This window comes from Clupea harengus, chromosome 5 (genome assembly GCF_900700415.2).
Source record: "Clupea harengus chromosome 5, Ch_v2.0.2, whole genome shotgun sequence".
Classification (NCBI taxonomy): domain Eukaryota; kingdom Metazoa; phylum Chordata; class Actinopteri; order Clupeiformes; family Clupeidae; genus Clupea; species Clupea harengus.
In genome coordinates this window covers 30,199,563-30,329,644 of record NC_045156.1, presented here as the reverse complement: position 1 = coordinate 30,329,644, position 130,082 = coordinate 30,199,563, and the positions used below count along the sequence as shown (strand labels likewise).

The 130,082-nt window shown below is 41.5% G+C and overlaps 8 protein-coding genes and 2 long non-coding RNA genes across 11 annotated transcripts in view; 5 read left to right on the top strand and 5 right to left on the bottom strand.

Moving 5' to 3' along the window:
* Positions 1 to 8,496: 8,496 nt before the first annotated feature.
* il17rd (interleukin 17 receptor D) lies at positions 8,497 to 34,966 on the bottom strand. Of its 2 annotated transcripts, none has more exons than XM_031568515.2 (13): positions 34,256 to 34,966; positions 21,189 to 21,249; positions 20,477 to 20,602; positions 16,748 to 16,866; positions 16,151 to 16,271; positions 16,000 to 16,044; positions 15,572 to 15,723; positions 13,868 to 13,933; positions 13,711 to 13,765; positions 12,141 to 12,251; positions 11,203 to 11,387; positions 8,998 to 10,003; positions 8,497 to 8,671 (listed from the first exon to the last, which is right to left on the bottom strand). In XM_031568515.2, the coding sequence occupies exons 1-13, from the start codon at positions 34,370 to 34,372 to the stop codon at positions 8,553 to 8,555; spliced, it is 2,283 nt and encodes a 760-aa protein (XP_031424375.1). In that variant the 5' UTR covers positions 34,373 to 34,966; the 3' UTR covers positions 8,497 to 8,552. The 2 variants fall into 2 exon arrangements, with proteins under 2 accessions (XP_031424375.1, XP_031424373.1); XM_031568513.2 differs by having other exon boundaries at positions 21,189 to 21,252; positions 34,256 to 34,964.
* A 2,755-nt stretch (positions 34,967 to 37,721) lies between these two features.
* hesx1 (HESX homeobox 1) lies at positions 37,722 to 38,744 on the bottom strand. The gene is made up of 4 exons (XM_031568590.1): positions 38,612 to 38,744; positions 38,345 to 38,520; positions 38,057 to 38,158; positions 37,722 to 37,882 (listed from the first exon to the last, which is right to left on the bottom strand). The coding sequence occupies exons 1-4, from the start codon at positions 38,742 to 38,744 to the stop codon at positions 37,790 to 37,792; spliced, it is 504 nt and encodes a 167-aa protein (XP_031424450.1). The 3' UTR covers positions 37,722 to 37,789.
* An 869-nt stretch (positions 38,745 to 39,613) lies between these two features.
* appl1 (adaptor protein, phosphotyrosine interaction, PH domain and leucine zipper containing 1) lies at positions 39,614 to 61,885 on the bottom strand. The gene is made up of 22 exons (XM_031568512.2): positions 61,683 to 61,885; positions 59,754 to 59,852; positions 58,364 to 58,423; positions 58,090 to 58,161; positions 57,916 to 58,003; positions 57,780 to 57,821; positions 57,630 to 57,688; positions 56,597 to 56,743; positions 54,755 to 54,837; positions 50,716 to 50,874; positions 49,824 to 50,012; positions 49,540 to 49,582; positions 49,298 to 49,354; positions 49,046 to 49,137; positions 48,500 to 48,679; positions 48,329 to 48,381; positions 47,492 to 47,666; positions 47,233 to 47,269; positions 45,138 to 45,281; positions 43,351 to 43,401; positions 43,009 to 43,098; positions 39,614 to 42,361 (listed from the first exon to the last, which is right to left on the bottom strand). Exons 1-22 carry the CDS (start codon positions 61,734 to 61,736, stop codon positions 42,212 to 42,214), a joined length of 2,124 nt encoding a protein of 707 aa, XP_031424372.1. The 5' UTR covers positions 61,737 to 61,885; the 3' UTR covers positions 39,614 to 42,211.
* Positions 61,886 to 65,436: 3,551 nt separating this feature from the next.
* Positions 65,437 to 68,317, top strand: LOC105890544 (sperm axonemal maintenance protein CFAP97D1-like). Its single transcript, XM_031567130.1, has 6 exons — positions 65,437 to 66,208; positions 66,291 to 66,361; positions 66,510 to 66,637; positions 67,170 to 67,296; positions 67,895 to 67,951; positions 68,129 to 68,317. Exons 1-6 carry the CDS (start codon positions 66,094 to 66,096, stop codon positions 68,153 to 68,155), a joined length of 525 nt encoding a protein of 174 aa, XP_031422990.1. The 5' UTR covers positions 65,437 to 66,093; the 3' UTR covers positions 68,156 to 68,317.
* Position 68,318: 1 nt separating this feature from the next.
* On the bottom strand, positions 68,319 to 76,276 carry LOC116220460. Its single transcript, XR_004163669.1, has 3 exons — positions 76,174 to 76,276; positions 68,998 to 69,135; positions 68,319 to 68,427 (listed from the first exon to the last, which is right to left on the bottom strand). It is a non-coding gene; the product is annotated as an uncharacterized LOC116220460 (long non-coding RNA).
* Positions 76,277 to 77,582: 1,306 nt separating this feature from the next.
* On the bottom strand, positions 77,583 to 82,563 carry LOC105908555 (dynein axonemal heavy chain 12; the record flags this gene model as incomplete). The annotated part of the gene is made up of 8 exons (XM_031567129.1): positions 77,583 to 78,838; positions 79,088 to 79,241; positions 79,358 to 79,901; positions 80,781 to 80,952; positions 81,124 to 81,369; positions 81,960 to 82,118; positions 82,257 to 82,385; positions 82,488 to 82,563. Coding segments are annotated over 8 exons (1,671 nt in total), but the record flags the coding sequence as incomplete, so codon positions are not given.
* A 9,419-nt stretch (positions 82,564 to 91,982) lies between these two features.
* On the top strand, positions 91,983 to 96,322 carry LOC105907277 (major histocompatibility complex class I-related gene protein-like). The gene is made up of 7 exons (XM_031568589.1): positions 91,983 to 92,127; positions 93,179 to 93,439; positions 94,735 to 95,018; positions 95,159 to 95,408; positions 95,630 to 95,722; positions 95,847 to 95,864; positions 96,226 to 96,322. Exons 1-7 carry the CDS (start codon positions 92,082 to 92,084, stop codon positions 96,285 to 96,287), a joined length of 1,014 nt encoding a protein of 337 aa, XP_031424449.1. The 5' UTR covers positions 91,983 to 92,081; the 3' UTR covers positions 96,288 to 96,322.
* Positions 96,323 to 108,996: 12,674 nt separating this feature from the next.
* Positions 108,997 to 113,872, top strand: LOC105896587 (major histocompatibility complex class I-related gene protein-like). Its single transcript, XM_031568588.1, has 4 exons — positions 108,997 to 109,062; positions 111,400 to 111,643; positions 112,919 to 113,197; positions 113,547 to 113,872. The coding sequence occupies exons 1-4, from the start codon at positions 108,997 to 108,999 to the stop codon at positions 113,870 to 113,872; spliced, it is 915 nt and encodes a 304-aa protein (XP_031424448.1).
* A 557-nt stretch (positions 113,873 to 114,429) lies between these two features.
* Positions 114,430 to 116,339, top strand: LOC105908554. The gene is made up of 3 exons (XR_004163773.1): positions 114,430 to 114,443; positions 114,563 to 114,601; positions 114,948 to 116,339. It is a non-coding gene; the product is annotated as an uncharacterized LOC105908554 (long non-coding RNA).
* A 7,667-nt stretch (positions 116,340 to 124,006) lies between these two features.
* LOC105908552 (patr class I histocompatibility antigen, A-5 alpha chain-like) overlaps positions 124,007 to 130,082 on the top strand; it is an 11,035-nt gene continuing 4,959 nt past the window's right edge. The window contains exons 1-2 of the mRNA XM_031568511.2: positions 124,007 to 124,372; positions 127,075 to 127,335. Of these exons, the coding sequence (XP_031424371.1) occupies positions 124,321 to 124,372; positions 127,075 to 127,335 (313 nt within the window). The 5' untranslated portion in view covers positions 124,007 to 124,320. The remainder of the gene's footprint in view (positions 124,373 to 127,074; positions 127,336 to 130,082) is intronic.

Sequence of the window (130,082 nt, the reverse complement as noted above, 5' to 3'; positions counted from 1 at the left end):
TTCTTTAAGACAAAATGTCAGAGAAACAAAAGAGCAGCATGAAAAGAAACACAATCTTCACAAATAAGAAATCAAACACAGAACAGAAAAGAGGAGGGCAGTGCTAGTGAGAGTCCATTGGCCGTCACTGTAGGTGTGTGAGGCCTGAGGGTTCACCTTCGGTACCTGGCTATAGTAAGTCTGAGGATTTGTTATGATATATCTTTAAATAATAAGTGCACATTTTGTAGCACTTTCATTGTAAGAATATTAAAACAATAACATACATATCTCCTGAAACATCCTGTCTCTGTTTCATGGACGAGTTTTGTGTTGACGGAAGGAAAAAGCTAGGAATGAGGAGCCTCAGGTTTATAGCTTCCTGTTCTGCCACCTCTGTTACCTGTATCAGTTGGATGCCCACACACAGCTGCTTCCTGCTCTCTCCTTTGACCTCTGCAGCACCCTGTAAAACACTGGGTTTCCATGGCAACACCTACATGTAAGCCCCCACTCACCATTTGAAACTCTGCTAATGCAAGAAAATGCACCGCTGTTTTTCATGAAACAAATGAATTGCCTCATATACCTCAACCAGGAATTTGAAACACAATCACTGCAAATGGACTTCCACCTTTAGAGGTATGATGTGCTCTAGGTCTAGGATACACCAACGATCCGATACACCAATCGCCACTCATAGAATAAAGGAAATTACTTTGATGCACTTGATGTAACAACAATGCTTGTGTATTAAATGACAAACCAACTATAGTCTATCGTTGGCATGCTTGATGCCGGAGAAATGAGCATGTGTAAATCATCATGGACAGATAATCACTGGATCGAGGCATTTTCAAACCGTACAGTTTACGGGGTCCTCCTAGTCAGCAGTGGTGAGTATCTATCAACAGTGGTCTGAGGAGACGCAAACCTGAATCATCTGAAAACACAGTGTTGGCCACTTAAGACTCATCCATGCACAAGGGAAACCAATGACAGAAGGGCTACTGTGACACAAGTTGCAGAAATGTGTTACGATGATTATGGGAGGAATGTGTCACAGCACAAAATGCACTATGCCATACTGTGTATGGGGGCTGCACAGACACAGACCAGTACGAGTGCCCATGCCAAAACCTGTCCACCATTTAAACTGCCAGCAATGGGTACACAATCTGAATGAAACCTCTGAGCAATGGAAAAAGGTTATCTTCCTGGTTATCTGGTCTGGTGAGTTCTACTGTCTTTACATCGCACATGTCATGGCATCTTTAAAGAACGCTGAACTATCAGGAACTCTCACATTTAAATGTAAAAACACACATTTGATCATGTGACTTGACCTCTGCTGCCCCCTGGTGGCAGGCTGCTGTTACACAAGGTTTGGGATTCAATGGCAAAATGGGCAGCGGGTCATCTCAACATGAATCTGAAGTCTGACTCTGAGTTGGTATATGAATGAGTGTATTGTGCTTTGATGGATGTACACTATTGACACAGGCCTTGTGTGACAAAATCACATCACATTTTCAATGTAAATATCAGTGAACTTGCAGGCTGCAATAGATATAGAGACTGCAGGAAAGTCAAAGGAAGAAAAGACAAATAAATGAGCCTAAAGGACTTCACCCAACCATCAAAAGACATGATACCAATTCACAGAACGGTGAAGCAATGCAGTACATAACCGAACACATGTCCATCCCTGACCAAAGATGGACAGTTCACTTCACTTGGTCCCCGGGCACTACAAGCTGCCCACTGCTCCTGGGGGGTCCTTGAGGAAGGACGGTCCACGATGGGAAAAATGCAGAAAATAAATTCACCGCGACCTCAGGCCTACCTGCGTGTGTGTGTGTGTGTGTGTGTGTGTGTGTCCTGTGTCGCCTCTATATATGCACGTGTGTGTTCCAGGGTGTCGTGTGTGCCATTAAAAACCTGACAAAGGTCTTAATTATTATTATTATTATTATTATAATAAACTATACAGTCATTACTGTGAGATCTCTATTCATTCTCAGTGCAATAAACAATGTTTTCTTGTACTACTTCTCACATATAATAAATAGCAGCCACAGGGGATGGACAAAATAATACTGGCCCCTTAAAGTCTTTGTGTTGCCCTTCTACTCTATTGTCTCGCTGCTGCGTGTGCACACTACCCCTTCTGAAGACATTTTGAAGGGTTTGATAATGTCTATTAGCAAAGTGACAGGATGTCTCACCAATCAATGTTTTGCAGTGCAGGGATATGGAGGGACGTAGGCTACGTCATGGCATACACCAGTGGTTCCCAAACTTTTTACAGTCCCGTACCCCTTCAGACATTCAATCTCCAGCTGCGTACCCCAAAAAAATTCACAAAATGATGTTTCCGTCTTAAAGTTGCAATTCTGTTTCAAAGGGTAATTCTGTCCGTTTTCCGTTATCGCGGAAATTTTCTCCCCGCGTACCCCCTGAACCACTTCGCGTACCCCAGTTTGGGAACCGAGGGCGTACACCTTCATAAACAAGTAGGCTACTAACACGAGTTTCTGTCATAACAAAAATGAGAGGTATCAGCCAGTGTACTAGTTAACAGATCTATTAGCCAATTTCTGTTATTCTTCAATAACACTTAACCTTCATCACTCTATGGTGCTAAACGTATTCTATGGCAATACATTTCACAGTAACGGTGTGTCTAATCACACCACACCACAATAATTAGGTGTTTGATACAATATTGTCAGTTTCAGTGTCCAAATTAAGTCGCAACTTACTATAAGTCAATAAGAAAAAGTGTTTCAAAGATCAAACTAAGAACGATATATAATTCAGGTAACAAATGTCTTGGAATGCATGCTGGGTAGGATTGAGGGTATCAAAATTATAAATGATAGGACTGATACCCCACACTGTACGCAGGCCTATGTACAACACAAACTGAACACCGGGAACTAGGCTATCTCTTTATAACACAGTAGTCGAAGTAACAAGATCTTTAACGTCAGCCTTTCTCTTTAATATATAGCGTTTGCTCAAAACGGCAACCTAACAAAAAAGTTGACATCCATTGCTTACTACGTCAGTGATCTCTGCCCAACTACTCACTCTCTGGTTGAAAATCAGTTTATTAGCTGCTCATGATAGACGGCCACTATTTGCATTTCTGATCTGATTGGTGAGCGACAGAGGCAGGTTGACAGGATGTTTTCAAGGACGGCAAACATTTTGACCCTCCTCTACATGCTCATTTTTTTCGCATTCACAGTCCAGTCAGTGTGGTATAACCCTCAACGGTGATTGGCTACTTTTTCTAAAAGAATTGTGGGACACGGCAAGTGTGGCGTGAACCAGGTCTGGCATCCCTTGGTGGCCTGAAATAGGCCACTGTTAAGCGAGAAACCTACATCCATATGACACTTAAAAATCATTCCTGTCTATACCATAATCACCATCAAATATAACTTCATTAATTCTGGTTGCATGTGTCTTATGATTGCAGATAGCAGCTCTGGAGAGCAGAAGTGTTCCTTCGTTTAGCCAGAGTGTATCCTGATCCTAGTGGTGTGAGCCACCTGCTCCTCCAGATCCTGATGTGGAGAGCCCAGTGATGCAGGAGAATGTGTGTGTGTGTGTGTGTGTGTGTGTGTGTGTAAGGGTGCTGAGGACGACAGATGTGTGTCCTCCGCACTGTGTGTGCGTACCTTGCGCAGACCTTGCGTGTCCACAGAACCATACTTTCTGCTTAACAGTCTGGCTCCAACACTTCCATTTTAAGCACTTCTGGAATTTGGCATTTCTCTTTGCAGGTAGGGGAAATAGAGCAACCTCTCGCTTTCAGTAACATTCAGTGCATGAAGAAAGGGTTTAAATAAGTGTTGACATTGAGACACTACCCGCTGGCTCAAAGAACACTTTCCCATGAATTATCATATGATAATGAACTATGGTAACACATATATAGGGAAATATTTTTGCAACACATTTCACAAGCAATACTACTGCTACCCAGAGGGTGGGATTATAAGATTTTGAAATGTGTTAATCTTAAATGTTTAAAACTATTATGTCTCATGAATGTACACAGCGCTCTCTTGTGCATGTGGACAGCGCTCTCAATGTGACAATAATGTACAACCAACAACGGACAACAGTGCTCTGAATGTGACTTCAGATGGCAGTATGTGAACTATATATATATATACCAGAACTATAATGTACAACCAACAACGGATTTGGACCGTCATGTCATAGATGCTCATCTTTCAAAGGAGGGTGTCTTCCTATTCGCTGTAACGTTCCGTGGTTTCTCTTCTGAAAATAGAGCAGATATTTGCAGATTTGGCACAAATCCAATCCACTGTTTGACCTCCTTCTCTGCTTGAACTTACTATAGACCTATTTCTGATGAGACAAATGATCATGGACAAGCACATTTTAAAAACAAAATGCTGTGAAGGTTATTCACTTCTGATTGTTGAAAGCCTTTGCAATCTAATAATAATAATAATAATTTATTTTATTTGTAATGCACTCTTCATTCAAAAGAATCTCAGAGTGCCAATCTCGGGTTGGGATGGTTTCCCCCATCATGCACACAGCACATCTATCTGGATCAACTTAGACAGAAACAAAAGCAACAAGACTCTCTGGGCAGGGGGAGTTGTGGGAGGGAGGGAGGCAGAGAAAGGCCACTAAGTCCAGCAAGGAAGAGATGACACAGAGATTGGACCGTACTCAGCAGAAGAGCACTGCTGTGGCCAGGCCGTGTCAAAAGCCTCTCTCTTGTGCATTCACAGGGGATAAAGAGTGGGATTACGCCTGTCTCTGGATCTGGAGTTGACCTCGTGCAAGTGGCAGAAGCACACCACCCCCCCCCCCCCCGCCCCCCTCCCGAAAAAAGTTTGCACATACCAGCCAAAATCCCAGAACATGCAGTGTGCAGAGCTGAGACTCCCACGAAGCATACACATACACTTATATTAAACTAAATATTCAGCTTTACTGAACACCACCACTAAGACTACGTTTACACGGAGCCTGGATTGCCTGAATCCGGAAACATTTTTGGATCCGGTACCTTTTTTAATCGCGTTCACACAAGAAAAATCTGCGTCCACACGGAAAAGCTGGAGCGGAGTGGTTGAATCCGCTGTAAAGACGTCATGGAGCATGCGCATAAAGTGACAGAAGACAGAAGTCGAGATCCAACTAGCAATCTTCCGATTGCTGAACGACTTCTCTACCACCTGAAATCACTGTTACCACAGCACTCAAACAGGACTAGTTAGAATCGCGCACTCCGCCATAACCCTCGTTTGTGTTAAGTTACTGTTTTGAAACTTCGGTCTATAATAAAAATATTTTCACGTCAGATTTGCTCATATAGGCTATTGCTGTCAAAACCGGTTTTGAACAATGGTCTGCTGCAAATAGATTAAACAGTGATAGATTAAAGTGTGGCTTGTTAATGTAATCCCTTTCCTAACCAGCTTCTTAACAACATCGATTTAGTTTATGTTGTTGCTGTTATGAAGTGACGCAGTGGGGTTAATAAGGGTTCAGGCTGAGGTTGCGAGGCGTTCACATGGGGCAATGATGTCATCGGGTTAAAAGGTGTGCGGATTGGGCGTCTACAAGAACACGGATCCGCTGGCGGGTTCGAATCTACCCACTCTGGAGACCGGATTGAAAAGGTTGCGGATTCAGCGTCCCAATCCGCCAGGTTCTTGTAAATGAGAGGCCGATCCGACAACATTTCTTTCCGGATTCAGGCAATCCAGGCCTGAGCCACACACTCAACCACAGCAGGTCAGCGGACCAGTCATCAGAGGCTGGGTTGGGACCACATTCTGATGTTTTGCAGAGCAATTGACCTTAAATGTATGGCTGGCCCCTCGACAACACTTTACCAGTCAATTCACTGTCAATCCAAGCCATCAGACTAAGATGACGTTCAGACAGCCGACAGCAACTGTGCATCTAAGTATCTCTGTGTGTGAGACAGACAGAAAGTGGTGGAGGCTCTGTATTAGATTCCACTGGTTTCACTCAAGTTTCCTGCGGTCATGAATCCAGCTGACAGTAAGATAGCAGTTGACCCTTTTACAGTTGACCGTCAGCTGTTCTGGGACCAGTGTAAAGGGTAAACACCTTATATACATTACAGCACAATGGTGCAGTCAAAATTCAGTACTGTTTCAGTGCACTTCAGCTTCACCTGCACTACAAGCTTTTTGTAAAAACTGAACCATAAAACCGTTTTGGGAAACAGTTCAGAAGTTTGTACATTACCAATTCTAAAGATTTTATAAAGCTATACAGTTTACTCCAGTGAGACATCCCACAGATAGTTTTGCTGTTGTTGTATACACGATCATACTGCACATGACAACCACCTACTGCACAGGGCACACTCATGATGGCAATTCCTTACGCTGTGGCATGATTGGCAGACTACAAGCAAACAGAAAGTGCACTTACCCTGAAACTTATTGCCACCAAACCCTTGTTTGCATGAAACTAGATTTTTAATGGAGAGTAAATCCTTTATGAGTAACTATGAGCAGCTTGACAGCAGTCTGAATTCACGCGTCCCGAGGTGGAGAAACGAGTTGCCAGCAACAATTCTGGATGAACTGATTCCCAGGTCCTATTACACGCTCTGCTAAGTGCATTCAAAAGTTTCTCTCCCAGTGATTATTAAGTCGCCTTAGGAAGATGCGATGAAAGTGAAGAATAAAGGAAAAACACTGGCCCACACAACAATTAAATATTGTAGCTATTTCTCTTAAAGAGAGTTGGATATTAATGTTCTTATTCGTGTTCCATGTTCTTCCCTGTTGTTCCAGGCGTTTACGCCTCGGAGCTCAGAGTCAACACTGAACGCTGTGTCATCGCTTCCAACGCCGCCAATCAACACTGAGTGGAACTTCGAGGATTTCAAAGCGCCATAAACTACGGTCCCGTTACTGTGGGGCGCATTGAGAGCGCCAAGTCAGCGGTGAAATTCAAGCATAATGGTGGAAGTGGCTTCGGCAGTGCGGAACGGTGCTCATACACCAGCCATTACAAGGGCACAACTGCCTCACGTTAGTCCTGACAGTTTCCTGCAGTCAACATTAGGTACGCACATATACTTATAGAAACTATATATAGAAACTTTTATGTAATTTTCTGTTTGGATGTGATTATTAAGATACTCAAACAAAGTAGGCTATAAGAAGAGAAAGAATGTATCCAGTAAAAACAAAACTACTAGTGTTTTTAGTTTAGGCCTGTAGTGTTGGTCTGTTGTAGTGGCAGGACGAGATGCTAGCTTTATGTTTTTTGTATCAGCATGTTGCACTGGCGGAGTCTATTGCATTTATTAACTATGGGTCAGGCGTCGGGCCTAGAAAAGACAAAAAGGTTCCAGGAAGCTCTCTTTGTAACTGCGCTTATATTTCACATCTTTTCCATTCAACAAAGACAGACATTTGCAAAATATATTGCTTTGTATATTGTTGTGTATATTGCTGTGTACAACACTGTATTCAAAATGTATTCGAGACTTCCTACACGACAGTACTATAAAACAGTACAGCATTTCTATGTCATTTAGAAATCACCTCTAATCTAAGCTTAATGAAACTTGAACTTCACAAGATGAAAGGGTTCTACTAATGGACTAGTGGTTGTTTCTTACAGGGCATTTTAAATGATTAAAATGGCATATATGTAAACATATTATGTACCCTTGAAGATAATATTTTACACAGTAAAACACGACACATAAAATAAGATCCATTTCAAATAACATGTTGCTGTTATTACAAACACTGATCAATCAATCACGGGTGCATTGGACATCCTGATCAACTCAGTGTTATCTGTTTGATGTGGCCTTTACGTCCAAGGACAGCCCAGGTTAATCACACCAGTCAGTAAAAAACCATCACCATCCTCATTATCATCATCATCATCACCATCATCATCATCCTCATCATCCTCATCATCATCATCATCATCTAAATGGAACTCTCTTAAAGTAGCCTACTACACCGTTTTTTTAAGATAACCTTTAGTCTTTCCATGGAATTCAGTTCACTTCAATGGAGAGTAACCATGACAACCATGACAACACAATAAATAAAAAATAAAATGAAAATCACCCATTCATTCTAACAGTCAAAAACCAATTGACAATATGCAAACCACTGTCTCTCGCCATTCTGTGTTTCCTGGGCCTTTCATTGATGCTAGTCCTGTGCTGAATGACAAGCGGTGAATGTGTCTCACCTCAGACGGGATACTGATATATGACAGGGATGATGTGGCTGCTGCAGGTACATTGCTGCTTTGGTTTCTACAGCACTTTGCCTGTCCTTCTCCCAGAAAAAAATGTTGTCCATCAACAGTCACTATCCACAGAAATCACCAATCCCCTCCCACGTTTAGATCCATTCCCCAGAGAACCCCCGTGCCCTGCTGAGGTGGGAGGCCCTCTGAGAGAGAGAGAGAGGAGCCGCTCCACTCAGCCCCCGGTCTGACGGGGTGTGGATAGGCTGGAGCATAAAAGTGTCTATGCACATCCATGTACAGCGCTACGATGTTGCTGCCGCGGTCAGTCCTTTACTGGGCTCCAGGTTGTGGTGGAGCTCCACTTTGCAGATGGTGGGTAAGGTACAGTTCATCGGGCCCACGGCAGGAAGCTCCTCATCTCCTGCAAGACAAAACGGCAGCTTTCTGCTCAGTCTACGATGCCACGTCATAGTTAGTGAAACATTTAGCATGATATAGTTGTTACTGAAATATGCGTTATTCTATTAAAATCCTTTTTTGCTGACATTACAGTTTGCATCTTCCTAGTTTTTCAGCTGAAATACATAATACATAACTACATGGAACACACCAAGATAACATTTCAAGTGAGTAAGCTGGTTTAAACATTGTCTGAAAGCCATTATGTTGTCATGAAAGTGATAGATAATTTGGCAGTGTTTACGATCTGATTTTCGCTCGGCTATGTTGGACTCAGCCCAGCCTCACCTAGCCCAGAGGAGGAGGACACACTGTCAGCCAGTGATGAAGTGTCAGCCTGGTCAGGAGAGAGCCCCTCCATCAGGGGGATGGACAGCTCTGACGACGGAACGGACGAGTCATAGATCCCAGAGTCCCTTGGCATCTCGGGCGGGCTGGAGGAGCCTTCTTGTGAGGACGAGAGGCCTTCGCAGTCTGCCTGGGAGCTCACCGTGTTACAGGCCAGCCCGGGGAGAGAGCACACCGTGAGGCCCAGAGATGCAGGCAGCAGGAGGACACTAGTCTTCACCGGACAGTCGCTCTCCGAGGGCCGCTTCAGCACCACCTCGTTCAGCACCACGCCGGAGTCGAACCTCTCCACGGACGCCTCCACAGAGGCTGAGGCACAGCCGGCGGCTCCACGCTTGGGACCTGGAACGGGTGGAGGAGGAGGAGCAGGAGCCAGCTGCCGCTCAAACCAATCAGGCTCCTGGGCAATGTGTTGGTGCATATTACAGATGGCTACATAGAGCGAGCGCCCTGATTTGGAGCGGAAGTAGTTCCGCTTGCTGACATTAGGCGGCTGCGGCTCACGGTCGGGTAGGTTGAGCTGGCGTGAGTGAAGCCTGGCGAACAGCAGTGGCAGCTGGTCCATCAGCTTGAAGTGAGGCACCGCGGACAGGCACGTGGGCACATCGCTCTCATGGGAGTAGTCGAAGTAGACCGCCATGAAGCGGGAGAGGTCCAGTGAGGTCTGGTGAGCCTCGCGGAGCTTCTCTGCGATCATGGCCACGGCCACCACGAAGGTGTCACGGCCACTCGGCTCTGTGGCGGCAGGTGTGGGGGGCTCTTTGACTCGGTCTCGGGTTCGATCCTTTGCAGACCCTTTGCCTCGTCTATGGCGCCTCTCCACAAAGTATTTGAGCCCTTTGGAGCCCACGATGATGATGAATTGGGCCTCGTCCACCTGGCGGCTCAGCCAGGACATCTGGCCCTCTTTACAGATCTGCAAGTGTTCCCAGAGGTCCAGTGCCACCTGCAGGACAACATGGGGAATCACATTAAAGCTTTGTCATCCCAACTCATGAGGAAAGAAGTTGTAAGAAATAGTAATTTGATAGTTTTTCATTAACAATTGATTGATTATTTATTGTTTTACTGAAAATACTTCATCTAAATTCCTTGCAATGGACCTTACGTCTAGTTTGTTGACAAACGACTCACAAATTATTGTTAGTGGACCAAATACCTAGAATAGATGTTTTACACAATAATTCATAATGTGAATCATATATTTCACTTTAAAATACCACCAACAGTTCTTTTAAAAGCTATACACTGTATTCTTTCTTGATCTCAAGGTCATCACTACATGAAAATGCAAGCCCTTATTTGTCTTAAGAGAATCTAACAACATCTTTGTGCCATCACATCTGAGTCGTCTTGTCTGTGTGTGTGTGCCTTTACCACACTGGCAGAAGATTAATAGCTAATAGCTTATTTAATAGAGGTTAAACAGGAGTGTGTCATAGTGCACACCTTTATACGCATTCTCTTTCCAACTGTAAAAGTGCCTGGGGATTGTAAACAGCACTGGTGTCTGAGATCTGGCTCTGGCTCCATTGAAGTAATCAGTCTCTCGCTGTATGTGTGCTGGCACAGCAGCCTTGATCTTTTGCCTTCTAGCCTGGCCCTTTACCAAGGTATGACCGCTACCAGATCTTCTTTGCCTTTATCAGACCTACCAGTCTACTCCTTTAAGTAAGTTATAGTTATTCAAAAAGCCCAGGCCTACTTAAACAGAGATTCACATTTGAACACAAATGTAGTTGTTATTGTTGCTGTATCGTTTAGTTGCTGTTTTTGTTAATATTGTAGGTACTGATGATGATTAGTTAATCACAACTCAAGCAGCTTCCAGATATTTGGTATGTTCTCTGACCACATGTGAGTCTCATTGTAGGCATTTAAAGCATACACTAGAAGGAACTGATAAATACTGGAAATATGAAATGCTCGTAGGTTCATCTTATTAGCATATTCAGTCAAGCATATCTTTGTAGAATAAGGGCCATTGTTTTATTTCTACCAACTGTACAGATCATGCATTGTTGTCAACAACCAGCAGGGGGCAGGCTTACCCTGTTCCAAATGCCAATCATACCTCTGACACTACTCCCACAACGGCTACATTGCGGGACATACATCTAAAATACAATCTCAACACTGCTTTACCTGACAGCCACAGAAGTCCTGTAGGAAGAAGGCGAAGCACTGGATGACGGCGGTATGTTTGGGGCAGTCTTTGCCGGAGTAGCAGACGAAGACCTTGGGCCTCGGCCAGGGCCGGTCCGTGCTGAGGACGGTGGTGTGCAAGGACGACTCAGAGCTCTCCTCATCCAGGTGAGAGTAAATGTTCTCTGGAAGGAAAGAAAACGAAAAGCATGCTGATTGGAAATCTGGGTTTCACAATAAAAGGCTGAGTGATTGAACTGATGTTTTTTGGTAACATTGAAAAATGTTCTTTCTTTCTTTTGTATTAAGGCCAGTAATGCTAAAGATGTTACGTAATGCCACTTCAACATGTTCTGATCATCTAATGATGTCACAAAATGCCACTTCAACATGTTCTGATCATCTAATGATGTCACAAAATGCCACTTCAACATGTTCTGATCATCTAATGATGTCACAAAATGCCACTTCAACATGTTCTGATCATCTAATGATGTCACAAAATGCCACTTCAACATGTTCTGATCATCTAATGATGTCACAAAATGCCACTTCAACATGTTCTGATCATCTAATGATGTAACGTAATGCCACTTCAACATGTTCTGATCATCTAATGATGTAACGTAATGCCACTTCAACATGTTCTGATCATCTAAGCAAGAGAAGCTTTAACATTCGTATGGACTTCCTTCTGAGACAGCTTTGCCACTGTTCTGGCGCTATTAGAAGTGGTGTAAACTTTAGGGGTTACACCTTTACTCTTGAGACATGAGCCGTGTTAATGAGCACACTGTAGTTTAGTCTTTAGGGGTTACACCTGTACTCTTGAGACAAGAGCCGTGTTAATGAGCAAACTGTAGTTTAGTCTTTAGGGGTTACACTAGTTCTCTTGAGACATGACCCGTGTTAATGAGCACACTGTAGTTTGGACCCACCTTGTTGCTTCTTTCGGCACATGACAGTGAAGAGCGTGGCAAAAGCAGACATGATGACCAGTGGGACAGTGATGGCCATGGCTCGAATGGGGCCGGCCCAGGGAGAGTGAACTGGGGATGAAGGGAAAAGAGAGAGAAACATGAGTGTGACCAGAAGAAGAGAGAGAGAGAGAGAGAGAGAGAATTGAGTGTGACCAGAAGAAGAGAGAGAGAGAGAGAGAGAGAGACATGAGTGTGACCAGAAGAAGAGAGAGAGAGAGAGAGAGAGACATGAGTGTGACCAGAAGAAGAGAGAGAGAGACATGAGTGTGACCAGAAGAAGAGAGAGAGAGAGAGAGAGAGACATGAGTGTGAACAGAAGAAGAGAGAGAGAGAGAGAGACATGAGTGTGACCAGAAGAAGAGAGAGAGAGAGAGAGAGAGAGACATGAGTGTGACCAGAAGAGAGAGAGAGAGAGAGAGAGAGAGAGAATTGAGTGTGACCAGAAGAAGAGAGAGAGAGAGAGAGAGAGAGAGAGACATGAGTGTGACCAGAAGAGAGAGAGAGAGAGAGAGAGAGACATGAGTGTGACCAGAAGAAGAGAGAGAGAGAGAGAGAGAGAGAATTGAGTGTGACCAGAAGAAGAGAGAGAGAGAGAGAGAGAGAGACATGAGTGTGACCAGAAGAAGAGAGAGAGAGAGAGAGAGAGAGACATGAGTGTGAACAGAAGAAGAGAGAGAGAGAGAGAGACATGAGTGTGACCAGAAGAAGAGAGAGAGAGACGTGAGTGTGGCCAGAAGAAGAGAGAGAGAGAGAGAGAGACATGAGTGTGAACAGAAGAAGAGAGAGAGACATGAGTGTGACCAGAAGAGAGAGAGAGACATGAGTGTGACCAGAAGAAGAGAGAGAGAGAGAGAGAGAGAGAGACGTGAGTGTGAACAGAAGAAGAGAGAGAGACGTGAGTGTGACCAGAAGAAGAGAGAGAGAGACATGAGTGTGACCAGAACAAGAGAGAGAGAGACATGAGTGTGACCAGAACAAGAGAGAGAGAGAGAGAGACATGAGTGTGAACAGAAGAAGAGAGAGAGAGAGAGAGAGAGAGAGAGAGAGAGACATGAGTGTGAACAGAAGAAGAGAGAGAGAGAGAGAGAGAGAGAGAGAGAGAGAGACATGAGTGTGAACAGAAGAAGAGAGAGAGAGAGACATGAGTGTGACCACACAAGAGGAGGATATTGCACCCATGCTGCTCAAGGACTGCCATTGCATTAACGGTCAAATTTGACATGTCAAGTCAGGATGCACATGCAGTCACACCCATCAATAGTAACAATATGCTAAGGGAAATCTCATTTTCATTGGTTCCCAGGTTTCACCAATCCCAGCAGCATCAGACGTGTATTTCTGAAGTACAGTGAGCATGGTTCTTCAAGGGTGTGTATTTCTGAAGTACAGTTAGTATGGTTCTTCAAGGGCGTGTATTTCTGAAGTACAGTTAGTATGGTTCTTCAAGGGGGTTCCAACACTAGTTGATGAGAAGACCACGTTTGGGGGATCACCAAACTTCTTATGGTGTCTGGTCATCCAATCTTACCTTGGCTGACGTGATACTGGGTTTGTCTCCTGGTGGTGTTGTTGTCATCTCGCAGCTGTGGAGTCAACACATCAAGGTTAGACCCGTGTCTTTGCGCCTTCTGCATTGATGACACGATGGAACACGTCTTTCAACCATGTGAGAGAAAGATGCTAACCTCTATTGCATACGTTCCTGGAGTCACATCCTGCAGGATACAGGTTGTCTTGGGTAAGTTAGACTCCTGTAAATAAACACAGAGTGAAATTACAGGCAGATAGTCAGGCGCACCTCCAAGGTGAACAGAAGTAAATAATAATAATAATAATAATAATAATAATAACTGCGTAAGCAATGAACTCCATAATAACAGTAAGGTACAAAATGGGGCATAAGGGGAAGATGATGTCATACAGAATCAGAATTGGAATCAATCCGAATTGACACAGGAGCTATCTGATGCATAAAAAGCTCTTTAATTGTAAAATGTATGTTTTTAACTTTATCTCAGTATTTGGAAAACATGGTTCCTCAGATCATCCTTTAAAAGACTTATCAGGTTGTATATATCTTTTAAAGTAAAATACAGTTATTAACTATAAAGGTTCTAATATTATCATCTTACAGACTCTTAATGTTTGAGAGTGGAGTTTGAAATGGCAAACAGGGATCAGTTAAGCTCAGCTAAGGGTAAAGGAGACAAAGAAAGAAAGAACAAGAAAGGAAAAAGAAAGGAAGAAGAATGAAGGAAGTAAAAGGAAGACACCCAAAGCAGGTCAGTGTTGGCCCCACAGTGAAGGACAAAAGTCTCGGCTCTAAACACTATACTCCAACGGTCTGATAAATGGTGCCAAACTCCAAGTGCAGTTATGACAATAACACAGATCCTGGGAAAGTGCTCAGGTCTTTGGCGTTTCCATCATGAGCAAAAAGCGGAAAGTGGAATAGAAAATCTCCCCTGTGGCACGAGTCATCTGTGGGCCAAGGCAGCGGATGTGTCAACGTATATTACCGCTCTGTCTGGGAAGAGCATTAAGCACTGTTCAGAAGTTAACCCTGCGTGTCCCAGAACGGACTTTTACAAAAGAGAAATCTGTTACTTTTACATTAGGGAAAGATCTGCCCAGTAGTGGCTGCTTGAGTGTTCGAGAAAGATAAACGATGTCCTTTAGCAAAATGCTTAGTGCTTAGTGTTATGCAAAACAAAGAGCTGACGTCTGTGCAAGTACGGCAGTCCAGACTATTCTCATTTGTAGTTCCACGTTGGTGGAATGAACTACCCAGCACTACCAGAGCAGGGGCGTACCTCTCCACCTTTAAGAAGCTTTTGAAGACCCAACTCTTCAGAGAGCACTTCCCGTCCTAACTGGCACTTCGACTAGTGCGTAGCTTGCAATTACAGCAGTTACATTTCTGCACTTCTTTTTTTCTTTTTATTTCATTTTGTTATATTTCTTATGTAAAGTAGTATTTATTTATTGTTACACCAGGTTCTATTGCTCGTAGCTTGACTATTCTCTCCCTTGTACGTCGCTTTGGACAAAAGCGTCTGCTAAATGACTAAATGTAAATGTAAATGTAGATATGTGCATTATCTCAGAACAACAATCAGGCTGAAATTCCCCATCTTAGCAAATACACTGACAATTATGATTCCAGTACCTGGAATCTAAATGTGGAATAAAAATATTCCCCAATATTAAGATAGTTATGGACTGGATAGAATGGAAGCCTCTGTCTAGGACCTAAAGCATGGGTGTAGGAATTTCAACGTCTGAAGTCAACCTGAACCTTTCAGTGTTTTCCTCCTGTGCAACACCCCTTGTTGTCTAAACCCAAGGCCACGGTTCACCTCCAGGGCAACTGGTGTCTCATTTCTTACCGGCTTGCAGCGCTTCAGTCGGAAAGGGCCCTCCTGCCTCAGCTTGTAGTACACATAGTAGAGGCCAAAGCCGAAGGTGGAGGGAGCATGGTCGAACACCACATGCAGGTTGGAGCCGCTTTGGGACACGTTGAGCATCTTTGGCCTCCAGACTGTTGCAAAAACAACACGTGGATCAGACAAGGAATAGTACGGCCTGGATATTAAGGTATAGCATGGACATTAAGGTATAGCCTGGATATCAAGGTATAGCATGGATATTAAGGTATAGCATGGTCTGGCTTGGAAAGGGTGAAAAATGTGTGGAAAAGTCCAGATGTGACACCTCACAACAAACAATAATATGTGCCTACCCAGAACATGAAAGGATAGAGTGGGATAGAACTTGAGGTGATCAGATAAACAGGAAGAGAAAAGGGACAACTCACATGGTTTGCATACAAGGTTGTCTGGGCCAAGGAGCACCTCACAGCCTGTTGGAGAAAAGAATGGATCAAAAGCACACAGCACACTCTGTGAACACAAACTACAGTCAAACAGTGGATACAAGCACATGGAGGAGAGAGGAATGATACCCACTGTTAGTGCGGAGGAAGGAGGGCGGACAGCAGCTGTCATTCATGAAGGTGGGAAAAGGAACGATCCTCACCATGTAGTCCGCCTCAAAGGCAAGACCAACAAATGGCTGTGAGCTCATTCTCTGGAGAATCACAAAAAGAATCCAATCAGAGACATGACTACTGGCATTCATACAGTGATTTTCAATTTGAGACATAGAGACACAGTCCAGAAAAAGCATGTCACTCTACCAGTCTACCACCAAGGATCACTGTTAGAGGGAGTGGAATTTGGGCATTTGGCATTCAGCACCATACCCCCACTCTGCCTCTAGAGAACCACGTCTCTCTATCTAGAACAGAATCATGGAACACCAGGACTACCTGCTTTACCGCAGCATCTAAAAGCAAATGGATTTACTAATCCAAATGAATATTGAATGTTCTGGACCTGTTTTGGCCTGCATGGGGTTGTGTTTGTAATCAAAGGACATCGGAGGCACGCAACCCTTACACAGTGTGGCTTAGAAGTGAAAAAATTCCACAATGAGGATACATTGAGTTTGTTTGTATTATTCTGGAACATTCCGAATGGAGTTATCTCGTTCAGATCACCTACCACGCTTTTATAGGAGAAGTTGAGCTGCCGGGGCTCCTTCAGGATCATATGCTGGCACTGCTTCCCCTCGGGGCTCTTGTCCTCCAGATACACCCGGAAGCCTTTCACATGTTCAATACCTGGACACAAAGGAATGCAAATCAAGGTTGCACATTCATTTCATTGTCTGCAGAGATTCACCAATATGATGTAGGCTACACATGCAAAATGTCCAGTCGTTGTTACTTCTGACATTCTGAACATTTGTACATCGGTCCTGCTTTCATTCTCAAATTGAAAATGTGTCAGGATACTGCCTTTACACCAGCAATATCACAAAAACAGGTCTGCAGTTTAGGTATAACTGTGGGGGCTTATATGTATTCAAATGTAATGAATTTCTGTATGTGAGACTAAGGAAGGCACTGGGAATATGCTGGAGATATATGTTTAGTAAGGAAGTTCTAGTGTTAAATCCTCTTCATCTTTCAAATGCTGTGTCACTATAAACACTACAAAGTCATTTCAATTGGTAAAAAACCCCCAAAACACTGGCACTTCATAAATACAGGCCTTCTGCCTTCGACAAATGCAAAAAAGCTTAAAAAAGCTGGGTAGGGGAGTACCAATATTCAGAAATTCATAACTTAAAAAAAGACTGTACATTAGTACATACAGGTGTGGGGATTTGAGGAAAGATTCATTCAGGATGTTCTGAGAATCTCTGAATTTAAATTTGGCAAGGAATGACCCGGCAATACTGTTTTCATGGTAGTTCAAAACGCCACCAGTCAAACTGCCAATTCTACATGCAACTTATAAATCTGCCTCTTGGCGAGTCATCATTCAGACTGACAGCACACTCTCACACGGCCCACTACACAGGGGCCACTCCACAGGGCCCACTCCACAGGGCCCACTACACAGGGCCCACTCCACAGGGCCCACTCCACAGGGCCCACTCCACAGGGCCCACTACACAGGGCCCACTACACAGGGCCCACTACACAGGGCTCACTACACAGGGCCCACTACACAGGGCCCACTCCACAGGGCCCACTACACAGGGCTCACTACACAGGGCCCACTACACAGGGCCCACTCCACAGGGCCCACTACACAGGGCCCACTCCACAGGGCCCACTACACAGGGCCCACTACACAGGGCTCACTCCACAGGGCCCACTACACAGGGCCCACTACACAGGGCTCACTACACAGGGCCCACTACACAGGGCCCACTCCACAGGGCCCACTCCACAGGGCCCACTCTACTAATATTAGCATCACATCACTCCACCAGACCGAGTTCATGTTCTGAATACTGGAAAAGTGAACCCTAGCACTGAATTGTAAACCACACCTGTTGTCTTTGGCGAGAGTGATTTCAGATCTTTGCTAACATGAAACTCCACTGACCGGAGGCGCTCCGAACACTTGAAAAGCTCAGGGGTTGGAGCATGATCTCGATTTTGTTCTCGCTAACTTTATGTTCTTTCTTTTCTCCTATTTTGATAGAACACATGCAGGCACCGAGGGAGGGGGGTTGCCGTGGAGATGCCCAGTGCCCAGCGCCAGAGGACGAGGCACTGCATGCCAAGGGAACATTTTGGTGCACTTCAAAGTGTGCCAGCGTACCTCCCTTTTAATTACATTTCTGCCTTATCAGTTGCAGTAGAAACAAAGGCGGCAGCAGCACACATTCCGTGTGGCTCTTGTTACGGCTGTGGGGCGTGGGGCGGGAGCCTGACAGAGAGCCCTCTTTGTGGCAGCTGTAACTCCACACCTTCCTCAGCCCCGGCAGATACCATCATGCTGCCCTTGTCACACAGGCTTAGGGAGCCACCAGAGGGGAAAGAGAGAGGGGCAGAGAAGGAGGGAGGGAGGGAGGGAGGAGGAGAAAGATAGGAAAAGAAAAACGAAGGTGAACTTGATTCAAACACTGTGCAGCAAGGGCCCCTCCTCTGCTTTCTCTCTCCCTTTCTCTTTTTCTCTCTTTCTCTCTGCCTTTTCTCCCTCCCTCGTTTTCTTTAACATATACCTGAGCTGTGTTGAGTCCTGCCCCAGGCAACAGGATTAACCGTGAGCAAACAAGAGGGCACATTGTATTATACCGTAGTAGACACTGGCTCCAATTACCAATTTCAATAGTATCTCAGCACACGGAAGTAAGGGATGCCTCCTCCATCTTTGGACCCTTTCTCACACATATGCACTCATACTCACACACACACACACACACATTCCTTCACAGACACAGAACAGCTCGACTATATGTGGATCAATCTTCTGTCTTGGACAGATCAGTGCGACTGACAGGCAAGAAGAATACCCCTACTGAGGGAGGGGACCTGGCTCTTTGATCATGACAAGCCAAGAGCTCTCTTTGAAGACAAGGCTCTCTCATGTACTGGTGTCCTATTCCCTATCCCTATCTCTCTCTCCCTCTCTCTCTATCTCCCCCTCTCGCTCTCTTTTTTTTCTTCCATCTGCTTCTCGGGCAGGAGTGATAAATCACCACTGTGTAATCAAGCATGCAAACTTTTCACTGACAAACACACACACACACACACACACACACGGTGCTCAAAACATGTTGTTATGGTTTTCCAGAGACAGAAAGAATGTCCCGTAAGTATTGGTCTGTTCAGAAGAGTTTCCGCTGTCAAACAATGGTCACTTATATCAAGGAAAACCCTCCAAGGTTTATTAACACTATATACAAACACTATCTTAGTTTCAACACATGTAAATGGATACACAGTTCTATTAACACTAAATACAAACACTATCTTAGTTTCAATACATCTAAATGACTATTAACACTAAATACAAACACTATCTTAGTTTCAACACATCTAAATGGATACACAGTCGTATGCAAAAGTTTTGGCACTCTGGTCAAATTTTGTTATTACTGTGAATAGCTAAGCAAGTAGATGATACTTCTTTTATACTTTAAGCAAAATTACTTTTTTATTTCCATCTTTTAGTTTAAAAAAGATGCAACCGTTTTGGCCCTTTTGTGAAGTATCACAATTTTTAAACGCTTCTTGTAGCCAGCTAAGCAATTCCTGTTCTTTCAAGCAATTCTTCCATGCAAGGCCTCTATTTCTGTGAGATTCTTGAGCCATCTTGCTCTTTTGAGGTCTATCCACAGATTTTTGATGATGTTTAGGTTGGGAGACTGTGGCCATGGCAAAACCTACACCTTGTTCATCTTGAGGTAGTCCATTGTGGATTTTGAATTGTTTTGAATTTATCCTCTTTTCATCTTCAGCTTTTTTACAGACGGTGTGATGTTTGCTTCCATGATCGACCCACCCAAAAACATTTGGCCTCCTGGCCTTTCCGAACATTTAACTTCATACCTTTTGGAAATCAGGTTATCTTCTACTCACTTATTCACAGTAACTTTTTGACCAGGGGTGCCCAAACGTTTGTATGCCACTGTATTATAACAAGGATGCAGGATTATTCATATCTGCCCACTCATATTTTTGAGGGGTTTATTCAAGTAGACCACGGCATCTGATGCCACAGTAGCCACTTTGAATATTGAAATAATCATCCAAACACATCTGTGGATATAAAAATAAACACGGGAAACTCAATACAATTTAATGGTAAAATTCAACACAAATGTGTCATATATGAAGGAACAGTAAGTATAGTCAATTTGAAAAGCTATTATAATTGTTCATTTGTAACATTTACAGTCAGGTGCCATTGCAATGGTTAGCAACCTACCAAGAGGACTAGCCATCCAATGGACCACCACGGCTGCCTGGCTGTCACAGGACAAGTGACTGAAGGTGACATTGCTGACCTCATGGATAGCATGCTTGCCCACTGGATTCCAGTTCAAGGAGCAATCTGTTTAGGAGGAAAAACAAGATGGAGGTCGACAATGACGGTAAGAGAGAGAGAAAAAGTAAAATTGGAAACAGGGAGACATACATATAGACGAAGCCAGTCAGAGAGAGTCAAAGGTACTGTGCTGAAAGCACCCCTGAGATTCTCTGACCGACATAAGGAGACCAAACTATGCAGCCAGGCAAGTAAAACTTTTCTTCAGTGCTTTTCTTTTTTCCTCCTTTCTCTTCTGCCCCCATAGACTGCTTTCATAACAGTGGAACTAGCAAGGAAGAGGAGCAGTCGTTTGTGTCCTGTGCCCCCCTGGCTCTGCTCTGTACTGCCAGCCTTTGTGATGCTAAGAGCAGCAGGGCTTTCATGCAGAGCCGTTTCCCCTCACAGTCACACACAATGGCCACTGACTACTGGGAAAATCAGGATTAGCTACCGGACTTTTAGGAGATTACATGGAATGGAGTAAGGAATTTTGGAAGAAGGAAACACATCTTTTCTCACAAGGGTGGAAAACAGCTAATCAGAGTGTCTCACGCTTAACACATCATGAAGACAACGTGTTATGCTGTACTTCAAATGAGAAGAGGCTTACTGTCATTGCGGAACGTGACACCCAGTTTCCCTCCACTCTCATCTGAATTTGATAGGAACTCCTGCTGTGGGGAAGGAAAGAGTTCAGGACAAAGAAACAGAGGGTGAAAAGGAGAGAAGAATCATTAGTTTGAGCATACAACACCTAAAGCACACAAAAGATAGTGAAAATAGATCAAATGTCATCCACATGGAACAATATTGTCTCAGATGCGAAACAAAATCTATAGCTGTGCTTCATGGGTGGATATCACCTGCAATCCACCCCTATCTGAGGTCAGTTTTGCTGCCTAGGTCTCAATTCATCAACCATCAGTCAATGAGACAATGTGTACAAAACCTTCCGGCTCTAACTGCAACATAAAAACACTGACTTAAGACCTGTTTTGAGAGTGCTAGGTAACCCAAAGAATCATAACACAAAGACTTGGATAAGACAGGCTTGCGTGCGACTATCAGACATACGAGAATCTCAAAGCCTCAAGATAGCACGTGTCTGAAGAGCAGGAGAGAAAAAAACAGAGAAACAACAAAGGGATATGGAGAGAGAAGAGAGCAGCCGAAATGGAGTGAAAAGTCTGGAGATGAATGTGAATGAGAGGGGGAAGGTGAGCGGAGGGGCGGTAGAACCAAGGGCCCTTATCAAAGATCTTATCACCTTCCTCATTTTATCTCAGAAGGAGGAAGTAATTAAGCATGGCAGGATGCTACAAGAACCCCCTCCGTGGAGATGGGAACAAACAAAACCTGAACAACTGCCTAACAAAGCCACGCTTTCTTATTTATGTAGACACATTCTGTCTGCAACTACATACAGTAAATAAGGAATACATTCAGTGAGAATGCATGCATGTTATCTACCTTCTATCTTCTAATTTGTAATCATTCAAATAACGACGATGCTTAAATAGATTTGCTGTATATTTTCTGTATTTCCATGTTTGTGAAAGTATGACTTTAAATCATCTACAGAAATAATATTTCACTCTACCTTGCCATGAAAATGTGTTAACCAGCACAACAGCAGGGTGTGGTGGCTGCCAAAGCCAGCCAATCTGGTCTTTTCAGTTGGTAACTGAAAAAAATGCTCTCAGGATACACTGTAGAAGGAACTATGAATGAGAAACATGTCTCATGGTTCTCCTGGCTGCTATCTTCCCAAACTCTGGCTTTCCCCCTCCTGGCGACTCCCCACCCACCACCTCCACAGCCACCCGTCTCCTGAGACAGATCCATGATCTACAGCGGTCCCCAGAACCTCAGGTCAGAAGCTAGCCAAAACACAGAATGAGATCAACCACCATCTCTGAGCGTTGCCTTTTCTTGCTAACTCTAGCGAATGACATGAGTGGAACGAGTGGCTTTTCAAAAATGTTCACAAATATTTGGATGAATTCCCCCAGAAGGTGTGAGCTCAGTTTGGGATTTTTGCACAAACAATGCAAATCTTTTTGCATGTTGTGACACGTGGCATATATGAACAACAGCCAAGATATCATGGCAAGTAAAGACAGATGTACAGAGAGACGGAAATGACCGTAGTTTCTGTTGAAATAAATGACACTTTAAGTAGAATGAATAATCCCTAAGTTATTATCAAGCCTGTGTGTATTTTCAGTTGTGTATTCTGTGTGGCAATCAGTCTTTTAGAATACTGTTATGTTTGAATTAAGAACATTCTATGTCAGTTATTTTGTAACGTCTCTTAGGTTGGATGCGCTGTATGTAGCCTGCTTTATTGCTGAGAGCATCTGAAGTAAAAGGGCTATGCTATCGCCTATTTATTCTCAACACAGTGTCGACTCTCATTATTGAAACCAATAGTTTCTACCTCTGGGAGATGTGTTCCTTACTGAGGCCTAGCCTGACGAGCAGCTGCTCCTGCCTCATCCATAAAGCAACAAACAAATGAGGCTCCCTCCCTCCCTTCCCCCACAATCAAGGCCTGCCCAAAAACCTTTACCTCATCTATTCTTCCAAAATAGCACCAGATAGGAAGAAGCTCAGAAAGCCCACTATGAAACTTCTTTCCAGAGCCGATTCATTGCGAGAGATGTTCATGTATGTAATCAATGAGTCAGTTTGAGTCTCCCGTGACTAATGTTTGCAAAGGTAACTTTCACCACACAAGCACACCTACTCCCTCTCAGGAACCTCATTTGCCTACATATTTAGCAAATAACAAGTTGCTCAAGCCCTCACCTTCCTTTCCTCCCAGGGAAGCTTATTTAAAAGCAGAATGTTTACTGCCGCAGCAGAGGAAAGGGGCCAATGGAGGCTGCAGTCTTAACGTCCTCATTTAGCAGCAGAATGAAGTGTTGGAGTGGGCCTTGCGGCTTTCCTAATGAGCCTGGCCCCTGCCATCGTACAGTTTTTAACACCACAGACACAGCAGGTTCCAGGTCATGGACTACTATAGGCAGCTGTGTAAGGCTAGCCACACCTGAAACTCATCATACAAACACACACACACACACACACACACACAATGTCCATCTAACCAAAGCCTAACACTTTCATGAGGGCCACAGGGACTGGGGTGGTGTGCCTGACGCCTACTAACAAGACTGTCACATTCTCTGTGACACCCTTTCAAATACGCCCTTTTATAGCCTCATGGAGCCACCCCCCACCCCCCACCTCTACCCCTACCCCCCACCCCCACCCCAACAGGTCCCCTCTTTGTTCCTGTTGCCTCTCTTGGCCTGCAGAGAGGAAAGAGGCTGGCTGGAAGACCCCCATGCCCTTTCTGATGTCCTGGCCTTGGGCTTGTGCATTTAATGGCCCCTATGGTCATTTGGCATCTTAAAACTTCAAATGGAAGCCTCTGTGGACGGGGGTAATAGACTGTGTGGAAGGGGGTAATAAGACTGTGTGGACGGGGGTAATAAGGGGCTCCATAAACCTGCTGCATCCCATGTGGCAAACAAACCAAATTGGGTGCCCATGAGGAGGGGCAGAAGAGGTCAGACCACGGTCACAGCTAACACTACACATTATTACACACTATTACTATCAATAAGGGCTGTGAAATAGGAATTGAAGCAAGAGTGCCTGCAATAAAGTAAGTGGGACTGTTGTGAAATAACAGACATAGGACACACTGCATATGAGAAAAACCTGACCTTTTACAGTACATCGCTGCAAGAACTAGTAAACCTGTACAGGAAGATGAAGGGAACTACTGAATCAACACTCTTCAGCTGTCAGGTTAGTATTCTTGCCTAAAGATCATGGATGGCCTGGGGCCACAACCAGAGGATCACACATTCACTGCAGAGGAACAGGGGGGAAAAGCTTGTGATCAGTTGTGTTTGAGGGAAATAATCTCACCCAACATCAAGCATGGAACAGCTGGGACTTAAATGGTGGTCCGAGGCAGAAGAATGTTCAGTTTGTGTCCCAGAAGCAGTGGTGCTGCTGCTCAACCGGTATGTTTTGGGAAACGTTCCAAATGACTTGAACATTTGTTAACCTATTCTTTTAAAACTTCTTTTTCATTCATTCTGCATGGTACGCTAGGAACAATGCCCTCTAAAACACAAAAAATAACATTTCATCTTAAAATGGCGTCAAACAGAAAAGGTGACATTCATAGACATATATATGACATGTATATATGTCTATGGTAACGTTGACAAGGATTTGTAGCAACAGGTCCTGAACAGCTGTTGTGGCACTAGTCTTTGGGTTGGCTTCCTGCAATAAAACAAAAAAAAAACACAGGATGCAGAAGAAAGCAGCGAGCCACAGACGCCCCTGCACCATGGAGTCATAAGGAGTTAACATGTCGGAACAGAGTTGCAGCAGGTGGGATGGAGAGTGGGCGGTCCGTGGGAGACCAGGTGTTTGATCTCCCCTTAGAATAATCACAGTCATTATATCATCCGTCAGGGCTGAGCTTCAGAGACAAGAAATGAGAAACAGAGTGTCCGTATGACAGCGAGAGACCCGCTAACTACAGTCTACCATCAAACCCGAAGTAAGGTTACAGGTTTATGTGTTTAGAAATGTTTAGGCACATTAGTACACAGACTCAGAGAATAAGGCTGGTCAGATGTTGGTGCAGCTGTTGGTAACAGTCCCCTTTGCCAGTATTCAAAAAGTGCCTGAATTGAAGTGTTATTTTCCATATAGTCTTCCCTAACACATGAGATGAATTAGCAAGTAATGTTACAAGAGGAGATAGTCCTTTTTTAAACATCCCATTAGGAGTAAGCCACATGTAGAGGATTCCAAACAAACCAACACAGTGTTCTTAAAACAACTTTTTGTTTGATCCTCCGAAAAAACAAAATCTCTCCTCTCACCTAACAACCAATTAAGCAGAGACTAGAGAGAAAGAAGGAGATTTTCCCCTCAGACACACCGAACATAAACATGTACATGTGCAGACCTTATTAGGATACTTGACCAACACTGATTACGGCCCAGCTTCCAGCCACTCTGAGAATGAAAGGGCTGTGATTGCAGTTACAGGGGAGCCAGACGAATGGGCTGAACAGGCAACTATTAATTTGGCCGCCTGGAGGGCAAAAAAAGTCCTTCCTTAATTAACCAGCTACATGTGTAGAGTTCAACCTTCAGTCTCTCAGCTCCAACCCTTCCCCCCCACACTCCCATCTTCTCTCGTCTACAGGCTGGGTGCCTGTTTATGACTGAGGGTCCAGATGGGTTCCAGATGACTACCACAAGTAAACAAGCAGAAAAAGAATAGACGGGTAAAATAAAGATAGACATAAAATAATGATCACAATACTGGACAAGGTTTCACCTCAAATGACAGAGCTTTGTTGCTGTTGTTCTTCTATCTCTTAAGCACGCTTCAGTAAACTCCCCGGCTGCAGCAGCATTCTGAGATGGATTTTAGCTGAAGGAGGAAGTCACTTACATGGCTGGTTTAAAAAGTGCATTTTTAGGAAGCCCATAAAGAAGAAGAGACGCGTCAGCTCAGGCCTGGGGAAAGGGCAATAAAGGCACCTGAAGCAATAACATTAAACGGCATCATTATTTTGTACTTCAGTTCCTCTCGTTTGTCACACTATGTCCTCTTAACTTGGCCACAATCAATAGCCTTTTAAACATTAGAGTTGTCCCTACTAGTTTCAAACATACAATTGTACAATATTTAATGCCACATAGTGCACTCTGTTGACTCTGGATACAATTGATCAATTCATTGATTGACACAAATGATGATGGTTTGCAGGGACAAATATTTTTTTTAATTCCTACCTGAAAGAAAGAACATTTTCACTCAGAAAAAGCAATGGTTTCCCATCTCCTGGTCACATGACTTGTGGTAACCCAAAGGGTTCCACTCTAGGGCCCTTTTCTGCTCTATCTATACATGCTTCCATTCTGTATCTTTGGGCTGATGACACTCAGTTTGACCTGACAGTCACACGTGATTAGGATTGTTCTCCAAGGAATCTTTATAGTCGTCTAGCTGTCACTAGCTAAGGCAATGTGCTCAGCCCCCTTTCCACACATTTTTTTTGCATTCTTTGACACTACTTTGAATGTTACCAAATAAAGCAGTGCTTTTGTGAAGGACAGCTCTTCAGAAACATAGCCACATTAAAACCATTTTATCTCACAAAGACCGTTACACAGTTACCCATGCACTCCTGTACTGACTTCCACTGGATAAAAGGCAAATACAGAACAGATTTATACTTTTTAATTTGACTTGTTTTAGGGCCCTCAATGGAATAGGTCCATAACACATCAAAGGTCTCCTCAACCCATGCCCCTAGGTCACTCAGTACATCCACCTTCATCCAGTTCCCTGCTCAAGTCTCAAATCCAAAAAGGTAGTTGAGCCTTTTCTATTGTTGGCTGGGCTCTGTAGCAGGCTCTGCCTCCTGCCTCACAAAGTCCTCGTCCACCATTGACAATGTAAAACCTATTTTATATTCCTTTTTTTAAGTTCAATCTGAGGGTTCATGCACCATGGTTTTTTGGTGTTGCTCATTCACTGTGTTTTATTTATATGTTTGATTTGACTCTATATGAATAAAGGTAACTTGATTTATACCGTTTGTCATAAAAAAAAAATGACAATAATGATGACAAATAATTCAGGTAACCCCTTTAAGCACTCCAAGTTGAGTTTGGATTGACACAAGCCCATGACAGGCGGGCCAGTCAGCAACTATGAAATGGAAGCAGGAAGGCATGACTTGTCTTCAGAAACATTAACACTTAGGGCACTCTCCCGGAAACCTAAAACAGCATAACCCACTTCAACATCTGTCCCCATTTGAAGACAGTTCCATCCAAGCCTGCCTCTTCCTACTTCCATTCCATTCCGGAGCCTTCCATCAAAGCAGTCCCAGATGGGCACAGGGGAAAGATCAAATCACTCAACAGAAGACGAAAGGAGTGAGCTGGGGAGAATCCTCCTAAACGAATCACATTCCTGTATGATCCCAATGTGTCCCGTATCATATACTTGCCTATTCATTCATCATCACAATTTCTCCCTGGTGTGGGGTAGAGTTCCTTGGACCATATTTTTTTTTTTTTCAGGGAAAAAATGACTCCTCACTGACCTGTCAATTAACACTTGTGGCGTTGTATCATATTGTCATAATGAGCCATAATAAGCATCTGTAGTGTTTTACTACAGAGTAACTCAAAGATAGTACGCTACACTGACATAAAAAGCATACTACATCCACTGTCTTGCATCAACGTACGTGAGTAAAAGAGCCAAGAAAAAAGAAAATCAACTCTGTAATAACTTTCTATTTTTTTATCGGAGAGGATCATTACCTCTTAGTACCTAATAATATGTAGTCAGCGAAATTGGTGCAGTTTCTCCATCCAGATAGCTTCAGGTGAACACATGGCATCAATAGCATATCAGTTTACCAAATCATTGCAATTACTTAACTCAGGCCAAGCATTTAACTTGATGGCAGTTACAAACATCCTGATACTTGGAACAAAATTTCAATCATGAAAGTACTTGCAGGATGCTCTGATGACTTCAAGAAGCCTCAGAAGATACGCTGATGAAAGGCAATACCCCCGGCACCAGTTACAGCTTAAAGTTTGTCTTTCCATACAGAGGCTGTATTTAAAAGGCACCCAGATGATCAGAGTTATAATCCATTTGTGGATTAACACATTCGTTTTTATAAACTTGCAGCTTCCCATAGCCAAGGAAACAACAAAAGAAAACACAGAACTGACATGTGAAAGAGACGGTTGACAAACACAAACCTTACATCCAGCATTTACTATACTTCTAAGAAAGTAACCTCTCCAAATGTGACTCTAAAAGATTTGGAAAAGCAGATGTACACCAGAATAGTGACCATAATCAGGAATCCCCTTTTGAGTCATATTCTTTAACCATCTACTTCTTTTCCTTTTGGCAAGCTTGTCTTTGTTGATTCTTAACCTTTAAATCACACATCTGCTGAAAGCAAATTGATTCTCAGAAGATCACATTGAAAAACAAGGACTGAATTACTGAGTTTCAAACCCCAAGAGAGGCTGGGAGAAGAGACGTGTGCCAGTAGAAGGGTCCGATGACAGACCTCCACCGTTGGTGACCAGGTGCTGGGGGCCATTTTGGCTGACTTCTCCTTTGCTTTGTTTTCCTTAAAGTCTTTCCTGTTTTACTCCCAATGCCATTTGTCCCAGACTGGACCTTTGAAACACTACCATCTGCTCTGACATTTGAGTGTGAAAATGTACTTGGTCATTTTTATAAACAGGGTCTGTTGACATACAATTGAGACATCTATTGAGATATTTTCTATGCCTCCGACACATGTGCATGTTCTCACACGCACGCACGCACACACACACACACACCACACACACACACACAATTCTTTTTCAAATCATAGGCCCTTCAGAGGCGAATCAGCTTTAGAGTTGGTTGGAGGAACCTTCATAGCCATGAAAGGTGCTCTAGACTGTCCTCTTTTGCGAGGGAACATGCATTGAACTCTATATCTAATACACAACACAGAGGTGCTGTGGGGCTTCTTGTTGTGCCCCAGCCATTGGGATTTCCAACCCTCAGCTGCACTGCTCTCTTCAGCAACAGACCGACGCCAAAGCACACCTTTCCCTTTGCCTCCACAAGTGTGTCCAGTGTCCAGTGTCAGAGACTTGTGACAATCACTCACGTGACGGATCTGTCTGCTCTCCCACAGAATCCCCATCAGCCATGAGTGTCCCTCAGAGCTTGTCTGGACCACCACTGACGGAGGCCCTACTTTCCTTTTAAGCATAGTCACTTCATATGACTGTTACTTTCTGACAGAGAAGCAGAGAGCAAAAGGCACAAAGATGCAACTCCTTCAAGCCTGGGCTTGCCCTCGAACTAGAATGCCATGGCAGGAACTGTAGCCATAATGATTATGCATAGCTAATCTCACTCTTTATCTCACACTCAAATCTTCCAATTCTCTCCCTCTAGAAATGAGAAAGAACTCAACTGAACACGCCTCTCGAGATGACACATTCACTGCATGACACATGCAAAACCCTAGTACAGTATTGGGAAATGACAAAAGATCTTCTCTCTTCCTCCTCTGCCAGGAACGGTATAACTCTGGTCGGATCTGCCAGAGGACACAAAAGACCAAAACATTCTCAATGGGAAGGAGGCTGGTGGGATTTACAGTGTTGCGTTTCATGCCCTAAAAATGCACCATGTGTCCAGGGACTCCAGAACTGCATAGTGATGAGGTAGATAACTACAGGCCAGGTACTCTAGTGAAAAGTCCAGCAGAAATCCTTTTTTTTCTCTCTCTCTCTCTCTCTCTCTCTCTCTCTCTCTCTCTCCTCCCCCACACAGCTACTTTCAAGAGATAAAAATCACACACATGTATGGAGCATATCCAACTACTCAGACAACGTTTTTCTAATTATTATTTGGTTTTCGTGATTAAACACGACGACTCGAACAAGAAAGCACACCTAGATGCTAAAACGTAGATATTGGAATCATGGCCATTTCTTCCCTTAGAAGGATAATGTGTGCATTTGACTAGAAATCTGCATGACAAATATGTAGAGGCCCTCACATTAACATTAAGACCAATTCCCTGAATGCCAAATTGATCAAACAGAATAGGTTTAGAACAGAAAACGCCATTTCGGCTGTGTGGAAAAACAAAAGTAATCAACTGAGGGGAAAAAAAACGACCATAAATATGCAGTGATCACTCGGCTGGTTCCTTACTTTACAGAGACATGACATGGTTAAAACAAAACAGCCACTCACACGAACAGACGAAGACAACATTCCAAACATCCCTTTGCTTTGATTGGGGCTGTTGTGAATGCTCTTAAAATAAGGGGGTTTGTATGGTTAAAGACAGCTCAACTCTGCAGGCTTGACTCATACTCCCTCCTTTGAAGGCGACACTCATTTTAATCAGTGCAAGTAACCTCCAGGCAGGAACGGCTCTGCCATCAGATTGTTGATTAGGCAAGAGGAAAGAGTGGCTAATTGATTGTAATGACTTCAATCTGTCAAGCAAAGGAAATGCTCCATAGGGCTGGCCTGCCCAGTGTCTGGGCTTTCAGAAAGACTCAGGTTACAGCCCTGAGGCTTGCCCCTCGCTGCTAATGGTTCCATATCCATGGTATGACAAATACGTAGCACAAAACTAGACCGTTCCCAAAAAAAAAAAAAAAAAAAAGTCAGTGTGCTGGTAGGTACACTGATAATGACAGCAGAGAACATTGTTACAGATTTTTGGGGGACATTAGCAACACAGAGAGCAATGGTACAACTCCAACCATTTCAATATCAATGAGTGTTATTATTAATGCACTTAACACTTGCAAAGACTGTGTTCTGGCTTTGTGAGCACAAGCTCCACAAAGGGATCACAGAGAACCTCTGAACCGTCCACTGGAACCCCACTGAGCTGAACAGACAGCCAGGACTTTTACTTCACTTTTAACTTACCTTCGTTTACCAGTGACACGCAGCCTTTATTCTGAAGCAGCAGGGCACTGCGCCACTCAAAGCAGAACCACATCTGAAAAGTCAGTGGACCCCGCATTCAATAAAGCTGGGATGCCATCAGGGCTTGATTCAGAGGTAGCCAACCAGGGATTTTCCCACCGAAGCACACAAAACAGCCTCCAAGGTTACGTGCTGGTTGGGTGGTTTTCAATGCTCCCTTAAGATGCTGCAGAAATAACTTACCCCCTCTACCCCACCCCGGAGTCCCACACCACCACCTCCACACAGCCTTTCTCTCTCTTTCCTTTCCGCATTGTGAAGACCATAAAACACACCTCCCCAGTATCATTCATCTGCAGCCAGATGTCTCCAACATACTAAAAGAAAATGACTGAAGAGAATAGACCTTGGAATCTTATTAAGCAATAGCAGCAAGTGTACCCACATGTGCACTCAGGGCCAGTGCTTGCAGGAGATCCCAAGACCACTGGAACAATTGACTTGTTTCGCGTCTATGTTTGTGTATGTCTTGGGGACATTGTGAAACATGTTCCTATTGTATTGTCCCCTCTTGGACTTTAAGGCAGAAGTATTGAGACGTGGCGGTGTAAAAGCCCATTTGTGGGCCAGGGAAAGAATCTGCCATCTCTTTATTCCTGTTTTGGGTTTACAAAATGAGAAATGCAGAAACCAATCATTTAGTCATGATTAGCATAGGAGAACATACCATTTCATTCATACTATTCCACTTCTTCATCATACGTTATATTAATTGTCTCTACTTGGGTTGTGACAGACAAGACCAAACCAGAAACTGAGAGAACAACATTGAAAGACAGTGAACTGTAGAATGGGACGGTTTCTCTACGCAGGGAAAACATTGGTCCACAGAAATTAGGCCATTGCACATTAAAAAAATGTTAACTAATGTTCCATTGTAAAAACATAAGTTATATAAAAATGTGTGCACAATCTTTAAACAAAACACAGTTAATGTTTTTAATGGTTTATATATTACTCATTTCTGAAGCAAGCATGGTTTATGCAAATTGCATCAAACAAAATGGACTTTATCAAGATAAATTGATCATGGTAGTGAGCACTGAAGAAAATTGCAAGTAATTTCACTCTCTCTACAAGCTATAGATTAGAAGACCATATCTCTGATTTCTTTGTCTACACTTGAACCCAAATGCTCATTGACTTTATTGCTGTTTGGTGACCGTTACATCCAACACAGAGGTTGCTAAATAGATTACACAGCTGGTGATATCTGCCCAATAAGGAACGATGATCCCATTTGGCTTGCCTCTCCCATTTTAAGAATGAAATATAGGACAGATTGTCACCTCTTAAAGAGGACTAGAAATGTGGCCAACACCAAAAAAAGATAGGCAATTGCTTTTCCATGTTGGGTGTTAACTGACACCTTAGGGGAAGCAGACACAGAAAAGCACTGACGTGTAAGAGCAATGACTTCCTCAAGAATCAAAGGGTTTTAATTGTATGCCAGGTACCTCCCCCTAAAGCCCTCCACAGTTTCTCCTGCCTGCCCTCTCAGCAGAACAGGAAACCAACTTTAAGCTCTACCTTTTGTCATGGACAGCGTGCACTACTATATCAAAACACCAGCACTACCATATAGCAATTATTATTATTACTGTGTACAATAGGCAGTTATGTAGGCTATATGCTAACAACATATATTGGCTGGAAGATTCAAAGCACCTATAGTGTTAGGCTACTTAGCACATGCCATGGGAAGGTTTGAAATGCCATATTTACACAAAATTATTTTACATATTTGTGAAACTGCAAAAAGTGTTTGATGTTTTAACAACTTTAAGCAACTTTTTTGAGGAAAGCATATAGAAAAAAAACAGAAAACACATAGAAGTAGCAACACCATGTAAACAAAGGCTGAAGTTGACACCTGTAAAGTAGCTGGGTGTTGTTGCGTGCTCGTTTAAGCAGCTTTCTCGGATTGTGCGCTTTTGAAGTGTCTGTGTGGAGAGAGGTGCCTCTGGTTCAAGACAGAAAACCCCATGGAATTTTAATAGAGCGAACAGTCCTTTCATTTATGTGAAAAGCACTTCAAAGGCCGGACTACCCCACCACACACAATGCCAGTTAATTAATAGTAGTATAACCTATGCAATGGGTTAGGCTACATCTTCAAACCCTTCAAATAGCCTACACAACAAACACATTTGATAGGCAAAACGACTGCGTTAAGACCCTGTAGTAAACTGCTCTACAACATAGACTGTATTAGAAATATGGAAAGGTATCCTCTGAACTGAAAAGGCTAGGCTACAATCATAATAAAAACACAATAACAAAAAACGGACTATTAATTACGTAGTCTAGGCCCTAGCTCGTACAAGTCCAGTAGATATATATGCCGAAACACATCCATAACTTATTTTTAAATCTTGTTAACAAACTTTAAAAGATTATTCCATTAATTCCTTTGACGGATGTTTTTTTCTTATCTAGTAGCCTACCCTCTGACGTCCAGTTCACCATTATTCAATTAGAAAATCACAAAAAAAGGTCAGGTCAAGCAAATAGTTGGCAACAATGGATCCTGCTGATTGACTTCTTCACACAAGAAGCAGGGTATAACCTCTTGAGATACCCCGCATAGGCCTACAGAGCATCTACTTGGCCTTTCCCGAATTACTGTAACCCAGATGTCGTCTACCAGAAGTGCAGGGTGACGTCCCCTTCCATACCAACTATTTTGCATCTGGTAGCCTAGTTGTTGATCTCGAGGCAATGTTTACAAACGGTTTTTAAAAAACGTTTCTTTATAGCGCGTCGAAACTTTTATAACACCAAATACTTCCACCAAACTACCTTCTAACGCTACAGTACATTACATCTGAAACAGATCATTGGTGTCCTCACACACTAAGGCTTAATCTTCCGTTTAACTTGTTGCAAGACTAAACCTAAATCTACTGAAAATGCATTGGGCGTGAAATATCAGTGCCAGTCCAAAAAATACACTTAAATCATTCACAAACACACAATTCGCGGAACCGCGTAGGCTATACGGTTTTGAACTCCTGTTCATTTTGTCGGCTGATTTAAGAGCATGTTTTTGGATTTACCTTCACAGAGCATTTGTCTACGTATCCTCGCTTTCCTCCGGTCGCAGATCCATTACTTGTTTTCAGAAGGAGATATAACATTGAGAGAAAACATACAAGTCTTGCTCGTGTTGCCATCCCTTCTAGTCCATGAAAACCGACTGGTTTTTAGAGTGATTGCAGTGTTGCAGTTACGCTTCTTGTTGTAGGCTTGTAGGCTACGGACTGCAGGAGTGTGAGTGTGTCACCGCAGGGTGGGGCTGTGACCCATCTACACAAACACTTGCGTCTTCACCAACTTGAAACTCTCGTCTAGCCTACCCTGAAGAGCTATTAGCAAATTTGACTCAGAATTTTTAAACAGTGATTTTAATGTGCTCACTTCAAAATGTCACTGACAGACTAGGCCTACTACCATACAGCGTGGCAACAACAAGTTAGGCTACATTCCTGTACAGCGCAGGTAAAGGTTGTACCGCCCTCTACGTCTCTGATGTGACGCACGGCTTGTCTAGAAGTTGCGAGTTCTAGAGGACAGTTTAACTTGAACAAAGATTTTACCAAACAGCTACATCCTATGCTGTGATAGGGTGACTAGGTGTCCCGCTTCGCACAGCATCTTGACTGTTTGTTCCGCACATTGAGATCATGTCCCGCATTTTCATTGGTCAGAAACAAGAACACACGGATGCGTCCTTTTACCCGCCGGCACATGAAAATAACTCAAGATGTCACATGGTAAAAATGTTCATATCAATTCGCTACAGACGAGACATGATGATATGGCAACATTTTATCTCTGCTGTGAGCAGATCTTACAAGGAACTTTTCCATCATCAACCAGTTGATGCTCCAGTTCGGCCCCTAAAACAAAAATATGTGATTTTGAACGTCAGCGTGTTGACACGCCAGTAGGTGGTGGTCATTCTTTATGTCGGTGCACAGTTAGTCACTGATCAAACGTTGTAAGATTTTACCTAAAAATAATAAATGACCACAGATGCCACAGCCTTTCTAATATTGTTATGTCAATGCTAGAGAAGCTACCTATATTCATTCGTCAGCTTCCCTGCTTGCAAATAACAATCCAGAGCTCATTTGTGCTCTAGAATTGTTATGTACAAGCACTTGCCACAGTATGGAGACTTCAATGAAAGCCTAGAAAAGTTATTACAAATATAATTTAATTTACTGACAACTGTACATATTCTTTAGCAACCATGTACCAGTGCACTCTGTTGGTTAATACTGTAGACTACTCACAATAAAGTATATAAAGCAACACTTTGCATTTACTATTTTGAAGTTATTATTATTATTATTATAATTATAATTATTATTATTAATAATAATAAGCCAACTAGTTTAGCTATCATCTCCATATGGTATAAACACACCTGTCATTCCCACTAGCCACCCAGGCTTTGCACTATGTAGTTCTGTGCAAATGTAAGAAAAGCTTTCACAGCATTAAATTGCCAACTATTTTGTGAAAAAGCAAGCTTTTTATCAGTTCCAACTGTGCTGTTGATGGTATGGAAGGGTTTTTCATTCCTTTTAGGTAGTTAGCTCGCTCGTTTTACACCAGCTGCATATATGCTCATACTGTATTCAGTTGATTTTATGACCATTTCATTTATGATACAAAATTGCAGCACTGTGGCAAACATGGATGGCAGATTTGCTTTTGCCTAGATAACTTCATCTACTGCAACAGAAATGTTGATAAGAGTCACAGCACTAAAATACTGAAAATCATTTATTTTATACATCTGTAATATCCAACACTTAAAGAGACAGTATGCAACAATGTGCCACTTTTTAAGCATGTTTTTCTTGGCAACTGGTATCACATATAAATAAATGTTCATGGTAGGGTTGGGTAGTAACAGATGACAAACAAAGATAAGTAACTAAAATGAGCTCAGATTATATTTGAAAACATTTGTAATTAGAGTACGGTTACATTGTCAAGGATTACTTCATTACATTTTGATAACATTTTTAAAATACAGCAATTCTAAAATTATGAAACTTATTTGCATGATAACCATATTGAGTCATAAAAAGTGTGTCTGACATACGGGGTAGACAAGAGTGACAAGTGCTCCACTTTGTGGTGGGGAAACAAATTATGGTTTGAGTCAAGATGGAAGGTTCAAGCAGCAGCAGTCCCTCCAAAAAAGCCTTCCATTCCCAAACTTCAAATCTGAAGAAACACTGAGAGGTAAGATTCCTTCTCAGTTACGAGCGACGCGATATTCTATATCCCATGCATTTCAACGGGAGCCAATCCATTGTGACGTAGACCACCGTTTTGGGCGACGCGACCGATACAAGTTGGAAAAAGTTGAATCCTATGCAAATGAAATGCGATTTTTCCCGGCAGCCGCCAATCAGATTGTTTGGTGTCGTCTCTGACGGTTTGAAAATGATATTTCCACACGCTACAACACGCCCACTCAAAGCGATGGAAGCGTATCGCGTCGCTGTCATGGGTTTGCACCGTTAGCTAGCTAATGTTGCAGACTCCAATCACTGCAGTGCTCATCAGCTCATTGTGTCCGCCACAGTAGTATGGTTGATATTGGTAGCTATGGCTTAGCTCATTAGCTAACGTACAATACCAAGCAAATTACGGCAAAGTCCGATTACGGATACTGGATCTAGAAAATATGGATCTTGTCATACATAATGTTACCAAAACCTCTTGCACAAAGTTCTTGTGAACTTTGATTAAACAGCTGCCGCAAAAACTTGCACAAATGAAACAGCATCCCACATGTTGAAGGATACACGCAGTAAACCTGTGTGTACAGCCTAAGTAATGTTGTTGTAAGGGTCATTTGATTTGAACTGCATATGCGGAATATGCTAAATGCATCGTAAATGTTTTGAGATGTTTAAAAAGAAAAATATCGGTGGGACTCAATTTTCAATATTTCAATGTAATCAAATGGATTGATACTAATTACAAAAATTGGCATGTAATTTGTATTCAGTCACTGACTACATTTCAAAGTAATCTGACCCAACTTTGTTTCATGGTATATAGTCATCATGTGAAGGACAGATAAACACACCTGCCGTTCCAACTAGCCTCCTAGGCTACACACTATAGTTTCAGTTGTTTCAGATTGCTGGATTGGGTTTATAAAAATAAAAATAAATAAACACTCCTAACTGTTGCTTTAATTCTCAGCAGATTCTCTGGACAAAAAGGTACAAAAATATTTGCGCCGTTAGTACCAGTTATGAATTCACAAAGCCAGTCAAGAACATGACCAATTCCAAATAGAACACACATACCAATACCAGAGGGCATTAGGCCTACATTATATAAAGTCACACATTGTTTATTTCTAAAATATATATGCAATTATTGAATATAACAGACAGTTATCTGTTCAAAAGAATATATTAAATTGTGGGGTTTATGTTAATAGGTGTGTGTGTGTGTGTGTGTGTGTGTGTGTGTGTGTGTGTGTGTGTGTGTGTGTGTGTGGACATTCAAAAGAGGGAGAAGACAGCGGTGAGAAAAAGAGAATTGGTGAATTAATCATCCTCTACAAATGCTTTTTTCACCATCAGAAACTGGGATTCACGGTGAGATCTCTTTAGCTTTGCTCTTCTGTTTTGAAACCAAATCTGAGAGGAAATAAATATAACACCTTAGAGTTCTGATAGGCCTACAATTTCATGATCTTTTGTATCAAAGATCAAATTGATTTACACATGGCAGATGTAATATAATCTTTTATTACTACAACATATATTCACAGTTACATATAAGACTATAAATTATTTACAATTTCTGCTTACCTGAATCCTGTCTTCATCTAAGTGAAGCTGTTTAGCGAGTTCTTCCCTCACATCTATCCCAGGATAATAATTCACTTGGAAAATGCTCTCAAGGATCTCAATCTAAATCCAAAAGTTTTAGAGGACAGATCATATAGGCTACATCACAGGAACTCCAAAGATGTATTAGTTACTCACTGTAAGTACTAAATCTAGTCATATATTGCCAACAACAAGTAGCTTATTTCAGTAATGGCCCATGGATATCACACTAAGTGCTGAAAAGATGCCAAAGAGGACAGTGCTTACTTGGAGGCTGGTGAAGGCGGTTCTAGGTCTACGTCCTACGTACCACTTAAGTGCGTTTTGGTACGAGTCTGTAGAGAGTTGGGTGGTGAGCGTCCTCTCCTTCTCTTTGGAGCTTTTGTCTGATGCTTCTTTGGTTTTAGGCACGACGCGTCCTTGTGGCGCTCCCGAATCTGAAATTGACCAAAAAACACGTCACGTGCAACGTGATGCAAACTGAGAAAACAGTTGATTATAGTGTAGGGTTCTGGACATTTTACATCACACTACCTGCCCAAGGTCGATAGGGTTTAATCTTTCTATATCGTTCTCCCTCGTCCAGACCTAGAATCCTGTCAATTGTAAATATTGGTTTGCCATCAACTGGTCGCACGTCCTTGACTCCATAGATCAGAGAGGCCATATTGAACTGGCTTATTGAAGGTCGTCAAACCTTTATGGCTCCGGAGAGGTGTTTGACACCCATTTAAACAAATTGTTAGAATCCATACCAAACGTCACTGTGCTTTACATCTGAATAGACACAGCCCACCATGGGACGCTTCAATCTCAAAGTGGTTTGTCAGTCTAAATTCAGAGTTTGTCACATACTTTATGCATAAGCGGGTTATCTTTTTCCGGCTCAAAATCCTTCGAACCTTGTACAGACAAAAAGTCACTGACATCCTATTATTTTGAACTAGCAAAGTAGAAAATGAGTCTTGGGCCAGGGTGTATAACTTACCCGTTTATACAAACGCCATTCATCTGAGTCTTTTATTTTGGAGGAGTTATTAGGAACCAGTCAACTGCTGCTTAATCCCATTGGAATGATTTTCATGGAAACTTAAAACAATACATTTACTAATACTATTATGATAATCCTGTTGAATATTCATTCACACCTGCTATTGTAATGCGTAATTGATGTGGAGTGGCAATGGCCTACCTAAACAAAAGGAAGCACACTGGAAACCTGACAAGTTCTCTGGATATCATATTGTCTAGTCATTGTTTCTATTACTCACACGGAATTCCCTACTGAGTGGTGGATTTGTTGTGACCACCACTTCCCAATACAACAAGCCTACTGCACGCTTCAAATAAACCTCCCTTGTTGACATAAGGCTGTGTCTTATGCATTAAACGCCTCATTGGAGTTTTCTAATAACTTAGACCAATTGTTTTGCTCTTTATATGCTTGTGATGTGGATGTGCTGGGAGACGGGTGAAAAACCCTTGCTGTTGCAAAATGAAAAGAAAAACAAAGTATGAATACAAGTTGGAACATTGTTAGAAGAGAAAAAAAACATTAGAACATTTATTATATAAGATAAAATGAAGCTTTCAGTAAGAACATTACACTCCTTTACAAAATGAGTTTTAAATTAACATCACACTTGCCTATGACCTCCAAAGTGCACCTTCAAAGACCAGCTAATCCTGGTTGCAGTGAAGTTTCTTTCAAATGTATAGCCCGTTTTTGTTTGATCTCAAAATTATACAGGTTATAGTAAATATGTATTTTTTATAATAACATTTATTATAGCTTGATTTTTTACTTTCCTTGGTCTACAGAAAGCACGATTTCCTTCTGAGGTGCAAACAATTGAATACACTTCAGATGTCAGTTTAAAAATAGTTTTCACACTGCATATAATAGCACACAGAAAGGATCACATTTCAACCATGTATTATCCCTTATCCAAACTGTGATGAATCTGAAGCCCCTTATCTTAAAATGCAAATCCAATATATACAATGGTCAAAGTTATTTAGTGCTTTAAGAGACTGGGTAACATAGGCCGGTTCATATTAAAAGGTATAGATTACATATGCATTCATTTCCATCCCACTGAAACTAATCAGATTATGGCAACACACTGGGAAACTATAATAGAGGTGCATATCTACAGGTCTGGGGGCTGGACAGGTGAAAAAAGAATGGTCAGACTGATGTGCCATGCACATTTGAAGTAAAAGGGACACATCTTAAGTTGCTACTTGAAAATGGTACTGATATGTCAGTTTAAATCGCATGCTTCATGAAGGGCTGCCGCACTGTTGGTGACATTCATAACTGGGCAGCTCGATTATGGCAAAAATCATAATCGTGATTATTTTGGACAATATTGAGATAGTGATCATTTAACATGATTACTCATTCAGTGTTTCCCCTAGGATTTCTTTCAGCAGCGGTGTGGTTGTACATGCGAACATGAGTTCTCAACGCTAGACCCTACTTTATTATTAGTAGTATTATCATCAATGCATATTATGTTTACATTATTATATTTTGATGACATTAACCGATATTTTGTCGTCTTCACTTAGAAATAGTAAATCGACTAATACGTACAGACAAGTGTTATTTAAAAATCACCTTTCGTTAATTTTGGTAGAGTTTTTATTTTTCCATATTCAGTTGAAAAGATAAGTACTGTAGGCCTACAATGACGTAGGCCTACACTGATGAATGGTGCACTGCCACTTGCTGGTTTAGGTTATAGGTTATGTTTTCATGTAGGGATGTGACCTGAACGTGATACTGGAAAGTCCCATCGGTTTTGCATCAACCCAAAGCGATTATTTAGGGCCTGTAGCATTAACTATGATGTCTTACGCTTACAGTGGTGCTACTTATTCAGTGGCTGAGAGTGCGTTTGGGCTGTTAGGGAGGGGCAGAAGTGCACTGTTGTTAAGGAAATGAGTGCGCTGGATTTATAATACAAGACAAAACGAGAGCATCATTGCGAAATGGAATGCGGCACATTAATCGTTTGTTTTCAGAATCGTTGGAAGCCATAATCATACTTGAAATCGATGAATTGCCTAGCCCTAATTCATAATATACAATACAATCATCTTGGGTGTTTTACCAGAAAAAATGATTACACACACACAAGAGCTAAACTTGAAATCAGTCTAATGTGCTTCAAGGGAACAGCAAATCTCCATTTTGTGCAATGCCACACACAAACAACTCTTGACTTGAGATGAAAGCTTGGAACTTGAAACTGGAAACCCGACCAGCAACACACATGTGTTATATTGGCCATATGCCTAAGGCAGAGAGTCAAATGCACCAACGCAACTGAAGTGGGCCATCATTCAGTTACTTCATTAAATCATTAAATCGTAGTTTGCCATTTTGAGTGTTCAGTTGAACCAAGCAGAAATTGCACTCTATTAAGAATGTATGTGAAGCATACAAATATTCTTTCCTAATCTCTATATTTCACAGCACAAGCACAATCCTCGTGAATCATTCTTTTCATCCTAAATGATAGCTGATCCAAGGCCATAACACAGCATTTCTGCTACCTGTTAAGGGCAGTCTCTTCGGCAAACATCTAAAAAAAAAAAAAATTCAAGTAGAAAAACAAACCAAAAACCCATGACAACGTGAACACAAGGCCCTTATGATAAAACCAAAAGGGCACGAAAGGCTGTTAGAGCAACAGTAAACTTAGGCTGGAGAGTGCAACTCCAAAATAAAGATATTATCACAAGTCCCTTACAAAAATTAGTCTGTTACCGACACGTGCAATTTCTTCTAAAATCAAATAAAAATATTGTCTCTTCTGTTTAGTATGCAGTTGTATGACATAGTGCAGTGATATATACAAAATGTTGAAGCATTGTATCTTTTTGAATACCAGAGACAGCATCAAATACAGGATTTATGTACACAACAGAAACAATAAACTGGGAAGTTCTGCCTGATCTACGGTTTGCCCTTCCCTCCACTGTCTGCTACATGGTTGTGTTTGGTAGTCATCTTGTCTCCCAAAAACCTTCTTCCTTTCAGAGGCCCTTGGCTGAAAGGCTTGGGTTTGGCAGTTGCCAAGTGGACAGTTTTTTGTAAGGGAAGCTGTGCACACTTCATGGTCAGGCCTCCGATTCGCCTTTTTTCTTGCCTTCTTCGCCAGCATCGCTGTCCTCTGATTGGCTGTTGCTTAGCACCAGGAATTGTCCATCTGCTGTAGGTGGGTTGGGCCGGCTAGAGGCGGCTATTAAGCGACTCTGTTCTTCGAGGTCCTGCTGGGCAGAGTCATTTAGTTAATCCAACATGAGAGAGTTTCATGGGAGAAAGACCCTAAACAAGCATCCAACATGACCAGGCTTTTTAAGGCATTTCTAAAAATCGAATCATATTAAATCACTCCAATGAATATTTATGAATGCATTTAGCATGTATTGATCCATTCGTTCATTCAATATTCACAAAATATTCCATCATCACACACCTTTATCATGCAGTGCTTGAAACAGTATGAAAATAAGTGAGAATTCAAGAGGTAATATCGAGGTTACTTGTAACAACTACTGGCACTTGCAATAAACATGCAGCACCACAACCAATGGAACAGCATGGAAAAGGACCAAGCAACTCCCATGCTTACAACTCCTGGCCCTGTGGAGCCCTACCCTTGACACGAGAGAACAAGCCTAAAACCTGGAGATTTCAATAAATCCACTCATTTGTCATCAGGTGTGACGTACAGCCAAAGTCATGGAAACATTGAGAAATACAAGATTCACATCACTCACTTTACATGAATGTTTGTGATACCTTTATGGTCATGCTGTGCTTAATGTCAACTACCTTTTGATATTTATTTTCTTAGGCTCAGTGTATTTTGCTGTTCCGAGGGTCGCTCCATAACGGCAAGTTCCATACATACCTTTTCAATCTGTTTCTGTTTGCTCAGCTCCTCCAGCTGCTTCTCTTTGGCCTTCTCCAGCTCCTTCTGCTTCTCTGTAGCTCTTCGATCCTTTCCCCCGCGCGAGAGAGAGAGAGAGAGAGAGAGAGAGAGAGAGAGAGAGAGAGAGAGAGGGAGAGAGAGAGAGGGAAAGAGAGAGAGAGAGAGAGAGAGAGAGAAATCCATTACTTGCAAAAAAGCCTAAGCATCAACAATAATTCTCGGCTTGGTGGTCTGTAGAATACAACTATTAGTTCTTAGTACTGGAGTTGATTAGTACTAGTGTTGGCCATCACATTTGGAACCAGACCTCATACAACTTACCATTTCTGAATGGAAAGCAATTTGTTTTGCCAAGCCCACACTATCACAGATCTGAGGAACAGAAAATATAGAACAAATAAATACCAGGCAACCACATATACATTGTATACATTCAACCACATATACATTGTATACATTCAACCACATATACATTGTATACATTCAACCACATATACATTGTATACATTCAACCACAAATACATTGTATACATTCCAAATAAAGCAAGCAGTGACACGACTAAACATGGGACCCTAGTTTGGCGGTAGAAACTCAGAGAAAATGGCTTTGTTTGGAGGTTGGCCTAAACTCGTCTTAAATAGGCTTGGTGACACACCCTCCATTTGCATGAGCCAATCACAAACCATCTCTGATTTATCTATCTGGCAAAAATATCACATTTCCTTTATTGAAAAAGAAGCACATTATGCCTATATTTCTGTATTAGCAAGGATGCAGAAGCACACCTGTGTTATCGGTTAATGCTGCTAGTGCATCTCTGTTATCATTGAAGTTCTTGAAGTTGAAGTTTTATTCTGTTTTGAAAGCCTGCCAGGGTATGTATTGTTTGAAGAGGTTAAGGCCCTTTAAAGACTCGAGTGCCTGAGAAAAGGTAGTCTAATTTGGCAGCGAGTCCGAACATGTCTGCTGAAACATTGAAACAAGTTCTGAAGATGCAAATGTACTATATTAGACAAACCGAGATGAGTAAATTGAAAGTGTATCATGTTACACACATTTTGATATTTGACACGCTCAGCTTAAAAAAACTTCTCCAGAATGGCTGTGTTGATGGGATAAGCTATACTGAGATCATCAGTAACTTGTCATGGAATCTAAGTGAGCAAAACGATGGCAGGCTCTTGTCTAAAACCTTTTTAGCTTTATTTATTTTTATTTATTTATTATTTTATTAAACTATGGTTTATTCCTTGGAATAGCACTCCTGGGGCACACAGTCAAGAACCCTCAGGGATATTGCCTTCTTCTTACATTGTAATCTCATTTGACACATTCAGCGTAAAGGGATTGCTCAGCTTTCACTAATTCACTTTGGCTTGGCGCTGCCCACTTTAGTGCCTTTGACCACACCACACCTTTACCTCTTTCTCTGAAGCGCTCATTTTGGGCATAAATGTGTCCATGCGTCTTCAGTTTGTGCCAGCCGCTTTCGCTCTCAAACTGGGGCCCAGACCGTTTGCTTCCATAATACTTCACTGATTCGGCTCCATAAAAATGACCCTGGGGCGAATTTGCTACCGAAATCTAACTAACCAACCTTCAAATGTCTGAATTTCGGGGAACACATAATACTTTCTATAGGTGTTTTGACTCGGTCAACCCCGCATGCTCCACCCTTCTAAAGGACCTGAGTAGTCATGCCAACACGAGATCTTTAGATAGAATTAATCATATATGGCTTTTTAACATGGTTGAGTTAAGTAAGAACCTGAAGGGCTGTTGTGCAGGATTGATCAACAACTTCTGGAAATGTTTGGTTAAAGTCCTTTTTGTTACTGATAGGAAGGGTTCACATACTGTTTCACATAAAGGTCTAATTTAATGTTGTATCATTTGGTCAATAAATGCATAAATAACTATATCATTTTTGTTAATAAATTATTTGTGTCTTCTATTTATACATTTTTAGAATTTTCAAAATATAACTTTTCACAAACTTTTCATGGTTTTACAAACTTTCCAGCAGCACTGTATACGTCTTGCCATGTCCATCATGAGCCAAGCGTGTATAAACGTGTTCTAAATGTGAAAGGGGTGAACCCCTCACCTTCTCCCCATCATTGTTCGACTCAAAGATGTAACACACAGTGACTGGTCGTCCATCATTCCCTCCAGCTGTCTGAAGCACAAAGCCAAAGAGTCTCTTGTTCTCCTGATGGGAGGCACACAGCACCACACTGGATAAGGGGAACTTGGAGAAAGAGGGGAACAAATTAGAGAAATGTCACAAAATGATAGTAGCAGGAGGGCTAACAGACACCTAGCCAATTATGCTTTGAAAACATTCACCTGAAAAAAAATGTACTAAATTGCGTGAATGGGAAAAAACTTTTTCAGAAAAGAAATCACAAAACAGTTTTTTAAGTCAGATATTATGCAGTGCATAATGTGTACAGTGCATGTCTGCTGGGCAGAAAAGCAAACCAAACCCCTCATAGGGCTGAAAAGACACGCAGGAAGGTAAAGCCTACACAGGTGGGTCTACCTGGAGGGGTCATTAAAGGGCATCTTGTGTGGTTCTACCTGGAGGGGTCATTAAAGGGCATCTTGTGTGGGTCTACCTGGAGGGGTCATTAAAGGGCATCTTGTGTGGTTCTACCTGGAGGGGTCATTAAAGGGCATCTTGTGTGGGTCTACCTGGAGGGGTCATTAAAGGGCATCTTGTGTGGTTCTACCTGGAGGGGTCATTAAAGGTCATCTTGTGTGGTTCTACCTGGAGGGGTCATTAAAGGGCATCTTGTGTGGGTCTACCTGGAGGGGTCATTAAAGGGCATCTTGTGTGGTTCTACCTGGAGGGGTCATTAAAGGGCATCTTGTGTGGTTCTACCTGGAGGGGTCATTAAAGGGCATCTTGTGTGGTTCTACCTGGAGGGGTCATTAAAGGGCATCTTGTGTGGTTCTACCTGGAGGGGTCATTAAAGGGCATCTTTACCAGCGCCCTAATCCCAAAAGTCAATGAGCCAAGTACGCCAAGCAACATCTCGATTATTTTTGGAAATAAGTGCCATGATCACCAAAAGTATGTTTACATCAAATGTTGGGCCTTTTTTCTCTAAAGAACCCCAGTGGCACAGGAAACAGAAGACGGGTCGAAGCAAGGAAGAAGGGATTCCACTACACATCAACAGATTGCTGAGAAGAAGTAGTCTAATTTGGTGACGAGTCCTAAAATGTCAGGCAGTGAAGTCAAGCCATTGAAGCCTAAAAGAGTCTGACTTCTACAGCAGGACAATGACCCAACGTATGCCTCAAAAACACCATGATCTACTCAAACAAACGCAAGCAGTAGCTTGTGGAATGCCTTTCAGTCCCCTTCACTGGCAGTCTGAGGATAAATATTTAATATGATATGCATGCAACTTGAGTCTATAAGGAAGATTGGGTGAAAAAAAAAAAAAGACAAGATATTTGTAGCTGTCTACAAAAACATCTGCATTTGCAGTAAGTGTTACTAGGTTCTGACTTGGTAGCGTGCCCAAACCTTTGGACATTCAACAGCTACTGTTGCATATTTACCGAAATGAAATTAAAAAGCAACATTGACATTTGAAGAAACACTAATTGTTTAAAGAGAAAGTATGCAACGATTTGCCACTTTTTGAAGCATGTTTTTATAGGCAACTAGTACCGATATCATCTTCAAAGTCATTTCCGTGGTATATAGTCATGTGAACGATAGACTGGGCATCTAGGCTATGCACTGTGCAGTTCTGTGGTCCAGGTCGTACCACCCCATGTAAATGTAAAAAAAAATCATCCACTATATGGCCAAAAGACAGGAGTTAGCATACTAGCCTTTTATCTGTGCCAACGGTGCTGCTGTTGGTGTTTGTAAGGAAGGATCTTGCATGCCTTTTAGGTGCTTGCATTGCTAGTTTTCCACCAAGACTCCTTACTGCTGCTTTAATGTCTGTTTTCTGCAGGGGTTCTATTCACTTCTTTTCACTTTTAACTTCCATACCCCATATGCTTTCATTCTTTTATTCTCAGTTTGGGTGCAATATCAGCCCTATCTCCGATTACATTTTATGGATATAATATAGCAGCGTCATAAAAATATAGTTCTTGATACAAAATAGTCAAGGATACTTGCTTGTTTACCCAGTCTATGGTATACACATATACATATAGTGAGGACCTACCCGTAGTCTCGTTACTTGTGTCTGCGGATCAATTAACCTGAAAGAAAAAGAGCCAAATAGTACAATATATAAGTATAAGTATTGTCAATTCATGTAAACATCCTGAAGATCTACACCACTGAATGTGTTAATTTAGTATTGTTTTTTGTATTATTATTTTTTTATTTACAGCTGTGAAAAGTAAACCTAATGATTAGCTACACTGCTCTTTTTCGGCACTCAAAAGACCGCTATTCATCAGCCATCAGGGGTTTCCTACTTGAGACAGTCGCAGGTGACTAGGAGGTGTGACTCAGTCATCCTGAAGATGTTGTGGATGGCCCTGGCTGCCAGGATCTGCCTCATGGTCTCGTAGATGACGTCGGTGTTCTCCGTGGCCTTCACCTCCATCGAGCCCAGGAAGCGCACGATGAAGAGCTGGTGCAGGATGGAATCTAAGCCAAGACAAACATTTCAAATGCTTAGAGACTTTTATGTCAATTTGAATGGCTGAATGATGAATTGAATCAAGTCTAAGATGTGATGGGTCTTCCATTTAAACGGCACACAAGAGGGAGTATAATACTACCGTACTCCAGTATAATCACACCTGTTATTTAGTTACAGGCCAGAATACAATACCAATATACTCTACATAACAGTACAATCTCCAGTCAAATGAGATCTATAGATATGCTTTCATTTCTCAAAAAAGGTCATTTGTAATTACAGACTACAGATTTTAATTTGTAATTACAGACTACAGATTTTGATTGGTAATTGATTTGGTTCTAGCAACAAACAAGTACCATCTGGGCTCTAGAAAAAACAAAAACACTCCAATTCCAACAAAAACCAAGTTTGTCTTGCTGAACTGATGCCATGCAACAAAACAGACCGCAGATAAGCTCTGTAAAGCAGAGTGATGCAGTTAGTAAAAGGTCTTCATGCCAACGCTCAAATAACACACAAATGTGTACGCATAAGAAAAACCTTCACTATCTGTGTAGAACTGTTCAAATGTCAAATACATATTCTTAATAGGTGAATAGTTTTTTTAAAAAGTATTGTGTTTCAATGAAATATAATCTGAGTTCCATGATCAAAGGCACCTTACCTTCTCCATCCACTGATTGGGAATTCCCTGACTCTCCAAACGGGTTGGTCCTTCTTTCAGAGATGGGAGAACACATCAAGACAAGCCTTGAATGCAAGCCAGATCTGAAGGTGAAACTGAACGCATTCATATTCACAGTTCCCACTGAGCATGTGATAAAGTGTGACAAACCTGCCCGGTGCGGCACTCTTGGCCTGGCTCGAGTACTCCTCACTAACTGGTGAAATGATGTCAAACTGGATGGGCGTGTCCGGAGCCACCAGTGAGTCGAGTGACAGCGAGGAGAGAGCGGGGGACTCAGGGCCCACTGAACTCTGGCTGATGGCACGGCTTGCTTTAGGCCTTCCTTGCCTACAAGTTGAGTTCAGTAAAACCATCAGTTAGTTTCCCAACAGATCAAAAAAAAAAAAAACTCCCATTTGTCCTTGACTCAGACTTGAAAGACAGAAGCGCAAGTCTAATATGCTCTCCAACCTCAACAACACAAGCAGGAGTGAAGATTAGTCTAACCCTAGTGATTCAGTGGCATTCCTCCTACTGTTGCAGAATATGGTCCTTTTCAAAGTCCTATTTCATTATTTAAATATCACATTCCATTTCCATCTACTGGAGTGAAAGGTCAATGTCTAGCATTCTTTTATGACTGATCTAGAAAGTCACACTGAAGTGAAACCCCTTGTTTGTGTATCTGCCTATCTGTGCGTATCACCCACGTACATGCTTGTCCGCAGACTCTCATGCCTCTGTTGGAAAGAGGGAGATGGTGTCACAGCCTCCAGAGCTGATTGGTTGACTCGAGCAGCAATTTCCTGCAAAAGAAGAGAGGGGCATCACAGCGTGATGACAAGGCACTTGGCTACGTCCTCTGGCTCAGTTCTAATGACTGGAACTTCAATGCCCTGATCCACTGACCAAGCAGTTACACAATCATTATATTACAATAAGAATGCAGCCAAGAATTGAACTCACCTCAGGATTTTCACTCAAATATATCCTCTTAGAAATGTTGTTTATGGTCGCAATCCACTACAAGGACATAGGAACGATTATTTGTATTTACTTAATATAGTTATTTAATAATGTATGTGTATTATATATATATATATATATACTTAAAGAATTAAACCTATAAAATGACTGTACAACTTTAAACTAGAGTACGTGCTGTGCTTAAAGGATTGTGTATGACAAGTGATTGTTTGTGTTGCTACCTCTTCACAGTCCTTCCTGCTCTCTGCTTGTAAAATGGCCACTCTAAAACATGAAGGGGATCAATTCATTATTATGCTTCAACACAGCTGTTGTCATGAGTAAATGAATTCAACAAGTCAAAAGGCTTTGTGTCTTCTGTGATTACTGATAACAAGTTCTAGTACTAGTGGACATTTTATGTTTGAAAGCAAAAAATAATTATTTTGCAGTAAAGCAAGTAGATATTGCCTCCTTGTATGCTTTAATATGCTTTCCAGGAATACAAAAGGAGTCCGAGCCTCACTTCTTGCCATCAAAAGCGGTGATCTGGAAGCAGAAACGTCTGTCCTCACAGTCCACAGCCATCACTGAGCAGTTATCCAAGTCCATGACCAGACCCCCAGCAACCTCACCACGAGACTGGCTCATCAGGTTCCCTCCCTGGGAGAAAAAGTACTGTCGATCCCAGGTTGAGGACACAAGGCCTGTTTTACTGAAACATAAACATCAGAGCAAAGAACAATAGGGGTCATCACATCACAAATGCAATGTGCATCAAGCAAATGAAAGCTGCTTTAAAGCAGCTAAACTGTGTTCATATCATTCAAGCCATCACTGACAACTGGGGATTCTGTGGGCCTCTGTAATCATGAACTACATATATTATCTTAGTGCATTTGTATTGCCCAATCCAGAACTAAAAAAGGAATCCTTTTCTGCCAATGAATGTGCGCTTGTGCCCAGTGTATTGAAATGAAGGAGTGGGTGAAAGTTTGCAAGGACTATTAACATTGCCTATAAGGGCACCTTAAAAGTTGTTCTTAGAGCTTTATGGGATCTTAAGAATCAGAATCAGAATCAGAATCAGGTTTTATTGGCCAAGTGAGTTTGCACAAACAAGGAATTTGACTTGGTAGAGTGGCTCTCAATGTGCTTACACAAAATATACATTACAACACAATACAAAACAAACAGTGCACACAGTCTAAAAAGTTAAAAAAAATATGTACAAGGCGGAATGGCTATATACAGTAGCTGTGAAATATTACACAACAATAGTGCAATTGTTGATCAATAAGATGATCAAAGTACTGCAGTATGTATTGAATTACTGCTTTGGACATATATGATAAAAGAAACAGATGATAAATATTGTGAAATGCTTGATTCTGACTTCCATGCAGTAGGGTTCATACTTGCGCATGTTGAGGTAGCCAGCTTTCCGTGTAAGTGTGCGGTCAATAGGGATCTGGTGGGGGTCTGGGTCAGGCATGTAGAGCAGGTCACTGGCCTCCTCTAGGTCCTGAATGGTCTGCTGCATAACATCCACTTCTCCATCCATCTCTCTGCGCACACTAGAAACAGATGAACATACTCTATGGGAAACTGTCCTAAAATCTTAACACAAACTCTCTTTGTTCCAGCAAGGGACACTCTCTTGTTCCGGGAAATAGCATTATTGCACTGTGCCAAAAGTGGTGTATCTCGGAGTATCTGGACAAAGTAAATGTTTGCCAAAGCTGCAGTTTGGCGGGGGGTGTTCGGATGCTCACAGAACTTTGTTACGTTATAAAATATTATAAAAAATATACACAGTAAAACAAATGTAAAGATAGGGAAAGTTCAGTGCTTAAATCTCAACCGCTGTGCACAATAGAAGTACCACAGACACTCTCTTAGTATGACGTAGCAGCATAGTTTTAGAACTGAGGACGCGAACAGTGGCTTTTCTCTTTGTTGAGCATCTGCAATCTGAAATGTTAACGCTGGGTCTTTGGATGAGGAGATGGATGAGAGGAGTCAGTCATCACACGGACATTCTAAAAAGGGAGTTCAGGAAGCGACACAACCACACTGCACTCTGGTGTATGATGTGATGTGATAGGCCAGTGTGAAGTGAACAGAACCGTGTGAGTTCATGTGCTTGGTAGTTTCAATGAGGGTTGTATCCTCTTTGCTGTTGAGAAGCATCACAGTGATCTGATTGGTCTATATGATGAAAAAAACTGGACCGGTGCATAATATGACCGCCGTATAAAGTGGGAGAATGAGCAAGAATTAAGGGAAACTAGGAAATAAAAACAGTATTGAAAAAGACTGAATAATATATATTTATATAGACATGTAATTTAACCCTGTAAAGACAGACACATCCAAAGTTAGCCAGAAAATTCAGAAAGTCCAGAAAGTTAATTGGACCTTTCGGGGGGAAAACATTTGTTTTTGATGTTTTTTTGTATCATATTTGATAGATTGCCTTTATAGCAATTTATTAATCATAAACATTTTTTTAGAAACAAAATCAAATATTGTTCATTGCATTTGGAACGTTTTGGACTATTACATGTGGGTTGGTTCTTTTTTTCCCCCAAACAGGAACGTTTTTACAACTTTTTGATTTCACTTTGTTGTAGGCGATACAATCCATTGAGGGATTTACAGATGAATGAACTTGCTGCATCATGTGTCATACCTGATATATTTACCTTAAATACTTGCTGTATCATAATTGCTACATACATTTTCAACAAGATTTTACTAGAAAATAAAGTACAAAATATTTAGTAATTATAAGTTGCTTCAATACAGTACATTTGAAATATTAGTTACAATGCAAATGTTATTCTTACAGTAACTTTTTTTTAAACCATTTAAAATACATGCGAGTTCCAACATGAGGGCAAGCCATTTTGGATATAGAATTCAAAGGCCCATTACTGCCTTCAGTGCACGGATATTCCACAAGAGGGCAGATGAAGTGTCAGATTGCATACAACAGGTTTTTTAGGACAGTGTTGAGCACGATGAAGCCGATATGAGGAGGCTGACACCAATGTGGACTGCTAAGTGTTAAAAGAAGCCAAAAGATGGCAAAACTCATGGCTTCTAGTTCCAAGCATTGAAAAAGCCTCAGGAAGTAATGGTTAAGCCATATTTCACAGTGACACAGTGAATAGTAGTTTTAATGTAATGCGCAGTTACCTACTTTTCCCACATTTTGACTCTTTTTCCCCACATTTTGACTATATTTTAGACCCTACCAATCTGTTGATGAATCGATAAACCAAGGTTACTAACTGAAACAGCACTAAATAGGAAAGATCCTTAGGTTTACAAAAATGTAAGGAACTATACTTTGCGACTGTGTTGGCTGTACACTAACCGGGTGTGAAGCAGTAACACTATATGACCGCCTGTGCACATGCAGGACAGTGGGATCATCAGAAATGTAACTAAGCTGCAAGCAGCAATCATCGGGATCTAAGCACACCTGCCCCGAGTAGCGAAAGATTGAATGATTTTGTAAATGTTCCGTGAACATTTAAAGTTATAGACCAAACCATGCCAGAGGAACAGAGGAAGTGGTGCAACTTGTAGCGATATCTTATGGATTCGTTTGAAATTGGGTACAAAGCTTCTATATGCCATTATTAATGAGCCTACAAAATCCGTTCTTGAGATTGGCCATTCCATAAATTATGGCAATTTTCTGCTTGCAAATCTGGCAGGTTGTGGCCCCGTTAAACTCAATGAAGAAGGAATCACAGGTCCACTTTTATTGTAACTGCCGATGCTCCTGATCAACCTTTCTTTTTGCTTCAAAAAGAGACATATTTGCTTACATTTGCAGTTAAGGTGCTAGCAAGGAATAACTCTATTGGTTGCCTGGTAATGGTTAGCTCTTTTCATTATTTTGGTTGGCTGACCCAGAGCAGCGTTAACTGCTCTGCAAGTTAGTCCGCATTAGTCTATGCGAATGTGGTCCCAAAGCTAACTTTAGTTGAGTATTCTTAAGAGGCCAATGTAAAAAAAACGAAACCCCAAACTGATATGTGTGCCAATAAAATCTGACAATAAAATCTGACAATAAAATCTGACAATTATCTGACAATATGCAGGCCAAATGTCATTCAAAATCTAAATCAAATCAGAGGGGCCACACGTGTTGGCTGGATTTGGCCCGTAGGCCTGTACTTTGAGACCTCTGAGCTAGGGTAAAGTATTCAACCTGCTATATAAAAAAGATTTGGCGACACAGCTTTCGAGTTATTGACATGTGTCAGTTGATAACCACACAAACGTATTAGGTGATTCGTGCATGTATACATTTACATTTAGTCATTTAGCAGACGCTTTTATCCAAAGCGACTTACAATGTATACACATTTTACATTTACACTGATGGCACACTGCACAGGAGCATTGTCCTACAACAAAATTAAGACGGACTCTTCAAATGGAGTATACAAAAGAAATAGCCTGGATCGATCAGACTAAACAAACACAAATCATGGGTCAGCTAGGCTACATATTCTGATGGATACACAACTTTCCTTTACTGAGGGTCAAATAACCATAAAAGTCCATAGACTTCATAGGTTCCTAGACATGGGCTACAGGAGTCTTGCTTGTTTGTCTGATTGTGTCTCCCCACTCCAGTATAAAGACACAGCCCCATTATCAAAAGCACCCACTCAGAATCTAAGGTTGAGGCCACTCCAATCAATCTTGTGTGTGTGGATGGTGTAGTGGGAGAGAAACCCATAGCCAATCAGCTGTAATCTCCTACCATCTTATCTGACAGTGGCTCACAAAAGAACGCTGGAGTTTTCAAATGTGGAGTGGGGATGCTACTTAATATTTAATTAGCCTATTACATCGCCGCCTTCAATTAGTCTATTACATCGCCGCCTTCAGAACCAAAACAGTTAGCCTATTACATCGCTGCCTTCAGAACCAAAACAATTAACTTATTACATCGCCGCCTTCGGAACCAAAACAATTAACTTATTACATCGCCGCCTTCAATTAGCCTATATCATTGCCGCCTTCGGAACGAAAACAAACAGCTAAATGCATTTTTAAAGAAGATGAGTATTTTTAAACACTGTATAGGATCTTTACATTCAGTACTATAACTTGCATGTTAGTAGTGATTCCAAGACTCTCACACAGATGTTATCAATCACATAGTCATTGTTCATTAAATGCATGAACACATGCACATCAGGTAATACAAAAGTTGTACATAAAAGTTTATATATATATATAAAAATACTCAAAATATTTTAAAAGAAAAACTGAGCAAAAGTGTTTGTGGGCAATTAAAAGCTTATGTTTTAAAACATGATCATGTCGATATATAAGCCAGGTTAACCATAAAGATTTCACCTGTTAAATCAGTGACACAAGAGCTTAATGAAGCATGCGATCCTTAAACATGAGCTCACTTACTTTTGCACACTAGTGCCAATATTGGTCAGGAAGTCTTCCCATTGTTGTGTGAGGTTCTCAGAGCCCAGCTTGAAGAAACTGATCTAACCAGAAAGAAATGAAGCACATAGTGAAGGACATTTCAAAAGTCCAACAACAGCTGGTTTATGTCCAAGCCAACACTGCATCCAAGCATTTGAGGTAGAAGGACATAGTTTCAGAAAACAGAGGTCTGAAATGAGTGGAGTTTACTATGGATACTTGGACCACATACTCAGTCATTATAAAAGCAACATCAAATCAAATCAAATCAAATCAAATCAAACTTTATTTGTACGGCGCATTTCATACCAGGAGGTAACACAATACAAACACTTGTAAAGACACACAGATTTTCCAGAGATAAATAAACAGATAAATATTACAGCAAGTGATAGGCGAGATTAATGAGATATGTCTAAAGTGCATGCTTAAAGGTTTCCACCGTTTCAGCCATTCTTAGGTATTCTGGCAGAGTTTTCCAAAGGCTGGGGGCATAGAAACTAAAAGCTGCTTCTCCATGTCTCTTTGTCCCTTGCTTTTGGAACTGTTAGGAGTTCAGTGCCAGAAGACCTCAGGGATCTACTGGGTGTGTACCTTGAGAGCATGTCTGATATACATTCAGGTGCATGACTATGGAGTGATTTATAGACTTGTAAGAGAAACTTGAAATCTGTTCTGAAAGTGGTTTTTAGACTGGTGTGATGTGCGCCCTCCGTCTTGTTTTAGTGAGGACTCGTGCTGCTGCATTCTGTATTGTTTGTAATTGACTAATGGCTTTTTTTTGGTAGACCAGACAAAAGCCAGTTACAGTAGTCTAGCCTGCTCGTGATGAAAGCGAAAAGCGCGCATCAGTCTGAGAGAGAAACGGTTGCACCTTAGCAATGTTTCCTAAGTGATAAAAAGATGTTTTAATTATATTTTTGATATGAGTTTCAAAATTGAGATCTGAGTCAAATATGACACCTAGGTTTCTGGCCTGGTGCTTGGTGTTAAGTGCTAGTGTTTTTAAATGTGCAGATACGTTGGTGGAATGAACTACCCAGCACTACCAGAGCAGGGGCGTCCCTCTCTACCTTTAAGAAGCTTTTGAAGACCCAACTCTTCAGAGAGCACTTCCCGTCCTAACTGGCACTTCGATTAGTGCGTAACTTGCAATTACAGCAGTTACATTTCTGCACTTCTTTTTTCCTTTTTATTTCATTTTGTTATATTTCTTATGTAAAGTAGTATTTATTTATTGTTACACCAGGTTCTATTGCTCGTAGCTTGACTATTCTCTCCCTTGTACGTCGCTTTGGACAAAAGCGTCTGCTAAATGACTAAATGTAAATGTAAATGTAAAGGATAACATACACACTAGAGGTCCAGAGTGTGGACTAAAGCACAGTAATACTATCGGTCCAGAGTGTGGATTAAACTAAAGCACAGTAATACTATCGGTCCAGAGTGTGGATTAAACTAAAGCACAGTAATACTAGAGGTCCAGAGTGTAGATTAAACTAAAGCACAGTAATACTAGAGGTCCAGAGTGTGGATTAAACTAAAGCACAGTAATACTATAATACTATAGGTCCAGAGTGTGGACTAAAGCACAGTAATACTATCGGTCCAGAGTGTGGATTAAAGCATTAAAGCACAGTAATACTAGAGGTCCAGAGTGTGGATTAAACTAAAGCACAGTAATACTAGAGGTCCAGAGTGTGGATTAAAGGATTAAAGCACAGTAATACTAGAGGTCCAGAGTGTGGATTAAAGCACAGTAATACTAGAGGTCCAGAGTGTGGATTAAAGCACAGACTTGTGTGAACAGTCACTGCTTACCTGTGCCTGCATGTACCCCAGCAGCGGCTCCAACAGGGCTATCTTCTTCTTGTACTGCAGGGTGTTGAGTGCTGTGAAGTAGTGCATCATGGTCTGGTGTTGCTTCTTCCTGGAGGTATACACATCCTCCATGACCTCGATCTTCACCTGCCCACACAACACATCACATTAACTCCTGTCCTATCTGTATACACATCCTCCATGACCTCAATCTTCACCTGCCCACACAAAACATGACATTAACTCCTATCTGCCCACACAAAACATCACATTAACTCCTATCTGCCCACACAAAACATCACATTAACTCCTATCTGCCCACACAACACATCACATTAACTCCTATCTGCCCACACAAAACATCACATTAACTCCTATCCTATCTGCCCACACAAAACATCACATTAACTCCTATCCTATCTGCCCACACAAAACATCACATTAACTCCTATCCTATCTTTTCTTTCTCTTTTGTGACAAGGAAATACCAAGTTGCATGCAAGAAATAATAAATGTATGTCTCAAAACGATTCGCCCATTTATTTATATATATATGTATATATATATAAAAACTACTTTCATATTTTCAATTAGTTACAGAGCTGAGCTGATATATAGTTATTATATTTGTTTTGCACCATAAAGTACATCAAGTAAAGACCCAGGTGATAATACAATTACCCATATTATAATTGCTTTACTAATGAGTCACAATCACAAATACAAATACTAGCGTTTATAAAGATTGACCAGGAAAGCACAGCTATCCTGACCAATGTGGAGACAAGAGTAGGATGCCCACAGCCTCTGTGATTGGCTGCCGTTACAGTACTACAATGCCCACAGCTTTTGTGATTGGCTGCCGTTACAGTACTACAATGCCCACAGCCTCTGTGATTGGCTGCCGTTACAGTACTACAATGCCCACAGCCTCTGTGATTGGCTGCCGTTACAGTACTACAATGCCCACAGCCTCTGTGATTGGCTGCCGTTACAGTACTACAATGCCCATCCAAATCTCACTCACACTGACCTTCTCATTGTCCCTTTTTTTGGACAGGCGGCTATATCTGTTGATGGCCACATCATGATCTACATGGAAAACCAAAAGACACAAAAGCACAATTTACAAAAGTCTCATTTCATTTCTCCATTAAGTGTAGATGCGGTGTCGAATTCATACCGTTGCTGGCGATCTGGAACACCTCCTTCAGTGTGAGGATCTCTGCGAGATGTCCAGAAAGGCCAAATAACTATACTTTGCTAATCAACATACACAACTTATACCTTTTCCAGACATCACCGAGACTGATATCTACCCTTGAGGTCCCGTTCTTTGAACTGTGTGATTGGGAACATCATGGCGTCGGCCAGCTGGGTAGAGAGGACTGCATGACACGAGCTGAGCTGCAAGACAAAGTGCAGAGGTCAGAGGTCACCTTGTGCTGAAAACTGAACCAGCCCTAAAAGAACCTTCGCAGTGGATGACTCACCTCATCAATGACCTTGGAAAACTGCTGCAGAGTGGAGTTCATGACCTCATCATCACCCGCCAGAGGGAATCGCTATAAAACAGTAGCACAGTATGAGTAGAACTTTTCAGGACCCATGGATGATCCATAACAAAATCACATACATACTGTATGTAGCCTCTGAGGCAAATTAATAGCAACAATAGCACTGAATGCAAGTTACCTTGCCTGTTCGTTATTGTTTTTAACTTGGCTGATAAAAAGCATAACGCATAGTCTTTATGGTGGTCAGTACCTGTTTCTCATAGTCCTTCAACAGCTTTGAGGTGAGGTGAGTGGCAGCACTGAGTTCATTCTAGTGGGAATGCAGAGAGACACAGAAAACATAGAAGAATGCATCATAACACTGCTGAGAGCTAGAGCTAACTAGCTAACTGGGCCAGACCATTTTGATAGCCTTATCAAAGAATGCGCATTCCAGCGAATTGGAGATGACACAGACGCTGTATTCCATTTCCTAGTTTTCATGCTTCCTCCATCCTTCCTCCTGCAGCTTGTTTTCTAAGACAAGACGTCATTAAGGACGTTTCATTTCATTAAAAGCTCTCAGAGGATCTGAGGAACGAACGAGGAGAGTGGAGCAAGGAGAGAGGACTTCAACACAGAGAAGCATCCTGGGCGGAAGCGTTTTCAATCAGAATGGGTGTGTGGCACAGTTGGAGTTCATGTGATAATAACACATTCAGCCTAGTTTATGGATTTAAATAGCGACCGCTGCAATTGTCATATCATTATCAGCGTGTGGCACCATAGACAGAGACAATAATGATGCGGAGTAATGAACTTAAATGTAGGCCTGTGGCAATGCACAAATCAATGCAACAACCCCAATGGTTAACAATGTTGCCTTTCCAATGAATAATGTTTTGATTGATCCTTGATTTGAATGTCCTTAATTGCTTATATTACATAACGACAGGTCTGTTAAGTCTAGTAAGAGGCGATGCTGCTGTCTCATCAGTAGTAGCTGTTTCTTAAAAGTGATGCGTGAGTGATCAAGTATATGTCATTTGTCATGTATGTGTGTCCTTGACCCCTCCATCCTCCTTACATCCCTTCCTTGTTTCCTTCATGTTTCTCCAGAGGGAGGGGCTAGGACACAAGGAAAGGAAGGAAGGAAGGATTGACTAAATAAGGAATTGATATTATGTTAACCTTGAAGGTGCAGTCCTCAACTCTGCCGACAGGTTGTTGATATATGAGCTCAACAGACTATCAAATGACACCACTCCCTTCTGTACTCCTGAAGCAATGTTTTGATTGGCTGGAATAGTGTATGGTTGGGTCCAGACCAGAGAGCGAGGACTGGGCACAAACACCTGAGTTGTTTTTGTTTTGGATTTTAAAGATGTCTTTTTGGGCTTTTATGCCTTTAATCAGATAGGACAGTAGAGAGAGACAAGCAGCGAGTTGGAAAGAGATCGAGGAGGGATTGGGAAATGGCTGCAAGCCGGACAGTACACACTGGACAGACAGACAGCTAGAGGAACATGAGGAGATTTCCACTGAATTCAACAAAAAGTGTCATGGATTATAACCTAGGACTACCTTTCACACTTTTTCATGCAAATCACATGAGCGTCTGTTGTTCCTACTGTGAACAGTAGCAGTGGTGCTAAACTGACCTGTGCATCATAGATTCTCTGCATGGCCTGAAAGAGTTGATGGGAATAGCTGGATATGGCTGCTGCATCTTCCTCAAACACACCAAGGAGGGAGCGTGTCTATGGGAGAACGAGAGACAGATTGACAGACAGACAGCTGTAAAAATGAAACTCAGGAGGTCAGATCAAGTCAAAGGTTGAGCACTGCAGCCAGAGAGTAATTTTATTTTGATTTCTTTATATTTTACCTTAAAAGGTATAGTAAGTGAAAACAAAATGTCTCTGGACTTAAAATAACTACACAACTCTGAAGACATGATACACAAACAGTTCTAAACAGTAAATGTTCCCATGAGTTTGACATACTCTCTGTTTCAACCCCATGTCCAGGCACTCGAAATTGTCAGCAAATGCACGGAAGAGACACCTCAATGTATCAACATGAACAGAAGACAAAGGAACCATTGTGAAATAGAATCCTTCAGATATATGGCATTACTGTGTTTCTAGAAGCACTTCAATATTGAAACAGAATTAGCTATAAAGGCCAGATGGGCAATGACACAACTTCCTAGGAACACTGACAACTAACTCTAACAGTACTCAATAAATAGAGTAGTATTGTCCTTGAGAGAAGGATGAGGAAATAACAAAAAAATCTGTGGGTGTATTTGCTAAATAACGGAGAGTAGGAGATCTGTAGAAGTAGAAGTCATAGAACACAGACACTAACTAACCTTTCCTCTCTTTTTCTTCTTTTTTTATCTGCTGATGGTTATTCTACAGTGTAATAGGAAAACTAAACCCATGGCCTTTATTTCTCAGAGCCCTCCTTCTAGTGTTTTCTCTGGTGCAATGAATGGTCCAGCAAATTGTGAGCAACACACTAAAATTAGGCTCACACGTAAGTGGCACTGGATCCTGCGGGTGGGGTAAATTAGGCTCACACGTAAGTGGCACTGGATCCTGCGGGTGGGGTAAATTCACATCAGCAGCTCGCACTAAAGAATGATGATCAAATCCTCTGCCCTGTTCATGCACTTGCAATGAGGTGTGGGAAATACATGACAACTGGTACCTCCCTTAACTGGACTGTCTATCTTTCTCCACACTACCACACCCACTTCTTTATGTCATAACCTATTTGTTTTATTTATGTACTCACATTTATAACCAATATTTCGCATGAAGAACTGACAATTGTTTTTAAATGACATTGAAAACCAAGTTCAGGTGAACAACAGTTTGAAGAGCTAAGTATCATTCTAGCCTATCTGGCAACGTAGTGGCAATTTCTATGTCCACACTTTCTTCAAACTGTGGAAAAGCCACCTTAGATCTTAATTGAGCAACTATGGGGTTAACATCTATGTGCATGTAAATATTGGTGACAGTAAGTTACTTCAAGTGAACAACCAAGGCTGTAGACGCACCACCTCTCACGAGTAGCCTACAATAAGGCTACTGCTCCTGCCAATCCATTTAGATTGCAGATTTTCTTTTTCGTGGGCGTTTGAGACATTACATTTTTTTCTTCATTTTTGAAGAACATTTGAAAGGATTAACTCTAAGTGAAGATACTTTGCTACCCCCACGGACCTATTGTCGTTGTTATTGCTGAATGTATAAAATACGATTACGAGAGAGGAAAGAAAAAGTAATTCAACGTTAATGTTAGCAGCTATTTTATTGAATTGCACAAACAATGACAGCATGCAAGTAAATGTCATCGACATACGTCTCAAACAACACTCAAGGGCCTCCATCATATACCCTTCAACACAACTAAGATGAAGACATTGCATTGCACCAGCTTCATAATATTTCGCTCTGTCTGAAAACATTTGTTCACTTCAATGGCACAAAGACTGTAAACAGCAGCTAGCCAGCTGACGTTTGCTAGCTAACATTAGCTGAATGCGATGCAAAAGCCTTTTACCAGACATTTACCTGCGGACTGTCTTCCAGGGTCTCCTCTATCGGTAGTTTTTCTATCCCAGGCATACCGATGGTTTAGCTGACCTATAAAGAAAGGAATATATTCTCAAGAGAATTCACTGGAAAACGCACGTACTTCAGTGACAGTGTATTCCCGAAAAAAAAATCAACACCTATCCCGTATCCTCCTACAAATGCGGATATTCCGCCTTTCGGGGGGCTGTGATTGGAGGAAATGTGTCGGTCTATGTGCAACCATAGGGTAAACGCACAATAGAAACCAGAGGCCATCGTGGCTCTTCAAGGCTGTTCACCACTGACACTGCAATTACTTTGCAATATCCGGTAGAGCCAATATGGTGCCATAGGACGACAGTTGCACTCGTAGAGTTTCTTTCAAATTTCATTACACTAGAAGTACATCTCTCCAGTACATCTCATAACGTTATTTGCATGCTTCTTCTGTCCTCGTTTCTCCTGTTTGTGCCCCGGAAATCGTTCGAAATGTGACGTCATCGAGGATGTCTCATCTCTGTCCTCATAGCTCTGCCAGAGGAGACGAGTAACCAGGAGAGAGGATAGTCCTCTAATTCCAAATGATGATACTGATCTCACTTTCATTTTGAGGCCATTTCTATCTCACCTTAGAGCTTCTGATTTTTACTGAAGAACATAATTAATATATTGCTTGATTCCTATGTAGGTACCACATATGATCCAAATCTGGAGAAGAAATACACAGAAATGACTAAGACATTCATTTAAATTAATTGATGTTTGCATACTCGTTCATCAAACATGATCTGTTGTACTTCACTTGATAGTCATATCAATGTTCAGAGAGGGTATTATGGGGTGGTGAAAATAATAGTTGAATAGTGAAAATAATACTTGTCAGAACAACCCAATACAATTAGACAGCACTACAAACTTCATCCTCCATTAACACACAGTTTAATCAACAGCTCCCTAAATTAGTTTAAACTAATAGAGAATTTCATAACCTTCATAAAGCAAATATTTATTGCAGGACTGGTGTATTAGACTGCCCTACTTTCAGCTGTAAATACTTGGTCATGTTACAGTATATTCAGCCATTTCTTCCAGCTTATTTTCATGACAGGTTATTGAGACAAAGACTCCTCAAACAAGTGCTTGTTTTCACACTAAATGTCTCACATCGAAATGAGTAACACACAGTAAAAATAAACTTGTACACTGTCATTTTTTTGTATTCATTCATGTTGTTTGTCAGGTATATACTCAGGTGAAGAGCAAGGGTTCAAGCACAGAGCCTTGGGGAACAACATAACTCACTCTGGTGTGATTGGATGGCTTATTATGGACATTAACAAAGTAATGGTGATGTGTTCTGTAAACCATTTTTGTGTAGATCTGGACATATGTCATATACCCTCCACCATACTTAAGAGTGGGTCATTTTAAACCCTTTCAGGAAGATATCCCTGTGGAGGGATATTTTGTTCTTGTTGTCAATATGCCTTTAAAGCTCTGCAAGTTTTTGTCCTTGAGACATAAAAAGAACTAAGAGGCCTTGGACCCTTAAGTGTTAAGAGTGGGGTTTTCAGTTCCAGTCCAAGTCCCAGTAGCGTTGGCATTGAGGTGGCATCTGATGTTAGCTTTGGAGACTTGGTAAAAGATGCTACTTTTTACTGTAACTCACCAAAAGGGATCCTTGGGAATTTGGTTTGCAGTTCTAGTTGATTTGAACTATGATATGGGATAGATATGGGTATTTACAGGTTTTCCCTGTCATATGAAGATCAACACACCTTTCCCTTATTTGTTTGTGTTCTCTTATCTTTCCCTTGTTGAAGGATGAATAGTCACCTCATATTTATATCCCAGTGAAACAGGAAGTCATGGATTACTACTAGAAAGTTCCTAAAGACTCTGATCAATATTAAAAGTAAAATATAAATGGAACAATGCTTTTGTTGCATTTTGTTTATACAAATTTCAAGGGGTGCCAATAATTGTGGTACATGTGATTTTGTTAAAAATAATTATTTCATGATGTGGGACTTTTTTTCTCAGAATAAATGTACTTTAATTAAGGCTTGGGTGTTACTATTTCAAAAAAAATCAGTGTGTCATTAAGTCGGGCATAAGCACCATTTCCCCAGAAATCCTTCTTCATTTACACACAAGGGATGCTGTATGGAACATCCATTTGTTGTGCCTCACCAACTTGACATAAATAGTAGATTGATCTTGTAGGTAAAGGATTAATATAATGTATTAATTTAATATAATTTATGTTTCCCATCAGAAATTGTGAAGTATGCCTGGTTGAAGAAGTGCACCAGCAGTGGCAATTTGTATCCAGAAGACTGTATGCTTTCATGTAGAGCTATTGAGAGCAAGAAGGGTCCACTGCAAGGTATGCTTCAATGTGGGCTATCAAAGCTCACAGTTGCAGCCCAAGACCTTCGGGACCAATATATGCTTTGTTAATACAATTGCCTTAACTCATGTCCCGGCATGTGCATTTAGAACATTAGACATCGTTAGATAACAGCACTGCATGCATTCTGCAACACCACAGTAAGTATCGTCTATTTAGGCCATCACAATTTTCTAGTTTATTATCTATTTCTGAGAATTAGTCTCTTTATTAAAAGGCAGTAATGTAACAGCCCAGGACCATTCAATGCAAGCCTTTGATATTGTATGCCTACAACCACTGGCCTAGCGTACAACGACTGGCCTAGCCTACAACCACTGGCCTAGCCAAACATTTGACTTTTCGACGAGACTGATTCCCTTCATTGGATGTGGGACCTAGGCTACTGAAGACAGAACCTTGTGTTAGAATAAAGTGGTTGTCTATTCAATATATAGACACAAGCTGCTTCATGTAACAGTATGGCATCACTACCTCAGATCAAGCTGCTTCATGTAACGGTATGGCATCACTTCCTCAGATCAAGCTGCTTCATGTAACGGTATGGCATCACTTCCTCAGATCAAGCTCCTTCATGTAACAGTATGGCATCACTTCCTCAGATCAAGCTGCTTCATGTAACACAGTCGTTCTCAAAATGTGGTCCGGTCCGTAAGTGTCCCGTAGTGGTCCGCGACGGCCACAAGTAAACTATTGCGACATTTTCTAACATACAACTCAGAACGAAGAGAACACAGTCAGTAGAAGCCTAATCTATTAAAGAGTAGCGTAATCTATTAAGAAGCTCATGGATCGGTGGCTTAAGACAGGTACAATGAAAAGAAAATTAAATGAGAATGCCTCTGACACAGACAAGGAGAAGGGTCACTCCCGCCGCGGAGCTGCAATCAAACAGCATTTTTTTTCTCCCGCTGCGGAGACAGCAAGATGATAACTTTATTCTGTGTTGTGTGACGTTGGATAATGACAACTCATAATTATGAAAAGTTGACTACTAGGATGGCTATATAAATGCCAGTCGGCTAGCCTACGGTTGGTAGTGAATTACTGCGGTCGCGTGGTCGGTATGGGCATCGTTTTGTTTATTGGTGTTTAGTGATAGCCTACATTGGCGTGTCTGAGTGTGTGATGGGAGTATGAGGCTGTGAGCTAACTATAGTTTGTAACTTAACCAAGTCACGCATGGAGCAGGGTTCCACATGCTTTGCCTAGCGCATTGTCATATCTATAACTAGCCTACTGATAAAGAAGGAGTGCCCACCCGCGAAAATCACGTGCCGCTAACAATTGTCTGGTGCCAGGTATGAGTAGTTGTTCCGGGGATATACTATTTAGTTACTGTAGATGGTCCGCGAGTTTTTTGTATTGGCTAAGTGGTCCTTGGCCTGAAAAAGTTTGAGAAACTCTGATCTAAAAGGACAACGCAAAGTGTGCATCTGCTCACAGCGCTGCCCAGGACTCCTGTATCAGGTCTATCTATATAGGTTCAGATTAGTTTTCTTAGTCTTGTTGGTTTATTCACGTTTTTAATGTATACCTTGCAGCATCACGGCTTACAGTCCTAGTTTGTGTAGCAGGGTGACATTAACGTGTATGGCATCTTACATTTTCGAGTTGCTCGTCATATTACGTGATATTTTGTCGCATGTCGGACTCGGATGGTTTGTCCGAATTAGACTGGTGATTGGTGGCTTTCATAGCCAGAGAATAAACTGTAGATGGCACGTTATTAACTGGAACGGCATGCTATGTTGTCCTACCAGATGCTATGCCAGTACATATTACCATTAAGTTCATGGAAGTAGGGATAGGCTGCGTTTGTAGTTTTCTACACTAGTTACAAGCGTTCTAATTTGTAAAGCACTAAAGTGACGTAACAATCAGCGAGATTCTACATTGAATGCAAGGTGCTTGACGTGGCAGCAGATTAGTCTTCTCTGTAGAAGTAAACATACTGAAGTCGACGTGGACGTTTGATTCAGAGACCTGACCAAGATGACCAATTACTTGGCTTTCCCAGCCATAGTGGACACTCCTGGCCAGTATGGTCAAATGAGAAAAATGTGGGATGGTCACCATTTTAAATATCATATGGACAGAATGGGAAAAGGTAAGAGGACACCAATTCAACTATTGAACACACAATCCCCTTTACAATGTAGTCATTATTAATTATATGCATTGTTGTGCAGTTAAACCAATGGTGGACAACAAAGCTCCCAGAACGTTTATACACTGTCACATGAAAATGAAGAAAATTCAGGTAAGGAATGTGTTTTGTTACCATTAGGTCATGAGCTAATTGTATATGAAAGGCAGCCTAAACTCCCCTGTCATTGGTCTTAGTAATATACCATGTTGAACATGTAATATGGAGACAACTTTTTAACTAATCTTGTGCTGTTGTTCAGATGGAGCAAGAGCGTCTGATGGAGGTGGAGAGAGACAACAGACTGCTGGTGTCCAGAATTGCCCGCACCATGGCCAAAGGAGGCCTGGACAACTGGAACGAGTCCTATGAGGTCTATTCAAAGAACTGGTCTGTCCCCCGCATCTTCATCAAACACATATTAAATATAATGTAAATATTACAGACAGGCACACTTTGACGTCAGCCGCTCCTCTGGAACAATGTTTCCGTGGCTGAGCTTTGCTCTTAAAGGTTCAAACAAACATGCAGATAGAAGACAATTCAGGCATCAATACGCCGCATGCACCTACTAGTGGATTATGGCGCTCTAATTTGCATTAAGAAAAAGGTTTATGGCACAAACATTTTCACAGTTTTTTTTCTCTCTCTCACTCTCCATTTCTTGATCAAGTATGTTTTCAAGTCTTAATGTTTTCAAGACAAAAAAAAAAAATCTCTACTCACGAAACCATTCATGTTCTTGGTGTCTTCCAATTAACCCCATAATTATTGAAAAGCTTTTTGTACTGTGAGTATTAATAAGAACCATACCAACCATGGCTTTCTAATATCTGGACACGTGAGTGCATTCCTGTTGGCTGGAGCTGGTTGAAACTGCTGTCCTGAAGTGCATCTGGTGAACTGTATCCATCATTTCCAGTAGTGTGAGTGAAGATGTGAGGAACCGAGAGCTGGTGAAGATTTCCCTGGAGAACCAGGCTATCCTCAACAAGATCAACATGACCATACCTGTGTACAACCACAAGCAATGGCTGAACGACTTCAAAGTAAGGGGGGGGGGGGGGGGGGGGGGGAGAGAGGGATGGAGAGAGGGAATGGTGAGGAAAGAGGAAAATGCGAATGAGAGAATGAGAACAAAACAAGAAGAATGAGAATGTGTGTGTGTGTGTGTGTGTGTGTGTGTGTAAGAGAATGAGTGAGTGAGGGAGTGACAGAGAGAGCAAGAGAGAGAGAGAAAGAGAGAGTGTGAAAGTGAGTGTCAGAAAGATCTGGGTGTGTAAAGTGGCTGAAAGCCTAATAGAGAGAGGTGGGGGTGAGAATAAGGAAGAGGATGTATTCTATATATTCTTACATACTATGTAATGTATATGTATAAAGGATGTATCAACGATGCTCTGGTGATAGCCTTATGGATGTGATTTACTCAACAGTGCAGCTTTTAAATACTATGTGCACTGGGAACAATAGCATCTCATTACTTTGGGTAAAGTCAAACGGCATTACATTCACAGAAAATCACATCTGTTTTTGTAGGATATTAAATCTTTTTGAGCAGGCCATTGTATAGATATTTATATCAGTATTGCACAAATAAAGAGACATGTCATGTTTTACTGAGACAAGAGTGTGTATTGTTTCCTACAGGTGACAAGAGAATATACGAAACGTCTGAGAAAGTATCCACAAACAGACACAACCAAGGTGATGCGTCATAATAAGATAAAAACACATCGTCAGGTGGATACTTAGTATAAATAACAAGAACCTTGCATTTATCAATGTTTCGATGTTTCAGTATTACGGTTGTCATGAATGAATCACCACGCTTCTGGTCAAAGAAACCAAGCCTTCAAAAATGTCTTTTTGTCTTCTTCACAGGTGCCCGCTTTGAACCTGATTAATTGACCAACCTCCACTCCAACACTGCAGTTTATCTATCAGCATTTTTATTGTATAGTTTTGTATGGTGTAATTCAAAAGCAAATAATGCCAAATCAATAAAATGCAACAGTGTTTACTATGACAACCTCTGTGTTTGTATGTGTGTATTCATGTGTGTGTGTGTGCGTGTGTCCCAATGAACAAATGCATGATAAATAATGCGGGGGATCCAATCCATAAATTCATGAAACCTCCGACACACACACACACTCCATCACTTCAGCACTAAGCCCACCCTGCACAGGAGAGGAGAGAGATTCATTCAGATGGAATAACATTAGCCTGCTTCTCCAGGTGTGTTAATAACTCACAGAGGAGGTGGCCAGATATGACACGACTCCTTTCTGCACATGCCTGACCAAGGAATGGACTTGTGGAGTAAACAAAACAAAATGCTTTGCAATCTTTGGAAACCACATGATTAAGAGTCAAATAAAGTTATGGGTTTGAACAGGTAGGTGGTAACACCTCCAGCAGTGCCCAACCTATAGCATGCTAATCCATGCCATTATTTACTATTGAGATAATGCTTAGTAGGGTACTGAGCTTTGTGGGTCTGAAGAAAAACACCCACAAACACATACATACACACACACACTCTCTCTCTCTTTCTTTCTCTCTCTCTCTCTCTCTCTCTCTCTCTCTTTCTCTCCCAAACAAACACACACACACACACTCTTTCTCTCTCTTTCTCTCCCAAACAAACACACACACACACACACTCTCTCTCTCTCTCTCTCTCTCGCTCTTTTTCCCTCCCAAACAAACACACACACACACACACCCCTCACTGTCCCCCCGCACACCTTGTCTGCAGCCAGGGTAGGGCACCTCCAGTTGTAGAGGTAGTAATGCTTATGTCCATCTGCAGGACTGAACTTCAGCTTCTCCAGGACACTCCTGTTCTCCATCACGTTCAGGGCAGTGAACACATCAAAGCCCCTCTGTAGAAGAGAAAAAGGTGTGTGTGTGTGTGAGCAACAGCAAGAGCAAGCGAAGACATGGTTGAGAGATACGACAGGCCAAAACCAAATAATCTGACAGAAAAATTAAGCACATGAGAAGTTGTTTGATTTGCAAGCAGTCATATCAGCTTCAATCTGCATTGCATCTGCAACAGTACCCTTGATAGTTCAAATACAAGCCATAGCTTGCCACTTGTGTGTGTGCGTGTGTGTGTGTGTGTGCATGTATGTATGTGTGTGTGTGTGTGTGTGTGTGACTATGTGTGTGCATGCATGTATGTCAGTCGTTCTCAAAGTGTGGTCCGCGGACCACTGGTGGTCCGCAAGTGTCCCGTAGTGGTCCGCGACGGCCACAAGTAAATTATTGCGACATTTTCTAACATACAACTCAGAACGAAGAGAACACAGTCAGTAGAAGCCTAATCTATTAAAGAGTAGCCTAATCTATTAAGAAGGTCATGGATCGGTGGCTTAAGACAGGTACAATGAAAAGAAAATTAAATGAGAATGCCTCTGACACAGACAAGGAGAAGGGTCACTCCCGCCGCGGAGCTGCAATCAAACAGCATTTTTTTTCCCCGCTGCGGAGACAGCAAGATGATGATCACGTGCCGCTAACAATTGTCTCGTGCCAGGTCTGAGTAGTTGTTCTGGGGATATACTATTTAGTTACTGTAGATGGTCCGCGAGTTTTGTTTTATTGGCTAAGTGGTCCTTGGCCTGAAAAAGTTTGAGAAACACTGGCCTAGCACATTGTCATATCTATAACTAGCCTACCGATAAAAAAGGAGTGCCCACCCGCGAAAATCACGTGCCGCTAACAATTGTCTGGTTCCAGGTCTGAGTAGTTGTTCCGGGGATATACTATTTAGTTACTGTAGATGGTCCGCAAGTTTTTTTTTATTGGCTAAGTGGTCCTTGGCCTGATCTCTGCTGATCTCTAACTAAGGGTGTGGGTAGACTACCACGATCCCTTGAGATGGGACAGGGGTTATTCTGCCCTGTATGTCCTTCATCTCACTAGCTCATATACCTTGGGTTTGGCTTTAAAGTCCTACCAAACCTGGTGACAACTTGACCCGAGGACTTAGGGGTACTGGGGGGTTCAGTGGGAATGCTCTGGGTGTCGCCAAAGTCCGGTTCCGCTGGCCCCTCTAGGTCTTGTTGCTGAGGTCTTCAGAGGTAAGACCGGCTCTCGACCCATCAACAGCCTGGCAGGGCTCTCTCTTGTTGGTTCTGTTGGAGTTGAATGGTAACTTAAAAGTGCCAAGTGGGGTCATCATGTTTCAAGATCCATTTTGCCGTCTTTACAGCACGTTCGGCCATGCCGTTGGATTGTGGAAAATGAAGTCACGTGTTGGAAATCATACTCTGCTGCAAAGCATCTGAACTGTTCAGCTGTGAATTTTTGTCCGTTATCGGTCATTAACTCTTCTGGTGTTCCGTAACGTACGAAGGTGCTTTTCAGCTTTTGTATGACTGTTTCTGAGTTTGTCTTTGGCAGTTCCAAGATCTCGAGCCATCTTGAAAAGTAGTCAATTACAATTAAGTACTGACGACCCTTATGCTCACACAAGTCAGCAGCCAGCTTCTGCCAAGGTAGGTCTGGCAGTGGTGTCGTGAGCAGCGGTTTTTAGTTCTGGCTTGGTCTGTGGATACAGCAGTGTTTACATGACAACACAAGCTGTTTCATGTCACTGGCTATGCCTGACCACCACACAGCACCTCTGTAATGTCCCCTGCACTGGGTAAGGCCTAGATGGCCCTGTATCTTCTGGAGCAGGGGTCCCCAACCTTTTTTGCACCACGGACCGGTTTAATGTAGGCATTATTTTCACGGACCGGCAGATAAATACAGCAAAAATAAAATAACGCGACCGGCATAAAAACGAATGTTAAGTGCATGAAAAATACAACTCACCATTGTACTGACTTGTACTTATATACTCCTATAAAGAAGTGGTTCTCAAAGTGGGGGGCGCGGACACTCTCCCGGGGGGGCGCGATGTCACAGACGGAGAAAAAAAAACGTCGAACACCTATGACTGTTGTGTTTAGTGAAAGCTCCCTCCGTGGCGAAATGCAAAGGGCTGGACTGACACAAACAAATCAAATACACAGTTTCATTTCTGATCCACCAATAAAACGGAGAGTTATCATTTGAACGCGAGTTGCACCTATGCTTCCGTGTATAAAATGAACTGCAGGGACAATTCTGGCATTCATGAAAGTTTTCTCATCTGGGATTTCGTTTTTAACTTGGACCAGAATTTAAGAACGCTAAATAGCAGTGGTGAATCAGCCAAATTGTTTATAAGGGCTTAATTTGTGAGAAACCGTTGGTGATTGCGTTCACGTCAATTCTACAGACATCCTCCGATTTAAATAATTATAAAAATAAAAAATGAGAATATTTTAATCATTAACAATTACATTTCACATTTAAATTTATGCTTCTAAGAGGCATCGTAATGTTCTAAAAAAGCACTACACGAACACTGCAAATATAAGTGAATAAATAAATAAGCATTATGGACACATTCTGCAACAGTAGCCTACCTCCACCTCTGCACTGGTGAAGTTAGGTCTGTGTTTAATCCACCGGTGCTTGCTTTCTGCTTTGACATGATTTTGATCAGTCTGAAGTTGATTTCGCGTTGCTGTGGAGTCTGTGGATTGCGCACACATCTCTTCAGTTGCATTCCTCTAAGGACGTTTGTTTCTTACTCATTTTCGCTAATTTGCAGGCTTGTTTTTTGAGTAACATATCACGTGACCGAGAAAAGGGTCTTGACGTGTCAACAGGCACAGGCGAATGTTACATCGGGGAAAATACGGTTGTTTTTCAAAATAAAACACCTTTCAGACTCTAATAATTAATACAACGGAAATTATATAAATTATTTATTCTTTCTTTGCGGCCCGGTAGGAAATGCCTCACGGACCGGTACCGGGCCGCGGCCCGGTGGTTGGGGACCACTGTTCTGGAGCACTTCGTCTCTCATACTTTCAGGGATCAAAATCTGTTTACCACGGCGCAGCAGTCCATTGGCTTCACTAAGTGAGCCACGCTCTTTGAAATAGGCACTTGCCTGTAACGCTATGCTCTTTAGATGTTCCGGCCACCCCTTGTGGATGTACCTGAGGACACACTGGAGTTCACCGTCTGTCCTGGTCTCATCTTTTATCTGTTTGATGACCGGCTTTCTCACCCTAAGGTCATCCTCAACTGAGTCGACGTATGCTCGCACCTCTGCTTCCAGGTCACCTGGTGGAGTGTCTGCCACAGGTTGCCTGGACAGGGCATCTGCTACTACTAGTTCTTTTCCAGGAACATATTCGGAAACTGGATTAAACCTCGTTAACCTGATGAGCAGGCGCTGACAACGTAAAGGTGTGGTGTCAAGGTCTTTTGAATTGATTAGGGTTACTAAAGGCTTGTGTTCTGTAAGCAACTTGTATTTCTCGAGGCCGCACAGGTACTAATAGAAACGTTCTGATGCCCACACTCCTGCGAGGCACTCCTTTTCGATCTGAGCGTACCTCTTTTCAGCGTCAGTCAGGGTGCGTGAACAGAAGGCCACTGGCTTCAGTCTTCCATCATGGCTCTGCATGAGGACTCCACCGAGCCCATAGCTGCTGGCGTCAGCACTGACGACCGTTGGCTTTGCTGGGTCAAAGAACTCTAAGACCGGAGCTGACGAGATTAACTGCTTCACTTCTGTGAATGATTGTTTTTGTTTTGCGGTCCCCAGCACCAGTCACGCTGAGACTTGAGCAGCTCGTTGAGCGGTTGGAGCACGGTGGAGAAGTTCGACAAATATCGTCCGATGTAGTTCACCATCCCCAGCAGCCGTCTCAACTCACTGATGCTTTGGGGCAGATCCATTGCCATAATGGCCTTGGCCCTCCCTGGGCTTGGGGCAATGCCGTCTTTGGTCACCACCTGCCCTAAGAAGTCCAATTCTGGCTTGTTGAACCGACATTTCTCCTTATTTAACCTTAGACCTGAGGCCTGTATGGTCTCCATGACCCGCTTGAGTCTCTGGTCGTGAATTTCTTGTGTTTCACCAAACACCAAAATGTCGTCCATGTAGACAACTGTCCCGTCGTGCCCCTGCAGTAGCTCAGACATCTTTGAAAGATTTCGGGCGCTGACGTGATGCCAAAGGGTAACCTTTTGAAGCAGTATCTGCCCAGCGGTGTGATAGAATAGAATAGAATAGAATAGAATATATTTATTTGTCATTGCACAAGTACAACGAAATTGAGGTAGCAGCTCTCAGACACAAAAACAATAAAAATATAGATTGAACATATATGTATACATATTTACACTATAAAAACACAAGACATATAACACAACAGAGAGACAAATACAGGTCAGTTTTGTGCATTGTTAAGTGCTATGATGGCTCTGGGATAGAAGCTGTTTCTCAGCCTGTCTGTTTTTGCTATGATGGTCCTAAAGCGTCTCCCTGAGGGCAACAGTTCAAATAGGTGGTAACCAGGGTGTGTTGAGTCTCTGAGGATACTGTGGGCTTTTCTGAGGCAGCGTGTTTTATAAATGTCCTCAAGAGGTGGAAGAGAGCAGCCAATTACTTTTTGCGCTGTGTTAATGACCCTCTGGAGTACCTTTCTTTCTGCTGCCGTGCAGCTGGCAAACCACAGCGAGATGCCATAGCTTAGCACTGACTCCACAGAGCAGCGGTAAAAGGACACTAACAGTTTCTTTTTTAATTTGTTCTTCCTGAGTAACCTCAGGAAATACAGCCTCTGTTGTGCCTTTTTCAGCAGTGCAATGGTGTTTCTGGTCCAGGAAAGGTCCTGCTCGATGTGAGTGCCCAGGAAGCTGAAGTCTGATACCCTCTCCACTCTCTCCCCATTGATGGCAATAGGCTGCATGTCCGATTTTTTCCTCCTATAGTCGACTATCAGCTCTTTTGTCTTGGAGGTGTTGAGGACAAGATTGTTCAAGGTGCACCATGTCGACAGCCTTTGCACCTCCTCCCTGTATGCAGTCTCATCTCCTCCTGAGATGAGCCCCACCACGGTTGTATCATCTGCAAACTTAATGATGGCATTGCTCGGGTGGGTGGGAGTGCAGTCATGGGTATAGATGGTGTAGAGTAGGGGGCTCAACACGCAGCCCTGCGGTGAGCCGATGCTGATGCTGAGAGCTGAGGAGAGATGGGATCCTACTCTAACCCTCTGGGAGCGGTCTGTCAGGAAATTTCTGATCCAGTAGCAGATTTGCTGTGAGAGCCCTAAGTCCATTAGTTTGGTGACCAGTCTGCTTGGTATGATCGTGTTGAAAGCAGAGCTGAAGTCTATGAAGAGCAGCCTGGCGTAATTCCCTCTCTGTTCCACGTGTGTAAGTGTGGTGTGGAGAGCCGTGGCAATAGCATCTTCTGTAGCCCTGTTTGCTCTGTATGCAAACTGGTGGGAGTCAAAAGTGGGTGGCAGGCTTGTTGTGATGTGACTCCGGACCAGTTTCTCAAAACACTTCATGATGATAGGTGTCAGTGCCACTGGTCGGTAGTCGTTAGGGGTGCTGGCAGTGGTCTTTTTTGGTAGAGGAATGATTGTGGAGGACTTCAGGCAGTATAAATTATTTAGTATTTATCTTCAGGCAGATAAAGGTGGTCAGACGTGCACTGTCTTCTTTTAGAGATATTTGCCAAAATCCACTCTCGGCATCCAGGCTGGAGAACACTGTACTCTTGGCTAACTTGGGAAGTATATCGTCCAACGTAGGTAAGATGAACTTTTCTCGTTTCACATTCTACTTAAGTCTTTTTAAGTCCACACAGATTCTTATTTTTCCATTCTTTTTAATCACCGGCACCGGCATTGGCGCGCATGAATGGAACTCATGAATGGAACTTGGCACGTTCATAGATAACGTTGCGCTCCGGAATAAAATGTTCATCGAACTTGGTAATTACGTTGTATTTGTCGCTATCACCTACTGCTGTGAACGTGAACGACTTGAATATGTGCTTAGAGTAATCGATTATATCAAGGCATTTACCTGTACTACTTCGTCATCCTCCGCGAGCAGCGATGCAACTCGGTATCTGGCAAACCTTTGCTTCCAGTCCGGCCACGCTTCGGGCTTGTGAAAGTCGAACTGCTCGAGCGGGGAAAAATTGGCCCAAAGCCATGGCGATGCATACTTCAGTACGAACAAAATCACGTCTTCACATACTTTTCTTCTGAAACCATGTCATGTGGTGTTCGTCGCCGAGATGAATAACAGGACTCATAAGTCACTGTGTCCAACAATGAATGACTCTTTATTCAAAACATGCGGGAGCAACTCTTTAGTGTAATCAGCAAGGTGAAAGCGCGTACATGCGCATCGGGGTTATATAGTGAACGTAACAATATCATCACATGACAATCACTACCTCAGATCAAGCTGTTCCATGTAATAGTATGGCATCACTACCTCAGATCAAGCTGCTGTTGTGGAAAATATGTGAATGAAACACTCAATAATCTGTGTGTGTGTTATTAACCAGCAGTATAATCACCAGTATGGGTAGAACATTAACAATCAGTATAATCACAAGGATATTCATGATAATAAGCTTTTAAAACTACTGTATTAGTACAACATAAGTTACACTACCGATAGGACTTGTGTGTGTGTGTTTAAACATAGAATGCAGAGGTCCTAAGCACAGTGGGTGGGGAGCCCACCCAAAGCCTGTGGGGATCCTCTATGTGCCGGCCTGTAGGCCCGAAGTTAGGTCATTAAGCATTTAAAGTGCACAAGTTATTAGTGGAAAATATCAAGCACTGTTTGGTGGTGAAAAACTGAAGATTGTGTGATTTATTTGTGCACTGCAAAATTTAAATCTTAAGATGAAATATTTGAACAAAGGCAAAATATGCTTGTTTTTGTCTGAGAGGATATTTCTTCTTACCAGGCATTTTTTGTGTTAGAACATTTCACATGCTGGTGCGGAGCGAGTGTGTGTGTCTGTGAAAATGTTGAATTTAACTCACATGTAGTCAAAGTACTCCCCGGGCGCCTAAAGGCTGCCCACTGCTCCTGGGGTCCTGGAGGAAGAACAGTCCGGGATGGGAAAAATGCAGAGGAAAAATTCACTGCGACCTTGGCCTGCGTGTGTGTGTGTGTGTCCTGTGGTGCCACCTAAAATGCACTTGTGTTGCTGTGTGTCGTTTGTGCCACAATAAACTGACTGAAGTCAGCCTTGTTTGTTTTTTTTTTGTTAGAGGGTGTTTTGTGCGCAGTGGAGGAGTAGTTTGAGCATTTGTGGCACTGTTTGATGGTAAAAAAACGATTGTGTGATTTATTTGTGCACTGCAAAAGTTGAAGTTTTAGTGGGATGAAGTATCTTGTATGATTGTTTTGTCCGAGGGAATATTTCTTCTTGGCAGGCATTTTTTGCGTTTCAGTTAATTGTCAGGATTCGGAAGGTAGAGAGCCAATGGCAGACCAGATGCAGTAGAGTTCAGGTTTTATTTACAAACTGTTAAACACAAAAATCCAAAAAGGGAAAAATCTCAGAAGATCCCAACGTTGGAATCAGAACAGGGAAAGCACAGAAAAAGGCAGACGTAACAAGGGCGCAGACGTAACAAGGGCGCAGACGTAACAAGGGCGCAGACGTAACAAGGGCGCAGACGTAACAAGGGCGCAGACGTAACAAGGGCGCAGACGTAACAAGGGCGCAGACGTAACAAGGGCGCAGACGTAACAAGGGCGCAGACGTAACAAGGGCGCAGACTTACAGGCCTTCGACTGACATTAAACTGACGAACCTACACGGAACAAAGGACAGACTGAACTTAAATAACAAAGGGGGAAGTAGACAACAAGACACAGGTGAACTAAACAAGGGGAATTAACAAGACACAGGAGGAACCAATCAGGGAAACAAACAGGGTGAAGATTGGGAACAGGTGAGGGTCAAAACCAGGAAGTGGCAGAGGGCAGGTGGGGGCGGAGTCTCAGGACAAAGACAGGAAAAACATGGCCGGACAAGACAAACACAACAAGCACATGACAACATAAACAAACAGGAAAAAGCACATGTCAAGAATCAGGAAACACAAAAGGGAAACAGAGCAGGATCCTGACAGTTAATAGGGTATTATAACTGGTTGCTGAGACTTTATGACTGGTTCTAAGCAAGCTAATGCTTGAAGGCTGTTTGATCATCACTGATAAGTACAAAACTGCTTTGTCAGAGAATTAACCCATAAATCACTAAGGTGACACTAGATACAAAACCGTTATTATACTCAACGTTCTAAACAGAAGCTGACTTTTGGTTGGATCGATCGCTGTTGTATGTTTTTATGAGAGATTGAAAAAAAAAACATAAGCAATAGCAGCTTGAAGTATACTTGAAGTTTCGTATACTTGAAGTTTCGACACTGAAGCCGGAACAAGTTTAAGCAGCCTTTGCGTTTGTGGACAGAATGCATTTTGTAACCTGCCAACTCAAGGATTGTAAAGGGTCCATAGTCCTTTCGTGCATATCAAACTTTCATTATTATGGACACAATATCTTTTGTACTAAAGCAAAACACTGACACGCATTTGAAACACTCGACTACCCCCTTAGTTTGTTCACCTTGCAATGAATTGTGGAATATGGGAGAAAGACAGGCTCTGTTGTAGCAAAGATGTTCTAAAAGGGGAGATTCCAATTTTTGGGTGAAAATGCGTAACGGTCATGGGGTCTTTGATGGGAGCCGGGAGGAATGGAATCCTGTGGGAGAAGATGCTCAGTACCTTGAACAAACTCTTACTTTGTGAAAACAGTTGGTTCCATAACAATTAGACTACCTCTGTAATGACATTTTCTGCGTCAGTTGACAATGATCTCTTACTTTTATCTGAGCATGAATTGTCTTTGTGCTCATAACGAGGCTACTTCTCTTGTACAGGTTGGAACACCATAACTGGACTGAGAAAATGTGTTTTATTTTCCACATCACCATCACAGTCATTTAAGTGACACTTTTTCAAAGACAGCTTGTCTGGTTTGAGAAAGTGCTTCACTGTTTGTTGCAGTAAAGTTGTAGCAAAAATGTAATTTAAACAATCAACTGGACAAAAAGTATCAGTGAAATTTCACTTGCTTTGTAAACAACCAAGAATATACTTCCTTAAGTAAAGCAGCCAGCCCGGCCTGGGTCATTTCTCAATCCCAGTCCCCATCACTGTCCTGCTCATTGTCTGTTTGCTCTCCACCATCCTGTCAATTCAAAAGCTAGAAAGCCCCAAAAATAAACACCATAGCAAATGTTAAGCCATTCATATTTTTGGTAGCATTTGGTTGCTCCTGTGGAGCAGTGTGGAACCCTGGACTGGTTCCTTCAACAGGCATGCAACATCCCAGTAGTCTTTCTTGTGTTACTAATGGTCCTGTTGCAAATGCAAGGGAAGCAAAACAAACTGCGTGCTGTACTGGTACACAAAACATCAGACAGCCCAGCAGTCGGGCTCAGGAGTTCATGTCACATGGCTGCGTCTTGTTTCTGTGCCCGTAGAGATCATATTCACGATACAGAATGTATTCCTTCAGACGATCTGGCAGAGGCAGGAAGCTCATGAAGACAGGGGCTCGGAGACGCAGCCGGCCAAGGCACTTCCTGATCGTCAGCCGGCACAGGTGCTGCAGGGGCCGCACATTTTCTGGAACATTCACTGAGAGATTAAACATCCCTCTGGATTCTAATGCTGCTGCTATCTGATACCAATTAGCCAGCTAGGGCATGACCACATCCTTCAGTTTTTATAATCAATGATCAGTTTATGTTGAGTTTGAATGTGCAAGCCTTAGAATTTTATATCCAGAAGGTTTAAGACCTCTTTATTCCATGGTCATTTCAACAACCAAATTAAAAAAACATACATTTGTCTGCAGTGCTCCTCGTCACGCACCTTGAATCTGACAGATTTCTGCCCATTCTTTGTGTTCCAGCAGAACAGCCTTGAGTTTGGAGCAGAAGGTGACATGGTCAACGTAATCCATCATGATCCACACTAGACGTCCAGACAGATGCTTTAGCGAGTTCAGTGTGATCACTTCACAAAACTGTGAGGCAAGAGAGAAGAATTTAGAGATGCTCCGATCAGAGCTATATAATATGACACTTAAACTGTCTGATAAGATAAACAACATCCATCTCCTCCTCCCCCTCTGACAGTTACCAGGGTGTCCTTGATGACCGTGTTGCTCCAGCCCTCATAGTCGGGAGGCGTGTGTGATCCTTGGCCATAGGGGCACTCAAAGCATCGCGCCACATCGTAGCCATAATTTAACAGCATTCTCAGGACAACCTTGTCCTCCAGGGCGTGCTGCAGTGCCGAGGGGAAATGGGAGGGATTTACTAGTGAGATGTAGTTGACATTAGCACCATAGCGGAGCAGCGTGTGGATCAAGTCGTAGTTACCCATCCGTAGGGCTATATGCAGGCACTTGACGGGGTCTTGGTTGGGCATAGCACCAGCCTCTAACAGGATCTTCACAGAGCGGAGGTCCTCATTGGCCACTGCAAAATATAGGGCAGACTTGCGGCGGTCATCATAATTGCGGCGCACCCAGGGATAGAGCATGAAGTTGGGGTCGTGGCCAGCAGACAACAGCATCTCCAAGCACTGGGTGTGAGCACCCGCAGCTGCAGAGTGCAGAGGGCTCATGCCGCTTTCATCCACGGCCTCAAACGTGGTCACAGGGAGAAGGAGAGCAAGTGCCCTGTAGGGGGAAAAGACATGTGGTTCTTGGAGCTTCTTGTCAGCATTCAGTTCTAATTGTGATTTATGTCAATCATGTAATCTGCAATATGAAATGAATAGTTCTGGTCCAGCTGACCTGACTGTGATAGTTTACAGACCTTGCGTTAACACAGGGTTTCACAGGATCATTTACACCTCACATTAACACAGGATAATTTACACCTTGCATTAACACAGGGTTTCACAGGGTCATGTACACAGGGTTTCACAGGGTCATTTACACCTTGCGTTAACACAGGGTTTCACAGGATCATTTACACCTTGCGTTAACACAGGGTTTCACAGGATCATGTACACCTTGCATTAACACGGGGTTTCACAGATCATTAACACAGGGTTTCACAGGGTCATTTACACCTTGCGTTAACACAGGGTTTCACAGGATCATTTACACCTTGCATTAACACAGGGTTTCACAGGATCTTTTACACCTTGCGTTAACACAGGGTTTCACAGGATCTTTTACACCTTGCGTTAACACAGGGTTTCACAGGATCATTAACACAGGGTTTCACAGGGTCATTTACAGACCTTGCATTAACACAGGGTTTCCTCTACTGAAGTAAGATTAGCAGTAGACTGAGTAATAGTGCACGTGGTCTGGTACTGTATGTGATATCCAACGTGGCTTACACTGCAGGAAATATGCAGTATATATTTGAACAATACTGAGTGAAAATGAAAACCTTTGAGTCGTTATCAGTGGCCCATCCACTGAACTCTCCTCTGTTTTTTTAGATCAATTCTAATTCAGGTATTTGTAGACCCTTATATCTAATCTTGACAAACACTAGTAGAGTGATTCATGGCCATGAGCACAGAAGCATATACAACTCACTCCAAATGGCCCCGATGTGCCACCCTGTGGATGGGCAGGTGCCCGGTGTTTTTGGGCACGTTAGGATCAGCCCCGTACTCCAGCAGCAGGGAGATGACCCCTGGGTTTCCAGACGCTGCTGCTTCAAATAAGATGGTGGCACTGTCTTGTGCCTGGGCCTCGGCATCAGCCCCTGGCAAACACAATCATCCACTATAAAAAAGGACCATGTCAGATTTCTGAATAGTATTAATATATAGATATATATAGACATAGACATGTATATAGATGTAATATATAGTATTTTTGTAAGTACGTTTGAACTTGAGTTCTGTGTAAGTTTATCTCAGTGCAGTGAGCTTACCCTTGCAGAGCAGTGTTTGGACAATGTGTTCGTGTCCGATCTGAGCAGCGAGGGCCAGTGGAGTAAGGCCATAGGCACTGCGGGGGTCGGGCCAGGCCCCAGCTCTCAGCAGCTGCTCCACAAAGTGTTGTTGCCCCAGGCGGGCAGCCTCATGCAGTGCAGTCCTGCGGTGCGCCCCCTCCAGGTTGACGTTGGCACCCATACAGAGTAAGAGCTTCATCATGTCATGATGGTTGTTTCGTATGGCTGAGGGAACACATTATGTGACCACTCAAAAGGTTGAAATAGATGCTTTTTTAGGTTTTTTATGTGATTATAGCTTTTAGCTTATAGTGTAAAATCCAGTGAGCTGAAACATCAACATATGAAGAATATATCACGTTATAAACTGGTTGATAATACAATATGTGCTTACAGCAGTGTTTAGCCTCAGTATTGAGTTCTTGCTTGGGCATACTTCACATGTCATTATTTCTATTCACTTTAGAATATTATTGTTATGGAAAGTGTCTTAGGAAGGCATTCCTCATGAGAGCAGATCATTTTTCATAGTTGTGTGTGAGTTATTTGAAGCATTATCACACTTGAATCATTTTATATCTGTATATGCAAAAAAAAAAAAAAAAACGTTTTATAGTATGTAACTCCAATTAATGTCTGATCAAGACCTGAGGTAAGACAATGAAAACACAGTTGTCTTTAGGGGAAAACATAGAGAAATGAAAGCTGGTTATTACGAAAACACCCATATTTGTAAAGTTACTTGTGCGTGCCCAATAATAAACATGGCAAAGGCTTGGGCACCTTACAACTCACATCGTGCTAGTTTGAATTACCTGTGACAAGTAGAGTATCCTCCTCATTATCCAGAACATCTGGACAGCTGCCCTTCTCCAGGAGGAAGGAGGCATTCTCAACCAGACCCTTCTCCACTGACAGGAAGAGGGGGGTCTTACCCTTGTATGTGCGCTTGTGTATCGCATCACTATGGGACGCTTTAAGAAACACATTTCAGCCATATTAGCTTCATAAACAGATCGCTGAGCGAGTGATATCACACTGGTGTCAACTGCCTGTAGACCTGCTACAGAGACCAATCGGCCAGTGTTGTTTATACCATGTTTGACACAAACCTGCAAATGTGATTTCTAAGAGTGTGTAGTTATTCTGACTGGCTGCCTCATGCAAGGCCACCCAACCTCTGCTGTCCTCCTCCAAGATCTTCTTGTGGGTTGTCAGCTCGCGGAGGGCCACCTCATCACCTGTTGGGGTAGGAGAGACACAGAGCTTTGAGCAGGAGCTGAGGAACATCAACTCCATCTCCACAGTCAAGTGGATTCTGTTCTGTCAAGTGTTATTCTTACTTGTTCTAATGGCAGTGAAGACTCTATCCAGTTCAGAGGACGGTTGAACAATCCTGTGAAAAGCAACGTGCTGTTGAAGAGGGTTCAAGAGGGTTCAATGACAATGTACTATATGTCAGTGTTGGCAGGCGTTATGCGTCATCACAAGGGTTGAAGGATTGTTGTTAAGACAAGCTGAAATCAAGTGACACCATCCTTCTTGAATACAAAAAGCTATTGTTTCCTAACAGCTTCCCTTTTGGAAAGAAACCAATTCAGCTATCAGAACAAGCCCAAAAGTAACTGTCAAGCATTATAAATGACTTCATGTGAAAAGAGGCAGAACATTTCTAAAGTCATTTGAACATGGCGCATCATTAGGGTCAACATATTCAACAATTGATATTACATCAACACAGAGATACACAAACTCCATCTTATAAGCCTCATTGCCTCGAGTCACCTCAAACAAACCTCTGCCATCCATTCCTGTCTCTTTTGTTCCTGTGTGGCCTGAGCTGGCTCACTATTCTAACTACATTCTCATTGACACACACACATGCACTGAAGAATTTGATTAGGGATATACTGTAACTCATCTATTGACGGAGTGCTGTTATTCCTGCAACGTACACCTTGCCATTATTCTATCCTAAATAGTTCCCAGCAGGTTGTTTGTGTATACATCTCATATGAAGTAGACACATTGACTTGCATTTGTTCTTTATTTGGACATTGGGACACTAGTACGAAAGAAAAGTCAAGTAAAAAAAATGAAATTTGAGAACCACAATATTTGATGAGTATAGCTGCCAGTACCTATCCACACCCCCAGAGATGGATCCCTGTAAGTCAGTGCTCTTGTTGCACTCCAGGAGGCTCTGCTCAATGGCCCGCTGTGTGGCTACATCCTCATCCAGGATCGCTGCTGCTGTTTCCAAGTCCATTTCTCTCTTTCTTGCTCAGTGTCTCTCTCTATCTCAAGGCAGGGGATCTCTGCTGTGGTATCGACCTGACAGAAACCACCAAAGCCTTGTAGCCCTCCAGAAACCTCACAGTGCATCAACCTATCATTCTATGACATGGACTTGATGCTCCTCTCTCTTTTGTCACAGTTTGGATGTTTTTCTATTAAAGCAGCCAAAGCGCAGTGGCCAAACTAAACACAATGCATGGGACAGAGGAGGAGCCCTGTTAGGGGGTGGCTGTAGAGGGCATAGTTGACAAACTATCTGATATTGCACATCTCAATGAAACATTTTATAACTTCACTTATTCACATATCATTTCATTGAATGGTTTAATAGAATTCCGCTGATTAGATAAATCTGAGTATCTTTTATGGAACACTTCAGACACTTTTAGACAAATGCAGAAAGCCTTCCTCTTCCTCTGTCAATCCTTCTAAGAATAGATAACCCTTAATAAGATAAAAGGTAACCCTTTTTTTATTTTCTTATTCCACATTACCTTTTATCAACAGGCAGTGTTTCTGTTGCGTCCTTCAGTGTGGTTCAGAGTGATTGCACTCGCTGGACTGTGAGATATAAATATTGCTTTAGCTATAAATAACTGAACACGAGACAGACCAGGGCCACTGCCCTTCCCCACTGGCCTACTTGATCTTCAGTGACACTGTTTTTTCATCTTCTTCAGCCTCAGTCTATCCCAGAGAGTCATTACTTGGTTTACTGAGGGAGAATTTAAGAGCCTTTTAGATAATAAGGATGTGCCTGAATGCTGTTGTTTTAAATGATTCTCTGATTTAATTTTTGTACTTTGTTATTTTATTTATTTTTTGTATACTTAATTTCTGAGTTGTTTAATGTGTTTTGTTTATTTATTTTGTCTGTTTTGTTTTGTTATGGTTTGTTTATTTATTGTTGTATGTATTATGTAGCCTCAATCAGGGCATTGCTGCAAAAGAGCCCTGTGCTCAGTCAATTCTCCCTGAATAAACAATGATGATGTTGATGAGAATGCAGGCTGTCATGCATTCTGCCCATGCGGATATAGAAGGGATCAATACCCAGTGCCACTGACCTTGCAGTTTGCATAATACTCAGTAATGATTTGGAAAAGGGTTCTATTCATTTATACCTGTGAGGAGGAATACATTCATTCCAAAAAGGGGAACCTAATCTCCTATATCTGAAATAATGTCCAGTTAGGTCAAGACGTTTCTGAAAATAAACAAATATTTGTTTATTTTTGAGAGGACTGAACTGAGATTCTATACCAGGGGTACGTTCGTCGTAGGATTGAAGCTAAGTTAATCAATTGGCCTTTTAGCCCGTTAAGATTAGCGAGCTGATTGAGAACAGCAAATATCGGTTCGTTAACGGCTGACCCGCATCCTAATCATGTGGTTAATTTCAAGCAGGCTAAAGTTATCATGGCATTTGCGCGTGCACGTCCTACTTGAAAAGGCAGGAAAGGTCGATCACCAAAACCATGATTTTCTAACGGTATAATGGTTCTAAACTCAAAGAAAAGGGCTCTTTTTTTCTCCGCTGGCGAGTAGGAGATGAACACGAACGCTTATGAAGAATACAAGACCATAATCATGGCAAAATTCAACACCACCACCGCTGTGAGAGCAAGGTGTGTTGGGATGTTTATAGGGTGATATCTATGTATGAATACCTGACGGCAAGTGTCAGCTGGTACAGAGGTTACCTCTACCGGTTTGAATCTGCATGGTTGCTAGTTCAAATCAACCTCACCTCCTTCCTCAGTGTAGTTTTACATTTCCTTGGAAGTCGTTTTGAATAAAAGCGTCTGTTAAATGACTAAATGTATTAATAACAAATACAATAAATTGAAGCAGTGAAAATAAATTGTCTGTATTTCTCTCTATTCTTATCATGAGTCCACCGTAATCATTTTCTACAATAATGATATGCTATGGTGTACTAATAACACTCATATAATTATGAGTGCTTTGTTCTCCGCATCACCGACACTACAAAAATGTACCACTCGCAAAAAAGCGCAAGACAGTCAATGTGGTGTTTGCAATAAATGACTCGAGAAGGTCTTGTAAATTAATGATTCCTTGTCGGCTGAATCGGTAGCGCTCATACAAGAATAATGGATCTTGGCGATCGCAAAGAACTCTCTCCCTCCGCTAATCTAACTCTAATATCAGTCCTTGGTCAATGGGATCCCTCCTTTTTCCGGGGGTGTGGCAAGCTTATCCAGCTACACTTAAGTTAGCCTGCCCTGGAGCAGGTTAGTGCTAATCGATATGTAACTATGGTGATTTATCAAAAGTTGCTTCCACGAACCAAAAAGAGGGGCGTTTTTTATCTTAGCCTGAAAATTAGCTCGCTAAACCGTTCAGCGAGCTACGACGAATACCCCCCAGGGGTACTCAATAGGATCCGGACCCAGACGCAATCAAATGTGGACCGAAGCCAAAATCAACATTCTAATTTAATCATGATCCAAGGGAGTTTTCATTGCTGCGTGATTTCGCGCTATATATTTGCTCCTATTCTATGTGGTTTCTATCTTCCGTGTCCAATCCAGAGGTCCAATCAGGAGCTGTAATAACAACATCACTATGACAACTCACTCACTCAATGTTGGCCGCGAGCTCTGTGGGTCACGCAGGTTGTGTGTGTCAATGCAACAACGCGGGCAGATAGATTTGTGAACGGTATCTTTTTCTCAGCAAACGAAAATCATGGCGTGCTCTAAACCCGACAAAAAACGAAAAGTTGATTCCAAAAATCGCGAATTTAAGACAGAGTGGACTGACAAGTAGGCTATGCATTTGTGCTGCCTGTGGGGAGCACAAAACCGATGTGTTTAATCTGCAACGAGACGGTTGCCCTTGTCAAAAGTGGTAACGTGAAACGTCACTATGAAACAAAGCACGCACACTTCGAACAAAATTACCCCCAGAACAATGAGGTAAGGGCCAGAAAAATAAACCAACTGCAATCATCATACCAAGCAACATGCAGTGTAATAGTTAGACCAGCCACACAACAAGAGCGTGCATACCTCAACATACTGTTGTGAGTCTGCCTTTTCAACCATGAATATGGTGAAAAACAAATACAGGAGCCCACTCACTAATGAACACTTACATCAGTGCCTCCGCCTGGCATTCACACCTTTTATACCCAAGTTTAAAGCACAAAAAAGGTGTCACCTTTCACACAAATAAGGCCAAACCACATCACCGTTTGTGCATAGTTTGAACGTTTTTGTTGGAGTTATGTTTTTGGATTTTGACCGTCACTGTTCCGGACCCAGGACTGAATGGACATTTGGCGAGTGGACCTTTTGGGTTTCTAATCGAGTACCCCGGCTCTATACAGTGGTTTATAGGCAATGGCAGTGGTGTATAAAGTACCCAAAAGCCATACTTGAGTAAAAGTAAAGATACCTTACTGGAAAATGACTCAAGTAAAAGTAAAAGTAACCTTTTAGAATACTACTTGAGTAAAAGTATTAAAGTATCTGATCTTTACTGTACTTAAGTATCAAAAGTAATTTTCTGATATTAAATGTACTTAAGTATTGAAAGTAAAAGTACAAGTAAATGCTGTTAATAAAAAAGCAAAGGTTATTCCGACTAGAATGAGCATACTTATAAACTGGGCCTTATTTTAACACAATTTTAACACAAATACAATACTAAAGCAGCACATTGTAACATTTTGTGAATGGGCAACCTACTCCTGAGTATCCCAAGGTATGCATAAGGCACAACCTGAGAGCAATAACCTGGCGATCTGATACAAAGCCATAGCATTACATCAGGATCATCAGTTTTACAAGCAAGTTATCAGTACAGTGACTGTGAAATACTTTTAGCAACATGCACACACATCCCTTGAACAATAATGTACTAGCAGCTATCTTGCTCCACACTGCTACGTTACTGTACTGTACTTTAGATTGTCACCATCCTAGCTAGCTAGCTAGATACCTCGCCAGAGATGGAATAAATAATAACAATAATCTTTGTAGGTAGCTAGCTTGAAATATTATACAGATCTTACCCAGCGGTGAAAGAACATGACTAGTCTACAAGTTTATGCTGGTGGCATTTAATGAAGAGGTCGTGGGGTTTCTCATTTTTTGATTAGGACCTGTATGCTTTTGCTTCGATTACTGTTGTGTCCCCTTCCTTGTTGATCTTAATGTTTTGGATATATCCTTCCACTGCATATTGCAGTCCATTTTGCCTTGTTCTGGAGGATATCGCGGAGATATTACCCCAAAAAGAATCACTGACACTGACAGACAGTGTTGTGCATGAGTTCAAAAGACGTAGCAACCGTAACTAAGGGGGCGGGGCTTTTACGAACGGTCAATAGCGAATTAACGTGCGCTAGGACCACTGATTCGCCAAACCTGCTTGCAGTCTGTGTTCTACCACAGTCCCCGACGTTGGTCTCATCACTCTCATGGTTAATTTTTTTTCTAAAGATGATTTGAATTTGTAACGAGTAACGAAGGTTTCAGGGGAAATGTATCGGAGTAAAAGTATCAGTTTTCTTTGCAAAATGTAGCGAAGTAAAAGTAAAAGTAAACAGAAATATAAGTAGTAAAGTAAAGTACAGATATCCAAAAAAACGACTTAAGTACAGTAACGAAGTATTTCTACTTCGTTACTATACAACACTGCATTTAACTAGCCACAAAAACTTGACACACAGTGTTCATGCATCTGAACACCATTGCACTTCACCTCACAGCAGGTAAGTGTCTTGTCATGCCTCCTCAATTGCTCATCAATCCTCCTTCTCCTGGAATAAGGCACCCTTAACATAGGCGACCACCTGAGCTTAATTGGTCCAATCAGCCAATTTAGACCCAACCATTTACGTGGGGGAGCCCAGACCCAACCATTGAGTCCAAGTCTTTCTCCTGCTCTTGTAGGGCAACAAGAGTCCAACTCCCTTTTAGGGCCACAGTGAGAAGGGGGGAATTTCACCTTCTCACAAGCATACTCAAGAACTTAGAGACTCACCTGTAGCTATCAAAACATTTATAGGGTGTTCCTTTTTTCTGGTATGGCTACTGATGGCAGAAATTGTATTTTTATAATCAATGTTTTTATTATCATTTTGTATTCAATAGGCTCAGAAGGTTGCCACCAGCGGTGTCCAGCTGTGCACCCCCCCTGAGTAGACCACGCACGATACTTGGGGACACAGAGAGGTCACCCAATCCTGTGTTCCCAGAGTTCTGTGTGCTGAGCATGGGGTGCAAGTGCACAGAAGATGACCGGACTGTTTTTAGTTCAGAGGGACAGAGCCACATTTATGGCATGTTCATAATAATCATCCTGTGTGTAATACAGTATATTCATCCTTGTTGTACTTAATTGTTCATATTTGTATGTCTTTGTTATTTATATCATTTCTATAGAAACCACGGTTCACGGTTACTTCAATATTCATGGCATTCATGGCCCCATTTATGACTCACCTTCTGAGTGTGTTTGTGTGTGTGTGTGTGTGTGTGTGTGTGTGTGAATAAACACATCTTCATTGGGACTTACATTGGCATCCTTTTGTTCTAACCGGACAGCCTGTGGCAATTGGCACTTATTAGAACAGCCCTTAGTTTCCCTCCCATCATAGAGAGCACTTTGGGATCCATTCACATATCCCCCTCATTTTCACAATATATACTGTATATATGTGCATGACTGAAATACAGTTTTTGTATTGTTTAGGACTGTTCAAGAAACCAGTGAAAGCAGATCCAACCTTCTGTGAGTGTCACAAGCTTTTATTAAAAATCCACAAAGTCAAACAATGTACAGCCAGCCATTATACAACAAGCGAAACATAGCCTACATACAAAAGTAACTGTTGTCTTTAAATGGCCTTCATAATAAATATAATTATGATATAATATCAATACTAAAAAGTGAAAAATGTGCAACACTGCAACAGGGTTGGATTATTAAAAAACAATCTTTAAAATTTAAAAATAAAAATGTATTACAGACCACGTGGATAAACTGTTGGACCTCATCTTTGACAGGGTTTTTAAGGATGTGGATGAGGTGTTGAAGTTCCCCATCCCTGAGGATCTCTGCCCAGTTTGAAAACCTGACAAACTGGGGGCCTCATTTATAAAACGTACTTACGCACAGATTTGATCTTAGAGTGTTCGTGCGATCAAATCCACGTCAAAGTACAGATTTATAAAAACCGTCTTAGACGTGGAAAAGGACGTATCTCTACGTCTGGTTCTAGTTCGCGTAAGTACATTTCCTTGTGGCAATACTGGAGTACTGCAGGAATTCGGAACTCTCCGAGCGCCGACACGCAGTTTCATCATCATCATCGTCATCACAGTCACCATTAGCGCTAATGGTAAAAGGCCAAATGAATGTTTAATAAAATCAATTAAACAACATTTGAATAATTCATACATGAATGAAATTCACGTCTAACAGGTATTCATTTTAATTCCACACGTGTAAAACATTTCGCTCAATTTATAGCCTATAAAAAGCCTGATAGTGACTTAGTTTTCAGTAGGAGATATGGCTGCATTGGCGTTGTTAGAGGATATTGCCAACCGCTTGCCAAGAATGGCTCTGTTAGAGCTTTGTGCCCAAATGGGCCCTCATCTACAGAGACGCACCTGATGCAACCAGGCCATACCCGTTCAGGTTCAGGTTTTGTCTGTTCTTGGGTTCCTGGCTACAGGAACGTTCCAACGAGAAATTGGAGACCAGTCGGGTAGGCTATATCCCAGTCATCTCAGGGCAGAATTTTGCCCGATGTTCTTCGCGGTATTATCCCTCTACGTCCGAAATGTATTACATTTCCATACAGTGCCCAAGAACAGCGAAATGTGAAAGAGGATTTTCTGCGTAAAACAGGGTTCCCAATGGCTTCTCACCCCGATTGCGCACACTCAGACAGCCTTGGAAGCCTACTTCAATACAGCACATGCCTGTGCGCGGTCGGTAGTGGAGCGCAGCATAGGCATGCTGAAGGGAAGGTGGCGATGTTTGGATGCATCGGGAGGGAGACTGCTATATGACCCCGAAAAGGTTTGCCAGATCATCCTAGCCTGTTGTGTGCTACACAACATCTGTCTAAGCCATGGCATAGAGCTAGGAGAAGACGAAATGCGCATGGACCAAGATGACCACCCTCCCATCCCAGCTGGCTGGAACACGCACATCACTGCGCTGAGAAGACTGGAGCTGATTCACCAACTATACCAACAGGTAAATAATGTTGATAAGAATAAATGCACACATGTTCACATTTTCTTCAGAATGTTTTATTTAGGCACGTTTGTTCAAAGAACCCTCAATAGCGGACAGAGTTCGGCAACAACCTCACTAACAGACTCATTCAAGTCCCTTTGCGAGTAAGAAGAGGAAGCTGGTGATGACCGACGAGGCCCCGATGCTGGTGCAGCAGGTGCTGCTGCCGCAGATGCGGCTTCTGGTGCTGCTCGTGCCGCAGGTGCGGCCGCTGGTGCTTCGGAGACGTGTCTTCTACCATGCCACATACTTTGCTTTTGCCATTACGCCACCATGTTTTTACATGTTTCTTTCTTGTTTGCCATTGTCAAAGAGAGTTTGTGCATTGAGAATGCGCTCCATTTGTGCATTGGGAATATGCTAATTAGATTAAGTAGGGGCGTTTTGAGGGCGGAGATTCAGTTGCGCACCATTCCACGATCATTTGTGATTTATAACTGAAGGATTTAGTGTTTTTATGTGCATGAGTTCGTTTTCTCTGAATCACACTTACGATCATTTCAGAAAATGTCTTAGATCAAATGGAGGATGGCTTCTGCGCAACATTTTATAAATGAGGCCCTGGAAGTGATACCTGGCTACGTGTCAAGGTTCAATCAAGGGCAGGTCTGAACCCCACGTTCAACATTCACGTCTCTCTGTATCCGTAACACCATGCAGGAAGGCAGTACCACCCTGATTCTCCGGCCCAGAAAGCCCCAAAACCAGCTTACAAAGCTTCTCTAATGCTACCTTTAATGACTGAACAAAGTTTACATTTAATTTAGAGAATAAATGGTGATACACATCTATAGGGCTGAAACAGACCAAACGCGTTTCTAAAGACGTAGACGCTTCAAAAACATCTTGGCAAAGTGCGGCGGGTAAAACAGCCGCAGGCGTACCAGGCTGTTTTGCCCGGCACCTATGAAGTGGAGCTGCGTGCGCAACCTGCCTGGGCCGAGTGTGACATTGATGAGCAGTGCACCTTGCGCTGAAAAATTGAGAATATTTCAACCTTTAAGCGCACCGGATAAGTGGCGCACACGAAAGGCGCGCCGCACCATAGGAATCAATGGTTTTGCTAGCGTCACGTTTTTAGAAACGCGTTTGGTGTGTTTCAGCCCTGTCTGTGTCGCTAGCAGCCATATTTCTTCAAAGATACACCCATATATGTCTATGCCCATCGTTTACCGACAGCCCCTACTCCTGTACTTTTGTGTGTGTGTGTGGCTGCCCTGGCCAATCAGTTAGTTATTAGTTTTACTTTTGGCTTTCGGCGTGACCGCTTCTCCTTCACACACTGAACTGCGCAATGTTTAACAGATAAAAAACACTACACTACCTAAAGGCGCAGTTAAAAGAGAGCAATGCAGGCTGTTTTGATTCTTGTCTATCTACCCTTATCATCTGCCGGTGAGTTTTTGTCTTTTTCATTTTATTTAATGCAGATGTCGGAAAAGGATGAAACGTTTTGCTTACATAAAAATACAACAACCAAAGCGCTTGCTCTGGACCGACTTACTCTCAATTTTATCTGATTTCTCAAAAATTCAAAAATCAACACACAAAAGATCCAGGTAAACTAAGAATTCCAAAAAGGGTTAAACACAAAAGATCCAAGAATCCAACAAAGGCAGAGTAAATGATAAAGCACAAAAATCCCAAACTTATCCCATACGGGCAGAGTAACCACGGGAATGAAGCAGAGAAACGATACACACATTCATTCAGGACAGGACTAGAGTTTCTAATCATACTTAAGGTTATGATCAGACAGGGAAAACAGGAGAGACTGAACTTAAATACCAGAGGGGAAACAGATAATTAGTGGGAGGCAGGAGAAGCTAATCAGGATAACAAACAGACTAATTAACAAAACAGGTGTGGTAGATGGCGACAGAAAAATCCAGGAAGTGGCGGAGTTTCAGGACAAAAACAGAAAACACATGGCAAGACAAACAAACACAAGAAGCACATGACATAATAAAACAAACACAAGAGGCACATGGCGGCCAAAGTCCTTTGGCCAGCAGAGAGGATACTAACAGGCCCCTATTGTCCTCTAATGTTTGCGTCACACAGTAGCCTATTTAAGGTGAGAAACAGACTGTCGTGATGGGAGGCAGGAAATGGGCCATTTAGTTTCTTGTGTATTAATAAAATAAACATTTAGTGTTTTTGTTCTTTCAAACGTTTAGTTTTTGATGTCGTATGATTATTGTGAGGGTCTGAATATGTTTTTAGTCTTTATCATGCATTTTGAATGATAAACCTCATAATGTGTCATTTTGTGATACTTAGTATTGTGAAACTCACTTTGGTAGGGGAAAGCCTATGACCTTAAGCTAAAATTGCATTCACCATTTGTATCAGGATAGAACTGAAAACTTCTCACTCCATAGCATTCCTTCATCTTGTTTTCCCCATAATTTAGTGTCATCTCTCTGTGATCTGTACCTTTCAGTTACCCATTCCCTGCAGTACCTCTACACGGCCACATCAGGAATCACAAGCTTCCCAGAGTTTGTAGAAGTTGGAATGGTTGATGGTCTGGTCATCAGTCAGTATGACAGCAACACACGAAATGTGGTTCCCAGGCAGGCATGGATGAAGGAGCATCTGGATCAGGAGTACTGGGACTCAGAGACCGAGTTGGCCAGGATGGCTGAGAGGGCCCTCAAGGAGGACATTGTGATTTTAAAGAAACGCTTTAATCACACTGAGGGTGAGTTTACCGATCTTGTCTGGGTAAGACTATAGATGACACTTAGCGTCTGTTTCTTTTGTTTCAGAATACCAGTTTAATAGTTAGCCTTTCCACATAGTCTACAGAACATGCAATGATGTCTCATGTTGTAATTTTTAGTCTAAAACATTGACTAAAATATTCAGGGGGCTGGATGTGTAGATCTGAAGTTTATTTCTGGATTCCCGTCCAGCAATGGAGGTGGTTCATGAAGCATCTCTGTGTGATAGAATATGTAAAAGATGGTAATGCACAGTATGACCAAGATATTGTGTGTGGCTTAGGTGTTTGCACTGCCGCCTCACAGCAAGAAGGTCATGGGTTTGATCCCCGCATGGGGCGCTGTTGGCTCTGGGGGGCAGGTCCTCCCCCGACCTTCAGTGCTCAGGTGGGCTATCTCCCAGGCCTTTCTGTGTGGAGTTTACATGTTCTCCCCGTGTTCACAAGGGGTTTCCTCCACTAATAACCCCAACAGAAAAACATGCAAAAAAGAACAGTTCACTCTCCTGTCCGTCCGTGACCGAGGCGGATGGTTCACTTGGTCCCCGGGCGCTGAGAAGCTGCCCACTGCTCCTGGGGGGTCCTGGGGGAAGGACAGTCCGGGATGGGAGAAAAGCAGAGCGTAAAATTCACAGCGACCTCAGACTTGCGTGTGCGTGTGTTTGTGTTTGTCCTGTGTCCCCTCCATAAAATCCACGTTTGTGTTGTGCAGTGTGTCGCCTGTGGCAATAAAAAACTGACTGAAGTCAGCCTTGTTTGATATCTACTATAGTTAGCGTGCTAGCCAGCTAGCTGCTACCTACCCGTTCTCATAATACCACTTTGAACCTCAACAGGTTCATCGTTCATCAAGCATCAAGCATCAAGCATCAAGCTGTAGTTGGCAGAGCTATATCAAATACGTTTCATTTTTCATAAATATATACAAACAATTATTCAAATTGTACATGTTTATAGCAGCTGGTATCATTCTCCGTGAGGTGTCAGTTAGAGCTTCACCATCCAAAGCCTTCATCACATCTTCAGTGGTGGCAGTGAATAGAAAATACATTTTTGATTGTGAAACACATCATGGTCATCAACATGTAGATCTATTTCTATGAGCAGGACGTAATCTATCAGACACATCAGTAGCCAAAGCCAGAAAAGAAAAAAGGCTCACAATGCTTGTCTATGAGCCCTACAGTTTTATGTATTATTTTATGTAACTTTGACAGACATGCATTTATGTAACTAAACATTACACTTCTAATAAATGTACTTTTGTCTATCAGGAGTGCATGTTCTCCAGAGACGGTATGGCTGTGAGTGGGATGATGAGAGGGACGTCACCAGTGGCTATGAGCAGTATGCTTATGATAGAGAGGAGTTCATCTGGCTGGATCTGAACAACATGAGCTGGATGGCTGTAAAACTACAAGCAGTCTCAAGCAAAAACCAATGGAACATGTTAGAGTCCAGGTTTAATTGCAGGAAACGGTACTTCAACAAGGATTGTCTTATTTGGCTGAAGAAGTATGTTCAGTACGGGAACAGTACTCTCAGAAGGAAAGGTACGGCAGCTCACACAACACTGATAACAACAGAGGCCCTACAGCGGGCTGCATTCTGACATTTTTTCTGACATACTTTGGGACTAATTGTGATTGTTTATTTGGGTGGCCATAGACATTACTTGACATGCTGAGTTAAAAGAAGTCATCTTCTACAGTGGTGTGCCACGCCACAGGGTTCTATCCAGCTACGGTGAATATCACCTGGAGGAGAGATGGAGTAGAGATACAGGAGGATGTGGATGTGGGAGAGACACTGCCCAATGGGGATGGAACCTTCCAGAAGAGAGCTGAGCTCACTGTGTCACCTGAGGAGAGAAAGAGAAGTCAGTACACCTGTGAGGTGGAACACATGAGTGGAGAACCAACACTCGTCACCCTGACTGAGGAAGAGGGTAAGATTGTTCAGAGACCACACACAACTCATCAGCTACTGAGAGAGAACTGTTGACATTTCCCCCCAAAAAAGTAATATCTTTGTAATAGCCTACTCACTATACTATTATGTTTAACTGTACAATTATACAATCATAGTATGAACAGAGGTCACAAGGTGTCTAAGACTGATATCAGACTGTCATATTTTGTTTTATCTGATTTAATTTGTGTTCTATAGGAAACAATCTTGTAGCCATTATAACTGGATGTGTGATTGGAGCTCTTCTTCTTACTTGTTCTATTATTTGTTTGGTTATGATGAACAAGAGAGGTGAGTTGCCTTAATGTCATGATACAATTTCCACAATTATCTAAAGTGCCATGTGTCTGCTTTCAGTCATTGATGAAGCTTTGCTGTGTTCATGTACATTTTCTCCATCTTTTTGTCTTGACAGGCTACAAGAAGGCAGAACGTGAGTACATTTGTCACACCTTGTAAAACTCTGAAATACTTTCAATTCTAGACACTGGTTTTTGTGTATTTGCTACTTCCGGATATTTAAACTTGAGATGTTTATAATCTGAGAAAAATGTGATGCTTTGCTTTATGTAGTGACTGTTATATGTACAAATTAGTGTCTGTTTTCATCTTTTTAATGCAATGGCCAATCTGATTATTAGATATGTAAGTGCTTGTGAATTTTAAGTAAAAGCTGAGATGAGAGGAGAAAGTAAACTGCGGAATTGTAATTTTTAGTGTGCAATGTGCATTGTAGTTCATAGTGTGAATCATATATTTATTTATTCAACGTATGTTTTTTTTTTCCTCATCAGAGTCTGACACACATTTTGTTGCCTCCACCGGAACGACACAGTCATTGGCAGACGACCCCTAGTCACCCCCAACGGGCAGGGGTCTTGAACTGCAATTTGGTTCTGTTTTTATTGTGTCATTGTGTTCACCTGAGCCTTGTTTGCTTGCCTTTATTAGCCACTTGATCTTTTGTGTTTTTACTCAGTCTTGATTCGACTCCCAGTGATTGCGTTGTGTGCGTTGAGCTTGTGTGTCTTTCTCCTGAGAACTTTGTTACCTGCTTTTGAGTTGGATACTTTTTGTTGGAACTGTTAAACTGCCTAGACTGAGTTGTACTGTCTAAAGGTACTCTGATTTCTTGCCCTGGTTTTTTTTTAACTAATCTAAACTGAACTTGTCCTCGTCTCTGCATCTGAGTCTCCTGTAGCATAGCTGCCACACAGGAGACCCGAGTTCAAATCATGGTCAAACCTTACACCAACACTGGCAATCCCTAGTCTCCCCCAACACTGGCAATCCCTAGTCTCCCCCAACACTGGCATGGCAGTCCCTAGTGGCTCTGCGTCTTCGATGCCACAAGCAAATGCAGGGCTGTTGGTTGAAACGCTCCGAATGAACGTTGTGTTTTGTTTTTACAGGCCTGGAATTTAGTCATGTTAGGGGCAAGGTCACCTGGCCTTTGGCATATATTTCATTGAGGGCACTAGGTTTTAAGAGTGGTCTTTCTGCTAAAACTGCTCTATCTCATCAAATCAAACAAATTTATACGCCACATTTCATACCAGGAGGTTACATAATGCACCTATCTGTGACTGAAGCATCAAGGTTGGCTAGAGCCTCAACTCAGTCATCAGTTCTTATTCTACTAGACTTGTCAGAAGCCTTTGGTACAGTGAACCATGACATTCTCCTCTCAATTCAATTTTTACGGGTCTGCCCGTTGTGAGACTGTTGCTGATGATTCTGAACACGGCGGCTCGTCTGGTCTTTGATCAACCAAGGAGGACACATGTGACTCCAAGACTCTTTTCGTTCGTGGTGCCTCGGTGGTGGAATGATCTACAGAGTGATGTCTGTTCAGTGACAGCTTTAATATATTTTAAAAGCACTTTTTTAATATCCTCTATTTAATTCGTTCTTTTGTTTGAGGCATACTTTATAATTATAAATATAACAATAGTTTTGATATTTAGTATTATTGCTATATAATAATTATATAATGATTGTATTATTATTAATAATAATTAATTGTTTATATTTAAATAAGTTTGTATTTTGAATTGATACTTTTATTATGTTTAATGTTATCTACAATTGATTAATGAGAGAGAGGTCACTTACTTCCATACACTGAATTCTTAAAGACATTTCCGATACCTGCATGAGAGTAACGCATTGTATTTGGCGCACCAGTATGTTTTTTAAGACTACTGCCAGGCGAACTAGTAAAACTCTAATATGTGAGAAATGTTACATATGTAAATGACTGCTTCGCTTTAAGTAGTAGTCTCCAATAATCTATAGAATTTCTGCGATCGGATTTACCTACTTTCTTTTTAAGCTGTAAATTAAATATATTTAATTTTGATTTTATAATCATCTGAAAGGCATGAACTTCCATTCTTTCAGTGCAGTGCTGTTTAATGTATAGTTGTATGGAATCAACGGATTCTCGTCTTAAACATGTATTTCCTGTGAAGGCTTCCACAAGATCCTGCAACAGAACAACACGTGTTAAATGTTATCAATACAGAGCCAGACTGCATTTTGTAAGAGCCATTTTAAAGATTTTTTGTATACATAAATGTGAAATGTTGGTATGCCCAAATTGCTACATATAAGGTGGCTTTACTGAATAAAGATATGTGGTACAAACGTTTCTAATATGTTGTCAGAAATGCTACATATGCTTGCAAATTACTCCATAGCTTTAAGTTGAACTGGATATTGCAAGTGCATCCATGAATTCTAGCTTACTGCATGATCCAGCCATTGTGTGATCCATCGTATCATATCATCACCACCAGTGCACTGCACCTAATCAGATTCCTGTCTGGGGCTTGTGTCTTATCCACATACACATCTAATGTCAGAAAGAAACATAGACTGTTAGACATTAACGTTATTGCTGGGGTTCATAACCTGGCGAAAGACTTCTGGCAGAAGGAATGCAATGCATATATGTAAGTGCTGATATGAAACGTTACCACTAGATGGCAGTCAATAAGCACCAATCTCTAACATTAGCAACCCGGTGCCACCATTGCCGTGTTCAGCGATATCAGAGTATCCAACTATAGGTGCAGTACAAGTGGAAAGGAGAATCTAATATTCTACTCAGTTAGTAAATATACAATATGTATTGTTTATACTTGTTGACTGTATCAACTGCTAATTTAATGTAAAAATGGTGACAGTGCTAATGACAAAAAGAAAAAATGGGGATTTCAGGTACACAAAATGATCACATTGTAACAATTATATCCTCAGTGTCCTATCCACAATAAACTCACAGCGTAGCTAACTCATGCATATCAGAGCAGCAGTTAGAAGCGTGTAACATAACTGAAATATAAGCTAAAAGTTAAACACAAAATGTAACTTGGTAATCAATGTGGTAACATATGGGAGACTATAAAACATTCCAAATTCATGATATTACAATTGAAAGATTTTACATCTCCAGTTCAACAGATCTGGCAGAAACTGGCAGTAAAAAGATACATTAAAAGCTAGAGGTGGAAGGACCTCCAAAGTATGTATGAAGCTATAAGCATGTTTGAAACCTGTTTGTATTAGTGAAGGGATAAAATCATATGGCGCTGGAAGCCTTCATTTATTACCAGCCTCAAGAAGATGGGCTCCCCCATTTGAGCCGGGTTCTGCTGAGCTGAGCCACTGTCCCCTATGTGCTCAAGGGGGTTCAGGCCTTGAGACAATGTTAGGTGTCATGCTATTTAAATTAATAAAATTGAATTGAAAAATGAAACTAGCCTTTGACTGAATATTAAGTTTAAGATGTCATTTAAACAAAGATCAAAGACTTTCTGCTGTACATCCACAGTTTAGGTGATTGAGGTTCTAGTTCTAGGTGTTTTTTTACCTCAGTGCAATGAAGACTAATGAAATTATTTATTTTTGTTGGAGGAAGACTGGAGACATCAAACCTGTTACAGTTGGAGGAATTAAAATAGAAATCACTTTTCACCCTTTTCAGCCTTTCGGGACATCTGCATTAAATTAAATTAAGAGGACAAAAGCTCACCAGCGGATGATAAGGGTAGACAGACAAGAATCAAAACAAGATGCATTTCTCTCTTTAACTAGGCCTACAGGTAGAAAAGGTGTCTAGCCTAACGTTAATCGTACATCTGACATGTGGTAACGTATGATCTCTCTCTCTTGCGTAGGGAACGCTCAACTATGGAGGACAGAAAGTGACATGAGTGTAAATATAAAATTGCCCACATAAATTAATAAAATAAAATAAAAAATACATACATAGATTTTGGTCATGAAAAAGGGCATAATGTATTTCCACATTTCTTTATTCATTAATTTCTGTATTTTTCATTTATTTATTTCTGTGTCTATATGTTTATTAGGGAGGCGGTCTCAACCTCAGTCTAAAGCAGGATTGGTCAGCTAGGCGAACTCAACCGATTCCTATCAAATCTATGCTAGCTATAGTCAACTTTACTGTGACCTACAACGTAATGGCTGCCAGTGATAGACTGCTGGCAGACCTGCTGCGAGACGTAGCTGAGCATCTTGAAAACTGTACATTTCTTCTATGCTCTTCGGTCAGGTCGCTCAAAATAGTGTGGCCAGAAAAAAAGTAATTCAGCTAAATGAATAATTGATATATCTGCAACTGTATTAACTTAAAAACTAGCCAACTTGAGCAGCACCAGGTGCTGTATGTGACGGAACGAGCCTCGGTTGCCGTCAACATGTGTGGGTTTGGCCCGAAAAGCTCAGAGACAGAGTGAGGGTTCAAATATAAAGTTTTATTACGCATCCAAATATTCTGGAGAACTGCTAAGCCTCTCAATAGGCAGAGGACAAAAAACAGCAGTCTCCAGGAATATCACCTGCTCAGCCTCTAAATGGGGTAGAGGACAACATGCAGCAGTACCAATCTCTATTAAAATACCTGCTAAGCCTCTAAATGGGGTAGAGGACAAAAATCAGCAGTAAAAATGGTCTACAGCAAAACACATACCTGACTAGACCTAGACCTAGACCTAGACACATACACACACACACACACACACACACACACACACACACACTCACACTCACACTCACACACACACACACACACACACACACACACACACACACACACACACACACACACACTCATACACATACACATACACATTCACATACACATACACATACACATACAGATTCACATACACATACACATACACATACACATACACATACACATACACATACACATACACCAGTGTTTCTCAAACTTTTTCAGACCAAGGACCACTTAGCCAATAAATAAAAAACTTGCGGACCATCTAACTAAATAGTATATCCCTGGAACATGCCTCCTACCCAGACCTGGCGCCAGACAAAGGCACATGATTTCCGCGGGTGGGCTCTCCTTTTTTACATACCGGTAGGCTAGTTATAGATATGACAATGCGCAAGGCAAAGCGTCTGGAACCCTGCTCCATGCGTGACTTGGTTATGTTACAAACTATAGTTATCTCACAGCCTCATACTCCCATCACACACTCAGACACGCCAATGTATCAAAACACAACAATGCGCATACCGACCGCAGTAATTCACTACCAACAGTAGGCCAGCCCTCTGGCATTAATACAGCCATCCTAGTAGTCAACTTTTCATAATTAAGAGCTGTCATTATCCAACGTCACACAACCCAGAATATAGTTATCATCTTGCTGTCTCTGCAGTGGGAGAAAAAAACGCTGTTTGAATGCAGCTCCGCGGCGGGATAATGCCCAATGAGGCTGAACCATCTCGCCATTGCACCTTCTCCTTGTCTGAGTCAGAGGCTTTCTCCTTTAATTTTCTTTACATAGTCCCTGTCTTAAGCCACCAATCCATGGCCTTGTTAATAGATTAGGCAACTCTTTAATATATTAGGCTACTACTGGCTGTCTCTTCGTTCTGAGTTGTATGTTAGAAATGTCGCAATAATTTACTTTTGGCCGTCGAGGACCATAACGGGGCACTGGCGGACCACCAGTGGTCCGCGGACCACACTTTGAGAACGACTGACATACACATACACATACACATACACATACACATACACATACACATACACATACACATACCTGACTAGACTAAGACTAGACTAACTGAACTAGACAGAACACTGAACATATATACCTGGCGGCCAGCACCATTTCCACACACCGGGGTTGACACGAAAACCAAACAATACAACAATGACAAAACAGACCCTGAGACACAAACATAGTATTTCCTCACTATCATCAATCAAAGAAATAACTATGTCATAACTAAATTATGTCTCAAAGGTTTGTTAAAAACCACCTTATCCAAGTGATGTGGCCCAGACCATTTTGGGTGTCCCCCCTGCCAGTCTGGGCAATTAGCCGTTTCACTGGGGTAGGATCCAATTGTAATCAGTGATATGAGTGTTTGTGTGTGCGTGTGTGTGCAAACCATGTCTGTTGGGTGCGCTAGTGGTCGCAAACGTGGGGCAGAAGTGCGCAGTTCAAGTGCGGTCGCACCACGACCGTCACACGGTAAATGCGCCAAGTTCACCTCCCATGACACACAGGCCTCCTATGACACCCAGTGGACCGTTGGTTTCTACAATGAACATTTTGTGATGCTAACTTCAAGATTGCGATACACTCCAACTGTAGAATGTGAGCATTAAATATAAAAATATTAAACCAAACAGTTGTAAAATCCTGATCTTTGGATGAAGGCGCCCTCACTTGTGATATATTGTAAGCAAATTTCCTAACATTGATTCTGGCCTGTTCTCGTCACCTGATCCTAGCCAAGGTTTTAAACACACAAAGGGAGATGGTCAACAAGTTGCCGATATCTTGCTGTGCCGCACAACCTAATTCTTACACTCATGCCTTCTGTTGTCTTGGGGATAAACATGTGGATAAACATGTGGACCACTTCAAAGGAACCTGAATCTGGAGCCTGTATGTTCTGTGTGCTGTTTCCTTCCTAAAAATGGGTTTCATGGATATATTCTTAATTCATTATATCATAAAATGATCTCCTCTGTAGATATGTCAACCAGGAGCCAGTGCTGAACTAGTTGAACCACCTCAGAAATGCGTCACACATGGGGAGGAATTCCCTTTTTCACATATCAAGGCTCATAGTGATGAATGCATGAGGTATTGGTCTACACTGCTGAAACATAATATTTATTTGCATGTTGCATGTGTTGTCATACATCAGATAGGTGGCATGACATGGAGTGAGTCCACCACCAGCCAACAATAGTGCGGTATCTTGACACTATGTGCGTGTGAATTGTAGGATAAACCTTGCAGTGTAAATGTATAAGAAAACTGTATGGCCAGGGCAAACATTAGGACAAATTTTGATTGATTAAAAAAAAAACTGCTTTTGTTGTACTGGATTGCAGTCTTTTGTGTCTTGCATTTGTGTCTTGCAACATAAAACACTAAACAAAAATTTGCCACAGAAAGTGGCAGCTAATTTTTTTAATGTTTTAGATTGGAAAAGAGAGTCAGATCCCATAGAGGCAGCAAAGAGATTCAAAGAAGACATTTTAAATAAACATGCATGTGTCCTGTTGTCCTCACTGCAGTGTAGCAACTATAGCTATACAACCAGCTAAACTCTGATGCAAAATGACGACAAGTGGTAGTGAACGTTTACTTGCTGTTTACTGTGGCTTCCAACATCATCTCTTACATGACAGAGTGAAAACTGTAACAAAGGAATAACGTTTTAGCATACATTTCGTAATGGAATATACTTGTAAATATATGTAAATAAAACGTTGTAACTATGTGTAGTCTTTCCTTTTTAAACAGTATTTTAACATTAACTTATTAACATAACAATGAAATTGTACTTACGACATTGCCTCATTGACGTGCTGCATACATTGTCCGTTTCTAACCCCAAAACTCTCGGACAGCTTGTCAAATGAAAAGTCCCGTTAACATTTTGCCTTAATGGCAACACAATGCAAATGGAAAGCCATTAAGTCTTGCCATAGATCTTTGAGGTATTTTGATCTTTAGTTGACATTTGTATTTCACATGACGTGTGGACAGTTTCGGTTTTGAGAAGAAATCCTCTGTAGCACAGTCTGCCTCCCATTTGGTCTCCACTTCGTCAAACTAATTCACTTGTACATCCTCGATGCCTTAAAATATGATGGTGCTGTGTGTGCTTTTATTCTGTTCTATGTTGATTTGTACGATCTGCAAATTGTTTTTAGACCCTATCAATTTTCATTAAAAAAAAAGCTATACAGTATGTCGAGTCAACATTTGATATGAAACATCTGCCTCACTCTAAGTGACGCGGTAGCTTTTCGAAAATGCCATTGGTGTTATTTCCTTATGTTCTGTAGACTAGTTAAAGTTGAGACGGAGAGAGAGTAGTAGGCTACACGTTACGACGAGCCGAATGTAGGACTAACGTTAGGCTGGACACCTTTTAGGTCTAGTTAACAGAATGCAATGCAGGCTTTTGTGATTCTTGTCTTTCTGCCCTTATCATCTGCTGGTGAGTTTTTGTACTTTTAATTTAATTTAATGCAATGTCCCTAAGGGCGGAAAAAAGCAACGATCAAAGGGCTTGGTCTCGACCTGCTTACTCTCAATATTATTTGATTTCTCTACACGAGTTTTATTTCTCAGCTTACATGTCGCCTTAAAACTTCCTCTTGAAGTTTTCAACTTTTCCTCCTGAAAACCTATGTATGTATAACGTGACGTATTTCACATGACGTGTGAACACTTTCAGTTCTGAGAAGAAACCCTCTGTAGCTCAGTCTGCCTCCCATTTGGTGACGCTCGGTCTCCTTATAATCACATAGGCTGCAAGTGACCGTTGCCTACTTGCTTGGTGGAATTATTTCTGGAAAAAAGCTATAGCCTACAGTATGTCGAGTCAACATTTGATATGAAACATCTGCCTCACTCTAAGTGACGCGGTAGCTTTTCGAAAATGCCATTGGTGTTATTTCCTTATGTTCTGTAGGCTAGTTAAAGTTGAGACGGAGAGAGAGAGTACACGTTACGACGAGCTGAATGTAGGACTAAACGTTTGGCTGGACACCTTTTAGGTCTAGTTAACAGAATGCAATGCATGCTTTTGTGATTCTTGTCTTTCTGCCCTTATCATCTGCTGGTGAGTTTTTGTACTTTTAATTTAATTTAATGTAATGCAATGTCCCTTAAGCCGGAAAAAAGCAACGATCAGAGGGCTTGGTCTCGACCTGCTTACTCTCAATATTATTTGATTTCTCTACACGAGTTTTATTTCTCAGCTTACATGTCGCCTTAAAACTTCCTCTTGAAGTTTTCAACTTTTCCTCCTGAAAACCTGTTTATATATAACGTGACGTATTTCACATGACGTGTGGACAGTTTCAGTTCTGAGAGGAAATCCGAGAGGGAGTTACATCTTTCAGTGGCATGTGGCATGAGGAAGTAGGCCTACATGCCACTGGCATGAGGCGGGACATGCCACTGATCAGCAGCATCGACCATTGACAGCCAATTGCACGAACGAATACTTTGCGAGAAGTGTTTACAGGATGAATCTAAAATTCGTGGTTAAAATGATATTTAGCTACAAGCTAATAAATGTTGTGGTAGACCTACCGTGTGTTGAATATTAAAGTTTCAGTACGTATAACGTTATAGTTTGATGAATGATAACAAGCCGCTTTTACAGTCAAGTAGGCTATTGTTTTTACCGTGGTAAAGATAATTTCAGCCTTTATATTTATAATAAAACAGAGTAATCCGGCATAATTACATTAAGAGTATGTTAACTCCACTCCAGTGTGCGGTATTTAAAAACAAATATTCTGCCGACTGTGCGTCGAAAACTTTATTTATGTATTTTATGAAAAGCTAAATATTTGACACCACAATCAGATCTTTGCCTCAGTGCTTACCATCTTTTCTGTGATTTTCTCCAGATTGTGATTTAGCCTATATTGTTACTGGACTGTGTGCGTAAAAGTGTCAATCAAGAACACTGTGCTCTACATAAACAAAACCACAAGTCACTTTTATCATAAGAACATTTAATCAGCAAGTCACGAAACAATACAAAAAATTGTGCTCTATCAAAAAAACAACGTATTAAAACTATGTGAAGGCACTGATGGTCCGGTATAATTACAGCACACAAACATATGGCAAAGTGGTAAAGTAAACAAATAAAGATACATCGAAAAAGAAACATATTGATGCACAGAAACGCATAACATTTTAAAATACAACTTAAAAGAGTAACAGAGGCACTGTTGTGTCTATAGTTCACCATCGAACATAGCATTAACATGGAGGTGCTGTTGATCCACACAACCTTGGAGAAACACCTCCATGTCCTCTTGTTGTTGAGTAAATATAAGCAAGAAGGGGTCTTTAGCCTCCAGGTCATCAGTGGTTCTCAGCTTGTGCAGTGCATCCTGTTTTTCCACTTCTGTCATATACATAATTTTGGGAAAAGAGACACGTCCCTGGAACCGCCTCATATTGTGCCTTGTCCACTCCACTGCAGATGTCATGTCTGACATGATCTTTGGGGTCTGGGTTAGGAAGGGAAAGATAAAAAAAAAAGGGTTTAGTAGATTTTACATTATCCAAGGGAACTCCCATATTACACCACACCATGAATTGTCCAGAGAAACATTGCCAAAAACTAAGAAAATATTACCACACTGTCCTGGTGTGTTGGTTATCTGTGGCTCCCTTTTTCTGTTTTCTGTCAAATGACATCCTTCAGCAAAGGTTTGACATAAGTAAATCTTATGGATGGCAACATATAGAAGGGTTCAAATGTCCACGTTTTTCATAAGAGTTAAAAACAGTTGGAAAACACCTAGTGAATAGGAGTTACCTTGGTGGAAAGTTGTCAGCAGTCAGCAGCAAAGAAAAGAAAAAAGGGACACTATACCACAAAACACTGTCAAACTGTTAGTATGTCATGATGTCCTTAAGTTTCCGGCAACTTCTACAGGATTAGCAAATGTGATGAAGTCCTTTCTTGTTAATCAGTGTATGCCACCTCCTCATGCCAAGAGTGTTTTGGAGCTGTCAGAAGCATAATAAAATATATTTTAAACATTTTATACAAGTTCAACATTAACTATGTACAAGTACAAGACCACATCAATGTAGTCATCAGCAACCCTTCACCAGGTGTATATATTGATACCTGTTCATGCTGGGACAAACTCAGTGGCTTGCTCCACCTAGATTTGTCCGGAACAAAACTCCTGACAACTTCTGGAGTGGGTTGCCCTACTACCATTTCAGGAGTGAGGGGTGAGGTATCTATAAAACAAACAAACCACAAATACACACCAAAAAATTATTAATTATGAATGTGTTTTTTAGGCAGAAATCAATTTACCCCAACAGAAAAACAGTTTACCCCAAAAGAAAAAAAGATTACCGTCTGTAGTTGCAGCAGGTAAAGCAGTACCTGGTAGGCACAAACAACAATTACATACTAATTTCACAGACAACACAATATCTTTCCTCAGTCCAACTGTTTCCAGTGTAGACAATGAATATTTCCGATAAATAGATAATCAATGCAAAAACAAGTACCTTGTTCGCTAAACCTCAGGACATTCTGCCAATGCCAATGGCACCTTTTCATCTCCCCCTCCACTTCCACATTAGTAATTCAATGCAAAAGTAATTTATAAGTTGTTTAAGAATGCGGTTTTTAATACACTCACTACTGCCACTGGATTCAAAATATATGGCATATTTTAAATGCCGAACCCGCATGTGCTCTGCTGTGCACATGACAACTTGTCTGCAGTACTTGCAGTTGTCTGTGTCTCCTCCGAGTTCTTCCTCAGAGGTAAACTCAAAGCATGTAACTGCACACACGTTGTATTAAACACAGGTATTACAATGTACCACAAAAATAAACCTTGCAAACTCAAGGTATTCTTACCTGACATAATGAAAGGTCTGGAGCGACTTTAAACTCCCGCACGGAGACAAATTATCCAACATTGAGAGATTTGGCCATGACCGATGACGTAGAACGCACGTGCAATTGGCTGTCAACAGTCGATGCTGCTGATTGGCGGATCAGTGGCATGTACTTCCTCATGCCACTGAAAGATCTAACTGTCGCTACACGATGGTAGTCCTTTGGGGGATAGTAGTCCCTCACATTGCGCATGCTCAGACACAAACGGTTTACGGCATAAGGCTCAACATAATCGCGCATGCTCAGACAACAAAACGGTTTACAGCATAAGGCTCAACATCAACATATCTGGCTTGTCTTAACGCATAATGTAGGTTTATTTAACGTAATATTTAATAATGTTGTAAACGGTTTAAACGTCAACATATGGGGCTTGTCTTAACGCATAATGTGGGTATATTTAATGTTATATTTAATTATGTTGTAAACGGCTAACAGCATAAGGCTCTACGTCAACATATGAAACGAAACTGGGGAGAGACTTTTTGATCCTCCACCTCATCTGTTTTGTCCACTGTGACAACATCTTCTTTGTTTTTAAATAAATGGTCATGTTTTCAAAAAACTGGCTTTCGTCGCTTTTCTCCATGATTAAAAACGGATCTGTCGTTGTGACGCATGCGCGCGCGGCTTCGCTGTCGACAGCAGTCGACAGTGTCGCAAAATGACGCATGCGCAATGTGAATCCCCCAAAGGACTACCATCGTGTAGCGACACTAACTCCTACTGGAGAAGCCCCTGTCGGTAGGAAAACTGTATGATCAGGGAAAGTGTATTAAAACCGGATGTCGTCACTTTAAGCCGGTCTCTGGTTGGATAAAGCATAGACATATATACATAGACGCTCCATTGTCTGCTTCAGAACGTTGCTGCGACGTGCCAACTCGCCGCCATCTTGGGGAGGTAATGACTGGCCAGTAAACACATGCAAGTGAATGGGGGAGCTCCTGCTTTTCTGGATAAAAAGCACTATAGCGTTTACATTTCTCAACCGATTTCATTGATTTGTTTATATATTGAATGGTTTATGATCTACGAGGAATAAAAAAAAAAGTTTTGTCTCCATGTTACTTAGAATCTTGATAGTAAGGCTATAAATCGCCACAGGCATATGTACATACATCATATATGTCTATGATAATCGCTGCTAGACGCTCACTATTCTTGTGCTCCCACAGCTCATTCACTTTGAAATACGGAAACGAAATCTAAATGATCAAAATAGTGCTTCTTTAACTACTAATATTGAATTTGACTATCATTGAGAAAAACAGAACAGAATCTGCAAATAGCCTAGCATAGCATACTCAAACTACTGACAGAGGAGGCAAATGTAAACAACCATCAAACACCTGCTTTCTATATTTTTATAGCAGTGAAATACACACATTCAAATATACACATTTTTGTACATATACACAATTTGATATAAGCATGACCAAGACCATGCATAGTTTTCTTTGCCCTCCGTTATCGTACCTTTTCAAAACTTTTCTGTTAGCCATTTCTGATATGCAGTAGCTATGTAGATACTAAAGCTAGGTTCGTTTATTGTTTCCATGGTAACAGGAGCCGTCTCCGTCTTCGCTTTTCTGTTGGCCATTTCTGATATGCAGCACACGAAGGTACGGATAAGGAGGATAACGGAGGGCAAAGAAAACTATGCATGGTGAAATGAGGTAATTGGTTAGCTTAAATTGCAGTATCTTAGGCGAGCTAATTGACCTGGCTAGCTATAGCGGAATTAACAGTGCTAGCTTTGTGTTTGGTCATATAGCTTCGTAAAAGTTCAGTTAACAAGTCACTTGTGTGTTTAGTTGTATGACTTCGTAAAAGTTCGGTTAACAAGTCAATTGAGCATTAAGCCACCTGACTATAATGGGTCTATTCATATTAGCATGCTAACGTTAGACTTCTTAGCAGCGAAGCTAGCTAGCTACTATGTGTTCCAATGGATTGTTGGTCTAAGCGTTAGCTTCAGTTAAGACCTACGTGTACCACATGAACAACTAAACGAGTCAATGTAGACCTATAAAAAGTTGTGTAGATAGCTTTATTCACATAAGCCGTATAACTTCACAAAAATAATAATAATTTAAAGAAAACCGATCGTTTGCATGACAGGCGATCAACACAACTTCTCAACTCAAAAGTAAAGGTCCTTGTCCATTTCTGCTGAAAAGCTTTATCCAACCAGAGACCGGCTTAAAGTGACGACATCCGGTTTTAATACACTTTCCCTGATCATACAGTTTTCCTACCGACAGCCCCCTAGAAGGGCTGACTGCACACGTCACTACGGTTGCGTGCCCTGGCGGGGCGTGTATGTATGCAAATCCAGGTGCGTTTCATTTAAGAATCCTCATTCCTCAATCCGCACAGCTGAGAACACTTCGGCTGTGTAAGAACCAATTTTCAGGCGTTCATTAATAAGGTGGAGATCGTTTCTTACGTTGAACTTCTGAAGTCCGTAAGAACCCATTTCAGAAGACACTTCAGAACATTGTCGAAAAATAGGCACCATGAGTGTGAATACAGATCGCGAGGAGGAGTATAAAAGTCAGTCAGTGATTTCAATTTTATAAAGCTGGTAGAGGAAATTATACGTGTTCTGAGTAGTATGGAAAATAGTTGGAGGTGCCGGCGATGTTTGAGGGAGGGCCGGAGTAGGCCGGTATTTTGGACCATCCCAACCTCGTCGGCCCACCGGGTATTCCCCCGGTATCCCCGATGGCCAGTCCGCCCCTATTGCATTGCAAGCTTGCTCTCGTGTGTGTGTGCGTGTGTGTGCCATGTATATTGATCGTCTCGGCACACCTTTAATACTGCAAAAACATGCTAATTTTTTTATCGTTTTTGTGAATGTTGATTAAATGTTGATTAAATAATGTTGGCGTTTTTACTATGCCTGCACCACATTTTTGATAGCCTAAATGTAACATCTACTCTTACCAGTAGCAGTTAATCAAAACCATACAATTTAATGTTTTTTTATAAAGAGATACAACTTATATTGAGCAGAATTGAGTTCAGCCTATTGGTCCGGCACAGTCCCACTATCTCATGTGGCCCCTTGGGGAAATTAATTGTCCACCCCTAAGCCAGATGTAGGATTAACGTTAGGCTGAACACCTTTTTTACCGATAGGTTTAGTTAAAACAGAGAAATGAAAGCTGTTTTGATTCTTGTCTTTCTACCCTTATCATCTGCCGGTGAGTTTTTGTATTTTTAATTTCATTTAATGCAGATGTCCCTAAAGGTGGAAAAAGGTGAAACGTTTTTCTTACATAAAAAAGCAACGATCGAAGGGCTTGGTCTCGACCTGCTTACTCTCAATATTATTTGATTTCTTTACACAAGTTTATATTTCTCTATTTCTCAGCTTACACGTTGCCTTTCCTAAATTTCCCTCGGGATTAATAAAGTATCCATCTATCTATCTATCTCTCTTAAAACTTCCTCTTGAAGTTTTAAACGTTTCCTCTGGAAAACCTATAGATATAGGGGACTCGTTTCACATGTGGATAGTGTGGATAGTTTCAGATTTGAGATGAAACCCTCAGTAGCACAGTCTGCCTCCCATTTGGTGACGCGTGTTCTCCTTATAATCACATTGGCTGTATGTGACCGTAGTCTACTTCCTTGGTGGAATTGTCTCTACACTTCGTCAAACTAATTCAATTGTACGTCCTCGATGCCTTAAAATATGACTGAAGTCTGAAGATGTTTTGCTTTCTGAGAACTTCATTTTGAATGATACATCTGATGTGTTATTTTAATACTTGTGAAAATCACTTTGGGGTGGGGGTAGCCTATGACCATAGGCTATAAATGCATCAACCATTGTATCAGGATAGAAATAAAACTTCTCACTCCACCACATTCTGTCATCTTGCAGTTTTCCCCATAATGTAGTGTTGTCTTTCTGTGATCTGTACCTTTCAGTGAACCATTCCCTGCAGTTCTTCTACACGGTCACATCAGGAATCTCAAGCTTCCCAGAGTTTGTAGCAGTTGGAATGGTTGATGGTGAGGTCATCACTCAGTATGACAGCAACACACGAAATTGGGTTCCCAGGCAGGCATGGATGAAGGAGCATCTGGATCAGAAGTACTGGGACTCAGAGACCGAGCTGGCCATGATGGCTGAGGTGGCCCTCAATGCTAGCATGTGGAATTTAAAAGAACGCTTTAATCAGACTATGGGTGAGTTTACAGGTTATGTATTTGTCTGGACTATATATGACACTAAGCATCTGTTTCTTTTGTTTCAGAATTGCCAGTTTAATGGTTTGCCCTTCCACATAGTCTACACATAACATTCAATGTTAACATTAACTAAAATATTGATAGAATATGTAAAAGATGGTTATGCACAGTATGACCAAGATATCTACTATAGTTAGTGTGCTAACCAGCTAGCTGCTACCTGTCCTCTCTCATAACATCACTTTGAACCTCAAGAGGTTATAGTCACTGTAGCGAAAGCAGCAAGCTGTAGTTGGCAGAGCTATATCAAAGATGTTTAATAAGCCGATCCGTATAGCAAGAGAGTGCCTCTCCCATTGGCTTCAGTTTTTTTGACAGTATAACAGTGCATGGAGCAGCGCAATGTTTTGTCAACAGAGCATGAAACTCAATCATATCAAAAGAGTAAGGTGAGATGTTTGTTGTTTTTCATGTTTCACAAATATATACGAACAATTATTCAAATTGTAGATGTTAACAGCAGGTTGCATCATTCTCTGTGAGGTGTCAGTTAGAGCTTCGCCATCAAAAGCCTTCATCACATCCTCAGTGGTGGCAGTGAATAGAAAATCTTTTTTTGATTGTCAAACACATCATGGTCATCAGCAGCCAAAGCCAGAAATGAGAAAAAGCTCACCATGCTTGTCTATGAGCCCTACAGTTTTATATAATTATTATTTAGTTCTCTGCATGAGTCTACCTCAGTCTCCCCTCCTCTTCTCATCTCATTATATTCCATCCCACTGTCCACCTTTTTACTGGCTATACTAGCCCATCGCACAGACTGTACTATTTATCACTTTGCACTATCCTCACACACACAAGCACAAGTACTCTATCTTTGCACTATCCACACAAGCACATGAACACTATCTCTCTGCACTCTTTGCACTACTTTCCTCGTGGACATCAACACTGACACAATCAATGCACACTGTAATATCTGTATAATATCTGTATACACCCCACTCCCTGTGAACATGTTCTCCCTATGTGTATTGTTTTTCTACTGTGATTTGTATTTGTATATGATTTGTGTATGTATGTTTGTGAGTTAAGTTAAGTGTATAAGCTACTGGATGACCTAAATTTCCCTCGGGATTAATAAAGTATCTATCTATCTATCTATCTATCTATATATTCTTTTATGTAGCTTTAACAGACATGCGTTCATGTAACTAAACACTACACTTTAAATACATTTACTTTTGCTTATTTACTTTTGTCTATCAGGAGTGCATGTTCTCCAGAGACGGTATGGCTGTGAGTGGGATGATGAGAGTAACGTCACCAGTGGCTATGAGCAGTATGGTTATGATGGAGAGGACTTCATCACACTGGATCTGAACAACATGAGATGGGTGGCTGTGAAACAACAAGCAGCCGTGACCAGAGACAAATGGAACCCCTACGAGTCAATTTTGAATGGCAGGAATCAGTACTTCACCCAGGACTGCCGTGATTGGCTGAAGAAGTATGTTCAGTACGGGAACAATACTCTCAGAAGGAAAGGTACGGCAGCCCACACAACAATGATAACAACAGAGGCCCTACAGCGGGCTGCATTCCTGTGGTGGTGTAGGACCTCATGAAAAAACATCATGTTTAAAGGTCTTGACATGTGTTGATTCTGACATACATGAGTCTAATTGAGATTGCTTATTTGGGTGGCCATAGACATTACTTGACATGCTGAAGGTTAAAAGAAGACATTAATTGACATGCTGAAAGTTAAAACATTACCTCTATCTGTGCCTCTCCTCTCTTTGTACTTGACAATGCATAACTGCTGCCATTTTTCATGTCTGCTATGTCTTTAAATTGTTTTGTTTTTTATCTATATCTCCTCTCCTTCCTTCAGTCGCTCCTGAAGTGTCTCTGATCCAGAAGAAGTCATCTTCTACAGTGGTGTGCCACGCCACAGGGTTCTATCCAGCTACGGTGAAGATCACCTGGAAGAGAGATGGAGTAGAGATGCAGGAGGATGTGAATATGGATAAGCAAGAGACGCTGCCCAATGGGGATGGAACCTTCCAGAAGAGAGCTGAGCTCACTGTGTCACCTGAGGAGAGAAAGAGAAGTCAGTACACCTGTGAGGTGGAACACATGAGTGGAGAACCAACACTCATCACCCTGACTGAGGAAGACGGTAAGATTGTTCAGAGACCAGACACCATCAGCTACTGAGAGAGAACTGTTGACATTTATTTAAAAGTTACTGTTTTAACATTTCAAAACCAGCCATATCATTCTCATAGCCTACTCCAATACTATACATTTTATAACGACTTCATATCAGAGGAACTTGAAGGAACAATGAATAGTTTTGTTGTTAAACATGCTTTTGAACATACAGTAATTATCTATGTCTGAAGGCATTGTAAATAAACAGGGTTTCCCAATATTACTATTCATTTTGTTATATTTTGTTCATTTTGTTCTTTTTATTTTTCCAGATTGTCAACAAGTACATAAAAGTACCCCAAAGAAATAGATGATAAATACATAATGATTGTAGCATTATTGTAGGTCTAGAGGCATTTACGTAAAAAAAAAATACAATCATAGCATGAACAGAGGTCACAAGGTGAACATTTAATTTGTTTGTGAAAGACTGATTTTGTTATATCTGATGGGTTTTTTTCCCCTATAGGAAACACTCTTGTATACATTATTACTGGATGTGTGGTTGCAGCTGTTGTTCTTATTGGAGCAGCGATTAGCGCCGTGGTTATGATGATGAAGAAGATGAAGAAAAGTGAGTTGCCTTTGTCATAATTTATACAATTTCCACAATTATGTAAAATGCTCTCTGTGTGTGCTTTCTGTCATTGATGATGCTTTAGTGTGTTAATGTAAATATTCTCTATCTTTTAGACTCCATGAAGGCGGAACGTGACTCCATGAAGGCGGAACGTGAGTACATTTGTAAAAATCTGAAATACTTGCAATTCTAGACACTGGTCTTTGTGTATTTATTACTTTCGGATATTTAAACTTGAGATGTTTATAATCCGGAAAAAAAATGTGATGCCTTGCTTTATGTAGTCACCATTATATGTACAAATGAGTGTCTGTTTTCATCTTTTTAATGCAAATGCCTATCTGATTATTAGATGTGAAAGTGCTTGTCAATTTGTAGTAAAAGCAGAGATGAGAGGAGAAAGTAAAGTGTGGAATTGTGATTTTGAGTGTGCAATGTGCATTTTAGTTCATAGTGTGAATCATATCTTTATTTAACATATGTTTTTTTTCTCATCAGCGTCTGAAGTTTTGAACATGTACCCTCAACATGTCACTGACAATGACCATGACCATCCCCTTGAACCTGACTCTGCCTATGTCTCTGACAATGAGTCCGCTAAAAGTATTGTGTTAAACCCTAGCATGGCAATCCCAACACTGGCATGACAGTCCCAACACAGGAATGGCCGTTCCTAGTGGCTCTGTGTCCTCAGTGCCACAATCATATGCAGGGCTTTTGGGGGATCTAAGGTGTGGCCTACTCTGGACCTTTTTGGCAGGGGGGGTGACTTTCTGGTGTTTTAGGGGTCATGCAGACGAAGTCTAGTTTGCCTGAACTCGGAGAGAACCGTCTCCGGATAGCCCTATCGTGCAGACGAACCCCTGTATCCCCTGTATCAATTAAAGGTGTGGGGTCTCTGATGTGTGGGTGAATGTGAATGTGTCACTCTTTCTGTGGGGGGAAGGGATGTGGACAGTAGATCTACTTGAGGGGCGTTTGATAGGTCTGAAGGTGTGTGCATGAAAGCATAGGCACCAGACCCATGGTGTGACTGGAAGAGATCAGTTGATATATTGAAATATATGTGAAGCCTACAAATACACTGAAGACAGTTGATAGTATTTGACGCAGTGCCAGTATGCTTTTTAAGACTGATGTAAGGATAACAAATGTAATAACAAATTGTATAGAAATCATGTTGTTGTTGTTTTTCACCCCCTCTTCTGTTAGTAGATTTAAAGTCCTACCTGTCCATTACGTCACGTGTTTTGATGCGTATCCCACCTCCTCCCTATTCTCCTCCTTTTCACTACTAGTATAAGCTCACTTTACCCCTTATCCATAGCGGACATTACTCACACACACACACACTTCCGATGGGCGTGTTGTGTGCTGTGAGAAATTTTACATATGTCTGCAAGTTACTGCATCGCTTTAAGTCCAATGAACTATAGAATTTCTGCTATGGGCTTACCTTCTTTCTTTTTTAAATATTTTTTTATTTTATAAACACTTGAAAGCATTATTTCAGTGCAGTGCTTCAGTCGGATGGACTTCTGCTATGGGTTTACCTACTTCTTTTTAAGTTGTTAAAATAGTTTATATGATTATAAACTCATGTAAAAAGCATTCTTTCAGTTCTGTGCAAATGAATATGTTATGTCTTCCGTTTTTATGTTGCTGTGAAAGGACTGCAACAAAAAAAGCCATTTTAAGGCTTAAGATGTTTATACTGAATAAAGATATTTGGTACAAACACGTTTGTAATATGTTGTCAGAAATGCTACATATGCTTGCAAATTACTCCATAGCTTTAAGTCCAATGGACTTAATAGAATTGATGCTTTATACTTTACATATTTTCTTGTTAAGCTGTACGTGAAATTAATTTTTTATTTAATAATCGCCCGAAAGGCGTCTACTTCCATTCTTTCAGGTCAGTGCTGTTGAACTGGATATTGCAAGTGCATCCATGAATTCTAGCTTACTGCATGATCCAGCCATTGTGTGATCCATCGTATCATATCATCACCACCAGTGCACTGCACCTAATTAGATTCCTGTCTGGGGCTTGTGTCTTATCCACATACATATTGAATGCACAGACTAATCATTTTGCCTAATCTCTACATCACACAGTGATTAAACATTAGGGGGTCTAATCTCTACATCACAGTGATTAAACATTAGGGGGGTTGTTAAACAGAGCTTGACTGCTAGATATACAGACTCAATATATATAAACTTTGGGAGGACAAATAACATGTAGAGACTGGATGCAAGTTCTGAGAAAACACTCAATGAATTTATTTTGTGCAGGTGCATCAGCTTATATAGACAGTCACATGACACACACACCTGAAATCCATCAGCAATAATTGGGAGCACAATCAGTTGTCAATTATTCAATTAACAGGGGTCTAATCTCTACACCATACAGTTAATAAACATTAGGGGGTCTAATCTCTACATCACACAGTCATGTGTCTAATTTCCGAGGGACTGAACGTATGGTGGGCGGAGCTATGGTCGGGCTCTCTCTGTGTGTGTGTGTGTATAACAGCAGGGAGATTAAAGTACTCACTCTGAGCATTAACACTCGCACTGCCTCATGGGACCATTTACATCACCACACACATACAGGGAAGCACACAATCCCCCTGTACGCTACAGTATCATTATGCTTGTCACATCAACAGAGTGCCGGCATTCATATTATTTCTTTCCATCGAAAGATTCACAAATTCAGTATTTTCAGTGTTCAGCGTAGTCCATTCGAGGTTTAATGAAAGTGTGAATCACTTTTCTGTGCATTACAAAAGGTCAGCATTTTCACGTGTAGACAATGACCTCAGTTTTGCTTCCAGTAAATACTGATGATTCCCATAGTTTATGTTGTCTGACTACATGTGTCATACAACTGTGTCTGTCTACTTCACGACATGACTCGTTTTCTTGTCCTCAACAATATATTTCAGGAGGCCACTCAGTTAATGTCCAGCGGCTTACAACATACAGTCCCCTGTTCACAATAAAAGCACTGCTGGTGGCAACGTGCATAACAACAACTAGCTAAAGTAGGCCTGTTTTATTATTGGCATCGGCTACAGAACCAGAACTATAGTTAGTGCAGTATTGCTACAGATTCCATAGCAGTAGTTTGAATATTATCTGCCTGGAAGGGTTTTTCCATGCCAGTAGTATATCAACTGTTGTCAGAGTCGACTTGGAATGTAATCTTTTGTATTTGTGTCTTGCAACATAAAACACTAAACAAAAATTAGCCACAGAAAGTGGCAGCTAATTTTTTAACTCTGTTAGATTGGAAAAGTGAGTCAGATCCCATAGAGGCAGCAGAGAGATTCAAAGAAGACATTTTAAATAAACATGCAACTGGAAAGCCATTAAGTCTTGCCATGGATCTTGGCGACAGTGCAGAGGACAGAGAAAGGGCATCCATTTATTTTTATAAGATGGCTCATGTTGAGTGGGCTTCCCCTTTGAAATGCACATTGAATGGTACATGTCTTAGAAACTTAAAAATAAATATAGAAAAGTGTAGAATTTGACCTCTGTTTGTAGAGGTTGGGATAGCGATACATATTTATTAATTTATCGCAACCCTGTTTACAGTTAAATGAAATCACAAAGAAAATAATAAAAATATTAATATAACAGGAATCGAACAGGAATGTGCAAGCTCTGTGAAAGCAGTCAAAGAAGAACGATTACTTAGAATGTTCTTCAAGTTAGAGCAGTAGAGGTGTTTTGATCTTTATTCCATGAGGTTGCCATACTAACAGCAAACTGTATTGTCATAACTATATTTTCTGTTCACTGATGTATGCATTGTGTGTTTGGCTTGCTCAGGAGATCCAGCAATTGGTGATGGTGTGACTCGTCATTTCTTTCAGTCCCCCCTGAAATCATCTTCTACAGTGGTGTGCCACGCCACAGGGTTCTATCCAGATACAGTGAAGATCACCTGGAAGAGAGATGGAGAAGAGATGCAGGAGGATGTGGGAGAGACGCTGCCCAATGGGGATGGAACCTTCCAGAAGAGAGCTGAGCTCACAGTGTCACCTGAGGAGAGAAAGAGAAGTCAGTACACCTGTGAGGTGGAACACATGAGTGGAGAACCAACACTCGTCACCCTGACTGAGGAAGAGGGTAAGATTGTTCAGAGACCACACACAACTCATCAGCTACTGAGAGAGAACTGTTAAAAAAAGTATCATTCTTATAGCCTAAGCCTAATACTATACTATTATGTATAATTATATTATATAATCATAGAAAGAGGTCACAAGGTGAAAATTGATTATGAATCTTTGAAAACTGAATCTGAGGAATTGAAATGTGCAGTGAGTAGTTTAGTTGTAAAAATGCTTTTAAACATACAGTAATTGTGTATACAGAGTTTCCCAATATTAACTGTTCATTCTGTCCTTTTTATTTCTCTGCATTGTCCGCATTTCTCCGCATTGTCAACAAGTACATAAAAGTACCCCAAACAAATAGATGATAAATACATAATGATTGTAGCATTATTGTAGGTCTAGAGGCATTTACATAAAAGCCTCTAACAGGGACAGAATTTAACTGCTTGAATTTAATTAATGAAATAATTAAACTGTGAGAAAACGTTGTTCTATAAGGCGTGATAAAGCCTTGGATCATGGATCTGGATAATGGCAGGTGACTCAAGAGAGGAGTCCATGGATCTGGATAATGGCAGGTGACTCAAGAGAGGAGTCCATGGATCTGGATAATGGCAGGTGACTCAAGAGAGGAGTCCATGGATCTGGATAATGGCAGGTGACTCAAGAGAGGAGTCCATGGATCTGGATAATGGCAGGTGTCTCCAGAGAGGAGTCCATGGTCATGGATGTCCACATCAGCACTGAGGCAGGCAGCTGGGATGTTCTGTAACTGTGCCACAGCATTTATTTCCTCCCATGCATATTTTTCAGCCAAATAACTGAGAACAAATAAAACCTGAGCTCCAAAAAACGGACTTTTTAGGCATTGTCATTACTTTATCAAACATTAAAGCAACAGTATGTAGCAATTTCACCTTAAAATACCAGCTTCAAAATAATTTTGGTGGTACACTGTAATACGGAAAATGGCGTCTGTGCCACTGTCAATGCCACGGCACGCTTGGTATTGCACTATGTAACTTAGGTGGACAGGGCGCGACACCTCTCGCGAGAACTACGTAACGCTTTATGGCACCACCTCACGCAACAACTAAACCCTTCTGCAAGAAGGAGCTAGCTCAGTATTCTTTGTATTGACATCATGGCAGAGACGACGAGGAAACCAAGGAAGATGTTGGAGGAAGCGAGGAAGAGAAAAAGAGAGCATAACCGAGCAAGAGACAGAAAAGAGTCAGTCTCGGACCAACACTATTATGTGCATGAACAGTACACATGACACCTAGTGTACCGGTTTGGGTTTTGAAAATCTACAGTGCCCTCCGCAATTATTGGCACCCTTAGTGAATATGAGCAAAACAGGCTATAAAAAAATATGTCTTTGCTGTTTATCCTCTTGGTCTTTCACTCAGAATATTCACAAAAATCTTACCTTTTCATTGAAGTAAAATTATTGAAAGAAAAAAAAACTGTTGACATTAAATAAATATTTTTCCCCAAAACATGTGTGCCACAATTATTGGCACCCCTAGACAAATCTTATAATTAAAATCTAACTGAAGTATATTTACAGTCATTTTTTACATTTTTAAGTTCACCTGTTTGATAAGGAAGTCTTAAGAGGTCAACCATGACTTCCTGTTCCACTGGCGTACAAATATGAGGTGACACAGGCCAAATTCCATTAGTCATTCATCACTATGGGAAAGACCCAAGAACACAGTGACGATGTGCGACAGAAAGTTGTGGAGCTGCACAAATCAAGAAATGGACACAAGAAAATCTCTAAAGAGTTGAAAATACCCATTTCCACTATCATGGAAATAATTAAGAAGTTTAAAGCGACAGGAGATGTTAAGAATCAGCCTGGAAGCGGACGTATGTGTACATTGACCCCACGCACCGTGAGGAGGATGGTTCGACTGGAAAAAGAATCTCCAAGGATCACAGCTGGAGAATTGTAGAGGTGAGTTGAGTCTTGGGGTCAGAAAGTCTCCAAAACTACCATCAGACGCCACCTACATCACCACAAGTTGTTTTGGAGGGTTGCCAGAAAAAAGCCTCTGCTGTCAATCAACTACAAATTAAAGCGCCTACAGTTTGCCAAATGTAAGTCAGACTTTCAATGGGGCCGAGTTATATGGTCAGATGAGACCAAAATAAAGCTTTTTGGCAACAAACATCAAAGGTGGTTTTGGCGTAGACAGAAACATAGCCATACAGAAAAGACCCCCATACCCAATGTGAAGTATGGTGGCGGATCTTTGATGTTGTGGGGCTGTTTTTCTTCCAAAGGCCCTGGACATCTTGTTAGGGTACATGGTATCATGGACTCCATCAAATACCAGCAGATATTAAATGAAAACCTAACAGCCCCCTCCAGTAAGCTTAAAATGGGCTGTGGTTGGACCTTCCAGCAGGTCAATGATCCGAAGCACACCTCAAAATCAACACAAAAATGGTTCACCGACCGCAGAATAAAGGTTTTGCCATGGCCATCACAGTCCCCCGACCTAAACCCCATAGAAAATCTGTGGGATGAGCTGAAGCCGAGTCTACAAACGTTGACCTCAGAATCTGAAGGATCTGGAGAGATACTGCATGTAGGAATGGTCTCAGATCCTGTGCCATGTGTTCACCAACCTCATCACGCATTATAGGAGAAGACTCCGAGCTGTTATCCTGGCAAAGGGAGGCTGCACAAAACATTAAATTAAGGGGTGCCAATAATTGTGGCACACATGTTTTGGGGAAAAATATTTATTTAATGTCAACAGTTTTTTTTTCTTTCAATAGTTTTACTTCAATGAAAAGGTAAGATTTTTGTGAATATTTTGAGTGAAAGACCAAGAGGATAAACAGCAAAGACATATTTTTTTATAGCCTGTTTTGCTCATATTCACTAGGGGTGCCAATAATTGCGGAGGGCACTGTAGTCATGTTCATCTACCAGACCGAGTAATTGGAAACTCAAAATTGTCTACTATGAGGGGTGGAAGTAACTAAAATGGCTTGCTGTAATCAATAAAAGCCAGTTGGGTATTTTGAATGATGAATGGAAGACAGTGGTTTATCAAATCAATTCACAGTTTATCACTCTATTTTTCAATTCACATCCATTTTTACCCCTCTGTTTTTCAATTCACGTGCATTTTCATCACCTCAATTTTTATCAATTAACTTTTTTTTACTTTTAACCTTTATAGTCATTGCAGCTGTTTTTAAGTTTTTGGTATTCCAATAAAACACTTAATGTTCAATTTGTTTATGAAAATGTTTGTGAAGCAATGTATTTCCTCAAAACCTTTCACTCAATGTGGAATCATTATTGTTATTCTGAAGTATTTTGATTCAGCCATTAGCTTTAGAGGTGAAAACTAATGTGTCAGGGCTCGGCTGTCCTATTCAGAGAGTACAATTCTTGTCAAGCCAGTTAGATTGCAGGGCCTTAATCCTTTAGCTTGTGGATGCTACTGTAGGTTAGCCAGTTAGATTGTAGGGCCTTAGCCCTTTAGCTGGTGGATGTTACTATAGGGCGTATTCAGTCACGTGACCCCTATCCATAACAACAAGCTTTGGCGGCCATGTTGGGGTCCATGCACGGCATTGTTTTGCTGTGTTTTATGCCGCTCTTCTCAAGAAATGACCATCATATCCTGAAGGAGACACAATTTCAGTTCAAAACGGTGTGCCTTGTGATTATGGTACTCTGCCTCATTGTTGGATGTGGGACTAGAACGGGTAAAGCGCACACACACCGCAAAAAGGTTAGGTTGTTTCATCTTGAATCAAAAAAGGATCGATTCCAACCGCTGAAATCTTTCTTTGGAAAAGCAGAAAGACATGAGGTTGCAGGCCTCTCGCATAATCAGACAGCGGACACGCTAGGTCAACTTCTTCTGACATTTAATAAGTGGACCCCAAGATGGCATGATTGAGCCACGCGAGATGCTGACGTCACATGAATACACCCCATAAGTTAGCCAGTTAGATTGCAGGGCCTTAACCCTTTAGCTGGTGGATGTTACTATAAATTAGCCAGTTAGATTGCAGGGCCTTAACCCTTTAGCTGGTGGATGTTACTATAAATTAGCCAGTTAGATTGCAGGGCCTTAACCCTTTAGGTGGTGGATGTTACTATAAGTTAGCCTGTTAGATTGCAGGGCTTTAACCGTTGAACTATGAGGTGTATTTCAAGGTAAAAAGTAGGTTAGAGAAAAACAAAGTTATTAAACTATTTTAGCACAGGCATTCTCCATTACCCTTTGAGGAGGTGATCTACTTCATACTCTTATTTCAGATATTTCTATAAAGGATCCCTGTGACATTATTGTCCTGTCGTAGAAGCTTGATGATGACTTCAGAAAAGTTTTTGATGGTAGAATATTAGGCTGTTATGATGTGTTCATGCACATGTTTTGATGTATGTTGTGATGATATTCCTTTTGCTAATATTAAGGGGCTCTACATTCACATTTAGTCATTTAGCAGTTCTATCTTAAGACAAGAAAGAAAATGAGGACATAAATCCCCTTTTAAAAAAAAACCCTGGTAAACCTGAACTGAGCGGATTAATGGGGTGAGGGGTGATTATCAACTTTCTCTCATTTTTGTGCATACAAATCCATGTGTCCTTATCTGACATATCAGTGACACACAAGAACTGCACTGCACTGTTTTTAATATATAAGTGACCTCAGTACTGATATGTGATGCTTTGAATGCCCACAGCTTTTGGCCCCAACAATCAGAACAAATCGCCTGAGCAGAAGAGACGATAACTGCTGCAGGCAGACCAGATTCATGCCCATGCTAATTATTTGTATATTTGATGACCCATTGTGCAGGCAATGAAAACAGCTTCATCCATCTTGAGTGTCGCAGTCACATTACAGCCCAAACACAACGCAGGTAACCTTTGGGGGATATTTTGTTAAACATTCAAGTGCATGTTGATGCTACAATTCAATTAAAATCCCTCACTCTGTCTAATAGAACAGCCACTGGACTGGCACCTTCCGATTTAGGCAATGACTCATCTCTCCGCAGCAAGAGATCGCAGTCGACACTCTTTCCGCTCGTGGTGCCTCTGTGGTGGAATGACCTACGTAGCAACAGCCTAGGTATATTTATAGCGTGCTTAAAAACTCACCTTTTCAACGATCATCTTTTGTCTAATTAGTTAATTTACTTGAGGTCTACTCTATAGTCTTAGTTTTGGTATTTGTCATATTATTAACTTTATTAATTGGTAGCTAATATTGTTATTATTACTGCTTTTTTATGTTTTCATATGTAGCCTATGTGTTGTTTTATGTTCTGTAGGTCATTTTCGCCAAAGCGTCTGCTTAATATTATAACCATAACCATCTCTTACCTTGGGGCAGTCGTTATAAGGATATTTTGCAATGAATGCCCCCTATTCCAGAAAGAAACTGGTCTCGCCTCTAGAATGAAATGCATTTTCCATTAGTTGTGGCTCATAGGTCCTACATGACCAGACCTTTGAGAAAAAGTTCATAATTTGCTAAACTGGTGTTGCTTAAGCAGGAGTGATGCTAAAGCAACCTGGAGCAGAAACGTCACAGAAAAGTTTATTTCCGTTATGTTCAGTGAAGACGACGAAGACTCTCTCAGGCTAGACAACACGTTACGACAAGACTTTGTGACAGGCTTTACGACAAGGATTAACGTTAGGCTGGACACCTTTTCCTCGTTAAAAGAGAACAATGCAGGCTGTTTTGAAGCTTGTCTGTCTGTTAATATATTTTCCATATAACGGTGAGTTTTTGTCTTTTTAATTTAATTTAATTTAATGCAGGTGCCCCTAAAGGCGGAAGAAGGTGAAACTTTTTTTTTTTTTTTTACATAAAAAGCAACAATCAAAGGGCTTGGTCTCGACCTGCTTATTCTCAATATTATCTGAATTCTCTACACGAGTTTTTATTTCTCTATTTCTCAGCTTACGAACTTTGTCAGGAATGGGGAAACGTTTAAAACTTCCTCATTTTTGATAACGTTTCGGTTTTAGCCCTTATAGCAGTTTCCCTCCCATTTGGTGATGCTTGGTCTCACATAGACTGTATGTGACGGATGCCTACTTGCTTGGTGGAATTATACTCTACTTCGTCAAACTAACATCCAATCGTGCATTCTCGAAGCTTTAAAATAGTATGTTGCTGGATCTGTTTTTATTTAGTTTTGAGTTGTTTTGTATTTTTGAAAGTAGAAGTTAAAATAAGTTTGTCAGAGTTGCATTGCACGGAGACTCGTGCATACCCAGTTCTTGGTATAACCTAGAGAAGGAAAAAGTAAACAGAGGAATAAACTGCTCTAAGACACATGTTAGTTGTGGGAACTTCCTCCATAACGGAGGCCAAAGAGAATTGTATTAATGCGCACACGGGGTTATATATAGATGGGTCACATGTCCATATTGACCCATATCATTGGCTGTCACTTGCCCAAGATCCACAATGCTCTACATTCACATTCCCATGTTATACAATTGAGGGCATACTTATTTCATGTATGTTAACAGTTTGAAAAGAAACTAGATTGTAAAATGATATGTAATACCGTTACATTTCGCTCACAATATATGGTTTGACTTGCCTTAGTGTTTCATATCAACTCAAGAACACATGTCCCTGCCCAGACCCACATTGACCTCAGACTCACCCATATCTAAATTTGTGTATCCCATCATCTAAAGTAAAAAAAATGACCCTGGCCCTGCCTGCGTTGAGTGTGCGTGGCTATCTAATGTTAGCATGCTACTACCTACAAGGCAATGTGCAATGTAAAAAAAAAACGTTATTGTAACTGAAAAATACGTCTGAGGGGATTTGTGAGGTGTCTGAGCCAGCTATCTAATGTTAGCATGCTACTGCCCACAAGGTAAACAGCGATGGGTTGGACCAATCACCCCCCCTGCGGCTTGCGTCGCCTTGTCGGATAGTTACAAAATTTGGGAGATGCACGCAAGAGGTGCTCGGAGGGGGTTCGCAATGACGCAAGGGGCTCTTGCGTGTCTTGCGTGTGTTTGTAAAAGGCCGACCATAAATTAGGCTTTAGAGCATGCACACGCCCTTTACGCCTGGCTCTGACGATGCGTTGATCCGAGAGATTTCAAGAGGCAACGCATGCATCAGTATATGCGCATATGCGAAATGAACGTGCAGGGGACACGAGTCACAGGCCCATCTGTACAAGCGTCTCCATGACCCTTCAATGCAGGTGCACAGGGATTCCTAGATATCACAGAATTCACAGAGAGAGATTACTGCAACAGTTGTACGAACGTTTGTGTGGTTCTAGAAACATTACATTTTGCATGTAGGCTGTGCCAAAACATAACCTTTTTTCCTTAGGAAAATCATTTGAGAGAAAAAAAGTGCCCATTGTTGGTGGAAGAAACATTGTAGAGCTGGGGGAAGGGGGATAATATTTTGAGATTAAAGTCACAAATTTGTGAGGAGCCATTACGTATTACTACCAACGTAGTTGTTGTATCTAGATTGACCACGCAGTTGCATTAACCCTTGTGTTCAATGTGGTCACAATGCATCCCTGGCCAATCGGATCACAATCCGTCCTTAATGCGTCATGGTTGCATTTACACCTGTACTTTCATGTGGTTAAGCACTATCTGATTCCAGTCGGATCACCCAAAACACATTTTAATGGCAGGTGTAAATGGGGTCATAGCTGGAGTCTGTGTGGCAAGTTAAGCTTATGGGTCAAACCCGTTTAATCCTCGCTTTGGTTTTAATAGACAAATTCCTATTAATTTAGAGGGGTCCTTTAAAAATGAATACTCTAGACAACAATTGCACAAAATGATTCATATTTTCTCAGAATTCAAAAACATATTTCATGTTTCACATTTTTCATATTTCCTCTTCAAAGGAAACAGAGAGACAGAGGTCCAATTTTTTATGTTAAATAACCGGCACCTCACACTGTGTTAGGCCCCTATCATACTCTCATGTTTGCGTCACACACCTATTTAAGGTGAGCGACAGACTGTCCTGATGGAAGGCAGGAAATGGGCCATTTTGTTTCTTGTGTAGAAAATAAAGTAAACATTTGGTGTTTTAGCTCTTTAAAATGTTTAATTTTTAGTTTAAGGAATTTGACTTGGTAAAGTGGCTTTTAATGTGCTTACACAAAATATACATTACAACACAATACAAAACAGACAGTGCAACGGTCTAAGAAGTTTAAGAAATATATACAAGGCGGAATGGCTATATACAGTAGCTGTGAAATGTTACACAACAATAGTGCAAAGAAGAAGTGGAGAGTGCAAGATGTGATATTTTTGATACTTTGGTAGGGGGTAGCCTATGGCCTTTAGCTATAACTGTATCAAACATTTGTATCAGGATAGAAATAAAACTTCTCACTCCACAGCATTCCGTCATCTTGCAGATTTCCCCATAATTTAGTGTCGTCTCTCTGTGATCTGTACCTTTCAGTAACCCATTCCCTGCAGTACTTCTACACGATCACATCAGGAATCTCAAGCTTCCCAGAGTTTGGAGCAGTTGGAATGGTTGATGGTGAGGTCATCATTCAGTATGACAGCAACACACGAAATGTGGTTCCCAGGCAGGCATGGATAAAGGAGCATCTGGATCAGGAGTACTGGAAATCAGAGAAGGAGCTGGCCTGGATTGCTAAGGTGGCCCTTAAGGAGGACATTCGGATTTTAAAAGAACGCTTTAATCAGACAGAGGGTGAGTTTACTGATCATGTCTGGGTAAGACTATAGATGACACTTAGCATCTGTTTCTTTTGTTTCAGATGTCTCATGTTGTACATTTTGTTTTTAAACATTAACTTAAAATATCAATAGAATTAAAACAGAACACTGCAATCAGATCGTAAGATATTGGTAGTTTTCACACACTGTTATATCACTTCATTACTGCCCTTAGTCTCAGCCACAGCAAATGGATGGAGCCGGGTCTATTAGCGTTTAGCCATGGTCAGCTAGACCCCCCCTGCCTGGCATTTACACCTTTCATATCTAGGTAGACCCCACACTGTTCCCCTTCCTCGCACCCCCCCACCTTACAACTTGAACTTGACCCCCCACACACCCATTCCCTGCCCCATGACCAAATAAGGTCTTTCCTATCACCATGTATGCATACACCTTCTCTCCAATCACATTAGGATCAAACTACTGTGAGTAAAAAGGAAGTTTCTTTTGTGGTTGATGTAGCAATCTGGCTTTGTAATAAAACGGAAGTTTCTTTTGTGGTTGATGCAGCAATCTGTCTACTCCAGTAAAGTGCAGTAACGAAGCACGTGGAACATATTACGGATTCAGCAGTGCAGATCTGAACAACAAGCATCTCAAACTCTAGCTATATATACTGTTTAAGACACCTCCTAGGCTTTTAATGTAAATGAGCTAGGCTTCAAATGCAAACAGGTCTGGCAACCTTTTGCTGTTCTGTGATAATCAGGTTTCTCTGACTGAGATGGTTCTCAATGGCCTACCCCATTCCCATACTATGATTAATAGAAGTCACTCACACCTCAGTCTGAGCAAATCCAGTGTGGGGACCAGGGGCGGCTTGTCCATAAGGGTGATTGGGGAAAAGAAAAAAAAAAAAAAAAAAAAAAAAACCTCCTGATGTATAAACGCAATATCCTTGTAAGTTGCGTAAATGACATGTACATTTAAATGTAATAATTTTTTTTCTGTTGTATTCTACCACTAGACCATCTGATCTGCCTCTGTATGTCATTTTCGAAATCAGGTAACAGGTGTTCAGTCAGCCTAAAGTCGTGCTTCAAATGGCCCCGCCCCTTCTGGGGCGATTTGGGGCGAAATGAAAATCGCCCCAGACCTCTCCCATTGACTCCCATGTTAAATCCATTTTTTTCACAAAACAGAGCTCTCAATGCATTCTCTATGGCTTCCGGGAGGGCTCGCCCCTCCATGTCATGTCATAAGTAGTGGACGTAAAAGCCTATACGAACGTCATACAGCTTCGACGGAGGCATATTCTGTCAAGATGGCTGCCCTGTTCAGTGCAATAACTCGATTCGCTCTTTGACAGAAACTCCTTTTTAGTCGGCGTACTAATGAAGATAAATTGACAACAAAACAATTAGGACTTCCTAGACCAAATGTATCCATTCAACAGGTTTCTACAAAGGGAGGGAAATCCTACATCCAACGAACGAAAGAAAATCGCGGTCGTGAAGTGGCTAACGCGGTCTGTATTTCATATACCACTGTCACTTTTCATAGGTTTCACAGTGTGTTTCACAGTTCGCTTCTTGCACTAACACTGAATAATTGTTTATGTGATGACTTTTTTTGCTTTTGTAAGCCAATACTTTCAAGATCAGTCAATAAATATTGTTGGTTTTGACTTATGTTACCCCTTCTTTATGTTGTTACTGGACATATCATGTGTCCTGTTAAGCTATGTTACATCATACAACATTTGAGACACGTGCATAATGAAAAAGTGGGATAATTTAATGTGGAGCCACATCATGTTTGCTTATGAAGGCTCCTGGATGCAACTTTCTTCCATAGCTTTCCACCTGTAACTTGCTACTCTAGCTATGTAGCAAGAGGGGACATATTACTGTTGTGTGCTGCCAATAGTGGACAAAAAGGTATTGCTGTATGAGTTAATCAGCTAACTTAATGTACCTACTGAATGGGTCGCCTTAATCATTATAAAAAAAATTGCCCCCCCTGAGAATTTTTTCAGGAGGCGCCACTGGTGGGGACCTTTCCGTTGTTACCATGATAAGATTACAGTTTTGGATATTATGCTGGCCAACTTTTGGTGGTCACTGCAGCTGCCTGATCATGAATCTCATGTTCACTCACAGGATATACTGTAATTTCTTTCACTACTCAAACATCAGAGACCTCCACACATTAATTAAAACACAAATACAAAGGGGCACATTTTGCGTCCCCTCACCCAAGTTACCCTTTCATGCCAAAAGGTCCCCAAAGCATCCCCCCGGACGAACAACTGTGGATAATCTTTTATGCCATTGTGTTATTATGTTAATTCTGTAGCCCGATAAGAGCTACGGAATTCGAAAATGACGGCGAATAATATTTTATTACGCTGTGGGTTATAGATTCCGAGGCTTAACTTTGTCATTTGGAATAAATGATATCTTCTAACTTGCTAACTTGAATCAAGAAATACAGCTTTGGCGTTTTATCAGAGATTCGCCATAAACGACAGACCCTTTCAATAAAAAGAGTAAGGTTTAAGGACTGTGAGAAAACCACTTTGTGGGGAAGATCAAAATATTTACATGGATGGTGTGGACAGAACAGACCAGCTCTGCATCTAGTATGAGTATGGACATGTGGGTGTTCTTTTTTTTCAGCCAACATGTTACAATAGTTTTTTTAGTTACAATACAATACATTTTTACAAATCTATACAAATCATCAGAGGATGGTTTTTGTTATTTTTTACAAATC

Coding starts and splice junctions, on each gene's coding strand:
- LOC105890544 (XM_031567130.1), top strand. CDS start 66,094: ATGACCAATTACTTGGCTTTCCCAGCCATAGTGGACACTCCTGGCCAG. Junction 66,638..67,169: donor GAGGTCTATTCAAAGAACTG/GTCTGTCCCCCG, acceptor CATCATTTCCAG/TAGTGTGAGTGAAGATGTGA. Junction 67,952..68,128: donor CACAAACAGACACAACCAAG/GTGATGCGTCAT, acceptor TCTTCTTCACAG/GTGCCCGCTTTGAACCTGAT.
- il17rd (XM_031568513.2), bottom strand. CDS start 34,372: ATGGCAACACGAGCAAGACTTGTATGTTTTCTCTCAATGTTATATCTC. Junction 21,253..34,255: donor TAGACAAATGCTCTGTGAAG/GTAAATCCAAAA, acceptor CCTTCCCCACAG/CAGGAGTTCCTATCAAATTC. Junction 16,045..16,150: donor CTCCTTCCTCCGCACTAACA/GTGGGTATCATT, acceptor TTTCTCCAACAG/GCTGTGAGGTGCTCCTTGGC.
- hesx1 (XM_031568590.1), bottom strand. CDS start 38,744: ATGGCCTCTCTGATCTATGGAGTCAAGGACGTGCGACCAGTTGATGGC. Junction 38,521..38,611: donor ACCCTATCGACCTTGGGCAG/GTAGTGTGATGT, acceptor TTTTTTGGTCAA/TTTCAGATTCGGGAGCGCCA. Junction 38,159..38,344: donor CCGCCTTCACCAGCCTCCAA/GTAAGCACTGTC, acceptor TTTTGGATTTAG/ATTGAGATCCTTGAGAGCAT.
- LOC105896587 (XM_031568588.1), top strand. CDS start 108,997: ATGGTAACAGGAGCCGTCTCCGTCTTCGCTTTTCTGTTGGCCATTTCT. Junction 111,644..112,918: donor ACGCTTTAATCAGACTATGG/GTGAGTTTACAG, acceptor TTTGTCTATCAG/GAGTGCATGTTCTCCAGAGA. Junction 113,198..113,546: donor CAATACTCTCAGAAGGAAAG/GTACGGCAGCCC, acceptor TCCTTCCTTCAG/TCGCTCCTGAAGTGTCTCTG.
- LOC105907277 (XM_031568589.1), top strand. CDS start 92,082: ATGCAGGCTGTTTTGATTCTTGTCTATCTACCCTTATCATCTGCCG. Junction 93,440..94,734: donor ACGCTTTAATCACACTGAGG/GTGAGTTTACCG, acceptor TTTGTCTATCAG/GAGTGCATGTTCTCCAGAGA. Junction 95,409..95,629: donor CACCCTGACTGAGGAAGAGG/GTAAGATTGTTC, acceptor TGTGTTCTATAG/GAAACAATCTTGTAGCCATT.
- appl1 (XM_031568512.2), bottom strand. CDS start 61,736: ATGCCTGGGATAGAAAAACTACCGATAGAGGAGACCCTGGAAGACAGT. Junction 58,162..58,363: donor TGAAGGACTATGAGAAACAG/GTACTGACCACC, acceptor ACTGTTTTATAG/CGATTCCCTCTGGCGGGTGA. Junction 48,382..48,499: donor AAGAGTGCCGCACCGGGCAG/GTTTGTCACACT, acceptor CATCTCTGAAAG/AAGGACCAACCCGTTTGGAG.